General features: G+C 55.9%; 11 protein-coding genes and 5 long non-coding RNA genes across 67 annotated transcripts; 7 read left to right on the forward strand and 9 right to left on the reverse strand.

Annotated features, from left to right (window-relative positions):
* The first annotated feature begins 1478 nt into the window (after window positions 1–1478).
* On the forward strand, window positions 1479–21843 carry AGFG2 (ArfGAP with FG repeats 2). Of its 6 annotated transcripts, none has more exons than XM_086374192.1 (13): window positions 1479–1851; window positions 9781–9874; window positions 10684–10799; window positions 11903–12056; window positions 12618–12777; window positions 13426–13551; window positions 14216–14248; window positions 18416–18536; window positions 18726–18808; window positions 18995–19075; window positions 19831–20004; window positions 20344–20429; window positions 20761–21843. In XM_086374192.1, exons 1-13 carry the CDS (start codon window positions 1640–1642, stop codon window positions 20818–20820), a joined length of 1500 nt encoding a protein of 499 aa, XP_086230318.1. In that variant the 5' UTR covers window positions 1479–1639; the 3' UTR covers window positions 20821–21843. The 6 variants fall into 6 exon arrangements, with proteins under 6 accessions (XP_086230318.1, XP_086230320.1, XP_086230322.1 ...); XM_086374194.1 differs by having other exon boundaries at window positions 19876–20004; XM_086374196.1 differs by having other exon boundaries at window positions 1479–1619.
* On the reverse strand, window positions 14724–17332 carry LOC147344873 (uncharacterized). The gene is made up of 3 exons (XR_015154351.1): window positions 17266–17332; window positions 16263–17029; window positions 14724–15875 (listed from the first exon to the last, which is right to left on the reverse strand). It is a non-coding gene; the product is annotated as an uncharacterized LOC147344873 (long non-coding RNA).
* Window positions 21844–26052: 4209 nt separating the features above from the next.
* On the forward strand, window positions 26053–28863 carry LOC147344874 (uncharacterized). Its single transcript, XM_086374203.1, has 2 exons — window positions 26053–26659; window positions 26887–28863. Exons 1-2 carry the CDS (start codon window positions 26092–26094, stop codon window positions 28092–28094), a joined length of 1776 nt encoding a protein of 591 aa, XP_086230329.1. The 5' UTR covers window positions 26053–26091; the 3' UTR covers window positions 28095–28863.
* Window positions 28864–29001: 138 nt separating this feature from the next.
* On the reverse strand, window positions 29002–30951 carry SAP25 (Sin3A associated protein 25). 4 transcript variants are annotated; one of them, XM_086374210.1, is made up of 6 exons: window positions 30407–30951; window positions 30091–30191; window positions 29874–29980; window positions 29625–29772; window positions 29451–29548; window positions 29002–29369 (listed from the first exon to the last, which is right to left on the reverse strand). In XM_086374210.1, exons 1-6 carry the CDS (start codon window positions 30550–30552, stop codon window positions 29076–29078), a joined length of 894 nt encoding a protein of 297 aa, XP_086230336.1. In that variant the 5' UTR covers window positions 30553–30951; the 3' UTR covers window positions 29002–29075. The 4 variants fall into 4 exon arrangements, with proteins under 4 accessions (XP_086230336.1, XP_086230335.1, XP_086230334.1 ...); XM_086374209.1 differs by having other exon boundaries at window positions 29874–30016; XM_086374208.1 differs by having other exon boundaries at window positions 29002–29548.
* LRCH4 (leucine rich repeats and calponin homology domain containing 4) lies at window positions 30945–41592 on the reverse strand. Of its 4 annotated transcripts, none has more exons than XM_086374201.1 (18): window positions 41344–41592; window positions 37796–37940; window positions 37509–37635; window positions 37205–37310; window positions 35298–35434; window positions 35064–35179; window positions 34824–34923; window positions 34516–34606; window positions 34348–34424; window positions 34180–34241; window positions 33965–34090; window positions 33773–33841; window positions 33571–33680; window positions 33343–33426; window positions 33037–33122; window positions 32768–32905; window positions 32596–32673; window positions 30945–31326 (listed from the first exon to the last, which is right to left on the reverse strand). In XM_086374201.1, the coding sequence occupies exons 1-18, from the start codon at window positions 41561–41563 to the stop codon at window positions 31222–31224; spliced, it is 1977 nt and encodes a 658-aa protein (XP_086230327.1). In that variant the 5' UTR covers window positions 41564–41592; the 3' UTR covers window positions 30945–31221. The 4 variants fall into 4 exon arrangements, with proteins under 4 accessions (XP_086230327.1, XP_086230328.1, XP_086230324.1 ...); XM_086374198.1 differs by lacking the exon at window positions 30945–31326 and adding an exon at window positions 31683–32308; XM_086374202.1 differs by lacking the exon at window positions 33773–33841.
* A 1039-nt stretch (window positions 41593–42631) lies between these two features.
* Window positions 42632–46480, reverse strand: LOC147344877 (uncharacterized). The gene is made up of 5 exons (XR_015154363.1): window positions 46342–46480; window positions 44804–44892; window positions 44630–44731; window positions 44322–44388; window positions 42632–42822 (listed from the first exon to the last, which is right to left on the reverse strand). It is a non-coding gene; the product is annotated as an uncharacterized LOC147344877 (long non-coding RNA).
* FBXO24 (F-box protein 24) lies at window positions 43897–52937 on the forward strand. The gene is made up of 10 exons (XM_086374217.1): window positions 43897–44103; window positions 44352–44453; window positions 44574–44757; window positions 45728–45966; window positions 46219–46453; window positions 47887–48045; window positions 48318–48439; window positions 48707–48838; window positions 51806–51976; window positions 52315–52937. Exons 1-10 carry the CDS (start codon window positions 44032–44034, stop codon window positions 52675–52677), a joined length of 1779 nt encoding a protein of 592 aa, XP_086230343.1. The 5' UTR covers window positions 43897–44031; the 3' UTR covers window positions 52678–52937.
* Window positions 50923–54906, reverse strand: LOC147344879 (uncharacterized). 2 transcript variants are annotated; one of them, XR_015154364.1, is made up of 3 exons: window positions 54775–54906; window positions 54293–54393; window positions 50923–51246 (listed from the first exon to the last, which is right to left on the reverse strand). It is a non-coding gene; the product is annotated as an uncharacterized LOC147344879 (long non-coding RNA). The 2 variants fall into 2 exon arrangements; XR_015154365.1 differs by having other exon boundaries at window positions 50923–51249.
* PCOLCE (procollagen C-endopeptidase enhancer) lies at window positions 53792–59139 on the forward strand. 3 transcript variants are annotated; one of them, XM_086374204.1, is made up of 10 exons: window positions 53792–53985; window positions 54831–54939; window positions 55340–55598; window positions 55796–55870; window positions 56456–56580; window positions 57103–57239; window positions 57581–57816; window positions 58062–58139; window positions 58271–58441; window positions 58584–59139. In XM_086374204.1, exons 1-10 carry the CDS (start codon window positions 53888–53890, stop codon window positions 58724–58726), a joined length of 1431 nt encoding a protein of 476 aa, XP_086230330.1. In that variant the 5' UTR covers window positions 53792–53887; the 3' UTR covers window positions 58727–59139. The 3 variants fall into 3 exon arrangements, with proteins under 3 accessions (XP_086230330.1, XP_086230332.1, XP_086230331.1); XM_086374206.1 differs by lacking the exon at window positions 58271–58441; XM_086374205.1 differs by lacking the exon at window positions 55796–55870.
* A 594-nt stretch (window positions 59140–59733) lies between these two features.
* LOC147344881 (uncharacterized) lies at window positions 59734–60607 on the reverse strand. The gene is made up of 2 exons (XR_015154366.1): window positions 60293–60607; window positions 59734–60066 (listed from the first exon to the last, which is right to left on the reverse strand). It is a non-coding gene; the product is annotated as an uncharacterized LOC147344881 (long non-coding RNA).
* MOSPD3 (motile sperm domain containing 3) lies at window positions 60329–63101 on the forward strand. 15 transcript variants are annotated; one of them, XR_015154357.1, is made up of 7 exons: window positions 60329–60433; window positions 60880–61147; window positions 61377–61452; window positions 61668–61897; window positions 62393–62524; window positions 62608–62772; window positions 62884–63101. XR_015154357.1 is itself a non-coding variant. In XM_086374215.1 (6 exons), the coding sequence occupies exons 2-6, from the start codon at window positions 60943–60945 to the stop codon at window positions 62913–62915; spliced, it is 708 nt and encodes a 235-aa protein (XP_086230341.1). In that variant the 5' UTR covers window positions 60329–60433; window positions 60880–60942; the 3' UTR covers window positions 62916–63101. The 15 variants fall into 15 exon arrangements, 4 of the variants coding, with proteins under 4 accessions (XP_086230341.1, XP_086230342.1, XP_086230338.1 ...); XR_015154358.1 differs by having other exon boundaries at window positions 60424–60563; XR_015154356.1 differs by lacking the exon at window positions 60329–60433 and adding an exon at window positions 60557–60692.
* A 3970-nt stretch (window positions 63102–67071) lies between these two features.
* On the reverse strand, window positions 67072–79467 carry TFR2 (transferrin receptor 2). Of its 3 annotated transcripts, none has more exons than XM_086374220.1 (19): window positions 79415–79467; window positions 78250–78310; window positions 77789–78041; window positions 77502–77688; window positions 74861–75001; window positions 74675–74786; window positions 74469–74591; window positions 73990–74106; window positions 73721–73860; window positions 73195–73358; window positions 72396–72515; window positions 71893–71975; window positions 71736–71799; window positions 71574–71641; window positions 71403–71479; window positions 71207–71291; window positions 70886–71113; window positions 70385–70525; window positions 67072–67824 (listed from the first exon to the last, which is right to left on the reverse strand). In XM_086374220.1, exons 2-19 carry the CDS (start codon window positions 78280–78282, stop codon window positions 67549–67551), a joined length of 2412 nt encoding a protein of 803 aa, XP_086230346.1. In that variant the 5' UTR covers window positions 78283–78310; window positions 79415–79467; the 3' UTR covers window positions 67072–67548. The 3 variants fall into 3 exon arrangements, with proteins under 3 accessions (XP_086230346.1, XP_086230345.1, XP_086230347.1); XM_086374219.1 differs by lacking the exon at window positions 79415–79467 and adding an exon at window positions 79182–79291; XM_086374221.1 differs by lacking the exon at window positions 79415–79467 and adding an exon at window positions 79186–79219.
* On the forward strand, window positions 79336–81342 carry LOC147344884 (uncharacterized). The gene is made up of 2 exons (XR_015154367.1): window positions 79336–79708; window positions 80884–81342. It is a non-coding gene; the product is annotated as an uncharacterized LOC147344884 (long non-coding RNA).
* ACTL6B (actin like 6B) lies at window positions 79779–89994 on the reverse strand. 4 transcript variants are annotated; one of them, XM_086374225.1, is made up of 14 exons: window positions 89856–89994; window positions 89335–89411; window positions 88992–89157; window positions 88592–88692; window positions 85661–85758; window positions 84916–85010; window positions 84744–84850; window positions 83954–84043; window positions 83726–83787; window positions 83497–83611; window positions 83307–83387; window positions 83105–83200; window positions 82825–82911; window positions 79779–80075 (listed from the first exon to the last, which is right to left on the reverse strand). In XM_086374225.1, the coding sequence occupies exons 1-14, from the start codon at window positions 89878–89880 to the stop codon at window positions 79995–79997; spliced, it is 1281 nt and encodes a 426-aa protein (XP_086230351.1). In that variant the 5' UTR covers window positions 89881–89994; the 3' UTR covers window positions 79779–79994. The 4 variants fall into 4 exon arrangements, with proteins under 4 accessions (XP_086230351.1, XP_086230350.1, XP_086230349.1 ...); XM_086374224.1 differs by having other exon boundaries at window positions 88992–89411; XM_086374223.1 differs by having other exon boundaries at window positions 89335–89956.
* An 8117-nt stretch (window positions 89995–98111) lies between these two features.
* On the forward strand, window positions 98112–103501 carry GNB2 (G protein subunit beta 2). Of its 2 annotated transcripts, none has more exons than XM_086374246.1 (10): window positions 98112–98225; window positions 100731–100876; window positions 101088–101126; window positions 101242–101348; window positions 101654–101717; window positions 101800–101962; window positions 102042–102108; window positions 102435–102636; window positions 102727–102943; window positions 103026–103501. In XM_086374246.1, exons 2-10 carry the CDS (start codon window positions 100820–100822, stop codon window positions 103130–103132), a joined length of 1023 nt encoding a protein of 340 aa, XP_086230372.1. In that variant the 5' UTR covers window positions 98112–98225; window positions 100731–100819; the 3' UTR covers window positions 103133–103501. The 2 variants fall into 2 exon arrangements, with proteins under 2 accessions (XP_086230372.1, XP_086230373.1); XM_086374247.1 differs by lacking the exon at window positions 98112–98225 and adding an exon at window positions 99388–99785.
* A 322-nt stretch (window positions 103502–103823) lies between these two features.
* On the reverse strand, window positions 103824–118815 carry GIGYF1 (GRB10 interacting GYF protein 1). Of its 18 annotated transcripts, XM_086374237.1 has the most exons (30): window positions 118657–118815; window positions 115248–115382; window positions 114121–114364; window positions 114011–114040; window positions 112885–113036; window positions 112744–112804; window positions 112520–112630; window positions 112296–112425; window positions 112122–112217; window positions 111874–111985; window positions 111672–111780; window positions 111334–111374; window positions 110937–111107; window positions 110565–110818; window positions 110323–110431; window positions 109744–109881; window positions 109429–109526; window positions 109036–109207; window positions 108764–108930; window positions 108546–108646; window positions 108345–108461; window positions 108103–108203; window positions 107891–107973; window positions 107657–107803; window positions 107356–107586; window positions 106953–107140; window positions 106715–106875; window positions 106465–106628; window positions 106249–106378; window positions 103824–106161 (listed from the first exon to the last, which is right to left on the reverse strand). In XM_086374237.1, the coding sequence occupies exons 7-30, from the start codon at window positions 112552–112554 to the stop codon at window positions 106109–106111; spliced, it is 3108 nt and encodes a 1035-aa protein (XP_086230363.1). In that variant the 5' UTR covers window positions 112555–112630; window positions 112744–112804; window positions 112885–113036; window positions 114011–114040; window positions 114121–114364; window positions 115248–115382; window positions 118657–118815; the 3' UTR covers window positions 103824–106108. The 18 variants fall into 18 exon arrangements, with proteins under 18 accessions (XP_086230363.1, XP_086230369.1, XP_086230370.1 ...); XM_086374243.1 differs by lacking the exons at window positions 114011–114040; window positions 114121–114364 and having other exon boundaries at window positions 108546–108631; XM_086374244.1 differs by lacking the exons at window positions 114011–114040; window positions 114121–114364 and having other exon boundaries at window positions 106953–107137; window positions 108345–108464; window positions 108546–108631.
* Between the last annotated feature and the right edge of the window lie 1103 nt (window positions 118816–119918).

The raw sequence follows: 119918 nt of genomic DNA on the forward strand, positions 1-119918 counted from the left end.
ATTCCTTACTGAATGAAGTATGAAACATTTAACACCATCAGGTCCCACTCCAGCATTATCTGCCGCCTATTCCTCATCACACTCCAGGCACCGTGCATTTTCCTTTCTTTATAAAAATAGTAGAGAGAGGTCACATATACCCTTTTCCTCCTTATTTTACTTTTAAAAATTTCTTTATTTTTGGCTGCTCTGGGTCTTCCTTGCTATGTGCAGGCTTTCTCTAGTTGTGGCAGCCGTAACTACTCTCTAGTTGCCGTTCGCTGGCTTCTCATTGCCCTGGCCTCTCTTGTTGCAGAGCACTGGCTCTAGGTGCAAGGACTCTAAAGTCTGCTCTCAGTAGTTTTGGCACAAAACCTTAGTTGTTCCTCATCATGTGGGATCTTCCCAGACCAGGGATTGAACCTGCATCCCTTGCTGTAGCTGATGTATTCCTTGGACTACCTCTACTTTCTTTTTTGCTGCTCTCACACACCAAGCTGCCTCATGCTTTAGGGCCTTAGCACTTGCTTTTCCTTCTGCCTGGGTTGCTCCATTTCATAACTGACTTCTTTTTTGTTACTCAGGTCTTAGCTTAAACATCACTTGGGTCAGAGATGGTTCCCTAATCAATCTAAAATACCCAATGAGTCATTCTCTTTTACAATACCTTGATCCTCTCCAATCATCAGAGCTGATGATTCTTTGTTTATTGTCTGCCTCCCCTACTAGAATGTAAGCTTCACGAGGATAGGAACTTTGATTGGTTGGTTTACTGCTGTACTCCCAGGATCTACAACAGTGCATTAACCTAGTAGACTACTCAGTGAGTGTTTGCCAAATGAACACTCAAATACTGTTTCACGGATAGAAACATTGCGGTAAAATGTAGGGTTTCCAAAGTCACACGTCCCAGATCAGAAATCAGTCGTGTGACGTATACCAAGTGGTACACTAAGACTGTCCGTAAAATGAGATTTCCTACATCAGAGTAGGATTTAAAAAAGATAAAAAGCGTTGATAAAGCAATTGCTCTCCTCCTTTCCTTTGAGCGTTCCCTTCTTTTCTTCCACCTCTTGGCCTCTCATTTGGCCACTTCCTTTCTGAAACTAGTCCTTTGAAATTTAGCGGGAATTAACATCATGCGCCAGGAGGGCCACAGCTGCGCAAGCGCGGGACACCACTCTTTCTCGCGCGCTATCTTTGCAGCTTCTACAGCCAGTCAGAGTTAGCGTTGGGGCCAAAGTTCCTAGGACTCACCAATCGTGTGTGGGAGGCGGGCCGCCCTGGAGGCAGTGGCGAGAGGGGGCGGGAACAAGGAGAGAGCACGCACGGTTCCCGGGGCCAGGGTCTCTGCAGGCCAATCCGAGAGGCCTGAGGTCTGAAGGCAGTGGGGCGTGGCGTTGGTGGCTCCCGCACCTCGAGGCCGTCCAAAGCCGAGCCAATCAGAATGAGGAGGTGGAGGCGACTAGCCAATCAGCGTGCAGAACAGCGAAGCAGGGAGGGCGGTGCGGGTTGAGGAGTCTCGCACCGATGCCGCCGGCTCCCTAGGTTCTGTCAAGGGAGCCTGGCGTGCGGAGGCGGCTGAGGAGGCGGGAAGTCGGCAGTGGTTGAAGGGGCGATTGCTGACTTGCGGGGAGAAGGTCTGAGGGGTTGAGCAGCCATGGTGATGGCGGCGAAGAAGGGCCCAGGGCCGGGTGGCGGGGTCAAGGCGGAGGCGGAGGCGGCCTCGGAGGTGTGGTGTCGCCGGGTGCGGGAGCTGGGCGGCTGCAGCCAGGCCGGGAACCGCCACTGCTTCGAGTGCGCCCAGCGCGGGGTCACCTACGTGGATATCACCGTGGGCAGCTTCGTCTGCACCACCTGCTCCGGCCTCTTGTGAGTGGACCGGCATGCGGGGAACAGTGGGGGGAGGACCGGGAAAAGAGCGGTGGAGAGTCGGCGTTGGGGACATCGGGACCCAGGGCGAAGGGCCAGAGCCGAGGTCAGGGGCGGCGGGGTGGCCTGAGACACGACGGATGTGCCGAGAGGGTCGTCTGCTGCAGAGGCGTCACGGGGAAGGGAAAGGATCAGGGGCAACAAGACATGATTAGAGTCGCGATGCAAAGGAAAGGAAAGACAGCGTGAGAACTGCAGAAACTCCCTAAAGGAGGGGGAGCGATCCGAAAGTGGGGAGAATTGAAGGAAACTGGGGTGGGGGTGGAGGGCCACAGATTTAAAGGGCCAGAGAATGACAAACACCCCCAAGGGAACTTCGTGTAGATGGAGGGCCAACAGGAAAGACTCAGTTTGACAGCACAGTGATAATGTTAGGTAAAGGGCCATGTTCTAGTGTTCAGGAACAGATCCTAATCTTTCAGGACTTTGGAATGCTACCCAGAGGGAAATTTCTTACAAATCTGAGAGATGAATGCTGATGGGTTGCCCTCTTCAGAGAACTTAACTTTTCCAGAGGTTTGGGGATCTGGATGAGCCATCCTTAACTGTAATAATTTACACTTTCAAGTTCCTTGTTTCCACAGCTTATTCCTGGTAGTAGCATCTAGCAACTCTTCTAGATTGGGGCAGGGTGGGGGGGTCCCCTTGTATAATATGCAGTGCTACCCTTGGCACTGTATTTGGTCACACTTGAGCTAATTTAGAGCCACAGTTCTAGCCTAGATTTCTGGTTATATGGTAAAGTTCTTTTTCCCCTTAGGGAATTATTATTATTAGATGCATGTCTAAAATTTGATACCAAGCCTATATGTCTATCTTTATAAATTTAACAAGGGATTTATTTTTACTTTTTTAGTATTAATACATTGGTTTGGTTGGTTTTTATTTTAACTAGGAGTGCCTTCCTTGTTTCTTCTTTCACCTTTAGGAGCCAAGAAGGGAGCAGTATTGTTCTTGGGTGACAGATGGGAGAACAGAAGCAAAGAGAGGTTTAGTAACTTATCCAATGCCAGATGGGGGTTGCTGTTTTCAGCATTTGTTGCCATTAGTTATGATCATGGCAGACCAGAAATGAGGATCCAGGTCCCCTCATACAGTTTAGGATTATTTCTCTATTTGGTTTTTACCTCCTTTACCAAACTTTTATGTTTTGATCAACTTTACTTGTATGTTGTGAGGATAGACTTGACTTTGGTGTAAGTAAAAGTTTTGTGGCTCTTGGGACAGTGGTTTAGAAAGCAAACTGGAGTTTGTCAAAAGTTGATATAGAGGCTCAAATGGAGTAGGAGGATGGAGACTGAAGACTGGGACAAAATATTGAAGTATTTTGAAGAGAACAGGAGCAAAGTTTAGGACTACTTATAGGGTAAAGTAGAAAGAGCATATTCCTGAAGATCCTGTTATGAAAAGGCAAATCCAATTACAGACTCAGTAGAGAAGTAAAAGGAAGCAGGGGGATAAAACTGATGGCAGATCAGAGTCTAGGTCCCAGGAAGAAAATGTCAGGAACAGCGTCAGTTCATTGCCATGGTTAGCTGCCATGGCATGAAACCTCAAACACTGAATAAAGGGCAAGTACTGACATCATTATTTTCTAGACCTTGGTTTAAAGTATCGCATAGACAACACTTCACTTCTATAATGAATATCCCTCAACCAGGACAGATGGAGGGCCAAGGGATCTGGCTCACATTTACAACCTGGTTTCTTTTGCTGGAAGAGTTAACTCTTTAAATGTCATTGCACAATTTACAGAACTTTACCACTTCCCGCTGTGGTCACTGTTGATCTCACTGGTGAAAAGTCAAACACCTGCGATCTGGACAGACACTGGGTGACAATGACGTAAGGATTGGTTACTGTAACAGAGAGGCCTGTCTCTTGTCTGCAGCGTGTATATGTCCAGCTAGGGGCTTAACTCCTCAGGAACTGAAGTTCCTATAGGACCAATGGTGGGGGCTCCCAGCGCACCCCGCCTTTTTTTTTTAGTTTCAGAACAATTTAGAAAGGACATTTTTGCTTAGTATTTTGGTAAAGCATTATAAGAATCACTTGCACTGATTCTCAAGGTGGTAGACTTTAGGGAACACATTTTGGTGGCTGGGAAATGAGAAGTTAGGCCAATCCTTTGTTATCAGGAAGTGAGGGGAGAGTGAAAGGTCAAGAAGCTGGACCAATAAATGAAGCTCAACTGTGAAGGCATGTTGAGGTTATAAAGAGAGAAATATCGAAAGAAACTCCACAGGAAAGCCGTAGTTGCCCTGGCTGCGACCATCAGACTGGATTCTGATGGTCCTTCTCCTTCTCCTTTCCAATTGGAGTTGTAATTAGCATAGAGTAGGGCAAAGCGTGGAAAGCTTTAAAAGGGATCTTCACAAAGTATTACCTGTGTCCCTTGATGTCCCTTGGGAAGGGCTGGGAGCTGGCAGGTGGGCCACAGGTAGAATGTGAGGTGGGGCTTGCTGGCTGCAGTGTGAAGAGGGGGCACACAGCCCAGGAGATGCTGAAGAGCCATGTCTCCATGGTGATCCACACACCAGTTAACATCTTAAATCCACATGGTTGATTGCCTACAGATTAGGATTTTGTGGTGGTAGGAAGTGAAATCGTAGTAGTAGGCCAGTAGCTTGCACATTCAGTCAGTAAGTCAGTCAGTCAACAAATATTTGTTGAGAGTCTCTGAAGCCTCAGACACCAGTTTAGGCACTGGAGATATGGTAATGAACAAAACTGACAAAGTCCCATCTTCAGGTGGCCTGAATCCTAGTGGAGGCCGTGGCCCTAAATAAATCATCAAACATATAAATGCAGGTATTGATAAGCGCTATGAAGTAAACTATAGCTCAGCATAGGCTAGAGACTGATGGGAGCTCGTATTGAGGTAGCATAATGAAAAGAGAAGAAAGATTCTTTCTTAATATAAAGGGGATATTGACATATACTTTAGTATAGGTAGAGAAAGGAGACAGCAGGATTGGCTTTCTTCTGAAAGCTAGTTTTCTGTTGAGTGTGTTACAAATATATCAAGCACTTAGGGGGATGGAGTGTTCTGGGGGCAGTAAGCAGAACTGCCAGGGTCCCATCTGGCCTGATGGACTGATACAACAAAGTTGACAGTTGCAGCCAAAGTTGAATCTCCTAAGATCTGAAGAAAAATGGAGATTGGACTGGTGGTGGGTAGGTATGAATATGCCTTCCTGTCTGCATGTGCGAGCTCATTCTTGCTGTTTTTTTAAATGAGACATTTTTTTCCTCATCTCTAGCAGAAACCCACAGTGTTGGGTGTGGGGGCCTGAGAGAGAAGCTGCTAGCTTCTCCCGTTGCTAAATTTACATACATGCTGCCACAATTGTAGGTCCCAAATTTGACCTAGTTTTATTCATTTGGTTTTCTTCCAATACCTAATTTCCCTAACCTGGATATAGATCCTTTTAATCTCCCCAATCTGTTCATGCACTCGCCTGTTAAGTTATATTTCTAACTCTTATACTAGAAGATGAGTCTGCCATTTGAAGCTCAGGAGGGGTAAAAATTGCCCCTGAAAAGGATTTCTTTCCAGAGCAGTGCCTCAGTGTTCTCTCTTGTTCCAGCTTGCTTGGATGCCTCAATGGATAAAAATGGATAAACCACTTTTCTTGAAAAGGAAATAGATGGCGAGGCCTGAGATCTCATTGGCATCTAGGCTAGGCACCAGTTTTTCAGCCAAGTATGTGACATGTTTCCTTGACCTGTCTGTTTGGATCTGTCCTTTAATCCATCATTCAGGTCTCAGTAACGGATATTTATGTCTTCTACATCTTTATATCTTTACTCTGACAATGGGATTAAGTCAGGATTTAGATGGACAGAGCTCTGGACTGGGTGTCAAGAGATGAGCTTGACAGCTCTTTCTTTGTGATAAGCTGCTACCCTCCTGCTGCCTTAGTTTCCCTGTCTGCCTCACTAGTAGCTGTTTCTAACTGAAACACTTTTATCTCCATGGAAGAAAAGGTATAATATGCTGTTCAATAATTCAGTACTTTTCCATCTATTGGGGTTGGAGAGGGGATGTATGCCTGTATGCCCTGCCCTTACTTTAGGCTGTCCCTCCATCCCCTTGCACTTCACCTTTCAAATTCACTTCTGCTGGGCAAGAGGGACAGAGTCTCTAAAATTACAGATTTAGGCACTTTATCACAGAGGGCCCTTGGAGAACTTGAAAAGCTCCTAAGAAAATAATAAATTACCAAAGGGATGAGAAGAAAGCGGGGGGATGTGAAAGGTCTAAGATTGAGCCTAAAGAGGAAAGTAGCTGCTAATATCAGATTCAATGTGTCTCTATATGAAGGCAACTGTTTATTATTGTCACTGAGGAAGAGCTTCAGGAAATGGGTCAAAGCAGGGAAATTTCGATTGGAAGAAATTCCCTAAAATTAGTGAATTGACCCCAGAGCAGGGTAGTGGGGGAGCCTTCCTAAATAGGGACTCTTCTTGGCAATGTTTGGGTCCAAGGTAAGAGCAAACCTGATTTAGCTGAACCTGGCTCAGAGGCAGAGAAATGGAATCCCAGGGGCAAAGAAACACAGTCTAGGGTAGATTCATTTGAACACAAATATTCAGAGGTAAGGAATGCCCAAGTTCAAATCTGGAACAAATGAAGGAACTTGGGTGCTGGGTGGAACTGTTTTTTTCCACTGTCGACCTGGCAGAACTTTCTTATTTGAGTAGCTGGGCAGGTTTTAGGCTTTTATGAAGCAAGATAGAAGCAAAATATGGGCCAGTTTGAGGGTGATGACCACAGAGAAACAAAAGTTGTGGTATTTGCAGAAATAGTAGTATGCTTCTAACAGAAGCCAAAAGGAGAGAGAGAGGCAAAGAGAGAGGATTGGACAGACTAGGATCTCTGCAAGTCACTTCACTTGCCAAGCAATTCTGAGTACTTCAGAGAGTGATTCAGAGTACTCCAAATGCCGTTTATGTGCCCTGTGTAAAAGAAACTGAAGTAGAAAAAGGCTGAAGGCTTGAGCCCTAGTAATGTCCTTGCTTTCAATTAGAAAAAGTTGCCCTATTCTGGGCAAATACCTTTATCTATTTCCCCAGCTCCTCCTGGTTAGAAATAACAGAATATATTTGTTGTGATAACCAAAGGGCAGTGCCTCCTGCGAGCTCTCACTTCTTCTTTTGGGGCGAACCTGAGAGTTATGCTGGGGAGACCAGCTGCAAGTTGGAGAGTCAGTGTGTTTAATTCCAGGCCAGTGCTTCCCATCTGGCCCCAGTGCATGACCCTGGTATGTACCAAGTAACACACAACACTCCTAGATCATTTGCTTTCAGCTCCCGAGGGGAGAGGGGCTCTCGTTTCTAACTTGCTTCTCTCAGCCAGCAGTGACCTCCCTGTGATTCAGAGACAAATGCTCTGACTCATGGGCTGTGTAACTAGGCCCTCTTCCTGGGCTGCGGAGTGTTACCTTGTAGACTCTCCCTGCCCCCAAACCATGGCTCTGGTTATACATAATCCAGTCTACAGACATCAAGGTCAGAGCAGTGCTTTTTGTACTGTGCTATGGAAACATCCTGTTCCATCAGATTCCTTAGGCCCAAAGCACCTAAATCACTTCTTTTCTCTGCTTTGCCTTTATCCTGTCTCCACCCCCTCCCTGCTCCCACCCCCCAAACCCCTCCAGTCCAAGCTCAGCCATAGGAAGTTCTGTTCTAAGCATCTCCTCTAGATTGATGAGTGGGTCAAGTTCCTCCCCCCACCACCCAAGGAAGCACACCTCCCTGTTTACACTTTGCTAACAGTTCCTGGTTGTCCTTTCAGGAAATGTCAATGACCTTTTTTGTGATAGGCTTAGAATCTGTTTTTCTAGTGTAAACATAATCCATTTTACTTTTCCCATGACCATTTGTCTTCCTTCGCTGCTGCGGCCTGGTGCCACACGCTCCCTGATCTGGCTGTGTGTGCCTGGTGCACTGGGAAGCACCCTGGTCCAGACTCCCCTGGCCCCTTCTTGGAAACAAGTGCCTGGTGATCAAGGACCAAGTCCTGTAATTTTTGTATCCCCCACAGTGCCTTCCACAATGCCTGGTATTTTATTTAGCAGAGTAAATATTTGTTAGTGGGAGGTGGCAGGGCAGCCCAGGCTCATAGGAACAGAGGACTCTGTCTACTCTTCTGAGAACTCAGAAAGGCCTGGCACTCTTGGGGCAAGGGCATGGAGGCTAAGGTGAGAAAGGGCAAAGGAAAGAATATCAAAGCAGGATGTCTGGACTTTGGAACAAACAGAATCCAGCCACTGCTGAGAGAGGCTTAGGAGGAAAAACTGGAATCTCTCTGAAATGCAATCAGAAGACAGTCTTCAGGTCAAATCAAGTTTAAGAGCGATTGTTTGACACTGAGTTACAGAGCCTGGCTCTTGGTTTTCCCTGCTCTCATCTTTCCTCAGGGCATCTATCCTCTTTGATATTGCTTATCTTTTAAAGGGTCAATTTGAGAACCATCCAAGTCTAGTAGCAGAATTGCTGAAAATGCCCCCAGTTGTAGCCTCCAGCGTCCTTCCTGTCCTTGGTTAGAATCCCATAAAGGGTAACCTATCGTCCGGAAGAGCAGCTTCCCTTCACCGTTTACCTCGCCCCCTGTCATCCGTCTGCTCTCCCACCGGGGCTGCCTTCACTTACACTAATCCACGCTGCCGTTCTGCCCAGCTCCCGGGATCACCTTTGTTCGGTGTGTGCACTTGGAAGCTCAGACGTGTGCTTTCTCCACCTTTCCCAAGATTTCTATCTGGTAAATTCTGTTTACTTTCCTGAGGGTGTCAGTCAAGACCCTATTCTAGAGTTACTTTTATTTTCACGTCTTGCTTTGCCCATTTTTTCCGGGGAGTAAAAACCCAGAGGCCTCTCAGCTGGGACTGTCTTTCATGCGTGCACCCGTGGTCTTTCACTCTGGCCCCAAGGTCCAGTTTATTTGTTTTGGTTCAGCTACTGGTGTTTTAATCTGTTGAGGGTGGTAGATTTAGAGCAAAACTGAAGGTAAGCAGAGGGGAACCTCTGAAACCATGCCTGGCTTAGCCCCACGCTTCCGTTAGTACACTCCGGAGGGGAGCTGAGTGGGAGGAAGGAAGCCGGCTTGGCTGTAGTCTCCACAGGGCATCTGTGGGCAGAGCTGGACTCCCAGGGAGTTAACAGAATGAAAACACAGGGCTGGCACAAAAGCATCCCTACAGGGTACATGTTCCTGACTCCTGCCCGTCTCGTAGCTCACGGTTGAAGCTGACTCTTGCTTCGTTTCAAGATCTAGAAGTGAGAGCAAAGTCTGGAGTATTTCTCTTCCCAGAAATCACTTCCTAAGAGAGGGACGCCCTCCATCCCTCCACCACATGGCCTCCTGCGTAGAGCAGAGGAGCAGCAGCCAGCCTAGGGACTCTTTTTGTCTCCAAATTTTATGCGTTGGTATTATCAGGAATATCAGGGGCCTTCATTTTTGCATTCCCTCCTGCTTGAAAGATTTGTGTCTCTATGGATTCTGGGACCCTGAGCATGTGCTGTAGGCCTCAAACAATGATGAAGCAGGAAGTGGGAAATGGTCACACACCTGAGTTCCCTGAAGTACCCCTCAGCCTGAACATTCAGCTGCCGGGGTCTGAGCCAAGAGGCGGCTCTGGATGGACAGGCTCTACCTTCTTCTTGGGAGTGACTGGGGTTCCCTGTCTCTCAGGAGAAGCCTCCAAAACATTCTGGCCGCCCTTCTTTCCTTGAATTAAGAAGTAGCTTCAGTCAGAGAGTTTCGTTTACATGTGGTTTTATCCTGTCCCCTCCCTTTGCTCCCATAGGAAGACCTGCAGTGCTAACGGCATTCTGCTTCTCTTGTGTTCTGTTTCCCCCTCACAGGAGAGGCCTGAACCCCCCTCACAGAGTCAAGTCCATCTCCATGACGACTTTCACTGAGCCTGAAGTCCTGTTCCTGCAAGCCCGTGGAAACGAGGTGAGCTGCCACTGCCGCAATGATTCCAGGCTGTACTTGCCCTGTCTGTCAGCAGAGTTTTGCCTCAGATCACAGGAAAGCCCCTACAGTTTTCGGTTAGAGTTTCTCTTATTTTTTAGTGTGTAAGGTATCTTACCGTATATACATGTATACATTTACAGAATCTTAGTTATACAAATTAGGGTTTGTCTGGGCCCCTTGTTGGAAGAATCAGGGGAAGGCGCAGTCTCTGTTGGGATGACCCTTGAGGGAGAGATGCTCCACAGTGATGAGCGTTCAGAGTTGACCGGGCGGCCCCTCTGAGCAGGAGCTCCTGGAGCCAGCTCTGCTGACTTAAGCCTCGGCAACTGGGTGTAAGCCCATGTCTTTACTTGAGAGTACGTTAAACCCCTTCTCCAGCTAAATCTGCTGGTGGGAAGATTCCAACCTTGGTGCGAGCAGTACTCCTTTGATGGGCTTACTTGGAGAGTGCAAACAAGAGCCTCTGGAAGCCACAGCTCTGAAGATTGCTCCTGACCCCACCCCCATCCAAATTTAGTTTCCCTTAATTCTCATGACCCTGTACTTTCTTTCACAAGACGTGTCACCATGTGTCATTATAAATGTATCTGTATTTATCTGAGACACTTTCCCCATTAGATTATCAACTCTGCGCGGACAGAGATCATGTTTGTTTTGTAGTTGTACCCAGATGCTCATGTGGCGTCCACGCTCCATAAATGTTTACTGATGGGTGAGTTGGAAATGGTATGATTCCCACTTCACACTTTCTGCCCCAAGTCCTCTGTCACTCGACTTCCTCCCTTTAGGTTTGCAGGAAGATCTGGCTGGGTCTTTTTGACGCTCGGACATCTTTAATACCAGATTCCAGGGATCCTCAGAAGGTGAAGGAATTTCTCCAGGAAAAATATGAAAAGAAGAGATGGTAAGGAGGAGGAAAGAGATTACCCTAGAGACACGTGTCCAAGACACTTCATCTTATGGTCCACTTTCCAGAGCTGAACTGGGGCTTCTTTCAAAGGCTAGACGAGGGTTGAGTCTGTTCCACTCAGATTCAGTTAGGACTGAATTCTGACTTCTAAATAATAAAGGTACAAGAAAGGACAGTTTGCTCTTGGTCACTGACCCTACAGATTTGATATCCCCCTCCTTTGGGGAGACAGAAGACTGTGTGGAGGGGAGAGCTAGTCTCCCCAACTGTGGAGTGTGGACTAGTTTTTATAGCTCAGATGATCTCACAGAGAGAGGTGGCTGGCTAAGAGCACATGGCCTCTAGATTTACTTGTCCAACCCATGTTTTATAAGTGCCCTTTTTTCCTGTGGGGAAACAGCATCTCTGTTCTCTCTTGCCTTTTCTTCCCTCACATGCCACTTCTTGTTCCATCTCTGGGGGGTGTGTATGGTTGGGGATAACTATGCGGTGAAGAAGAAAATGCAGAGAGCGAGGAGACTGGTGTGGGCACAACAGCATTCTGTAGTCCCTCCTGGGAGTGTCCTTGGGATTAAAAAAGATACATCCCAAGTAGAGACCACATCCACTGGAGTGGAAGGGGATTTTATCAGAAGTCCCAGGAGCCAGCAGGGTAAATGCTAAGTGCTTAGAAGATGAAGTGGCAGAGAAAGAAGAACCTGAAGACACGCCCAGGAAGTAAAAGGGGGCCCTTGAGTAGGAAACTGGAAAATAGGATCACCTGTTGGTCAGCCTGATTGCAGATTGTTATTATTTGAAACCAGATGGTTTGACCTGTCAGAAAGAGGAGGGAGAGGTGTGGGGAAGCCCAGCACAAGCCAAAGCAAACCAAACAACATGCCTGCAGGAAAATAATGATCATCTGAGAGTAAAGGAGAAGCTCAAGTTGGGCAGAACTCTCCTGTGTCGCTCAGATTCCTTTAGTTCAAAAAAGAGAATCAGTAGGGAAAATAAGAAAGGACTTTGCTATAACCTGTTTTCTCAAGCACTTAAGCTGAGCAAGGTCCTAGGTTTCAAGGTTTCACCCCTCCTCTCTGCCTAACTATTCTTTCTCCAAGGTATGTCCCCCCAGACCAAGTCAAGGGGCCCACTTACACCAAAGGCAGCACCTCCACCCCCGTCCAGGGCTCCATCCCAGAAGGCAAGCCCCCCCGCACACTTTTGGGGGATCCTGTGCCGTCTCTCTCAGCTGCTGCCTCCAACTCCAGCCAGGTAACGCTCAGATCTGCCCTTGACATTATTATGGGATTTGGGAGACAGGGGTGTCAGTTTCCTAAATCAAATCCCCTGGACTTAGCAGATGATCATCCAGGAGGCGTGAATGGGTTCTCAGCCCTGCTGAGACCTAGGTCTTAAATTTCTCACCTTGGACTTGTGTATTTTGGAAGAAAGAACCCAACAGGAAGTGGTATTTAGGGAAGTCAGAGTATCAACTTCAAACCCGACCACTCCTCCAAAGAAACACAGGGGCCAGGACACTGCTTCAAGCAGCTCCAGGGGCTGCTGCTGGGTGCCGTCCCTATGTATCTCAGGGTTACCTTGACTCATGCTCTAAAGTGTGTGGTTCTGGGACTGGCTGTCCTGAGAGGACAAAGGAATTAGGTATGAGAAGGGCTGAGGCAACCTTTCTGCCCAGGAACCCTCTTGGTTGAGGGCAGTTTCTCCTTCTCTTCTCTCTCCACTTGCCTATCTGGGGACAGCCAGGGGAGCCATGCAGGGGCCTGGGTCATGACTGGGATTCCAAATGCTATATGTACTGCCTTCTTCTCCAAGCCTGTCAGTCAGCCTCGGACGTCCCAGCCCCGGAGCTCTCAACCTCCTCCCCCCTCCTCGGTCAAGAAAGCCAGTACTGATCTGCTGGCTGACATTGGTGGAGACCCCTTTGCTGCTCCCCAGGTGGCACCAGCTTTTGCTGCATTCCCAGCCTTTGGGGGTAAGTGGGACTTGGGACAAGAACTTTTGTCCCCATCAGACACGGAATTTTACTTAGCTCCAGCTCTGCACAGAAGTGAACGAGATGGTGATTCTGAAGCATCACAGCCTGGAGGGTGAGGGTCAGATGAGTACAGCCAGGATTACATTAGGGAGTTTGACCAAAAGCATGACAGCGGGGGGCTCCTAGCCCTTCCTTTTAGATAACTGGAAAGAGCCTTTTTCTTACTTTCTCTCTAGTGAAATGGGGCAAGGGAATTATGACAGGTTCCATTTCCCTGCCCCCTTCCCGAAGATCAGCAGTAGCCAATAGAGGGTGGAACAAAGTGGTTCTCTAGTTTCCCTTTTTCTTTTTGAAAGCCCTTCCCCGCAACAAAATTTTTTTCACACGATTCCACCCAAACTAGACCCTGACAAAAATGTTAATGCCTCATGGAGTAAGGATAAAAAGCGGGGAGTAAACTTGGAGGCTCTGAGAGCCTCTTTCCCTCTGCATGGGTCTGGCTGTCTGCCCCAGGCTCCTGCCAACTCCCTCTGAAGAGGGCCCTGTGGGGAGGCAGATGTCTCATTGAGTGGCTCTTGGCAGCTGTATGATACAAACTACATACATTTTATATAAACATAACCTTCATATTCTCTCCACCTACAGGCCAAACGCCTTCCCATGGGGGCTTTGCCAACTTCGATGCCTTCGGTAGTGGCCCCGGCTCTTCTGCATTTGGAAGCATTCCTCCAGCTGGCCAAGCCCCGTTCCAGGCCCCGCCGGCGCCCCCAGGTAAGTTCTGCCCCTCTGGCTTCCTTTCTTTCTGGCGACTGCGTTCCATTGTCCACACCCATACATCATCCTCATTCACATCCACACCAGCCCAGAGAACTACACAAAGAGACGAAGCTTCAGGAAAGGATGAGAGGAGTCTGATGAGGTTCTTGTCAGGAAGGGGCTCTGTTGTTCCTTTTTTCTTTTTCATGTAAGGAAAATGGCTAAAAGCACAGCAGGAGTTGTGCGGGCTGTGTGGGTAGGAGGTTGCTGACTGGGAAGTAAGAGAGACTGAGACTAGAAAACTTGAGAATTCGGACCTGAGAATGGACATGACCTTTCCCCTAGAGGGCCCCCAGAGCAAGGGCTGGAGCAGTGTCCAGGGCAGTCTCCAGAAGGCCTCACCCATCCCTCTTAGAGCAGAGGCCTGCCCACTCCATGTCTCGGTGTTCTTGCTGTGTGAATGAAGGAGCATCTAAAGGCCCTTCAGGCACTCGGTCCCTCCCAAAGCTCCCAAATGACCGTCTCCGGAGCTTTCGGGCTGCCCCCTCCCTTTGGGCACCCTGCACACTGGAGGGCAGTCGGGAGCGCTGTGAGGACAGACGTCTGGGGACAGCCAGTGACTGACTCTCTCTCTCCTCCCCACCGACCTGCCCTTACCCTTCCGCACCCTCACCGCCAGCCAGTCGGATGCTAACTGGAAGTCACGGCTTTGGTAAGTTACTCCTCCCATCCCATAGTGACCCAAGGCAGGAGACTCTGTCTCAGACCCTTGAGCTTTGAGGTCTGGGAGGAACCCCTCAAATTTACCCTTTTTACAGGGGAAGCAGCTAGCGGTTTCCCTAGTCATCAGTCCACAGAGAGGCAGAGTCCAGCCCACAGCACAGATTTCTGATTCTGCTCTGCCCACAGCCCCCACCACTTCCCAGCATGAACTGGTTGATTTTTTGTTTTGAATTTAATTTTTTGAATAGAACAAGAGGAGACATTTTATATTGACAGAAGTTAAAATTCACAACAAAATTCTCACATCGTGAACTTAATTAAAGTAACTGATGAGGTAGCCTGAAAATCCGTAAAGCAAAAACTATTAGAATGAAAATCTGATAAACCAACAGATAGAGATTATAATAGGTTCTCTCACAAAATTAACTGATGGAGTAGATGGACAAGGAAAGAAGGAAGGAAGGTAACCATCTGAGTAACACTTTAATAAGTCTGACTTAAGAAATACAAGTAGAACTTTATAACACAAATAAAGAATATATATCATATTATTTTCAAACATAATAACCCTTTTATAATTTGACCATATATATTAAAAAAGTAAAAGAATATATATATATAATTTGACCATACACTGGGAAACAAAATCTCCATAAATTCTAACAAGGAGAAGCTGCATAGGTCAGAGTATTCTATATGGTAAAAGATGACCTCAACAAAGATGTCCTAAAAAATGTCCCAAAACAATGTTTCGTGTCCTTAAAGGCATGAAGCAGATAGGGAGAGGATACATATTTACAACATGGAAACAGACAAACAGCCAATAACCATAATGTGCCTTTCAAAATTCCTATTAATAAGAATAGAATGGCCAAGGGATAGAAGCAGGTAATACCCAGAAAAAAACATGAATACATCCTCATCCTGACTAATCAGAGAAAATACAATTATAAGAACTATATTCACACAGTTTTTAAAGATTAATAATCGCCAATACTGTGTGGGGAAATAGGTATGCTACTTTTAAGAATATAAATTGGTACCAGAATATACAATTTAGCAAGAGAAAAGTATTCCCAGGAATGGTACCTCAAAGGAAACAGCCTATGACAAGGTGGTAATAAAGGAGTCGTTCAGAAATGCATTCCTAGCACAACTGATTAAAGAGAGCTTAGGGGACTTCCCCAGCAGGCCAGAGGTTAAGCATCCGCACTTCCCACTGCAGGAGCTCAGGTTCGATCCCTGGTTAGGGAAATAAGATCCTGCGTACCGCGAGGTGTGGCCAAAAAAAGAGGGCTTATTAAAGGGGCTCTTTAAAAAGAGAGAGGGAGAGAATAAAGGTGTCAGCCCTGGAGCCATCGCAGGCTGAACCTGGGATGGACTTTTGGTCCAGTGTCTGCTCATCTCAAGAAACAGACAGTCCCCGCCCGACCCCGAGCCCGCCAGCCCCAGAGGTGCCCGAAGAGCACCCGGCTGTCATCTCCTCGAGGAAAGAAAGCTCTCCGTTTGCAGTCGAGGAAGCTGGCTCACCAGGCCGGCGCCCTGGCCCAAATCGAATGGCTGCTCAGGGGCGGATCCAAGTCACTTCTCGGCCCACCACGGTCACGAAGGGGTTTCTGTGAGGGTGACACGAGGAACCACTAAGGTTCGGGGAGACGTGGGCGTCTCTCCTGACGTGCCGGGTTATATTTTTATGTTTTTGAGGGGGAGGAGAAGGGGAGGCTTCTAAAAGTGCGGTTTCCTCTGAAACTGTGAGGAGGCAAGTCTACACACCCAGCCGCGCGGTCAAGGTGCCCACAAGCAAGCGCGCAGGTATCACCCGAGCCCCGGCCGCTCTGCCCTCTAGCGGTCGCCGGGAGGCACGCAGCTCCCGCTCCCGCCGCGAGGACGGCCGGCCAGATCCTCATTGCGAGGAGCACCCCAACCCGAGGGCCCAGAGTGGCGCTGAAGGGTCGGGCCCCAGGGAGGACAGGGAGCCGCGTCCGCTCGGGAGGTCCACGTACCTCGAGTCCGTCGGGCAAAGGAAGGGCCTGGAGTCTGAGAAGCCGAAGGTCCACCACAGCCCGGCTGGTTTTGCAGTCGTCCTCACTTAAGACCAGTGGGTGTTACAGCCCAGCGCGTGTCCCTCGGGAAAGCCCGGGGTGGGCAGGGAGAGGGCTGAGGAGAGCACTGTCCCCCGAGTGCCGACCCTCAGGAAGCAGCCCGTCCCCGGATCCTCGCGGCAGGCAGCCTGACTTCCCCACCGGGTTCTCCGCTCGTCCACGTTAGGCCGTCCCATCAGGTGTGCCCAGCACCAGGAAGGTGTCCTTAACAGGGGTATCTGCACAAACGCGGCAGCCTCACTCTTGGGAAAAGGAAGCGCAGGGAGGTCCACAGTACAGTTCTGAGGCGCTCAGGACCCCAAACTTCACTGACAAGAAACCAGGGCTAAGGTGTGAGGGGGCCAGAACGCAACCACATGGATCTGAGAACCTCCCTGGCCCTGCTTTTCCTTCCTAGCCCTGAATGTTAACTTTTCCTTTCCCTCTTTTTTTTTGGGGTGGGGGGTGGTGCTGTGCCGGGTCTTCCGTGGTTGAGGGGGGGGGGGGGGAGGCGCGAGGCTTTCTGTAGTTGTACAGCGTGTGGGCCTCGTCTCCACGTCATCATGGCCTGGGGGCCTTACGTGATAGACGTCTCCACGCTCTTGTGGCACGTGCTGGCTTACGTGTTGGACGTTTTCAAGTTGTGGTGCCTGCGGGGCGTTGTAGTCTGGGGATCGTGTCTGCATCACCTGCATTGGGAGACGAGAGTCAACCTCCGGCCACCAGGAAACTCACTCCTGTCCCTCTCTTTCCTCTTGTGTCGGAGGAAGTATCTTCCCTTGTGAAGGTTCCCTCTTGCCCCCTTCCCGCCTTCTGCAAGGCTTCGTCCCATGAACTTTCCTATCTGAATTTGACCTCCACTTTCTCCACCCCTGCTGGCATGTTCCTTTTTTCCCACAAATACATTAAAGGTTTCCCATCTTACAGAATGTTTCTGCAGCCTGACCCACGCTGGTCTCTTGTCTCATCTCCTCTCCACAGCCCTGGCTCTGGGAAAAGGAGGGAGCAGCCTTCACTTACTCATTTTTATTGTCCTATTTTCTTTGTTTTTTTTTACTACACATTTTACGACATAGTATACATACTATTCTACACTTTGATTTTTCTTTAGCTAAACAGTACTGTTAGATTTTTTTTATCAGTACGTTAAGAGCTTCCTCATTCTTTTTTATAGCTGCATCGCTGTCCAGTTTATGTCTATACCATGATTTATCTACTCAGTCTCCTGTTAGTGAATATTTAGGATGATTCAGTCTTTTGCTATTAAACAGCACTGCAGTTGTGGGGAGGGGGGAGGGCATTGGTAAGTTATATCTGTAAGGAAATTTCCTGGCAATGGAATTGGTCTAATGGGGACCAGTTGACACAGAAGTAAAATACATCACTACAAACGTGTCAGGTGCTGGGAAGCAAAAGGACAAGGTTCTAGGAGAGAAGAACCAGAATCAAATATTGGGGTCAGGAAGGCCCAAAGAAGACAGAGTTCACTGGCCCATGGGCAGTGCACCCCAGCTGTGATCTGAGCTTGTGGCATCAGAGAGGTCTCCCCAGAGGGGAGGATGCTGGCAAGGCTGGAAACCAATGCTCAGCACCTCCAGTGGCATCTGCATGTTCCCTGAGTCTCCCAAGTGACCCTGAACCTTTCTGCCCTTCACAGTGCCTCCCCCACCCCTACCTGCCGCTACATACGATTTATCCATAAATGGAAATTCTGCTTTAGGGAAAAGACAAACTTCTCCGTCTCATAAGGAAAAAATGGGAAGTGTAAGCCAAACTAGAGCAGGAGGGACAGTGACCTGGACAAGGAAGAACTGCTTGTCTTTCGGAGGTGGCAGTTTCCAGCACTAGGGAGACTAAGAAGGGCTGGGTGTCACGTTGCCTAGAATCCTCAGTGGGAGACAAGCCCTCCAGAACTGAGCAATCAGGGGAAGAACGGGCTGGCTCAGAGGACCCTGTTGGTGCCATCATGCCATCCCTCCCCTCCCCCTCCACTGCACCCCACCTCTATCCCTCTTCTGGCCTCTTCCCTCCTGTCTCACGCCAGCATCCCCTGTTTTACTCCTGTTCCTGCCCAGGGAGCAGCCAGGGAACTCCATTTGGTGCCTCTCCTCTCGCACCTGCTAGTCAGCCCAACAGCCTCGCAGATGTGGGCAGTCTCCTGGGGCCGGGGGCATCAGCTGGAGGCATCCCCAGCAGGTAGGTCCAGACGTCGGGGAGCTCGCTCTCGGGCAGGAAAGCCAGCCAAGAAAGCCTGGCCTTGGTTATCCCACCCTGCTCAGCTCCTCCTGTCCGGCAGGATGGGGTCTGCACCTCCTGGTTCCTTGCCCAGCCCACCTCCTCGGAGCTGGGTGATGTGCAATGCTGACTTCTCTCCCCGTGTCACAGCATCTTTGGGATGGCTGGCCAGGTCCCCACGCTCCAGTCGGCCACCACTGGCGGAGGCGGCAGCCCAGGGCTTGCTTTTGGAGGTGAGTCTGTCGTGTAGAGACCCCGGGAGGGGATCTAAGGCCAAGAGGAAATTGAGGACTCTAGAGGGAGGGGGTGGGGAGAGATGCACACGGGGCTTTAGAGGAATGCTCAGTTATGATATTAACCAAACGGGAAAAAAATAACCAGCTCTTCCTCCCACCTCTACCCTATTCCACCCTGAGCAGCCTTCAACCCTTTCACCACACCTGCTGCTCACACCCAGCTGCCTTCCACCAACCCTTTCCAGCCCAATGGCTTGGCCACAGGTAAGCCTCCCAGACTATCCCCTGACGCTAGCTCTCTCCAGAGTCACCAGCCCAGGCCAGACCGGTTTAACTTCCAAGCCACTTAGTGGGCAAAAACTGTAGACACCCAGGTCACGGAATTTCAGAGTTAGAAAAAACAGCTTGCCTCTTCCCTGAGCCGGTTCAGAAGGGTTGACATTGACTGGTAGTGGTGGTGATGCTTTTTCCTCCAACCCTGTTTCCCCCGGCGGTCCAGCCTCCTCCCTTCTGTGTCCCTCCTGAAACCACGGCTCTGTTTCCTGCCCTCCTCAGCCGGAGTTTTCTCTCTCCAAAGTCATGCTAGTGTGCCGCCACCTCCTTTTTTTTTTTTCCTGGTTGTTATCAAAAAACCTTGAAGCCAGGGAGAGAACAATACTCCCTGCCAAGTTGACCCACGTGGCGGGCCCGACGCTTAGGGCTCTCGACCGTTACTTCATGTTTACAGGAGTCATGCCTAGGAGATAGGAATGGTCCCCGTTTCAGAGGTGAGAGTAACTTGCTGTGGTTTGTGCAGTATAAGAGGTGGCGGAAAGCGGACCCCAGTTCCGTGTTGTGCTTGCGCTCCTAACTAGCCTGTCCTCTGACCCACAGGCCCCAAGAGGGCGGGTTTGGCAGGGTGCACGGAGGCCAGAGAGTTTCGTGCTCCTTCCGGGTCCTTCCACTAGGTTCCTCTGGGTAGGGAAAAACTAGCTTCCATTTCCCTATCTTGGAGGGACTTAGGAAGGACTGTTTTCCAGCCGACCTTCCAGAACCTCGCCTGTCTCACGTCCCTCCCTCCACAGGGCCAGGCTTTGGGGTGAGCGGTGCTGGGCCAGGCTTCCCCCAGACAGTGCCACCCACTGGGGCTTTCGCCAGCCCCTTCCCAGCACCGCTCTTCCCCTCACAGACCTCGATGACTCAGCAGCAGAATGGTAAGGGGTTCAGACCAAGCCCTCCTTTCTTACCCTATTCTCACCCTTGGGTTCTGGGCGGGTCTGTGAATGTGTGAATATTAGGAATATGTATTAGGGAGCCAGACCTCTCAGCTAGTTCCATTTTGGACCAGCAGGGGGAGCCCAGGGAAGCAACGGACCTGCTTGTGTCCTCTGATTGTTCCACATGTTTATTCCCCACTTTGGAGAAGAGCCTGCTGGCCCCCCCCCCGCCTTGGGTTGTAGTTGGGCCTGCCCGGCAGGGAGACAGGGGAGCTGGGCAGCACCCGCCTGAGCGGCAGGGCTCCTGTCAGCTGAATTTTTGCTCTTGCCTCCCAGGATCTTCCTTCGGAGACTTGGGATCCGCCAAGCTGGGACAGAGGCCACTGAGTCAGCCAGCCGGCATCTCCACCAACCCCTTCATGGTGAGTGCGCCAGGGCAGGGCCCAGGCCTGGTGAGGGCACGTGGCCTTTCACTCCGGGGGTTGGAGATGGAATCCTTCCAGGAGAAGAGGGTGATGTGGGGCAGGACGCATGCCCGTTCCTCGTGAGACTCTGCTTGGCCCAGCCAGGGATCCTCGGCCCTGACTTCATCCACCCTCCCCATGCCCTCTACTGGCCTCCTAGCTCCCTCATTTGCCCTCTTCCCTCCACACAGTCATTTTGAAGGAGAAAGGAGTCCTGAGCCACACGTCCTCTGTGGCCTCCAGCTCGTCCTCCCTAATTTAACAATTTGCGGTTGTTCTTTCTTTCCAGACTGGATCCTCATCAAGCCCATTTGCCGCCAAACCTCCGACCACCAACCCATTCTTGTAGCACTGTGTCCTAGGGGGGCCTGCTCTCTGGGGCCCCTCTACTTCCTGGAGCTCTGACGACCACTTGCCTGTGGCATTTCTGCGGGTCTGAGACCAGATGAGTCTTATTTTGCAGGGTAGGGGGCTGAGGGAGGCGGAGCCGCTAATGCTTTGCTTGGGGCTTGCAGATAAAAGGACAGCTTCCCAGGTCAGCCGCCCCCAGGTCTCCTTCCCTTCCTCCTCCAGCTCCCACCCAGGCAGGGGTGGGGCCCCAGAGGCGAGATGACAGAGCCAGGCCTAGAGGAGCCGTGGTGTTTTATTTTTCGAATTATTAACGACGATGACAGTAGTCCTCCTCTCGTGCCCTTAGCGCTCCCTTCACTCTGAACCCTGTCAGGGGAGGAAGCCGTGGGCATAGGCTGACCAGTGCTCCCCTGTGGGAACAACTCCCCAGTGCCCAGCTAGCTGATGCTGTTCTCCTCGTGGTCGGAAGCACTGTGGGGAAAGCAGGGCAAAGGTGGGGGGTGAGGCGCAGAATGGTGATCAGACAGGCCGAGGAGGCCCTGGGGGACCAGCGTGCCCTGGCTCGGGCCAGCACCCCTTTCTCCATGTTCTCGCTTCCCCAGCTTCCTGCCACGTTCTGGGCACTTAGATGAATCATTTCACCTACAGACTTACACACGCCCAACTGCCGTCAAGCACTTTAGTTAGCTGTGGTGTCATGTTTGGATACCAGTGTTTTATATTTATACATAGAGAATTTTCTAATATAGCCTATTATCTATCTATCTATATATATGCACACACACATATCCACACACAGCCATTCTCCCCTCCCAGACAGCTCTTCCACACGGGAATGGGATGAACCCCTATCGGGGCCTTGACTGCAGAGCCGGAGCTCCAGGGGCTGGGGGAGGGAGCCACATGTCCCGATCACCCCAGGGCCTGAGCTTTTTCAGGAAAAGGCTTTGTGCAATTGGCTGGGTTGTTTTTTTCCTTTTTTTTTCCCCATGTGCCTCCCCTCCTTTCCCTGCCCCCCAAATCTCTGTACCAAAGCTGTTGCGGGCAATGTTGGGAAAGAACTGCATTTAAAAAAAAAAAATATGGCTCTCGTGGTCTTGCTTTGGGCCAGCCCCAGGGTCCACGTGTCAGTCAGCGTGACTGCCTGGGTTGCTGACGATGCTGCTGTTGGCCAAGGACACAGCCAGCCCCTGCCTGAACTGCAGTCCAGTTTTAGCAATGGAGGGAGCTGGAGGGGGTGGGGGGTCATCAAAATCCAGCACTCCTGGGTCAGGGGCATCCTCAGACCCTCGCCACCTGAGGATGTTTTGTCAATAGTCACGTGTTTGGGCTGTTTGTGTGGTGACAAGACATGGCTTGGGTTAAACACCGCACCTGGTGAAGGAGAGGCCCAGGGCTGTGTGCAGCTCCCCACCCCCCACCCACCGCCCAGGAACCCTGACCCTTCAGCTGCCCTTTCTTGGGATTTCTCTGGGTCTTTCCACTCAGTGACCTTTAACTACCTGGCAGCAAGGAGAGGCAGGGACAGTGTTATCACTGATTTACTTTGAAGATTTTTTTGGTAAATACCTTTAGCTGCTGCTCTTCGCCCAGCCAGGTGTGGCCTTCCCACTTCCCCAGGGCTCAGTCTCCATCATGTCTTGTGTCGTCCCCTTCTCTAGCCTCTACCCTCCTTCCATCTCCTGGTGGTTCTCCGAGAGTGGACCACCATCTTTTTTTCCCCTGGGCACTCCATGGCAACCCACTCCAGTGTTCCTGCCTGGGAAATTCCACGGACAGAGAAGCCTGGCAGGCTACAGTCCATGGGGTTGCAAAGAGGTGGACATGACTGAGCGACTAAGCAGCAGCTCTCCCGTCACTCCTCTCCTTCCCATTCCCTGCTCGGAGACTGCGAGGGGAGGGAAGCTGAAATCTGGTGGGGGGCAGAGCGGGGAGCCTGTTCTTCCTGGTACCCAGCTCCCCTCACTCCTTTCCCGACCAAGAACACTGAGCTTTGGAGGGGAGATTTAAAAGACCACGAGCCACAGTCCCTCTTACTGTCTCAGCCGCACTCCTGCTGCTTCCCAGAGGGATCTCAACTGCTTGGTGCCTGGGCCCAGGGCCTCCCTGCAGTCCCAGTGGCCTCCTGACCACTCTGTCCGACGTGGACCCCAGCCAGCTCACTTGCCAGGGCAGGGTGACCAATCAGAAAAGTAACCCTGGGTCAGCATCCAATTCCAGGAGAGAAAAGTCAAGAGTTCCCCAGGCACAGGCCAGGCTCAAGACTGCAGAACAGCCCTAGCACTGCCTCCACTGGGCGCCCTCTCTCCAGGGAGGCAGCCAGGATGGAAGAATCCCTGACCTGATAATGACTGGGCTGTGTTCCCCATGCCCCGTCCTCCAGGGTCTCCCTGCAGGCCCAGCCTGGTGGTTGCCAGTATGAACCCCCAGCACAGGGCCGGAGGGACTCCCCCAGGCTGCCCCTGGGCTTCTGACCAAGTTCTCATGGTCCCCTGGCCAATGCTGTGACTGCGCTCTGCAGGCAATAGCCCTCTGGCTTGACCCCAGCCTTCAGCAGGTCACTGGCAGCTGCCTCTCTGGGTGAGGAAGCGGGAGCCAGTCCCCATGACTTCTGCCAAGCTCTCCGTTCTCGCTATATTGGGGCCTGGGAGCCCTGGCAGCGGGGAGAGGATGGAGGACGTGGGTGGTGCTGTCCCCACATGCCGCTCCACGGAGGAGCAAGAACCCAAGAGAGGAGAGGGAGTCGGGAGCCTCAGAGCCCCAGCCTCCTCCCTGTAGGCTCCTCCGTGGTGAGTCTTCCCAAGGCACGTGGAATGTGGGAGTCCATCCCTCAGCTGCCCTGCACCTGGCATCGGGATGCACAGGGGGACCCCCTCAGGTTGGGGGAGGCATTCTCACCCAGCAGAGCTGAGGTTCTGTTATTTCCTGTCACTGAGGGGAGCAAGACAAGTTACCAGGGTAACCAGCAGAAATAAATCTTGCCTGGGTAGAATCAAGGGCAGTGTTGTTGCCGGGGCAACTGATTAGGTCAGGTGTTTGGCTCGGGGCTTTTCCTGGTACCCAGCAGGGTAAATCACCTGGCATTGATGACCAACCCACTGGACCGTGGTTGCTCCCCCAGGGCCCATGCTCTTATCCCTGCTACTTCCTGCTTTGTCTTTACCCGGCATTTAGGGGTTCAGTGACACCAGATGGTCTGGAGCTGGTCTCTGACAGTGGCTGTGATTGCACAAGGCCTGGGGTGCTGCAAGGTGGACTGGATGGTAGGGAATTAGAAGGACTGGATATACTGCTGCTGCTAAGTTGCCTCAGTTGTGTCTGACTCTGTGCGACCCCATAGACAGCAGCCCACCAGGCTCCCCCGTCCCTGGGATTCTCCAGGCAAGAACACTGGAGTGGGTTGCCATTTCCTTCTCCAACGCATGAAAGTGAAAAGTGAAAGTGAAGTCGCTCAGTTGTGTCCAACTCTTCGCGACCCGATGGACTGCAGCCCACCAGGCTCCTCGGTCCATGGGATTCTCCAGGCAAGAGTACTGGAGTGGGGTGCCATTGCCTTCTCCAACCCTCCCATGGGGTAGCTTCAAATCAAGGCTGGGGATTAAAGGCTCCAGGCAAGCACACAGCAGGTACGTGGGCCTGTGAGTGCCCTGCTTATTGAGGCAGCACCAGGACTAGGAAGCGGAGAGGCCTGCAGGTGTCTTTTGTGTCCCTGCCACTTCGCACATGGCACGTATGTCAAGGCCACACTGGAGGCCATGACCTTGAACGTACTTCAGTTGTGATGTCCACTTCAGGATCTACCAGACCTGCCTCTCCCTAGACAACATCCATCAGAGGTGGAGGCTGCAGCTAGCCCCCGTGTACCACCTGAGCTGCAGGTACCACCTCTCTGGCACCTGCGGAGAGGCTGTGCTCACAGGAAGGCACCTGGAGCAGGCTTTGGCATCACCTGCCCACTGGGCAGATGCCCATCCTCACAATGCCAGGTGGTACTCTGTATCACACTTTGAACACAACCCTTAAAGATGTTCAATGATCCTAGCCTCCCTGCACATCACACCATTGTCTTCTGCAGTTCATAGACCAGGCCCTTCCTTCCACGCCTGGGAAGTGGAGGAATGTGGGTGGAAACCCAGCCCTCCCTGCTCAGGCTTGCTCGGCCCATGGTCTAGCCTGGAGAAAAGATCCAGGGGGCCTTGCCTCAGTCCTGCTGGTATAACTCCCTCCTCACCCGACGGCACCATGTTTAATAGGGGCTACAGTCACCCTCTTCCTCTTCCAAACCCTCAGCTCCCCTACTTCAGGTAAACGACCTGCCCCAACAGTGATATGGTAAGGTCCTCTAAGACCCCCACCCATGTGTCAGCTGCCAGTTTGTCTCACAGAGTGTGCACTGACCAGTGCTATCACCTCCAACATGAGCAGGTGGTCCTTGGAAGGATCAGAAGTGGGGTGTCAAAACGTCTGAATTCTAGCCACATTTCAAACGTCTGGGGATGCGAGGGGCAAAGGGCACCTCCCTCAGTGCAATGAGTCTACATAATCAGAGCTTCCAGCTGGCCTGGCCAGCCTTCCTTTTGAACAGTGATGGTGGGGAGGGGCCGAGGGCACTAGTGCAGCCAGAGGGAAGGGCCCCTGAGAAAGGGTCTCTTCCCCCTTCAGTGACACTTGATTGGGACCCTGGTGGATATGGTCTGCACCAGACCAACGCAGAAGTTAACTCCCCACAAGACACCTGCTATCGGCCCTAACTCCGCAGAGAAACTAAACCTCTAGCTCCTCCGAAATGAGCATGGCCCAAAGCTCAGTCGCCCTGGCTCCCAGAATTACTTGGGAAGAAAGAACAGACCCATTCATGGGTGGGAAGGGGGCGGGGACCCGGGTGCCTAGAGCCAGAGTGGGGAGCCGCGGGGCGCCGCTGTAAGGGTGGCCCGGCTCAGCGGTCCGCCCACCCCCCAGGACCCACCAGCGTGTTCACCACAGACGTGGCTCCCCGCACACGCGCTTTCCCTCGCTGCCTTCTTGGCAATCAGCTCAGATCACTCCCCGGCTCCTGCGAAAGCCCAGCCCCCACGGTGTGGGGTGGGGTGAGGCAGAGGCCGCCTCTCCTGGACTTCCCGACTCAAACTCCACTCCCACCGCCGGGGTGCGCGAGGGTTAACCTCGCGGGGGTGGGGACTTAGGCGCGATCCCTGTTAGGAGGGAGGGGAGAGGAGGGGAGGCCGTCGGAGACCTGGGTATCTCAGGCCACCGGGCGCCACTGGGGCACATGCTGCGCGCAGCGAGGGGCCAAACGAAGTCGGGAGCAGGAGAGAGACGCGGAGTATCCAGACCGGTCAGGACGCCGCCCCCGTCCCCGGGGACCGCTCTTTCTACCCCGCCTCTGCCAGTCCCTTCCCAGCCGTCCCAGCCCCTTGCTTCGGCCACCTGGTTGCTTTGGGCAAGAATGAAGCCCGGAGACCCCACGACGACCCCAGAGGCCCAGTCGGCCGCCGTGGCTCTGGGTCCGCCGCGGCCCTGGGTCTGCCCGGCTGACGTGCGGCTCTGCGGCCACCTGCGGAAGCAGAAGTCCCAACGCCGCCGCTTTTTTGTGCTCCGCGCCGACCCGCCGCGCCTTGAGTGTTACGAAAGCGAGAAGAAGTTCCGTGCCGGCCGAACGCCGCCCAAATTCAGCGTGAGCCTGGGGGGCGCCTGCACCATCAGCAAGCGCATGGACGCGCGCCAGCGCCACCTGATCGTCCTGTACACGCGCGACCGCAGCCTGGGCGTGGCGGCGGCCAGCGAGGCGGAGCAGCAGGCGTGGTACAGCGCCCTGCTCGAGGCGCGCGCCACCGCCGGTGAGGCCCCAGCCCCGCGCCGCCGGAGATGCGGCTGGGGGGAATGTGTGTGTGTTGGGGTGGTGGTGGTTTCTGGACTTGGTTTATCCGTAGACCGTCCCTCCCAAGGGTCTCCGAAGTTAAGTCCAAACCTGAAGGGTTTACACCTTCGGGTTTTCATTCCCCGGGGCACAGTGTCTCCAACCTGCCGGCCCGGAGCCCCGGTGACCAGCCCATTGTCTCTTCAGGTCCCAGTTCCCACGAGGACCCCGGGGCCTGGATCCTCGCTCCATTTCAGGACGTCTGGCCTGTGACGCTGCGACCCAAGGGGCTGGGGCGGGCACGAGGCCTGGGCAGCGGCGGCTACTGCCTGTGCCTGGGTTCCGGGGTACTGAGTCTGCTGCGGAAGCCAGGGGGCAGAGGCTCCGGGGCCACCGGGGCATCTCCGCCGCCGGCCCTGCGCCTGTCCCTGCTCAGCGTGCGCCGGTGCGGCCACGCAGACTCTTTCTTCTTCCTGGAGCTCGGCCGCTCGGCACCCACGGGTCCCGGGGAGCTGTGGCTACAGGCCCCCGACGCCGTGGTGGCCCAAAGCATTCACGAGACCGTCCTGGCCGCCATGAAGCGAATCGGGGACAGTGGTGCTGTTGGCAGGGCTGAGCCACTGCCAAGAAAGCCCCCAACGGGAGCTTTCAGACCCTCTGTCCCCCAATCTTATGAGACCCCAGACTCCGCGGCCCAAACAAGCGAGCTGTACCGTCGGAATGGCCCGAGTGAGACCAGCGAGCAAGCAACCCTCAAGACCCTGGCGAGGCTTGGGGAGGCAGTCTCCAACCCTGCGAGGTTGGAGCAGGGCGGGGGCTACATAACAATGGGAGCCGGGAGTGACTACGAGCCCATGAAGGGCGGCCAAGCCGGCGGCTACGTTGTGATGGAGCCCCCGGGCCTTCCCGCTTCCACCAAAGCAGCTTCCCGCCAGCCGCTCCAGGATGGAGGGGTCACTGAATACGTGACCATGAGCTGTTGTGCACCACGGTCCTTTTCCTCAAGTTTCTTGCCTCTTTCCTCCGGGGCCGGGGAGCCTGGACCCGGGCTCCAAGGCGTTCATCTCGGCATCCGAGACGGCTGGGGACGGGCTGGGGCTCAGCCCTGCTTGCAGCCGCCATCAGAGTTAGCCGGGGAGTACGTATGCATTGAGTATGCGGCTGCAGACTACATAGGAATGGGCACTGCCAACCCCGAGCCCCCGGACCAAGGCCTCAACTACGTGGACCTGGATCTGGTCCCTCCCCTGGAGGTGCGAGGCCACGCCCCTGGGGCCAGGTCCCGCCCACATAGCTACGCTCGGCTGGAGTTCCAGAACCTCGCGGAGGCCGGGGTGAGAAGACACCCCACCCCCATCTCCCTGCCAACTCCCACCCCCGCCTCCCCTCGACAGGACACCACTCAGTATAGCTGACAGACGGGAGTGTAAGGAGGAAAAAAAGTGCAGGTTAAGAATGCCTTCCCGCCCACCCCTTCTCAACCCCAAAGGCCCCTTCCCCATGGCGGAGTGGCTCTAAAGTCCAGATGTGCCCAGGACGTGTGACCAGCAGAAGCACCAAGCTGCCTGCTAGGACCCGCTGCCCACTCCATTCCTTCCAATCTTTGGGAGGAGGTTCCCCAAGAAATTGGATTCTTTTAAGGGAGAAAATTCTAGAACTCTTCTCCCCTTAAAAAACACCACCACCACCAGAACCCTATACATTTCTACACCTCCTGAGCCAAAGCCCTGATCCTGTTACCCCACAGAGTTCCTGCAGCATCACCCCAGACTCTCAAGTCCGCTTTGGCCCCCCACCCTGCCCCTGATGATGACAACATCGATGATGCAGAAGACATACAGACCTGGCCCTCCCCCCCCCCCCCCCCCCCGCCCCCCACGTGCAGGTTTGCCAGGTGTCTGCCAAAGTCCTGGGACCCCTGCGCAAGAGGGATGAGAGCACCAGGTATCTTACACTAGTGCCCCCACCGCCCTCTCCCCCGCCCCCGCCGAAGTGATGACACCCCCTTCCTCCCCACTCCCTAGTTTGCTTCTCCCAATGCCAGCTCTGTGCTCAGACAATCCTCCTCCCAGGCCTGGCAAAGCTGAGGGAGTCCTTGCTTCTAATATATTCAGTCTAGTCTAGAGTAATATACTGTACACTCCCCCTCTTCATTAAAGTTTCCCTGCTTGGTCAGCCTGGAAAGGTCTTAGGTCCATAGACTCCCCACCTTATGGGGGAATGAGTAACAAGAATCAGAGAGGGGCAGCCAAAGCTGTGATAGAGGAAGAGACCCCATCCCTGCCTCTGCACCCCACTCTGTTATTGACCACGAGGAGCCTGTTTGCAAACCAACAGTTTTATTATCAACAGAACCTGCCTGGGAAAGTAGAGGACCCATTCTGTCCCTGGAGGAGCTATGGACCTTGGGCATCTGGGGTCCCAGGGAGAGATGGTTCCCCACAGTGAGAACAGCCTGGGCCACCACTGGCAGCTGGGTGATCAGAGGCAGGGGCTGGGGAGCCAGAAGGGAGCCCGGGAGCCCCTGAGGAGCTGGGTCTTGGTTCCCCCTGGCTCATCTGCAGGAGGCCAGTGAGGGCGATCAGCTCTGGCCCACTGAGCCAGGTAGTGGAGCAGCCTGAAGATGGAATGGGGAGGAGCCAGGGGGACATGATCGGGCGTGGGAGCAGCAGCTTCAGAGAGCCCATCACCTGAGGAGAGAGGAGGGGCAGTGGCTCCCCGCAAGCCCTGCCTGAAGGCTGGGGTGAGGCCGAGGCAGGAGGAGCGCTTACCTGCTGAGGGACCTCAGATAGGTACAGGGGAACACGCTGCCCATGGGGCAGCAGAGGGTCCAGAAAGAAGACGTCTTCAGAGCACATCACCGGGAACCCTGGGGAGGAGAAGCTGCTGGGGTGGCAAGCTCTGCACTGGTTCTCTGTGGAGCCTGAGAGGACCAAGGGCAGTACCTGCAGTCCTGGGCGCTTGCTCTTCACCCCGATGTCCTGCTAGACTGGGCCTGAGGCCCCTGCATGAGGCTGCCTGGTACAGAGGCCAGAATGAGGGATGGTACAAGGTCCGGCCTGAGAAGGAGACGCCAGACGCACAGCTGGGTCCCTGTACAGGGAGGGAGGGACAGGAAAGATTCCTTGAGCTTCAGCCCTCCCAAGGCATCCCTGTCCCGCCCGAGGTCGGTGCCACAGGCACCCCCAACTCACCCACACCAGCCGACGTCCTGCTGTAGCCTCATAGTTGGGGTCCCAGGGCGCTAGCAGGGCCATCTTTGATGGTGCCACCCCCCAAGTCCTCTGAGGGGAGAAAGGAACTGGGGGGCGGGGGCAGGGGGAGAGAGGGCAGGAGACTTGAAGAGATTAAAACAGCCTCAGAATCAGTAAAAGGGTCTTGGGGGTAAAGGTGGCAGGACCCTGTACCTACCTGGAGTTCCCAGGGAATGCTTGGCAGCCAGGCCTGGGGGCAGCCGAGGCCGTAGCTGCTCTTTCCGAGTCCAGGAAAGCCTTCGAGGCCAGGGCTGAGGGCTGGGGGCGCAGGGAGAGGGGTACTGAGATGCTCCGATTACAGCCTCCCCCAGTCATCTCCCCCAAGCCAAGTCTGAATATCTCCAAGGCAGAGACCAGGGTGCCCGGTGTGGGGAGACGGATCATACCCATTATTCAGTAGGGACAACTGAAATTTCCTCACACTGTGGGCCCCTGTTGGGTTCGCCCCAAGTGCCGTCGGCCGAGCCCCTCACCTGCCCTGTGCGGCTGTTCCTGGTTCCCCAAGGGCTTTCTCTCCGGAGTCCCAGGCCTGGGAGAGGCCGCTGCCCGCTGAGGGGCGTCGTTCCCTGGGCGCCTGCTCTTCGCCCGCGCCCCACTGCCGGGGGGTCCAGGGCAGCATGTAGAGTCGGGAAGGCGGGCAGGGCCACACCTCGGCACTCGCGCAGCCCGCCTGGCCCCTGTGGTCCCTCCTCCTGCCCGGCCGCCCTCAGAGACCTGCGCTGCCACGCGCGCGTGCCCGCGAGCTTGGGTTGCGGCCCACCTCGCCAGGCCTCGCAATGCCTCGTGACGCGGGCGCCCAGTGCGTTTCCGGGACACTTGGCACGCGGACCCGAGGGGATTCCCGCGAGCGCCCCCTGGCGGCGGGGTGGCAGGGCCGCGCGCAAGGGCGAAGCTTGGGAAAGAACCGCAGCACCGGAAGTAGACGTGGAGGCCACCCGGATGTGCACGTGAGGAGGGCACCCGCTCCCCACATGCACTGCCCTTGTCCGCACACACACACACACACATATCTGAGGGATGACCTAGAGGGCTTCCGGCTTCTCTTTATTGCACTTGACACAACATCCAGCTCCCCGTCTTCCATCCCAGACCGTTGGCCGCACCCAGAGGCGGCCACGCGCCTTGCTGGGCCGGCCTGCTTCCAACCTCCTGGGCAGAGGTGCCCGAGGCATAGGGCCAGGCCCGAGGCCGCCCTCACCAGTCCTCGCTAGAGAGCGGAGCCCATACGCCACTGTCTTCGGTTCCTGGGGCCCCCGCCGGGTTGGGCCCCTGCACCCCGACCTCAACCCTAAGGCCGTTCCAGCAGTGCATGGATGACAGCAGCGACGTAGGGGAGGCCCTTTCCCGGGGCCCCCTCCTCTTCCAGGATGTGGTGGGGCTGGCACAGGGACTCCTGGGGGAAGGGGCCTGGGTTAAGTTCCCCTTATCACCTCCTCCTCTCGGCTGTGGGGTAGGAGACACCCTAAAGGAGCCTGGACCAAGGGGGCTGACGGGATGTAGCAGACAAAGGTCAAGGGCACCCTGGACATGGCTTGGGGACTACTGAGATGCAAGGAAGCTGCAGAGGGTAACAGAAGGGAGATGACACAGCGGGCCGAGGCTTAGAGGGGAGGACAGACCTGCCACTTCCAGAGGAAAATGCTGAAGTAGGCGGGCTGGCACATAGAGCCCAGGGGACACGGCTGGGGCTGGGCCCAGCACAGCAGGAGCAGACGCGCGCACACACACACACACAAACACACAGGCAGCCACGATCTGTACAATTTATACAAGAGACAGAGACCCAGCCTGGGCCCCTGCATCCCCTACAAATATAGAGTTCTCTCTACAAAATATAGATAATTTAGCCCCCTATAGCGGGGGGTGGGGGTGGGGGGGGAGGGCGGGGCGGGGGTGCAAGGAGGGTTAAGATCCGCCCTCTGGGGAAGCGGGGAGAGAATTTGAAGGCACCATCAGCACACAGTGGGAGGGCCAGGGGGAGGGGCTACAGGAGGGAACCAGAGGCTGGGGGCCCAGGGTCTGGGGGTACCAGAGTGGGGCCTCTGAAGTCAGTGTGTATGAGGGGTGGGGTTCACTAGTGTCTTTGGTAGGGGCTGAAGGCACCACTGGTGGGGAGGGGGTTGCACAGGAGTCTTATAAATAGAAAGAGGGCAGGGTGGGGGGGGTGGCTTCGGGTCCTAGGAACCCAGGAGCCGAGTGTAGACGACACAGAGCAGCAGCATGAGGACCACGTAGAAGAGGATGAAGCCGCCCAGACCGGAGGGGGGCCAGGGGGGTGGGGGGGCCCTGCCCCCCACCCGCTTCACAACCTCCAGGGTGGTCCACAGCCCCTGGGCGGTGCCCTGGAGGAGATCTGAGGGCGAGCACAGGTCAGCCTGGGAAGGGAGAGTAGGACAGATGGACAAGACAAAGTACACACGTCAAGAGCAGCAGCAAGACCATCCTTCCCACCCCTGCCCTCACATGCAGGGCCAGAGCCACGCCGACATGCAGGGAGCGGGAAGGGAGGCATGCGGGGGACACACAGGAGGGCTGGTGGCTGTGCTTCCTTCTGGGGAGCAGAGACCCCCATGAGCACCCATGCAGAGGGCCTCGCTGAGCCCAGGACACTGCACCCTTTATAGGAGAGACCAGCCCTGCGCCCGAGAGCACACCCCCATACCTCAGGTACCCCCATTTTTCGACAGGCTTCTAAGAAACTCTCCACGTTCTTCCGAGACTTGAGGGCACTGAGTTTTGGCTGAGGGTGGGTAAGAAAGGAAAGAGGGAGTAAGAGAGAGGCCCCAGGGGTTCCTGCCCCAACCCCTACCTTCCTGCCCTGGGCGCCAACTGACCACAGCAGGCGAGGGCACGTGAATGAAGGGCACACAGCGGGGCCGCAGCTGGTTGGCCAGCTGACAGAGGATGACCCCGTTGGCCAGAGCCTCAGCCAGGTCATCGGGCAGGGGCCGCTGCAGCTGGCACTCAAGCACCTGGGAGATGGGAAGGAGGGGGAGAGGTCAGAGTCTCCAGAGGAAGTACCAGGCTGGGCAAGGAGGCGGCTGAGGGAAGCCAGGAAGCTCAGGGGCCCACGTGGAACCCACACGAGTCCCACCTCTCATACCTGGCGCAGCTGAGCCATCACCTCCTTTTCGTCCAAAAGCTGGGGGGATCGCCGAGGTCTTGAGACAGTGTCTGGTGAGGAAGGGCCTGGAGGAAAGGGGGGTGTGGGGCTGTCTCCACCGCCCACCATGGACTTTGTAGCCGGGTCGCAGTGTCTGGCACCCACATCTCCTGCCTCTGTGCTTGTGGGATTTTCCACACAAAGGGACAATTGACCAGAGAACTTCTAGGCCACAAGGGATGACCCCAGCCTGGAGCTTAGTGCTGCATTAGTACTGGGTTAGTACTGGGGAGGGGCAAGACCCACCTGAGCTGCTCTGAGAGGAAGAACGGAAGAGGAAGCTGTTTGGTCTCTGAATGGAGCTGAGCGGCCGAGGAGCAGGTGCGGTCGCTGGGGGCCGGAGCCAGGGGACAGGGACAGGGGAGAGAAACACCTCCTCAGTGTCCTACCCCTCCCTCAGGCCGCCAGCCAGGCCTCAGCCCGCCCCTCCCACCTACAAAGGCCCCCATCCTCCACCCAAAGCCCCCCTCCCACCTGGTCCAGATGGAAGCGGGGGCTCCTGGGAGGTGGAGGCAAGGGCAGGGGTGGGGGCTCCCTGCCCCGCTGACGCTCCCAGCTGGGTGGTGTTGGACCTGGACGTGCCGCTGAGGAGACAGAAGGGGAATCAGAGGGGTGGTTGGGGCAAGGGTGTGCACGCAGGGTGGGGACTGAGAGAGGTGGAGGCCAGGACACATACTTGTAGGTGGCCTGAGTGGACGAGGCACTGGGACCCCCACCAGCAGCCCTGACCCCCAGCTTCAGAAAACTAGAAAAGGAAGGAGACGCAGGGTCAGCAGTGCCCGGCAGGGCTCCGCCACCCCCAAGAGACAGAGAAGCGCGTGGGGGCTCCCTGCCAGCGCCCACCGCCAGGCCGCCGCTCGACGCGCACCTGTCCTTCCTGGGAGCCCCCCACACCACGCTCTGCTGCTGCTGCTGCTGCTGCCGCCGCTCGCGCTCCTGCCACAGCTGCAAGGTGTCCGGGCGCCGCCGCTCCTCCCCGGCTGGCTCCTCCCGCCTGAGGGCAGAGGGACAGAGGTAGAGCTGGGTAGGGGAGAGGAGAAGCGTGTGAAGGGAGGGGTGCCGCCTCGGGTGGCTCCGCAGTACCTGCTGCTCGGTGCCCTCTCCCCGTCTCCTGCCGCAGGGCTCGACTCTGGTGGCCGCGGCTCCTGAAGACAGAACAACAGAGGGGCTGAGGGGGTCCCCAAGCCTGCCCTGGCTTGCTCCCGCCGGCTCTCTTACGGTAGATGGACACGGGATGCTGCGGCCCCTCACCTCTCCGGTACCTCGCTCCTCATCTTCCCCAGGCACGTGGCTGTCGATGAAGTCGATCTGCTCAGGGTCTCCGTCAGCTAGAGAGAGCAGGGCGTGTCAGCGAGCGGAGGGGGGCGCTAAGGGCCTCGTCCACACCCCCAGCCCGCAGCCCATGACCCCACTGCTCACCAGAGCCATCCTCCTTTCTCTCCCTGGGCCCCCGAGGCTCCCGGGCCAGCTCTGAGATCCGGAACGACAACTCGGAGAACTCATCTGTTGACTGGAAGTGCAGAAAGGCAGAGATGGGAGATAGACCCTCCAGAGTCCGGGGCCCGTGGTGAACCAGCCCTTCCCTGAGGTTCTTGGACAAGGGACTGAAGAAGACGGCTCCAGCCACCCTGATCACTCTGAGCTTTCAAGGCAGAAGACGAAGGGTCCTAGCTCAGGTTCTCCCTGGGGCCGAGATCCCCCGTGTCCCGTGGGAAGGAGGCCCTTACCTCATTTCCAGACCACCTCTTGCTGCCACTGTCAACGCTGTGGAAGCCCGAGTCCAGCCCGCCATCGTACCGACGTCCCGGAAACAAGTCCTCGGCAGGGCTGGGGCCAGCCAGGGAGAGCCGGTCAGCCCCGTTCTGGGTGGCCACCCCCTCATCCACCCTCTGGAAACCACGGGGTCCCTGGTGCTGGGGAGAGGTATAAGTATCCAGGGGCTTCCTTTCTTCCCATGTGGAACTTACCAGGGGCTGAAACTCGGGGGGCGGGAAGGAGCAAGGTCCCCCAGTGCAGACCCGCCGCGCCGCCCAGCCTCTGTTGACAAATACTTGAAGATGTGAAGTTTCCCCTTCAGGCAGATCTGGGTGTGGAGACGCATAGTGAGGGGAAGGGGGGGATCCTCGGATCCTGCTTGACTACCAAAGGGACCCACACCCCCAACTCCTGCCCACTCTCGGCCAGCCCTGCTCCCAACTCACCTGGGCAGGTGGGCTCTGCAGGGGGTTGCTGTCCAACAGAATGACCTGCAGGTGCCTGAGGCGGCAGAAGGAGACCGGGATGCGGGAGACACGGTTACAGGAGAAATCCAGGCGGACAAGAGGAAGGTCCCCCAGCTCTGGGGGTGGGTGAGGGAGAAGTCAGGAGCATGCTCAGGGGCAGGGCCTTGTGCTCACTTCCTCTGCCCCCGGCTGGCATGTCACCTCTCCGGCAGCCCCTCTGCCCTGGTGGGCGGAGGGCGCTCCCCAGGAATCACCACCCTGCTCCTCTGCCCACTCAAACTGACTTTAGCTGCTGCCCATCCGCTTCTCCTCCCTGCCCACTCCACCCCACTGCCACTTCCTCCTCCTCAAGTGTCCATCACAGGGCCCAAATCAAACTGTGACACCTTGCTGCTTAAAAGCCTTCCAGGACTTGCAGCCAGGGCTGCTGCAGGTGAGCGGGCGGTGTCCTAAACAAAGGCACGGCATGAGGGGGCGGCAACCTCCAGGCACTCTACTTAGTCAAGCCCTGGCCCACCCGCAGGAGAATGGTACCCTTCTCCACTTCTCAGAGAGACCCCCTGGATTAGTGATGAGCCAAGACACAGGATAAGAATGAAAATCGCTGCTCTCTAGTCAAGCAGCATTCCCTGGTTGAGGAGTTCATGACCTGGCTCTGCCCACATTCCCCACCTCGCTTCCCACCCTCACACCACATCAGCCCGCCCTCCAGCCCCTTAGCTCTGGCCTCCCCACATGCTGTCTGCTCAGCTAGGAGAGCCCCAGTTTTCTGTTCATGCATCTTTCCAGGTTCAGCTCAGGTGTCACTTCTTCTCTGAAATCTTTTCAGACACTAGGCTGGAATTTATTGCTCCTTCCTCTGTTTCCCCAGGGTATTTTGCTGGGGTCTCTTATGGCCCAGAGAGAGTGCTGATCAAATGCTTATTCGTACCCCTACCATCTTAGAAGAAGGATGGGAGGAGCCCAGAGAAACAGGTAGCCACCTGACTCCTCTCGCCTGCTTTTCAAAAACACAGGTAGCACGGCTGCAGTCCTTTCCACCAGTCCTGGCTTGCCTTCTTAACCATTCCATGCTGGACCTCCCTGCTCTACACATAGGGGTGCATCTGCCTGGGCTGCAGAAGGATGGGGAACTCTCCTTCAAAGGCCAGCTCCTACTGTGCCTTGGGGCCGAGGTCTTCCCCAGGGTCCCAGGCAGAGCCACGTGGCTCCCTCCAGCGTCTATGGCTTTAAGTTTCCTGTCCTAGCACCTCCCTCTGCTTGTCTCTCCCCATTAAGCCATTAAATCTTCAGAGCTGGCCCCAGAACTGAGTGACATCACTCACATCTACCTAGTCCCCACCTAAAACACAGGAAACACACACATGCAAAGCTGACTGAATAAAGGAAGGTGTGCCTGCTTTGGAGCACAGGCTATCAAGTGTCGGGGTGCATCACAATTAGCTCATTAAAATGGGCTTGCTTGGGCTCCAGCGCGCTGGTTCAGAATCTCTGGGGAGGTAGCACGGGGCCTCACCGGACTCAGGTTTTGAGAGCTTCATCTGCGCTAAGTGCTGTGACACTGGGTGACCTCGAAGGCCCTTTCTGACCATGAAATTCTACAGGATGCCTGGCGATGGACTCACCTACTGCCCTCACTGCACCTTCCCCCACATCTGTCAAGTACAGCTAATAACCCCTGCCTTACCGGCTTCAGAGGGGTGCTGGTCAAGAGCAAGGAAAATAATTTACAGTGCATTTCATACATGGCAAACCCTGGGCGACTAAGGTATCATTATTCAAGGTAGATACACACACACCCCCTGACACGCTCTAGGTCAGGCATTCAAGGTAGACACACACGCACACACACACACACCCTGACATGCTCTAAGTCTTTTCCTCACCATCAGGCAAGGTACTGAGCTGGTTCCTCCGAACGTTGAGATCCCGCAGGGTAGGGAGGCTGCACAGCTCCGTGGGGAGCGACTGCAGCTCATTGCTGCTCACGTCCTGGAATGAGGAAGACAAGGAAAGACGTGCGGAAAGAGCATCAGACTTGGAGCATCAGAAACTGCCTCCTGGACCAGGCTACTTCCTTTGGTCTCGTCCTTTTCCCTAGGGTGCATCCCGCCTTTCCCTGCCCTCCTGCCAAAAGTCCCTAGTGCCTGGTTCAGCCATCCCCCCAGTCTCCCTGCTCCCCATCCTCACGAGCTGTCGCAGGCTCCCCAGGGCACTGATGTCGGGAGGCAGGGCTCCCAGTTTGTTGTTGCTGACAATGAGCACTCGCAGGGGCAGCTGACAGATGTAGGGCGGCAGCGATGACAGCTGGTTTCGGCTGCAGGAGGGAGAAAGGCAGTGGGTTCTCCCTCCAGGCAGGAACTCTCCCGTGTTGCCCTACTTTCTGGGTCACGGGGAGGGTCACTCAGGGTGCCATGCACTGGTACTTGGGGCTGAGAAGGACAACCCCCTACCCTCCTGTGGCCCTGCCTCCCTACCTGAGGTTGAGGTAGGTGAGAGCGGTGAGATTTCCCAAGGCTGGGTTCAGGCATCTCAGACAATTGTGGTACAGGCTCAGGCCCTCCAGGGACACCAGCTGGCATGCTGCCTCTGGCACCTCGGGGAACCGGTTCCGAGACAGGTCTAGGGGAAACAAGTGTCAGGGGGGAGCTTGCAAAGGCCCAGTCCTGGACAGGAGGATCCTGAACTTCCCCGGAGCCAGTTGCCCAGCCCTCTATCTCCCTAGCCGACCTAAAGAATCAGACCTATAAACCTGGACTCCCTCGAGTTTAAGAAGAAAGACTTCGTAACCTGGAGCACACTCCAGGTGTGACCAGAAGGGCACAGGCAAGACTGGGCTGGAGAAGCCTAGACTGGGGGTGGGGGGAAGGCGAGCCACACACACTGTCTTCAGACACACAAACGCAGGGCTATTCTACCAGGCTGGTTAGATTCTCTACCTCCTGTGGTCCCCGTTGTCCTGTGATGCCTGAGGAGGTGGAAGGCAAAGGTCATAGAAGGTTGATGCTCCAAAGGAACTAGCAAGGTGATGGGCTGGGAGGTCCAAGGTAAGACACTGAGCCACCCCCGTGGGAGATGACCAAGAAGCCTCCTCCCTCCTAAGGGCTCCGTCTCCCACCCTCAACCTATCTTCAACCTAGCGGGAAAACCAGGGGTCGTTAGAGCCTAGTCTAGAGACCGGACTCTGGCCTACAGATTTTCACCAGCCCCTGGGATCAGCAAGCCAGGCCCATGGGACTATGAAGTTACAGATTCCGAGACCTGAGGGAAAGACAAGTGGACCAAGCCAGAGGTGGGAACTGGAGTCCCAGGCAGCGATTGGGCTCCTTCCTACCCTCTTCCACTCCCAACAGCCTGCCTCTACTTCCTCTCTCACTTTTACCCAGACTTCAGACCAACGCCTGTGTCTTGGGCATGGGCGAGGCGTGGAGAGGGCAGAAAGGACGGGAGAGTCTATTGCCATCCTTTTATCTCAACAAGTGGCTTGCTAGACCAGGGCAGGGTTCCTGCCAGGCTGGAGGCATTCACTGCTCAGACCTCTGCAGCCGGGTTTCTGCTTTCTCTGCTCAGCCTCTATTGGGAGGGGCCCAGGGCCTGCTGGGGGAAGTCCCAGGCCACGGAGCTTGGGTGAGCTTCTTAGAGGGCCCTCTCCAGGGAAGGGCAAGCAAAAGCCGTGGGGAGGGGAAGCTGGGGTTATCCCCCAAGGAGGTGAGTCTTGTGACAGGAAATGAAGCAGAAACAATCTGTTGGCTTCTGTCTCTGGTGGGCCCTGTGTTTACCAGGGTGGATGACAGCCTGACGCCCCAGGAACCCCCTCTGCTCCCAGCCCTGCTGTGCACAGAAAGAAGACCTGTCACAGAAGAAGACAGTTCCAGAGAGGCTGGGAGGGTCAGATGTGTCTGCCTGCCCCGCCCCCTCCACCTGCCTGCTTTCTCTGGTATACACTGCAGGGGCCTGTGGGAGAAGGGGTGGGGAGCAAGTTCTGATGGGGTGCACAGCGGGCAAAAGCTCAGAGGAGCGGAAAGGAGCAGGGTTGGAGGAGGCAGGGCCTAGGAGGCACAGGATGTGGTCTGTGAGAGAACGAGCTGCACTTCTCTTTTGTGAGCTCAGCCCTTCCCCCACCTCAGGATTCATCTTGCTATCAGGGCCCCAGGAACAAGTCCAAGGGACATCAGGGACCTAGGCCATGGGACAGCATGTGCAAGGAACACGCTGGTTCAGAAAGAGCTGGGCAAACAGGAGGAGAGCTTCCACATGATTGGGGTGGCAGTGCTGGAAGCCTTTAGTCTGTCAGGGCTGAAGGGCAAGGAGGTGTGGAGAGCAGGGTAAGGGCAGCACTGACTGGCTCCCTGTCACTTCCCCTTTCCACCCCAAGTTACAGGCACCCTGCATGGGGAGAGGGGCCAGAGGAGAGAGCCTGGGATGAGAGAGGCCCACCTGGCCTAGAACCCCGGCCCTGAAAGGACTGAGGGCTCCTGTGTGGAGAGCAGGGCAGAGGGGGTTCACAGGAAGCTGAGACTGTCCCAGGAGAACAGGCTGCACCCTGAGCCGGGCTGCACCCTGAGCCGGAATTCTGGGGGAGGAGGCGGGAGGGGGTGGGAGCTGGGAGGGGCCCCGGAGTTCTTGGGAGTTTTCCCCAGGAGTCCACTCTCACAGACAGAGCCCTAAGGAAGTAAAGAATAACATTTGGTCTTTGTCAAAAAACAAGCAAGGGGGAGGGGAAAGGGAACAGACGGCGAGTGTCACACAGCTGCTGAGGTCAGTCTGGAGCTGGGGGGTTAGACGGCTGGGGGAGACTGAGAGGGACGGCAATGGCTCCCGGGTTCGCAGAGGCAGCCAGTGAGTTTACCTAGCAACCCAAGACAAGCGGAGTGGTTTCAACTGGTTCTCTCCAGACAGTCGAGGAAAGACTAGGGTGTTTGCAAGTGAGCAGGCACCTGCTAGGCAGGGAATGCAATCCCAGGGCAGTGTCATCAGGGGGTCACTCTCATCCAGCCTCAAGTCCCACCCTAGGCTCCGCTGGGGTGGGGCTTTGGGAATGCGGTCCTCCGCCCCTCTCCCAATCCCCACCCTCCCAGCTGCCAGCCCAAGGTCAGCGTCGGCCTTCTGAGCAGCTGAGGCCTGACTCACCTGTCACAGTGGAGTCCCCTACACCCTACCATCAACAGACACCAGGGTGGAGGGCGCATGATTAGAGGGATCCTAGGGGTGGGGGAGTGGGAAGGGCAGTGGGGACCGTCTCTAGCTAAGATTTCCTTCCTTTCAGCAACTGCCTCAAGTCCCTCCCCCCTGGGGAAAAGCAGAAACTGAAATGGGAATTCTAGGGTCTCTATGAGATCACAGGCTCCACTGTGACCTCACACACGCAAGGAGGAGGAGGAGTCTCAGATAAAGGGGTTAGGATAATGGGAGGAAGAACTCGCGCAGAAAAGAGTTGGGGGAGGTGGGAGATTTGCTTCTTTTCCACAGGCAGGCTGGGTGAAGAGTGGAGAGAGGCAGCAGCCTTAGGGGGCGGGACTACCAAGCGAAGGACACAAACTTGGGGTTGTCAGGGGCAAATCTATGGGAAGCGGGGGCCTGGGGCTGCTCGTTTCTCGGTGGAACAGGGGAAAGAGTTGGAAACGAAGAAAGAGAAAGGAGTCGGGGGGGGGGGCGGTTTCGGGGGCTGCTTTATGGAATGACCAGAACTAAGGTTGAAGAGATCACGCAAATAAACCAACCAGGTTAGGGGCGGAACCATTCTACAGGTGCTCAGATATGCAAACAAAGAGCAGCAGAGGGCGGGTTGGGGGGGTTATCACGACACTCGGCCAGGGACTCTGGGTGTTCAGCAAGGGCTCGTTGTCTAGTAGTTCTTAAAGTGGGGAGGGGGCTGGTAGCGGACTTATGCAAATCCAAAGAATCCAGAACTCCGAAGGCCAGGTGATGGGGCGGGCCAGACGCCCGAGCCCGGGAGAAACAAGCGAGGGGCGGGACTATGCAAACGAGGGTCCCGGCCGGGCTCGGGGCCTGGTTGCACACTCACCAGCCTGGGTGATGTCTGACAGGTCGTAGCTGCGAGCCGCGCCCCGGGGGAAGTGCTTCAAACGCCGGTTAGACAGGTTCAGGGTCCCAGTGGCCACGGCCTCCTCTAGGGCCCGCTCTGCACTGCGGCTCCCGGGCAGACCTGGAGACCCTGGGACGGAGGTCGTGGCCGCCGCCTCCTCACCCCCGGCGGCGAGTGGGGCCGCCACCGCCGCCGCCATCCGCTCCCGGCGGCTCCCGCTGCCTGACTGACGGGGACCCGCCGTCCCTCCTTGCCCCTCCCCCTCCTCGGAGCCGCCGTAGTCGCTTCCCGGGGGGAGTGAGCGGGCTCAGGGACCCGGCGGGCCAATCGGGACCCCGAGACGCGTCGGAAGTGGCTAATCAGAACCCGCCGGGAGGGGTGAAGACTCCGGCACTGAGTGAGGCGAGAAGAAGGGAGGGGGACGAGATTAGAGCGCTCGCCAACGGCCGAGGTTCCAGGCCGGCCCGCCCCGCGCAGCCGCACCCAATCACAAATCTCAGGAGTGGGGATGAAGCCAATCAGGTCCAATCAGGAGGCGGAGACGCCCGGGGCTCCACTCCGCCGGGCTGGAGGCCGAGAAAGGCAAACCCTGAGCCTCGTCCAACGAGGACCAATCGCAAGCCAGATATAGGCGAGTGACTGTCAAGAAGGCCAATTAGATCCTCCCAAGGGAACCTGGCCCGGCCTCTTCTCTGAGGGACGGCTCTACCTACCAATAGTATGGGCGAGAAGAAGGCCGCCCCCCCCCCCCTTCGCTAAGGAGGAGGCGGGTGAACTGGAACTTTTTGAGACTGAGATAAAAGAATGCGAGCGCACCGCGCTCGGCCGGCTCCAAGCGGTTGCAAGGGTAGAAGTTAATGTGTGCAAGTTGGACTTGTGAGCAAGCGAGCTCAAAGCTTTGAGGACCGTGGGGACTAGGGGGAGCGGGAGGCACGGTGATGCCTGAGGCCAGTGTACAGAGGGGTCGTTGCCGCAGAAGGGATTGTGGATGCCATTCCAGCTGCGAAGGCTGGGGGCCCCCCGACAATCTGGAGTCCGAGCCGACCAGTGGCTTCCTAGGGGCTGGAGATACCCAGCTCAACTCCTGGAGGAAGGGTTAGGGAAGACCCGGAAAGCCTCGAAAATACGCCCGGGCTATCCCGCTGCCCAAAGGAGCGTGCCTGGCTGGGCAGAAATTGTGATGATCAAACCTACGGGATTAGTCTAGAAGGGACCACCCTCACCTAGAAGAAGTCCTCCGTTTTACAAACGAGGAAATAAACGGAGGGAAGTTGATGAGAAGTTGTCAAGAGAAAACAGCAAGTTACTAACAGCTCGCACTGGAAGCCAGGCTTCTCCCTGCATCAGCTTTTGCGTTGGGCTTTTTTTCTGTTCGCCTCTCTTCTTTGGCTTCCAAGGTGAAACGGAGTGGATAAAGAGGACCCAGATGCAAGAGGAAGCTGTCTATACTTGTACCGTCTGCTGAGAGATATTAACATCCTGTTAGGTGGCATAAGGACCTAGTATAATCCACTTAATTGGTTAACAGTTGCCTAGCCACAGTAGCTGAAGAATCTCTCCCATAAGTCACAACTCAGATGTTGACATTCCGAGACATTTATTGAATTATTAGAATTCCATCCTATGTGTCTCAAACTAGGTGTTTACTGATCCCCCTAAGTAAGGGAGTTGGATTGGATGGTTGACAGTCTACTAACACAGAAAACGAATGAGTCTATAATACTGTGCAGCTGAGAGCTGGTTGTCCAGGCCTAAATTCTTCAGCGTTGCTGGGACAGACAGCCACTCCTTGGATGTATAGGTGCAGATCTTCTGTCCCCCTACATGGACAGATGCAGCCCCAGCTCCTGCTGCTTCTCATCCATGTCATCCCCCTCTGCCCATAAGACTAAGTTAATAGCTTAGACTCTGGGAGATATACTGAGCTTTCAGAGTAAATCTATTCCTTTCTTCCACCTTAATATGTTGCCCTTCATGCATGCAACCATGTTACTGTCCCCAGGAAAGAAGTCTACTTTTGGATGTGTTCTTCATGAGAAAAGAGTAGTGTTTGTGCTCAGCTGTGGCCGCTGTCATCTGATGCATGCTGTCATGAGATTAATGGTCTAATTAACAGGGTCACCTTTCCCCCTCGCCTGTCGAACTGAGTTTATACTTTTATATATATATATATATATATATATATATATATATATATATATATATATATTCTTGAGCTACAAATCCCCTGGTGGCTCTTAACTGCTAAGATATGAAGAATTCACCAGTGCTTCTCTTGCTAAAAGGGCATCAAGTGAAAAAAACACCCTGAAAGGAAAGGCCTCATCTACCAGTAGCTCACACTATACTTCTCCTGTCCAATGCATATCCCATGAGCCCCTGGGTGGCCAGAACTGAGCTAGAACCAAGGAGCTGAGAGAAAATCCCAGGCAAGCTTGGGGAAAAATAGGTCACAGTGGCTGGGTAGTGAGGTCACAGAGAGAGGTTTGTCTGCCCCAGACTCCATAGGGGAGGAGCCTAGCAGGGCGAGGGGCCCCAGAAAGTCCCCCAAGCCCAGGCAGGGGACATGGTGTGGGAAAGGCAGCAGGGACGGGGGCCAGGGAGCTGAGTACGGGGGGCCGAGGGGCCCGGAGAGATGAGGGCAGGAGCAGGGAGGGGGCAGTCAGGATGGTGAGGAGAAGCCGGAGCCGGAAGCTGCAAAAATTGACCGGGCTGTGCAGACGGGAGGAGGGGCTCAGGGTGAGGGGGGAGGGCGGCGAGGCAAAGGGGGGGCAGCAAGATGGCAGCCGGAGGTCAGGGGAGGAGTTGGACGAGGAGCCAGGCAGACAGGGAGGGGTAACCCACGGACCCAGAGGAAAAAGATGGCAGGCTCTGACAGCACAGAGCTGGGAGTCAGAGCAATGGGCCCCCCCAAATAGCAGTTAATAAGTAAGAGAAGGGAGAAAGAGAGGCATGACCTTCATGTGTGCCCCCTTCTCCTTGGGCAGGTAAAGCGGAGCTGCCCTTCATGTGGCCTTTCAGAACCTGGGGGTGAAGAGAAGAAGGGACGAGGAAACCCTGTTTCTGTTCAGTTGTTCCCCCCAGAGCTGGTGAGTCCTTGGGGGTGGGGGGGTTGGTGCTAAGAATAAAGGAACCGGGGGGCAGGAGAGCTGGAGAGGGGGTTGCCCCCTGACCCCTGCTTTCCCCGTCCTGCCCCCCAACCCCCGCAGGTGGAGCACATCATCTCATTCCTCCCAGTGAGAGATGTGGTCGCTCTCGGCCAGACCTGCCACTACTTCCACCAAGTGTGCGATGCCGAGAGCGTGTGGAGACGCATCTGTCACCGGCTCAGTCCTCGCCTTCGAGAGCAGGGTTCTGGGGTCCGACCCTGGAAGAGAGCTGCCATTCTGAACTGTACACCTTCCCCCAAAACCTCTAGTTCTCTCTGCCTCTGTCCTACCTTATCCTGGGGTCCCTCCTGCTCCATAAAGTGGTCTGATGACCTCAGTATTCCCAGCCATCTTCCAGGACCCCTTTCTCTGCAAGAAACTTATTAGATTGAAACACACTTCAGCAAGATCTTACTCCAAGTCTCTAGAGCTGCTCTCAGAGAGTGTCACCCAGAGCCCCCACTCCTTCTAGCATCCCTGCCAAGTTGCCCACCACATTCAAACACTTCCACATTTCGCCTTCAGACATCCTCCTCTCCCAACACCTGGAGTTTTCCCTCCTCTAAACCAGGATTTCTCAACCTGATCCCTAATAAAACTTGGGGACAAATAATTCTTTGAAGTCGGGTGAGGGGGCTGTCCTCTGCATTTGTGGGATGTTTACCAATTTCCCTCATCTCCACCCACTAGATACCAATAGCACCTCCCTGAGCTGTGACAGCCAATGTCTGTTGAGGGACAAAAATCACCCCCAGGTTGAGAAATATGCTCTAACCTCCAATCCAATAACTTCATCTCACACACCAGAGTGAAGGGAGATCCAGGTAGCACATCCAGAGCTAGGGACAAGGGAGGGCTACCAGCTTTTCCCAGTCATTCCTTTTCACTTCTCTTTCTACTTTTCTATGAATTCTTGTTAAGTCCTTTGATGTCTCCACTTCAATGCAAGTTTGGACCAAAGAAGTCCATACACTTAGCAGCATGTGTATGGCCCTGGGCTGAGGTCAGGCAGAGAATTTTAGTTCAGACATGGGGCGTAATTTCAGGTATCTTCTGAGCATTGCACAGGCCCTTTGAAAGGGGTCGTTCCCCTGGCATGGGGATGGGGAGGAGCTAAACACCCATCCACTGAGAAACCTAGTTTGCCCAAGCTCTGATTCATCTCCCTTGTGCCTTCCTGAGCCTTTAAATTTCCCTCTCTCTGTCTTCTCCAGACACAAAGGGCCTGTATTTCCAGGCATTTGGGGGCCGCCGCCGCTGTCTCAGCAAGAGTGTAGCTCCCCAGCTAGCCCATGGCTACCGCCGCTTCCTGCCCACCAAGGACCACGTCTTCATTCTTGACTACGCAGGGACCCTCTTCTTCCTCAAAAATGCCCTGGTCTCCTCCACCCTTGGCCAGATCCAGTGGAAGCGGGCCTGCCGCTACGTTGTGTTGTGTCGTGGAGCCAAGGACGTGAGTAACAGGACCCGGGCAGCCGAGACCCTATCTTTCCTCTGGGTCCCCAGGGCCACACCAGTCCCGAGCTGGCATCCTCAGGACAGCGCCCTCCTATACCAGGAACCTGAAACCAAGTCCGCATTTCCCAGCCCCGCACCCACGTATCTCATCACCTACCCCCGGATCCAGCTGCCCCAGCCTCATCCCACTGCAAGGTTCTAGATCCCGGGCACCTTCTTCTTGTCCCACTGTTGTCTTTTCCTACAGTTTGCCTCCGACCCGAGATGTGACACAGTTTACCGCAAATACCTCTACGTGTTGGCCACTCGGGAGCAGCCGGGAGTGGTGGGCACGACCAGCAGCCGGGCCTGCGACTGTGTCGAGGTGTACCTGCAGTCCAGCGGGCAGCGGGTCTTCAAGATGACCTTCCACCACTCCATGAGCTTCAAGCAGATTGTGCTGGTTGGTCAGGAGACGCAGCGGGCCTTGCTTCTCCTCACAGGTGAGGCTTAAAGCAACTTGTTTACATATTATTTTCCTACAGAGTCTTCAGGACCCATAGCAGAAGGTGGGGGGAGAGGGGCACCTCGTCCTGGTGTCGAACCAAGTATCTGCTTTGATCTCTCTGCTAGTCTAGGATTCTAGGTAACATGTCATAGGAATAAAGGGCCCTGCTGCAAAAAATGGTTTGGAAACCACTGTTCTAGTGAACACCTGATTTATTTTTATTTTTTTGCTGGTCTGCATGGCATGTGGGGGGCTTCCCTTGAGCTCAGTCGGTAAAGAATATGCCTGCAGTGCAGAAGACCCAGGTTCGATCCCTGGGTTGGGAAGATCCTTTGGAGAAGGAAATGGCAACCCACTGCAGTATCCTTGCCTGGAAAATCTCATGGATAGAGGAGCCTGGTGGACTGCAGTCCATGGGGTCGCAAAGAGTCAGGCTCAACTGAGCAACCAACACTTCCTTACTGATGGCATGTGGGATCTTAGTTCCCCAACCAGAGAATGAACGTGGGGCCAAGGCAGTGAAAATGCCGGGTCCTGACCACTGGACCACTAGGGAACTCCACTACTTTATTTTTTTGGCCACACCCCATGCTTGTGGGATCGTAGTAACCCCAACTCGGGATTGAACCCACACCGCTTGCATTGGAAGGTGGAACCTTAACCACTGAACCACCAGGGAAGTCCCTGCACTGATTTTTAAAATTCTAAGCATCCCAACCTCCACCAGGCACTGTACTTTATACCTGAACTACCCCCGTCTTTTTCTCAGTGTTCCCCAGATTTGACCACACTCCCGAGCCCCCAGACCTGAGACCTTCTGGACTTCTTTTTTTTTTGGCCATGCCTCACAACTTGTGAAGTTGAACCCGGGTACCCTGCCATGGAATCACAGAGTCCTAACCACCAGGGAACACTCCCCCCTCCCCTCTGCCCTTCTGGACTTCTTAATGCTAGGCAGAGCCCTGAATCCCCAGACATCATTCTTCCCAACCAGGAATCAAATTAGATTCCACCAAATCCACCTGCTAGGTTTTCTCTCCACTTGTCCCTCACACTGAAGAACTCCCCTGGTTGATTTTCAGTGGTGAGAGCTGGAGGCCGGGGAACTTGAAGTCACCCCCCCCATCACCGCTCCTTGCTTCTTCTCTACACTTTTCCCTCCAGCCCACTCTAGGGCAGTAAATGTTTTGTCTTGTTAGGGCTTAGGGAGTCTCTTGAGAAGTCAATGGAGTTCCCTGGTGGCCTAGTGGTTAGGATTCGGCACTTTGGGTGTGGCGAGTCCAGGTTCCATCCCTGGTCCAGGAACCATCCGGCATGCCGCACAGCACGGCATCAACAAATAACATTTTTATTTAAAAAGAAGTCAATGTGGCTATTGGAGGGTCCCTTCCCCCACACAGTTGTCTGCCTCCTTGTCCCCTCCCCCAGAAGAAGGAAAGATCTACTCTTTGGTCGTGAATGAGACCCAGCTGGATCAACCACGCTCCTACACGGTTCAGCTGGCCCTGAGAAAGGTGTCCCGTTGCCTTCCTCACCTGCGTGTGGCCTGCATGGCTTCCAACCAGAGCAGTACTCTCTACATCACAGGTAAGAAAGACAACTATCTTCCTGCTTCTCCAGACCCCAACCTTGGACAGACCTTCCAGATACAGAGCCCTCCCTTATCGTTATTCCAGCTCGGCAGGGGATCCATAGGGCATCCTAGTCAAAACAGGTGTTTAAGTTCCCAGACATCATAGCTGGTGCATTTCTAATGGGTGTGAGACTCCCCAGAACTTGCACCTTTCATCACAGATAGGGCCTGATCCCTAGGACATGGGTGCCCAAAGCCGCTGAGCTGAGGGCTCCCGACCCCCCAGACCAGGGGGGAGTGTATTTTGAGGTGCATACCCCAGGGGTGTATCGTGATCTCTTTGGGACCCTTCAAGCGTTTGACCCCCTGGACCAGCAGATGCCGCTTGCACTCTCACTGCCTGCCAAGGTAGGATCCTCGGGAGGGCAGGGGCGGGCAGGGCAGACCAGGGGCGGGGGCGCTTAGGGGACTGCAAGGTACTGAAGGTCTGAACTATGAGCAGGAATCAAATGATTGATCAGGGATGGAAAGGGGACCTGTGAGAGGGGTGGCATGGAAGGCGCAACTGGAAGCGATCAGCTGGGGAGGGCAGGTCAGCAGTGGGGAGACTCTGGAGCTCAGAGTTCCTCCAAAGACAACTGAACACTCACTTTGCCTTTCTGCCTTACTTCATAGATCCTATTCTGTGCTCTTGGCTACAATCACCTTGGCCTGGTGGATGAATTTGGCCGAATCTTTATGCAGGGAAATAATAGATATGGGCAGCTGGGAACAGGGGACAAAATGGACAGAGGGGAACCCACACAGGTGAGCATCCTGCCTCCCCCTTTTCCCTAATTCCCTGACCCCTGGATCTATCTCCACGCCTCTAATTTCCATAGAATCCACTTCTTAAAAAATACTGTATTTATTTATTCGGCTGCGCTGGGTCTTAGTTGCAGCGTGTGGGATCTTTCAATCGAAGCACGTAGGATCTAGTTCCTTGACCAGGAATCAAACCCAGGCCCCCTGCATTGGGAGCACGGAGTCTTGGGCACTGGACCACCAGGGAAGTCCCAGAATCCATTTTCTAATCCCTAGGAAGTCAACCAGTTTGTAATGCTTGTGCTACTGTTGCGTGTCTCACCCAGGTTGGCACCACGAGGTGAACTTTGTGTGGCTCGTGCTGTTAGGGCAGTAGGAGTTTAGTGACATGAGGAGACCTGGGTGGGCTGAAGTAACTCGAGGAGCTAAGATGTGAGCATCTCAGTGGGTTAGAGAGGATTCGGGTGGGTACCGGGAAAGGCATCCTATGTAACGGTGGGGGGGGCGGGGCGGTGGGGACACAGCTTGCGCATCCCTGGGAAGGTGGAAAGACTGACCTGACTGGAGCAGTGTTTTGGGATTCAGCAGCTACAAGGTGGTATTAAGGTGGTATTGTGTTTGTTGCTCAGTCGTGTCTGACTCTTTGCGACCCTGTAATCTGTAGCCTGCCAGGCTCTTCTGTCCATGGAATTCTCCAGGCAAGAATACTGCACTTAGTAGCCATTCCCTTCTCCAGGGGATCTTCCTGACCCAGGGATCAAACCTGGGTCTCCTGCATTGCAGGCTGATTCTTTACCATCTGAGCCACCAGGGAAGCCCTATAGGTGGACACAAGCCTACAGAAGTGTTGCTTTGGGAAAGAGCAGTTGTGGGTTCTGGAGCAGGAGAAGACAACCCCCCTGGATGATTGAGACTGGGTCACCTTGCCAGAGGGCACAGTGAGAGGCCCCCCAGAAGCTGTTGAGGGACACTCAGGCTTGAGACAAGGGATTAGGACTGGCACAGTGGGAGCAGGAACAGAGAGGAATGGAGATGTGAGGTGTTTTAAAAGAAAATGAACAGCCTCTGGAAAGTAATTACATACGAGGGCAGCAGGGCAGGATATAGTTGGCCCTGGAAATGGACAGTATCACAAGTAAACACGTCAGTTGGAGAGGAATGCTGGTTTCAGGGGAGAAAGTGAATTTAGCCTTTTTTTTTTTCAATGAAGAGTAAAACACTGAAATAGAAACGTCTAGCTGATTCCAAGTTGGAACAAAGTTGAAATGACAAAAGTAGAGATAAGGGGAGCAAAGCTGCGTGGTAGCCACCATTGTGGGCAGAGGGATTGAAACTTGTCTCAGAGACACACCCTCAAATGGGTACACCCTCAAATCTCATGGGTACAGAAAGTTTCGCCCAGGAGGGGGTGATTAATAGTGACAGTGATAATGCAGGAATATACTCCCTGACATGGAAAGATGGTTGTGTCTTTTTTTTGGCAGGGGTGCTGCATACATTATGCGGACTTCTCAGGTGCTTCAGTGGTAAAGAATCCGCCTGCAGTGCGGGACACGTGGGAAATGGCAGTTTCCATCCCTGGGTTGGGAAGATCCCCTGGAGGAGGAAATGGCAACCCACTCCAATATTCTTGCCTGAAAAATCCCATGGACAGAGGAGCCTGGTGGGCTACAGTCCGTGGGGTCGCAAGTGTTGGACACAAACAAGCATGCACGCACAGCACAGGTTATGCAGGATCTGACCTGCCCAGGGATTAGACCCATCTGCCCTGCAGTGGAAGCACAGAATCTTAACCACTGCACCACCAGGGAAGTCCCAGTTGTGCCATACGTTGTGTGTGTGTGAATACATATAGATATATATGGCATATCTATCTATCTATATAGAGCTGCATCAGGTCTTAGTTGCAAATCACAGGATCTTTGGTCTTCATTGCAGCATGGAGGATCTTTAATTGCAGCATGTGGCATCTAGTTCCCTGACCAGGGATCCAACCCGCCCCTGCATTGGGAATGCAGAGTCTTAGCCACTGGACCACCAGGGAAGTTCCCATACTTTTAAGAGGAAAAAAAAAAATCAAGAAATGGTTTACACAGCACAATCCCATTTTTGTTTAAAAATATACAGCTTGTGTATGTATATTTATAGAGGCAACACTGAGGAAGAATGCCCAGCAAGAGGTTAATAAAAGGCGGTGGGGCTTCTCGCAGTGATAATATTTTATAATTTTTCCTATAAACTTTCCTATAGTGGCCATAAATTATGTATCTACATTATCACAATTAAAGCGCTCAGTCTCAGGAGCGAGCATGCAGGAGAGGCCCTGGGATTTGCCTGCTGGGAGGTCCAGTGCCTTAGGAGAGAAGTCCCAGCATAGTAGGAAGTCAGATCACAGAAGCTTCAGGTGAGACCTGCTGTGCAAAGAACAAGAAGAGGCCCACCTCAGACTGATTATATAGCCAGTCTTGCCGCCTAAAACAGAGGTCAGAAGCAGCAGGAGTCGGGTGGAAGTGTTTTTCCAGAACAGTGTGGCCATTTTGAAAGGTAATGATATGACAGACTGAAAATGCTAGAGATGGAAGGAAGGAGTCCGTGGAAGGCAGCCCTTCCTGGAATGGCACAGGGATAGAGAGGCTCTTTCTTCCCCCTCGAGGCTGGAAGGCAGAACAGAGACTGGATAGGCGAAGGCCTGGGGGTGAGACCAGGATGCAGACAGCAGGCCCTGGCCTTGGGCAGGAAGCCTGTTTTCCAGGGAGCGGAGAGGAGGAAGCAACAGCTGTGCTAGCGCTTCTGTGCTCAGACTAGGGCTGCCGGAGAACCGAGGAGGAGTCATGCTGCCTGTCCGGGGACGGGGAGGCTGTTCTCCGGCCCATCTCCTCCCTCCCCTCGTTTCCCTAGACTGCCCTGAGCCCTTCTGTCACCCTAGTCCCTTGGCGTTCCCCACTTAGGGACCACCCCCTGTGCCCTCAGGTCCATTATCTCCAGCGCCCCATCGCCCTGTGGTGCGGCCTCAACCACTCCCTGGTGCTGAGCCAGGGCTCGGACTTCAGCAAGGAGCTGCTGGGTTGTGGCTGCGGGGCCGGAGGCCGCCTCCCCGGCTGGCCTAAGGGCAGCGCCTCTTTCGTCAAGCTCCACATCAAGGTCAGAGCCCAGGTTCCGACAAGTGGGCAAGAGGGGAGGGCAGGAGCCATCAGGCCCAGGGGGACTGGAGCTGGGGATCCCACCAGGACCCAGGGACCCCACTTCCCAGCACCGCCCACTTCCCTTTCCAGCAGTGTACCATGGTTCCTGGCTCTCCCCCTGAGCTGATCCTGCTGGCCCTCTCTGACCTCACACGACCCTGGGGCTCAGCCAGCCAGCTCACTTGCTGGCTCCGGGCTGGTCTGAGTGGGAGGAACACAACAGCTGGGGCTTCCAGGGAACCCCGTCCTGGGCACCCCCCCCACCTGCTCAGCCACGCCCTGTCTCCTCTCCCCCAGGTCCCTTTGTGCGCCTGCTCTCTCTGCTCCACCAGAGAGTGCCTCTACATGCTGTCCAGCCACGACATTGAGCACCACCCAGCCTACCGGGACCTACCAGCCAGCAAGGCAGTGGGGACCCCTGAGCCCAGCCTGGGGGCTGGAGCACCCCAGGACCCTGGTGGGGTGGCCTGGGCCTGTGAGGAGTACCTCAGCCAGATCCACAACTGCCCCACACTGCAGGACCGCATGGAGAAGATGAAGGAGATCGTGGGCTGGATGCCCTTGATGGCGGCACAGAAGGATTTCTTTTGGGAGGCGCTGGATATGCTGCAGAGGGCTGCTGGAGGGGCTGGCCAAGGCCCCCCACCCCCTGAAAGCTGACCCCTCCTCTCCTAGTCTCACCCCCTGGAGGGAGAGTGTGGCCTGGGCCAGGGGCTAAGGAGAGCTGGAGTGGTAGCAACAAACATGGTGTGCGCACGCGCGTGGGGAGGGGATGCAGGGGGGTGGGGCCTGCTAGACATGCCAGGGTGGGCAGGGAATGGTTTTGTAAGATGTTCAGGGGGCTGCCCAGGAGGGGCCCCCAACCTGACTATCATGGACGAAAGATTTGATTGACAAATAGAATAAAAGGCTGAATCGAGGCCTGGTTTGGAACCCTGGGGCCTGGGAGGAACCTGGGGGTGGGGGTGGGGTGCAGAGTAGAAGCAGCTCAGGCTGTCAGTTCCTGCATCCATCAGCTTCCTCTCCTCTCCAGCCCCTACTTGGTTCTGCCACTTGGATCCTCCATCCACCAGACTGTGCAAGTCGCTTCCTTCTGACTCCATCCCAGAGCAGCCAGCCACCCCCAACCACTCTCCTCCTGCTTTCCTTCCAGATCTGAGCTTACACGTTGTCCTTTCCCTTATTTTCTACTCCATCCTCCCCTTCCTCCATAAAGAAGACACTCCCTTTGCCCACATACCATGCCTCCGACCCCCTACCCATACCTCCAAGTATTTGAGAAAGAAGATGGGTAAGCAACATTCTTTCTCTGTGGCCTGGTCTGGCCCTTGGAGGGAGAGGACAGTAAACATTTGAAGTTGAAAATAAGCTGGAGCCACGGGGTGGTCAGGAAGTGAGTGATTAGAGGTTGGGAGTCCAGAGAAGGACTTCCTCTGGGTGCTGAGGAAGTGGGAATGGGGAGGTGCACGGGGTGGGCTGGAGGGTCCACAGGAAGGACCCCAAGCTGTGCTGGAAGGATGCTTGGGCTCTGGACAGAGCAGGGTTGCTGAAGACATTCCTGGACCGCCTGGATTATGCTGAGAGCCTGATGCTCGCTCTGCCCTTCATTGCTCCACCCCCGCCCCACTAGGTCAGTATTTGTGTGTCCTGGACCTAGAGAGGCCCCTGGACTCGCCACTGTCCCGGCTCTTCTCTCCCTGTCCCGCCTTCCCCGCTGCCCGCCCCACTGGCCAGTCCCCACGCCCACACGCCCGAGGCTGCCTCATCTGGCACTGATTATCCGCGCTGCTGCTGCCGCTGCTGCTGCTGCACTCAGCCGCTGCCTCTGTCTTGAAGACCCCAGCACTTCTCTCCACCCCCGCCCCTGGCCATGCTGCCTGCTGCCACAGCCTCCCTCTTGGGGCCCCTCCTCACTGCCTGGGCTCTGCTGCTGCCTTTCACCCATGGCCAGACCCCCAACTACACCAGGTAGGTCTCTTGGCACCTTCCAGATGGCTTGAGTGAGCTTCAAATCCCTAATTCCAGGCGGGGGAAGGGGTTATCCCTGTAGATCTGGTGGCTTCTTTTGCTAACAACCGCCCCCCCCCCCCCCCCCCGCCACCGCCACATCTCCCTACCCTTCTCTGGCCCCCAAGTCCTCCTTCCCTGCTGCCAGACCAGTGTTTCCTGTGGGTCACCACTGCTCCCCATTCCTCCACCATCCATCCTCTCCGCATCGATCTAGACCCTTGGCCCCCCCTCATGGAACCTGAGAGCACCAAGACCTTGAACTTGCCTGGTGGCTGGACGTCAGGATTCCAGGAGGGAACTGAAGATGGTGGGGGGAAGAGGGGAGCGCAAGGGAGAGATTTGGGAGTCAGACACTCAAGCTGTTAGCTGGAAGTAGAGAAGGGCAAAGGTTGGGAGCGCAGGGCCCTGGCTGCCTCATCCCCCACCCCTTCCCAACCCACCCCCTGTCATGGCCTCCTGTCTGTGTCCACATCTGGAAGTAGTTAGGCGGCTCCTGTCCTTACTGCCAGGCAGGGTGGGGGGGGGGCGGTGGAGAATGAGGGGAGGATTCCCGGAATTCCTGTTGGGGTGGGGGGTAGGGACTCTGAGGGGCTGGAGGGACAACCAAGTGGCTGGCCTGCTTTCCCTGATCCTCTGCTGGAGTGTTTCCCACCGCAGTCCTGTTCGGGCTGGCCGAGGCCGCCTCGGATCCCTTGGGCCTTCCTCCCCCATTCCCCTGGCTCCCTGCGCACCTCCCATCCTCATTACCTCCTCGCCTCTCCAGCACACCCCCACTCAGAGCTGACCTCTCTTCTGTTCTCCAGACCCGTGTTCCTGTGCGGAGGGGATGTGACTGGGGAGTCGGGTTACGTGGCAAGTGAGGGTTTCCCCAACCTCTACCCTCCCAATAAGGAGTGCATCTGGACAATAACGGTGAGAAGGCCCTTGTGGCCACTCTTCCCTCCTCCAAGTGTCTGAGGCCTGGGTCCAGGCAGCCAAAGGCCAGACTGCTAAGGGAATTCCCTCCCTGCCAAGTCCCACCATTTCTCCCTGGGGAAGTCCCAGCCCCCTCCCCTCTGGTCAGTGCCCACAATACCACGTGGCAAGTGACCTCACACCTTAATGCAGAGCCTGCTTGTCCATTCCCACCTTCATCCACACCCGCTCTGGTCTCTCCACAGACCTCATTTGGGTCTTGGTGCAGTCATGCACCATCAGACTGGCCCTTTTAGGCCCAGTCTCTGTAGGAAACGCTTGGGGGAAAGAGAGGTGCCCTCTGCCTGGTGGTGTTTGGCCTGACTTTGCAGGACCCTGCCCCTGTCCCCACCGTCAGGTCCCTAAGAGCCAGACTGTGTCCCTCTCCTTCCGAGTCTTTGACCTGGAGCAGCACCCCAGCTGCCGGTACGATGCTCTGGAGATCTTTGCCGGGTCTGGAACCTCGGGCCAGCAACTCGGACGCTTCTGCGGGACCTTCCGACCCGCGCCTGTAGTCGCCTCCGGCAACCAGGTGACCCTGAGGATGAGATCGGACGAGGGCACGGGAGGACGAGGCTTCCTGCTCTGGTACAGCGGGCGGGCCACCTCCGGCACTGGTGAGACCTCCCTCACCTCCGCCGCCCCCCTCTCCTGGCCCCGCCCCCGGCGCAGGCCCCACCCCAGCCTTAACCTCCACCCCAAGAGCCTGGGGCCCCCATGATCTCCCTTACCCTTCTTCCTCACTAACTGCCCCTTCAGTCCCTCCTCCCCGTCTTCTCTCCCTCCTCCCGCTCCCACCCACCCCCTCTTCCAGGGCCCCCCCCAGGCGCGAGGCGGAAATGGGTCACCGACCCGCGGGTGGAATGGGCGGCCTGGGGTTACTGGGACGGTGAGTAACGCCCGCCCCCGTCCGCAATCGGGCTCCCTCTGATGGGCGCGGGGGGCACCCCCGGGCTGGGGGACTAGGTTCCCCCCGACCCGGAGCCCCCTACACCCAGCCCGGGGGCTCCCGATTGCGGTCCCATCACCCCCCCCTGGCGGCAGAAGTCTCCTTAAAATCTTTAAGGCGGGGACTTCCCCAGAGGGGCCTCGGGGCTGTGCCCCAATTTGAGGGCACCCTCACAGCAAGGGGACTTCCAGCCGTGATGGGGACTTTTCTGCCGGGCCGGGGAGATGGGATCTCCCAGGGGAAGAGGAGCAATGTGGCCTCGGGTCAGGGGGAGGGGCAAGAAGGGAGCGGGTCCAGTCAGTTCCTCCCCACTCTTCCACCGCCCGCCTGGGCGCCCATTGGTCCAAAACCTCCCCGAGCCCCGCTCGGCCAAGCCCCATCTCTGCTAACCTTCCCCCCTTCTTTCCTCTCCCTCCTCTCGCCCCCTCCTCCTGAGACCCAGACATCTGAGCTTTCTGCACGGTCTCCTCCAGCTGACGAGGGTCTCCACCGCCCCCCACCCCCACTCCTTTCTCCCCTCCCCAGAGCACCAATTTTGCGGGGGGCGGCTGGAGAAGGCCCAGGGAACCCTGACCACGCCCAACTGGCCCGAGTCCGATTACCCCCCTGGCATCAGCTGTTCCTGGCACATCATCGCGCCCCCGGACCAGGTACTGACCCCCTGCCCCGGTTGCCCTCGGGGACCCGGGCGGCGCCCTCCAGCATGCAGACTGCAAAAGATTTACTGAACATCGACAATGTCCCCAGCACTGAGCTTGCCATGGTGGGGAGCACAAACAGACCCAGACCTGCTCGCACCCAAACAAAACATGTAAAATCACAACTGTGAGGAGCCTTACGAGAGCGAGGTACCCGATGTTGATATATAAACGGATTCGTGCGTGTGTGTATGTGATGGTGACGCTGGAGGTAGACTCTGGGTCTTTTCCTTGAGAATGAGCCAGGGCTTGGCCTTGCGGACTGCGGCGATGGAGGGTTCCGGTGAATGTGTGTGTTCCTCCGAGCCGCGGTGTGAATGCATTAAGAGGTGGGTTCCAGGGCCCGCGGGCGATGAGACAGGAGGCCCCGGCGAGCGGCCCGGAGGCGGCGGCGGGGTGGAGGAGGTGAGAACTCCGCACCCTCCCGCCACCCGGGGTCCCCCTGCGCAGCCTCCGCCTCTGCCCCGCCGCCAGGTGATCTCACTGACCTTCGGCAAGTTTGACCTGGAGCCCGACTCCTACTGCCGCTACGACTCTGTCAGCGTGTTCAACGGACCCGTGAGCGACGACGCCAAGCGGCTGGGAAAGTTCTGCGGCGACACAGTCCCGGGGTGAGGGGGCGCCACCTGGGTGGGCGACGGCGTCGGGGCGTCTCTACAGCCCCAGGTGCGGTAGCCCGGGGCTCCCCGCGGCCGGCGGGAGGGGCGGGGCTTAGCTGAAGCCGCGGGCGGCCTACGCGTCCGCCCCAAACCGGGTGGGCGGAGCAGATAGCGGCCCAGGCCGAGGCTTGGCGCCAGGCCTGGGGTCCTTGGATCACGAGGCCAGTGGAGCTTGCGAAATCGAGAAGCTGATGCAGCTAGCCGTGGGGCAAGGGTCAAAAGGCCGCCGGCCAGGGCAGGGAGCAGGATGCGCTACCCGCCTGACACCTCCCCCGATGCCCCGCCGCCCGCAGTTCCATCACCTCCGAAGGGAACGAGCTCCTCGTCCAGTTCGTCTCGGACCTCAGCGTCACGGCCGACGGCTTCTCGGCCTCCTACAGGACCCAGCCTCGGGGCGCCACCGAAGGAGTCCCAGGGGAGGTCGGCTTGGGCCCCAAGCCCGGAGCCGGGCCCAAAGTCAAGCCTGAAGTCCCACCTGAAGAGAAATCCAAAGCCGCACCTAAGGCAGAAGCAACTCCGGTGGGCCCGGGTGAGTCTGGAAAGGGAGAGGAAGCGACGCAGGCCTCAGGGAGCTGCATCAGACAGAGTTCCTTCCTGCGCCCATTCATACAGCACCCACGAGCGCTGCTTCTGTGCTAAGGACGGGCACTGGGTGCTGGGACCCAAAGCTGGATAGAGCTCTGAAAAAGTTCAGTGAGGCTTTTGTGGGGAAAGTGGTTCTTCCTCCCTGCTGGGTAGGTTGCCCTCCACTAAGGGTGCGCCCTCCCCCGCCAGATGCACCCAGTGTCACCTGCCCAAAGCAGTGCCGGAGGACAGGCACCCTGCAGAGCCACTTCTGTAACAGCGACCTGGGTAAGAAGCCCGTCCCCCAGCTCTGCCCTTCCAGCGCCTATAACCGCTCCTGTCCCCAAAGCTCTCCCCCAACTTCTGGTTCCAGCCCTGCCCTGGCCTCCAGTTTCACCTCTCGCCCCTCTCTCCCACAGTGGTGACAGGAATGATTAAGTCCATGGTGCGGGGCCCAGGGGAGGGTCTCACAGCAACTGTCAATGTCACTGGTGTTTACAAAACCGGAGGCCTGGACCTGCCCTCTCCACCCACGGACACCCTCCTGAAGTTTTATGTGCCCTGCAAGCAGTGCCCCCCCATGAAGAAAGGTAACGGAGATGTGGAACTGTAGAGGGAGACTGAGCCTCATGAAAACGATGGAGGTGGCAGAACCTGAGGGACTGGGGTGAGGCGATATTTCTATAAACTCTCAGTTACACAGATCCTCAGTCCCTCTCTCCCCTTCCCTAGGAATCAGTTACCTGCTGATGGGCCAGGTGGACAAGAACAGAGGTCCCATCCTTCCTCCAGAGAGCTTCGTGGTTCTCCACCGGCCCACCCAGCACCAGATCCTCACCAACCTCAGCAGGAAGTGCCCCTCCAAGCCTGTTTAGGCTGCTCGGGTCTCAGGCCTGAGCCCAAGCCAACCTCCACACCCTGGCCCTAGGGGACCCTTTTCTTATTCAAATAAATGTTTCTAGATTGAGGAAGGGGTCACATTTCCATTTCTATGGTTTTGGTGCTCTTGGAGGATTTGTTTTCATTCCTTCTTTCAACTCAAGGGTTACTACAGGGAAGAATGTAAATTGAATCTTGTCACCCCTTTGCTCAAAATTCTCCCATATTCTACACACACACACAAAATGGCAACTATTAATATGCAGAGGTGATGGATATGTAAATTAGCTTGACTGTGGCAATCTTTTCACAATGTATACATATATCAAAATGTCCAGTTGTACATCTTAAATATATACAATTTTTATATGTCAAAGATATCTCAATAAAGCTGTTTTAAAAAAACAAATTAAGGGAATTCCCTGGCGGTCCAGTGATTAAGACTCTGCACTTTTACTGCCGAGGGCCCGAGTTCAATCCCTGGTCAGGGAATTAAGATCCTATAAGCCACGTGGCACAGTCAAAAAAAAAAAAAAAATTAAAATAACTCTGCCATAGTTTCCCATTAGTCTCAGCATAGAATCTGAAGTCCTACTATGGGCTCTGAGGCTCTAGGTGATCTGTGTCCTCTCTCTCACCTCCTCTCATCTCTGAGTATTATCTCCCATTCAGCCTCTTCCATCACACTGGCCCGTTGGCCATTTCTAGTACACATTTGCTTCCAGGTTTTGCTCTTGCTGTTCCCTAGATCTGGAATTCTCCACAGACATCTTGTGGTCCACTTCCTACCTTCAATCAGATCTCAGCTCAGAAGTTCATCTTAGTCACTCACTCATTTGTTCATTCCAAATGTCAGGGACTGTTTCAGGTGCCAAAAATACAACAAAACAGAGTCCCAGCTCTTGTGAAGAGGAGAGCACATTCTACCTGAACAGAGATAAACTAAACACCGAGGTCAAGTAGCTATAGGAGTGCTATGAACGAAGAACACAAAAGCATGATAAGAGGAAGGCAAAGGGAGATTCTATATTTGACAGGGTGCAGAGAAGACTTTCAGGTAAGATTAACTTTGTTTTGCTCCACTGCTAACCAAGTGTGTGGCCTGGGGTGACATTCTTCACCTTGTTGAGATTGTTTCCTCGTCTGAGAGTGGAGTTGATTCGGTGGGATGATGTGAGCAGCAGGACTGAACCATAATTCCCTCTGCAAATATGATGAGCTCCGCGCAGTAAGGAATCAAGAGAAGTGCTGTGGGCATAGATCCGAGTCCAATGGGGAGCAACATTCAACTAGTACTGTAGAAAACTTTTGTTGCTGCGGAAGCTCTTAGGAGAGCCTGGGATTGAAGAGGAAAAAGGAAAGAGAGCTCCCTTGTGGGATGTGATTGTAGTGATTCGGACAGCCTCAAGGGTGGGAGGAAGGAACAAAGCCCGACTCCCATCTTCGCTCGGGCCCCTTTCCCTAGCCCGCCGCCCCACTTATTCCAGGGTTAGCGTTCTAGCCCGAAACGCTCGTCAAGGGTTACGTCACTGGAATCAAGCCAATCACCGCTTTAGGCGCACCAATCAGCGAACAGTCATAGTTGAGTCGAGGCCGCCCGGGCCAATGATAGAGACCGTACGGCGGAAGTGCAGGAACGGTCTCCCGGAAAGATGGCAGCCCTGGTCCGGCCACAGGTTGATTGGCAGGTGCTGTGACCGGAGGTGAGCTTCCGAGCCCGACGGAAGCCCAACAAGCTCAGGAAGTGATCGGAGGCCCAGATACAGGACAGCAAGAGGCGGAAAGAGCAGCTCCGGAAGAGGCCGCGGCGGCCGGCGGAATCGGGCCTCGGAGGCAGGGGGCGGGTGCCCCGGGCGCCCGGAAGGGGCGGGGATTATGGAGATCAGGAACTAAGACGGAAGACTAGGGCCTGGGCTGGGAGGCGCGAGGGGCCGGGTTTCCCGGGTGGGCGTGACCCTCGAGGTAGGGCTTGGGGGCGGGGCTTAAGGGGACCCAGGGCGCTGCTGGGGGAGAAGGGTTTGGGGGACCTGGGCCTGGTCTGCTGGGGGGGCCTTATCTAGCGGGGTTCTGAGGCGGCGGCGGCGGCGGAATCACCCCACGCCCTGCTTTACGGTCTCATCCCGTTCTCTTCGCCCCTCTCACCCCTCAGCTTTATACTCCAGGCCCCGTCCCCTGAGCTCTGCCCTCGGATGTTCCACCGCCCAGAGCTTGCATGCGCCGTGGGGCGCCCCAGGACCAGGAGCTGGTGGGTCCGGGGGCTCCTGGGCGGGGGTCCCGGGGCGCCCCTCCTCCCTCGGGACCTGTTGTCCCGGTCCTCGTCTTTCCCCCGGATCTAGTATTCAGGGCGGACCAACGGAGCGGACCCCGGCAGCTGCTGACCCTCTATAACCCCACGGGAGCAGTGCTTCGCTTCCGAGGTGAAGGGGATGGGCGCCTCATACTCGGGATGTGGGGACTGGCGGCAATAGGCTGGGGAGCTGGGTGGGCTGGAGGAGTCAGATGAGTACGGTTGACTGTCCGGCCTTGGCAGAATGGAAGGGTCAAGTCCAGTCCTAGGGTAGAAGGCTGGGGGGACTCCATGGGCGAGGCTTGTGCAGGATTCTCTGAGGCAGTAGTCGATCGATCTCTCTGTGCCTTTTCCCCCAGTGCTGTGCACAGCACCTGCCAAATACACAGTGTTTGACGCGGAAGGATACGTGAAGCCCCAGTCCTGCATTGACATGTGAGTGAGCGGGTGGGGAGGCTGATGAAAGCCAGTGGTCGCTGCCAGCTTTCTCTGATTTACCCTGCTGTGACTTTGGTCTCAGAGCTGGTGCTCTTCAGCCTGTTTTTCCCCACCCTCTGTCTGCATCCCTAAGGGGGAGTTTCCTGGGAGGGTGGGGCCTGGATTCACTTGGATCACTGCCCCTCAATGGGCCTCTCTTTTCTCCGGACCAGTGTGATTCGCCACGTGGCCCCCCATCCCAGGAACTATGATGTCCAGGATCGCTTCCGCATTGAGCTCTCTGAGGAGGGAACAGAGGGCCGAGTGGTGGGGCGCAAGGACATCACCTCGGTTCTGAGGGCCCCAGCGTACCCCCTTGAGCTTCAGGGACAGTCTGACCCAACGCCCCACCCAGAGCCTCATTCCTGGACAGCATCATCCACAGCCCAGCCCTTCCCAGAGAGTGAGTTTGGGGATGGGAATTCTTGAGTTCTTTGGGGGGGGGGGGGACCTAGCATGACCTAAGAGGTGAGTTCGTTTGGAGTAGAAGAGGTTTTTTTGTTGTTGTCGTTGTTCTGGGTTTTTGTGGGGTTTTTGGTGCCCCTTCTGGACTTGCAGACTCTTAATTCCCGGACCAGGTATGGAACACAGGGTCCTGGAAGTGAGCGCAGAGTCCTAACCAGTGGACCGCCAGGGAATTCCCTTCCGGTTCAACCTTTTGCTTTTTGATAGTAACATTTCTAAGAGTTAAGATTTTATATCAGGTTAGGGGAAAAGCAGACTTCGCAGTTTCCTTGGTTTCTGGCCTCCACCTAGAGAGAAAAACTCTTCCTTTAGCTCTAACTCCAGTACTTCCCATCCTGTGTCAGCTCAGTTCAGTTCAATAAGAAATGCGGGTTGAGCAATTACGTACTATGCTGTGTTCTATGGGAGAGAGAGGTCCCTGCCTGACACACAGGTACACGGGAGCCAGTAATCAAGGCAGAGCTGAAGAGCGGAAAATGATGAGGGACCAGAGGGGAGAGGGTTTCTTGCGCTGTGGGGACAGGGGCTCCAGGGAGAAGAGGACGCTTCCAGTGTCCACCGAAAAGTGGGTACACCTTCCACCTTCAGCCTCCTCCCTGGGCCGACCAGGAGTGGAGGCTGGAGCTCTTGACAGCCCTTGTTCCCCAGACCCTCACCCGCAACTGGCCACCAGCTCCTTCCTCCTCTTCTTGCTGATGGGCACAGTCTCTGTGGCCTTCCTGCTGCTCCCGCTCCAGGATGAACTTGGCAGCCAGCTGCCCCAGATCCTTCACGTCTCCCTGGGACAAAAGTTGGTGGCAGCCTACGTCTTAGGTGAGCCCAGTGGATCCAGGCCCAGAGAGAGGAGAGTGGGGGCTAGAAAGAGGGTATACAGAGCCAGCAGGCTCTACACACGACCTTGCTCTTTCTTCCTCCCCTCTCCAGGGCTCCTCACCATGGTGTTCCTCCGGACCTGAGCTCTGCTCCACCTCCACGCCGCTTCCCGGGGCCAGGACGTGGACGTGGATGTGGACGTGCAACAGCCACTGTGATGTTCATAATCTCCTCTCAACTCCTGCTTCCTTCTTCCTGCCCATCTCCCCCCAGACTTAGGGATTTGTTATCTTTTTCCAAGTTGAATCAAATAAATTTGTAAAACTGAACTGAGAAATATGTAAGAAACACGCCCCCATCTTCCCATGTCATTCCTCCAGTTCCTCCTACTTCCTCCTAGAGGCCCTTTGAGGATTTAAAAGACCTAGGTTGAGGCCTGAAGAAGGAAATAGCAACCCACTCCAGTACTCTTGCCTGGAAAATCCCATGGGTGGAGGAGCCTAGTAGGCTGCAGTCCATGGGGTCACTGGGAGTCGGACACGACTGAGCGACGTCACTTTCACTTGTCACTTTCATGCATTGGAGAAGGAAATGGCAACCCACTCCAGTGTTCTTGCCTGGAGAATCCCAGGGACGGGGAAGTCTGGTGGGCTGCCGTCTATGGGGTCCCACAGAGTCGGACACAACTGAAGCGACTTAGCAGCAGTAGCAGCAGGTCGAGGCCTGGTGCTGCGCCAAAAAAACCACGTGATCTCGAGCAAGCCATTTAATTTCTCGGAGCTTCAGTTTATGCCTGTAAAATGAGGGAATTGGGAAAGTTTATTCTTAAGATTCCTTTTAACTCTGTCTTAAGGAGAGGATCGTGTTGCTAAGCCAGCATGTTGTTGTTCGTTCACTGTTGTGTCCTACTCTTTGCGACCCCATGGGTGGCAGGACACCAGGCTTCCCTTGTCCTTCACCATCTCCCGAAGTTTGCTCAAACTTATGTCTGTTGTGTCGATGATGCCATCCAGCCATCTTATCCTCTGTCGCCCCCTTCCCCTCCTGCCCTCAGTCTTTCCCTGCATCAGGGTCTTTTCCAATGCCAAAGCTGAAAAGAAGCAGACACATATACCACCTATTCCCACCTGCCGTCGAACTCAGGTATCACCATCTTAAGGCATCAGAGCCTCTTGCCAGGCTTGCCGGGAGGCTTTCCTTCCCCAGAATCCTCTTCTGCCTTTTTGTCTCTTTCTCTGCTTTTATTTTGTCTCTTCTTTGACCTCAGCCCCTGAGGCTAAGAAACATCAAGGTCCCTGACAAGATGGGGGGAAGTGGCACTGCCTGACATAAACTTCAGCCTAACCAGGCGGGGAAAGTGAAGGCAATGGAAAAAAAAGCTGCTTGAAAGGCAGGCTTCCAGCCCTCCTTCAGATGCAAGGCGATAGGGGAGGAGGGGAAGAAGGACAGCCAGTGACACTGGCAGATAGATCCTTGATTGGGAACAAAAATCAGCAAGATAACGTGCAGACAGACTCGGTCTGCTATGCTGCTAGAAGGTTATCAGTTGCTCCAGCTTTGGTTTGGAGGCCTTGGGAGCTGCCCCACTGCCCCGGGGGGCCTCGTCCTTCCCACACCCAGAGCAGGGTTCAGTGACATGTGAGTCTGATTCTGTGCAGAAGGTGGCAGCTTGTGTCTAGGATGTGAGCAGGGCTCTCCCCACGGCCCAGCAAACCCCTCACCAAACCATTCACACTGGCCTGGCTGTGCCCAGGACCCCCAAAAGGCATTTGAGGTATCACACTTGAATGAGCTTGCTGGTATCTGCTGAGAAAAGGCCTTGCTGCAAGTGAGATCCGGTGGGAGGGGCTTGGAACACTTTTTTAAAGCAGATTTCTTAGAAAACAATGCTGAGTTGGTGGCAATTGGAGTGGGTGGGTATTAGTTTCCAGTGGCTGTTGTAACAGTTTATCACAAACTATTGGCTTAAAACAACAGAAATTAATTCTCTTATGGTTCTGGGGGTCTGAACTCCAAGATGAATCTTCTGGGTATAAAATCAAGATGTCCCCAGATCTGGTTCCTTCTGGAGGCACCGGGGAGGATGTTTCCTTGGCTTTTCTAGCTTCTAGAAGCCATCTGCATTCCTTGGATGGTGACCCCTTCTTCTATCTTTAAAGCCAAGAGAAAAAATTCTAACATATGATCATTGTTTTAAGTCACTTAAAAAAAAAAGCCAGGAGTATAGCATCTTCAAGTCTCTGATTCTGACCCTCTGCTTCTGTTGTCACATTTCCTTTATCTCTGATCCTCCTGCCTCCTTTAATAAGAACGCTAGTGATGGGCTTCCCAGGTGGCTCTGGTAAAGAATCTGCCTGCCAACACAGGAGACACGGGTTCAATCCCTGGTCCAGGAAGTTCCCACATGTTGCGGAGCAACTGCGCCAGTGCACCACAACTACTGAGCCCCCATGCTGCAACTACTGAAGCCCTCGCACCTAGAGCCTGTGCTTCACGAGAGAAGCCACCGCAATGAGAAGTCCGGGCACCGCAACTAGAGAGTAGTCCCCACTCACCATAACTAGGGGAAAGCACTCACAGCAATGAAGACCCAACACAGCCGAAAAAATAAAAGAGAGAACCTTTGTGATTAAGTCCCCAGTCCCACCTCTAGCATATCACTCTAGATTTGGTGGCTTAAAAACCAGAAATTAGTTTTTTTCACAGTTCTGGAGGCTGGTGTCTGAGATCAAGGTGTCGGCAGGTTTGGTTTTTCCTGACGCCTCTCTCCTTGGCGTGCAGACGTCCCCCTCCCTGGGTCCTCACATGGCCTTTCCCCTCTGAGCACACCATCCCACGTCTCTCCTTGCATCCGGTTTCCTCTTCTTTCAAGGACATCAGTCAGATTGGATTAGGCCCATTCTGATGGCCCTGTTTTAACTTAATCGCTTCTTTCAAGGCCCTCAAAAACATTCTGAGGCACTAGATTAAGGTTTCAACATATGAATTTGCACTCTCCATCTCAAAATCCTCATTTCATCACACCTGCAAAGTCCTTTTTGTCATGTAAGGCGATGTTCGTTTACAGATTTCGGGCCTTAGGATGGGGACCGTTTTATCCAGGCCTACCTACCTGTCTACCAACAGGAGCAAATGGACAAGGTGGAGAGGGCCGAGAGACAACTTTGGGAAATTTGTTCCGGATGGTATGTCAGGGAAGCAAGGAGTCAAGGAGGCTTCTGACCCCTGGTCTAGGCTCCTGAGAGTCCACAAAGTCAGACTCAGGGGCTAAGGAGGGCGCAGCTTCATCCTGGAACCTAGGGGCATCTTGAGTTGTAACTCAAGAAGCCTTTACTTCCCAGCCTGTGAGAAGCAGGCTAGGACCTCTCACACCATCCTGGGAACAAAAGAGGATGAGGAGCCTGAGAGACAGGCCCTAGGATTTATGGAGCTGCCGGAAAATGAGAACCAGGGCCGCAGCCTCCCGAGCCCACGGTTAAAGCTAAAAGGGTGCCAGCAGCACCTGGAATTTCCTGCCCTCCTGCAGCTTCCTCCTCACTGTTCAACGAGGGGCCACAGGGGACCCTGGAGGGGAGAGAGGTCCCAGGCTGGGCCACTCTAGGCTGTGTAGCCATGGCAGTCTCACAAGGCTATGCTCCAAAGGGGCCACCGTACTTGGGAGTTAGTGCTCTGCAGTCTCTATCTTGACATTTTTAATCACTTTATCTCTGAACTTAAGTTTTGGAAGTGCAGTCTGATGAGGCAATGGAGCCTATGCTGGGGGTCCTGCCACCCCCGATGGATTCTCACCTGTCCCCACCCAATCACAGTTGTCACCCTCCATTCCCAGCAGGGACTGGGTGCCAGCACAGGTCTGGGTTTGGCTCTGGTTAGGGCACGTGTGCTGTCTGTAGCAAATTGTGGGGCAGAACGCTGCGTGCCTGTGGGGATCTGCCCAGAGTATTTCCTTGTCTGAGTGATCTGGACATTAAATAACAAATGAAGAACCACCATGACAGACTGAGAGGCTGTGGAAGGAAGGAAAAAGCTTTGCTTTTGCTTTTTGAACAAGAATCTCCGCTCTTTCATTTTGTCCAGCCCTTGCAAATTATGTAGCTGTCCCTGGTTCCAGGATAAAGTACAGAGTCAGTCAGTCCCCTAACCTGTGGTTATTTTGGGAGACCCTCCTATGTCCTCAGGAAGCTTCCTTAGTTCTTAGAAGGAGCTCTTTTCCCTGTGGAGACCAACGTGCATCCTCTCTGGGTTCTTCTGCTCAACCCTTCCCCAGGGTGAGGAGGCCACATGCAAGTGCTATAAACAACAGATGCCACAGGTGGTTTATTGAGGTTCAATCGCCAGCCCCTCCCACTACAGGCCTCGTGTTGGCCATAACGCTAGGGTCCCAGCAGTCTTTCCTACCAAGGATGGCCAGGTCCCAGGGCTTACAAAACCTTCCATAGTGGTCTCTAGCTGTTGGGGGGAATCCCCTCTCCTGAAGAGGAAGGGTCTGTGATTGAAGGAGCAGATGCTGCTCTCTGATTAACTGACAGTATGACCATCCCATTATGGAAGGCACTGCTCACCTACTATTATCCTGGGTCTGGGATGTGGGGGTGTCTGCGCTGGCGTCATCGCTGGGCCCCTGAGAGTTATTGTAAGGACTAATAAATTAGTCAGCAATGGGAGGTGGTGCACAGGCATCTCTGTCACCCAGGAAGCGCTCAATAGAGACCAAGGGCTCTCGCCAGGGGGCAGGGGCATGTTCCCAACCCCCGCCCCATAACCCCGCCATGGGCCTCAGAAGTTGTTATCGATGTTCCAGACGTCCCCGCTCAGCGCGTTGGCTGCCCCCTGCAGCGTCCAGGTAAGCAGGGCCAGCTGGCGCCGGAAGCGGCTCTCCTGGAAACCCAGGCCCCTTGCCACCTGGGAGGAGGTGGCCCCGGGGCCGCCATCGCGCAGCAGCCGCACGTGATCCAGAAGCGCGTGGAGCGTGTGGTCTCCGCGACCCAGGAGGATGTGACGGAACGGGGAGTCGGCCGGCGACACGTACTGGGACAGGAAGTAGAACTCCACCTGCGCCGAGAAGGGAACCAGGTCGAAGTCTGAACCGCAGATCCAGACCCACCTTGGGACCTCCAGCGCGCTGAGTCGATACTGTTGAGCCGCCTCTTTAAGGCCCACCTCCTTTTAGCTACCCAATCAGGAAAGACCTGTAAATGACGTCACCAGTAGTCAGGTAGGATGCGCCCTCCCACCGTGTTTCGGATTGGATCCCTTTCTTTCTCCCTTGAGCCTCCAATCCTGCATCTAGGACTCCCAGCCTTCCTTCCTCTCCCATTCACTTCCCTGCTCAAAGCCTCAAAGAACCGTCTATCGTCCTCACCTCTCCACACCCCTGTCATTCCTGCACCCCTCCGTGAATGTCCACAGCCCAGAGTCAAAGGTCAAGGGGACAGGCCGGCCCTTAGGAAGTGCCTGACCCTGGGTCCTCACCCTCTTGACTCATATGTTGTTCATGAGACGGCCTCGCTCCTAGCCCAGTTCTCCCACCCTTCTGCCAGCGGCTCCAGTTCCTTCTCCTCCCACCTGTGGGCAGGTCCAAGTTTTGACCTCCACCTTCCTGCTCTTCTCATGACCTATAATACAGTGGTTTTCACCCCTGGCTGCACATTAGAATCACTTGGGGAAGGTTTTGGGGTTTTGTTATTGTTGTTTTTTGAAGGGCGGCATCCAGGGATCTTAGGTCCCTGAGCAGGGATCAAACCTGTGCCCCTTGCATTGGGAGCACAGAATCTTAACTACTGAGCTGCCAAGGAAGCCTCCAGCCTGTCCATTTTTCCTTCCAAATGTCTCACTTCAGGTGGTATTTGCCACCCCCACCAAAAGCTCAGCTGCTACTAACTTCATTCCCTCTTCAAGCCATCACAATCTGGTCAAGACCTTCCTAAAATTCCACTTTGCTCACATCACCTGCCTGCTTAAAAATCTTCCAGATTTCCTTGATGCCCCAGACCCCCCAAACCCAAACCCCAAAGTTGATCCCTAACCCACTCCCCTCCTCTCCTTCACAGGGCTTCTGTTCTGGCTCTGCTGGTCCACGCCCTGCCCCCAAAGAAGGCCAGACCTGTCTCACTGCCATGCCCTTATTCTTGGTCTCTCCACCCTGAAACATCCTTTTTCGGCACCAACCCAAGTTCTGTCTGTTCTTCAAGACCTATATTATAGTCTAAAGCAGGGGTCAGCAAACTTTTTTTCCTTCTTGCAAAAAGCCAGACAGTAACTATTTTAGGCTTTGCAGGCCATACTGTTTCTGCTGCAGCTACTCAACTTTGCTGCTGTAGCACACAAGCAACCACACACAATAGGAAAACCAGTGAGCATGGCTGTGTTGCAATAAAACTTGATTTACGAAAACAGATGGCAGACCAAATTTGGCCTGGTGGCTGTAGTTTACCAACCCCTGTTTAGAGCCACGAAGTTCTCTGGGTCTGGCTCAGCCCTGTTTCAGGTTCTGACGCCCTACCTCTTTTATTTTTTTTCCTTTTTTAGCCCTACATCTTTTACTCTCCAGCTCTGAGTGTGAATCGTTTCTTATGGCCTAATCGTGTCCAGATGGCCTTTATCTCTTGGGGAGCACACGGCAACTTCAGGGGGAGGAGGTGTCTTTTTGTGTCTCTAGAGCCTAGCACAGTAGGGGTTAGAGCAAGATCTGTTAATGAAAATAAACCAAGTCCAATCCAAGAGAAAGGAGCCAGGACAAAAGAGCAAGAGGGGTGGGTTTGTGAACATAAAGACAGTATGACAGAAAAAGGAAGGGGGGGGGGGGAGGGGGAGAGAAAGAACAAGACCTTGCAAAGGCCAGACACAGCATCCCCAAACCGCGCATGCATATGGGGTTCCCTGTTCACCCCACACTCACTGAGGATGGCCCTGCTTAGCATTTTGCTCTAGAGACTTTTCCCCACACCCACAGCCCCTATGCACTCAATTCTAGGCACTCAAAGGGTTGCAGAGTTGAGTTCCTGGGGTAAGGAAATGGAAGAGGGGTTAGAACTGCAGATGGGGTGCAGGTTGCAAAGTATTCAAAGCAGAGGGACTGGCAAGGGAATAATAATAATCTTGTATAACTTTCACATAACTTCTCCAGGCAGCCTTTCTGGGGTTCATCCATCTCACCAGAAGTAAGAGGGCTCTCTATGCTCTGAATTTCTTAAGCTTTTTGCACCTCCCGAGCCATAATCCTGCACCTCGTAAGACTGTGGCCCACCGTGGACATGCTTGTGGGGAGGGGGTGGGTCGGCAGTGGGGAACCGGAGGAAGCGCGATTTGTCTTAGTTCTGCAATTGCGGTAGCCGGGCAACTGTAGCCAAGGGGCTGGCGCGCCGTGTCTCATCACTTTGCCGGCCCGCCTCAGCGGTGGCTCCAGCCTGGCGGGCCCGTGAGCAAAGGACTGCGCGTCTAGGACTAGCAGCGCCGGGACGACAGAGACAACGAGAAAGCGAAGCGAGGGGAGGAGGGCAGGGCGCAGGCACCAGGTCCGGAGGTGGGACCCGGGCCTTGAGGAGGGACCCCGGGCCGCCGGAAGAGGGCGGGGCGGCGCGGACGGCGGCGGACGGGCTGGGCTGGGCCTCACCCGCATGATGCGCACGTTGTACATGCGCATCAGCCTCTCGTCGCTTTCCTCCGAGCTGTAGATCTCCTTCCGCAGCTTTTCGGCCGCCCGGATGTAGTCCCCCCGCGCCGAGTACACCCACTGGAGGGTCAGCCCGCGGGCCTGAGGGCAGAGGCACGGGCTGGGACCGGCGGCAGGGGCCAGGACCCCGGCCTAGGGTCGGGGGGTGGGGGTCCAGGTGCTGGGGGGATGGGGCTGGGACCCTGGGACTGGCAGGGGTGGGGTAGGGGGTATAGAGGGACAGAAGGAATGGAGAGAAGCCCTGTGCGGCCGGGCGGGTGCCAGCGGGGTCCCAAGGGCTTAGTGACTGGGGCGGGTGTAAAGGGGCCAGGTTGGCAGAGGGGCCCTAGACCAAGGGGGAGATGGGGCAGATCTCCCTGGCCCGGGTGGCACGTTCACGGGATGTGGCGCGTCGCTCCCCACACCCCACCAGAAACCCTGAGCCGGGTTGGCGTCTCGAACCTTGAGGTCCCCAGAGAACTCGTTGAGGCTGCCGATGTGCCTGAGGACCACGTCCCCGTAGCGGCCGAAGTCGAGGGGCAGCAGGTGATCGTGGCTGAGCCGGATGAGGAGCTGCCCAGCGAGCTGGGCCACGGCCTGGGCCACGGCGGGCAGGCGGCCCCGCAGTACTCTGTGCAGGTTCTCATAGGTGTCATCCTTTGTGTGCAGGAACGGGTATGCCGGGCCGTCCTGCCGGGACAGGGCGGGGAGCGGGTGCTGGTCGCGGGCACGGTGCGCGCAGGCCCAGGGGCTACCGCTCTGGGACAGGGCCCGAAGTCTCACCTCCAGGAAGGAGAACTCAACGGCAGGAACCCCCGCAAAGGCCGTGAAGGAATAGGCGCTACTGTCCATGGGCAGCGGCCGGATCCTGGGGAGGGGCGGGAGGGGCAGGAGGGAGCGTGTGACTTCAGGGTCGCTCACGTGTTCCCCCCTCCCTCCCCTACACACACAGCTCTCTTCCCTGCTCGACCCCACTTACACCTCGGCTTCCCAGCTGTGGTTGGTGACCACCACCTGCTCGTAGAGGGTCTGCCCACTGCGGTTGGGAGAGTCCACCTGGGGGTAGGGTTGGGGGGGGGGGCGGTGGCACGGGTCAGGCTCTAGCGGCCAGCAGCTTCCCTTCATCCCCTGCTCCTGGCCGGGCTCTTGCCTGCTTCAGAATGTTCTCAATGAGGCCGATGAGAAGGGGGCTGGTCTTGGCGTGAAACTTGTCATCCCCTGCGGAGAGGGAGGGATGCCAGGCCTCAGGCTTGGCACCCAGGGGCAGGGTGCACCCGATGGGGGCCAGGTGGTGGCACTGCTCCCCGCTCACCCAGCACTGCATTGTCCAGGCTCACATAGACCACGGCTTTCAGGTGCAGCACGCTGAGGTAGCCCTGTGGGTGAGGGTTGTGGAATGTGAATTACCCCTCCTGCCCCCTCCCCACCTCTCCCCATCGCCTGATTCCCTGCCCAGGACCCCAGGTTACCTCCAGCCACTCCATGGAGCCCACACTCCCGAAGTCACCACCATCCCAGCTGATGAAGAGAAGACTTCGTCGGGGCTGGAAGCCTGGGGGAAGCGGGTGGGGGGGGTGGTTAGTGGGAGGGGAGGGGGAGGATGGCTTGGCTAGGGGAGACAAGCAAAGACCCCCACCTCTTTGTCTTCCTCGGTCCTGGTCCCCTGGGGTCTCTCCTTCCCTCCCATCAAGCCCCCATCCCAGCCCATCTAACCTGGGTCTGCCCTGACTCAGCTGTATCAGTGATGGGGATTGCTTGCATAAGGCATCTCCGGATTAGTCTTCACTAAGGACTAACTTTCATGTTTAAGTGAAGAGATGGAGGTGAAGTGACTTGCCTGGGGGAAGCCAGGTTTGGAGCCCAGGTCTCAGTGGCCACCCTCCAGCCTGTGCTCCTAACTGCCTCTCTGCCCCGTCCTGGCTCAGGCCACACAGCCCCAGCTGCCCAGCCCAGGCCCAGGTCCTGACCTTACCATTGCTCACCATGGAGGAAAAGGTCCGCACCAGCTCCAGCAGTATGGCGGTCCCCACAGCGGACTTGGCCGCTCCTGGGCCCCACGCATCCCTCTGGGCCCCGATGACCACATACTGATCTGGGGGAGGGGTGTTGGGGGCCCACCTGTTACGTGGGCAGAACCCAGAGACTTCTCCCTCGACCTTGGGAGGGTCCCTTTCTCAAGGACCCTCAGATCTCCGCAGCCCCAGCCTGCAATCCTGGCTGTTCCTAAAGAGTGCCTCTCCTCCCCTTGGCCCTTCCCGGATGGTCTGCTCCTTCATCGAGGTGCCTGGGGTCATTCTGGACTCCATTATCTCCCTGATCAGCATGTCCCTCTGTCCCTCACTGAGTCCTGATAGAGTTTTCCCCTTTTAAATCTCTCTCTGACCCTTCCCACTCACACTCCCACCACCAGCATCCTCATCGGAGCCTCATCACAGGCCTCCATGTGCCGCTCCTCCAGTGCTTCCAGGTACCATACTCCTCAGCTCAAGAACTCTGATTCCTGACTGTTATCCACATCAAGTTATGTTTGAAAGGCTTGTCTTTTGTGGTCTGACCTCCCTTTTATGCTCTAACATTATCCAACTTAGGCTTGTTCACCTCTGGTGCTAGGGAACTCACTACTGTGCAGAGCTGCCTGTTCTGTCTCTAGACAGCTTTGACCATGAGGTCTTACTGCCACCCACCCCCTCTCAGTCCCAGCCCGGGCCCAACTTGGCAGCCTCTCCCCCCTCCCCGGCAGGGTGCATGTGATGCTGGGCAAGCGAGCACACCTGGCTCCGAGCGGCCCTCGATGCAGCCAAATATGTTACTGATTGGGGTGGAGGCCCTGTGGTTGCTGACCCCCAGATGCAGGCCTGGCCCAGGGCCCAGGCGATAAGGGGAGACTGGTAGGTGCCCCTGCCATTCCTGGGGGGCCACAGGGCCTTCAAGCTTCCTGGAAAGGGGTGGGACAGAAGGAATTAGTGGCAGAGAGGCCCAGGCTATAGATGAGTCCAAAGTCCCCCCTTCACTCCTTCTCTCCCTCCCACCCTCTGGCTCCAGCTCTCTGCATCTGTGCCCTGGCTGAGGGGCCAGGGCTGCCTTGGACAGTTGTGCAGCTTGTATCCTGCTCAAGGGTGCCCAGCACAGGGTGTCATATGACCTGGAGTTCCACTCACCAAAGAGTGGCCCCTGGCAGGAGGCTGTGCCCACCCAGAAGAGCCCCGTCTTGTTCTAGCTCACCCAAGACACCTTATGAGCTAGCTGCAGCCTACCTCTCCCTGCCTCCTCCCCTCCTGGTCTCCACATGGTCCTCACCTCAGAAGGAGGGAGGCAATGTCCGCACTGATGGGCTGGGCTGGGATGCTTGGGAGACCCGAGGACTGGACTGGAGGGAACTGGGTCTGATTGAAGGAAGGGAAGCCAGGCGTATAGGGGTCCCCCGTCCCCAGGTGCACCTGTTGGGAGAGGGGTGCCCAAACTGAAACTGGGGGCCAAGCTTCCAGAACAGCATGCCAGCATCATCCTAGGCAGGGCGCTACAGCCTAGGGACCCCAGGAAGGCACTACAGCTCCCCCAAGACTCACATGTCCATACACAGCCCGGTGACTGGACAGGCTGAGCTTGTGCGGGCCCTGGGAGAAGTCTGCCGGGTCCGGATATATGAGCACTCCTTGGGCCCCAAAGTCCTGGGCACTGGCCACCTGGGGAAGGCACGTGACTAAAGGACCCCTTCTCCCAGAAAAAGCAGATTTAGAAGGGAAGAAAATGCAAATACAAGTGGAATGGCAGGGCCTCTGATCTATAGCTGTGGGCACCCGGCGGACCTCACCTTCCGCGCTCCCTCAGTGCCTTGGCAACTCCCAAGCCCCGTATTCCCTCCTGTTTCTGTTCCGCACCCCAAACTCTGTTCCCACCGAGTTTCTTACAGCCCATTTGGTTCTCCCTTTTCTCCCTCGGACAGCTTCCTGGACGCTTCCCATTTGCCGCCATCCGATGCTCGGGCTCCCCAGCGGGCACCCTCCCCGTTCCACTGCCCCAGGTTCCATCCTCCCGGAGCCCTCACCTTCTGGGCAAAGTTGATCACTCCCAAGCGCACCAGCAGGAGGCGCCCCGCCGGCTCCACACCCCGAGCCCGCAGCTCCTGCAGGTCCTCCGGCCGCCCGTAGTGGGCGTACACCAGCTTTCCCTGGGGAGAGGAGGATGGGGAGGCCGTGAGGCGCGTCCAGGGAGAGGACAGGCCGCCCCATCCTGGGCACCGGGCAGGCTCACCGTGGCGTTGCCCGTGGCGCTGTAGGGGCAGTAGACGTCGGGGTCCTCCAGTGGCAGCTGCTCCCCGAGCTTCCCGGAGGCGTCAACCCAGTGCAGGGTGTTGGGGCGAGCCCTGAGGAGCCGGGGTGGTGAACGCCCCGCCGACAGCCCCACCCCCACCCCGCCACGCCCCAGCCCAGCACTCACGGATCTGGGAACTGCAGCCCCACGTAGTGCGTGTCCATCCACACGTGGTCCAGCCTCTGGCGCAAGAGCTCAGCGCGAATGTCCTGAGCCAGGGCTGCCATTCCGGCCGACCCGGCTACCCTTTCCCGAAGGCTGGTCTGCCTGTGCAGGGAGAACGGGGATTGAGGTGCTGGAGGAGGCAGGGGCTGGGACATCGGAGTGCCTGGAGGAGAGGGCCGGAGCAGGAAAAGATGCTAGAGGTGTAGGATGGCCCCAGCCCTGGGCAGTGAGGGGCTCTTAAATCTCTCCTGCCATGACTACCAGGGTCTCCAGGACTTCCTTCTGCTTACGCCTGAGCTTCTGATGGTCAGGGGTCCTCTCCACCATCCCTGAGGTTCTCCCTGGGGCAGGCCAAATGACCCACACCACCAATCTATCTACTGTCCCCTTCACATGTACATGCACTGGTCTGCGCTTTGCCCCTGGCGTGGAAACACTTTTCTTCCAAAGGCCTCTCCAGGCAGAGGTGAGGGTCCTGCATCCCTCTCCTCCTCCAGCTGGGCCTTGCGGGGACACCTTCTACCACAGTTGCGGGTGGAAGCTGGGGTCACTTTACAGTCACCACTTAGCTAGCCAGCCTGCCGTCACCTGAATGCTCCCTGATCGTCCATCTCAGCTGTGCCAGGGCCACCTCCACCCCCAACACCCTACGTGAGCTCTCTCTAAACCAGCTCCACCTGAGCTCTTTCCCTGGCAAACAAAGTCCTCCCTCCTCGGGATCAGACTGAGTGCCCCTTCTACCTTTCGCCTTGGCAGAAACCTGGCTGTCCCCTGGGGAGCCACATCTCCTGCGGGACACTTGAAGAAGGCAGCCCAGGCTTTCATACCACCAGAGCCCAGAGAGGACGCATGCTCCTGGCTCCACTGCGCACATTTCTGGCCATTTCTCCACAGGTGAAACTCTCTTCCTTTGAAGCCTGTGCCATCCAGTAACCCCATCCCTTGTCCCTCCTCACCACGGCTCTTATCTTCTAGCCAGTTGGTCACTTATCCACTGTCAGTGAGAACTCTGGCATCTGGCCAGCCACTTCCCCGGCCACATCCTGAATCTTGTCCCCAGAAGTCCATCTTTGGAATATTGATCTGATTTACTGAACACCTACTAAGTGCCGGGCAGAGTGGTCAGTGCTGGAGACTCCAGGATAAATAGGACACAGAATCTCACTCTTTGACTGGAGCTTTTCAGCTTGAAACTCACTCCCTTAGCGTCACCATACCTGTTCTTCAACCCCATTGGACACTGCATGCTGTCTGATTTCTCCATATCTATCAGTTCTTCCCCGGCTTCCCTCCTTCCCCATCCAGCCTAGAGGCATACATCACCTATTGCCTGCTCCCTCTCACTGCCTTCCTCTTGCTTCCCTGCCCTTTGATGGCATCCACAGTGCCACACCCCACCCTAGACCTGTCAAACCATCCACTTACTCAGGCTGTACCCAGACTACCAAGTGTTGCTCAAGAAAAAAAAAAGTCCATGCATGTTGCCGTAGATTTAAGATCTTCAAGCAAAATGGATCCAGCAATGTATCAACAAATAATGATACACCTTGATCAAGTTTATGTTGATCTCATGAAGACAAAGAAATCTATTAATACAAACGACTACATAAACATTAGATAAGAAAAATCATGTGATCGCTGCAATACATTCTGGAAAAATGTTTGAAAAAAATTTTGATTCTTGTTCCTCTTTTCTGATCATTAAAAAAAAAGTCTCAGTAAGCTAGGCATAAAAGGATACTTCCTTAATTCACTTTTAAAAAGCTGAATGGGGGGATTCCCCGGTGGTCCAGTGGTTGAGATTCTGCTTTCACTGCTGAGGGCCCAGGTTCAACCCCTCAGTTCCCCTTAGTCAGGGAGCTAAGAGCCCTTAAGCCAGTGCGCCATGGACACAGTGACAAAGTATTAGAAAAACATTCCCATGAAAGTTAGGAAATAGGCAAGGGTGTGTATTATCATCATTACCTAAATTCATATCTTCTCCAATGCAGTAAGAAATGAAAAAGACCTAAAAGATATAAGCCTTTTGAAAAGAAGCTATGCATCTCTCACTAAATATAGATTACATGATCTTCAACTTGGATAACTCAGGAGAATCCACTGAAAAAATGATTCCTGACATCTTCTCTGGACCTACTGGGTGGCAGCTCCTTCCCAGTACGAAAAGTTGACCTCAGCAGGACAAGAGATGGCATCCCCCCCAGATTGAGAGACAGTCTCTGCCCACAAATGCATTTGCTTCTTTTTCTGGTTCCCTAAACCCCAATTTCTCTGAGCCCCCCAGAGCTCCCCACTGCCACAGGTCAAAACCTCCTCAGTGTGTTGTTCAAGATTTTCCTGGGTCTGTCCCACATCTTAGGTGGAGGCTGGACCCCACCCTGTGCTTATTCAGTCAGCTCCCTTGGCTCCTAAATATCCCCTCTGCAGTCTCATTTCTGGAATCCCCACCCCCCCCCACCCCTCAATGCCTGCCACCCTTCCCAGGACCACTGAACAGGGAGGTCAGGACGGCAGGTGGCAGGACTCAAGGTCCTGGGCAAGGAGGACTCGAGATGAGCGGATGATGGTTTTTGAGGGCCGAACGGGACAAGCTGATCCTCACCTGATGGTGTCTTCCAGATGACCCTCCCCCAGGAACCGCAGGAACATGGCCTGGAGGTCACTCCAGTACAACGTGCCCTGGTGAGAGTCTGGGCTCAGCTCATCATTTACGTCCTCGCTGACCACCATGACGTCATCCCCGCATGCCTGGCACGACCCCCGGAAGGCCACGTAGCCCAGGAGGAAGGCTGGTGGGTGGCAAGATGGAGATTCTCCTTGTGCCCTTCCCTGGGCCCCAGACATCCCCCCAAGCCCAGACCCTCCAGTGGGAGTGGGGGTGACTCTCACCCCCAGTGAAGATCAGGAGGGCTGTCAGGACCAGGTAGGGGGCCGCTCTTCGTCCTGCTGCTGCCCAGAGTCCAGGGTTTTGCCGAGCTGGTCGAGAGCCCAGGGGCTCAGGGCCCCTCAGCTCCATTGGGAAGAAGTGGGCCGGTGGTTCAGTCCCCTCCTCCCCCTCTTCCTCTTCCTCCTCCAGGCGTCCCTGCTGGCTGCCCTCCACACGCTTGTAGATGGTCTGAGAGGGTCCTGGGGACAACCTTTGCTGTGGGGGCGTGGTGTGCATGAAATTGGGGAAGGGGAGGAATCTGGCAATAATAGTGACTTTGGGGTGCCATGAACACAAGGCAGGGAAGAGGGTCCTGAGAGGCAGGCTGGAGGGGAGAGTTAGAGATGGGAATGGGAGGAGTTGGGGAAGGGGCTGGAGGACCTGGAGAGAAGGCCAAGGGTTTCCCAACCGCGCCCCATCTTACCGCTCTGCGGAGTAGACCCCCAAGCTGCTCCATGCTCCTGCCCCCTCTTGAGCCCTGCAGGCTGTCCCCCACCCCAGTGATAAACCGTTTGTGGGAGCCCCAAGAGGCCCCTTATCGGTCCTGGCAGGCAGCCTGAGCCCAGGCCCTTCTTCACCTCCCCCCCTAGCAGGGTGGGGGCACAGTCCTGGCTTCAGTCCAGCCTTCCAGACATGGCTCCCCGGCCCAGGCTAAAGGACGGACGTGGGGCTCTGCCCTCCCCTGCCAATCCTTCCACAGTTCCACTCCTGCCCCTTTCTTGCAAAACAATCAATTTTTTGACCTTGGGGCAGACTTTGGCCTTTAGTTCCCATCAGGGCTGGGGGAGGGAGGCAGATGGCCAGGGAGGGTGGAGTTATGGATGGTCCCTCCCACTTCCTGCTTCTTCCCCTCCCAGTGTCCTCGGGGGCTCTCCTAAGCTCCTTACCACAAGCACCTCTGCCCGTTCCTCACTGGCCTCACGGGCTCCCCAATACCCACGCCCTGAACACATTAGCTGCTCTCCCTGTTTGGACTCAGGGGATCCCAGCTGAAGGGGCTACAGAAGTGTGACCTGGGGTTTGGTCTGTCCCGTTGTCTATCTGAAAGGGGGCCTAGGCTCCTGCCAGCTGCTGGGGAGTGGGGTGCGTAGGTAGGAGCACATGGCCAGGCAGGACCAGAGAGTGTTCCAGGATGGGTGTCCCGCCTGGAGTCGGGGATCGATGCCCCATCAGGCATCGGTGAAAGAGTCCTGACCGAGACGCGGGCAGGGCTGGGTGACGTTGGACAACTTATGGTCCTCCGTGGGCACCCGCGCCTCTTTGGTGGCCAAAGGACTTGGACCACACGGGTTTCCATCTTTTGGGGGCCTGGAGGCCTCAGAACACACATCACAGACATAAACTGCTAAATTTTACCTACAATTCCAGTCCGAGAGCGCAGGTCCCCCAGCCCCGCGGAGGAACCCAGCACAAGAGGATCTGGAATAGGGTTCAAGGAGCCGGTGTCTGGGTCTCCCTGGGAACCTCGGTTCCTACCCAAGCTGGGAGGGAAGTTCTGAGCTGCTGCTGGGGCGAACCAGTGCCCCAGTCCCTGCCCCACACTTGTCACCACCTAACTCCCCGGGAAAAGACGGCGCTGACCGGGTCACCTGAGCTGTGGGTCCAGGGGAGCTTAATCGCGGCCTCGCCGCCCCGCTCGGGGCCCACCTCCGGCCCCGCCCCGCCCCGCCCCCGGGGCTGCCTCCCGGCTCCGTCACGCCCCGGCTGCCTCATCCCCCAACTCGGCTTCCCTCTGCGGCCTCATTGAGCGTCTCTAACCGGTACTCGCTTCGTGATCGTCCCTGGATTGCGGCCCCTCTGACACCCGAGGCCTCCGGGATCCCGCGGCTCTGCCCTCGCCCGCAGACTTCGCCCCAGTGTCCAGCGTGTAATTCCGAATGGAGGTAGGTGTGGCCCTCCCTTCTCCTCTCTCCAGACTCCTGCTCCAACTGCCCACCCCCAAAGAGGCCAAACTTTTTTTTTCTTAAAACATGTTTACTCCATTTAACCCGGAAACTTCACAATCAAGAGGACAAGTGGGGAGGGGAACAAAAGGGGGGTGATGGGAGCGTTGGGGGGTGGCTGTCGATCCTGCGCTTGCAGAGCCGAGGTGGGGGAAACCGTCTCCTTCCGTTCGCTTTCCCTCCCCCACGGCTGCGGGCCGGCCTGTGGGTGGGGAGGGGGGCGCCCTCAGGGGCACTTCCGCTCCACGCACTGCTTCCCGCCCTCCTCATATTCCTGCTTGGAGATCCACATTTGCTGGAAAGTGCCCTGGGTGGGTGGAGCGGGAGGGCGGTCAGGGAGGCCCAGGAGGGAGGGAGAGCAGGTTCCCCACACTCCACCCGTGGAGGTTCGGAATCTTCCCCCTCCCAAGCCCACATTCCCCCTGCAACCACCAACTTGCCCCATCTCTCTGTTCCCTTCTTCGTATTCAGAGGGCGGATACCCGCTTCATACCGTTCAATCACCGATGCATTCACTGAGCATTTACTGAGCACCTGCGGTTCGAGCTGGGAGGTGGACCTTCCAGCTGCAGGTCAGCGAACCTGCGCTCCAACACTCCATATCCCCTCTCCACCAGATACCCTGTCACTCCATCAGGCTTTACATGCCAAGTCTCCCTCCTTCCCAAGAAAAATCTTTCCTCCACCCTCCTCACCATTCTGACACCACCTAACATCAAGGTCGGGATGATGTCTTTACTCTGGCACCCCACCCCAACCCCCGTTGAAATACGGTCCGCCAGCCCTGGCACTTAAGACTGTACCGTCTCTATGATTACTTTCGTCTGCCTGAAAGTTAGTGTGTGTGTCTTGTTTCTGGACACACCTTTCCGGACCATGTCACCTCTCCCTTGGCTTCTGCTTACCGTGCCAAAGCCCCACCCTTCCCACCATCTCCAGTTTCCAGTGCAGAGCTCAGTGCTGAGTTCCGGACCCAAATTCTCAATTGTCTTTCGCACACCTGGTTCTCAGTGTCTCCTGGAACCTCACACACTCAACGTATCCATGACTGCTGTCACCATCGTCGTCCAGCCCTGGCTCAAACCTGCTTCTTTGGTCTCTCTCGCCTTCTACAGTTGCCCTGTCCAAATCCAGTGGCCCCTTGCCACGTGGAACACTTGAAATGGAGCTATCGAGCACTTGAAATGCAGCTAATCCAAGATGAAATGTGCTCTCGGTGTCAAATCTGCACTGGATATTGAAGACTAAATCCAGAGGATGTAAAACGTCTCAAATTTTATACTGATGACATATTGAAATGATAATACTTTGAATAAGTAAGTGTGTTAGTCGCTCAGTCGTGCCCGACTCTTTGCAAACCCATGGACTGCAGCCCACCAGGCTCCTGTGTCCATGAGATTTTCCAGGCAAGGATACTGGAGTGGGTCACCATTTCCTTCTCCAGGGGATCTTCCCAACCCAAGAATCGAATCCAGGTCTCCTGCACTGCAGGCAGATTCTTTACCAACTGAGCTACAAGGGAAGCCAATACTTTGAACATATTGGATTAAATACAATATATTCTTAAAACTTAATGTGTTTCTTTGGACTTTTAAAAGATATGGCTACTAAGCAATTTTGAATGACATACATGACTCATGTTACATTTCTCTCGGATAGCACTATCAGCGGCCAGCATCCTGGGTCTCATCCTTGACCCCTTTCCTTCTTACCTCTCGTATCCAAACAGTGCCCACATTCTCAGTCAGACCTCTGATAAGCTCCAACCCTCTCTTCCCCACATCCGCTCTGCTGGCAACCCCAGGTCACAGTGGAGACCACGGTAGCCCTCTCCAACCCACTCTCTGCTCTGCAGCCCAGGTTGTGTGCTTAGTCACTGAGCCGTGTCTGACTCTGTGTGACTCCATGGACTGTAGCCTTCCAGGCTCCCCTGTCCACGGGGATTCTCCAGGCAAGAATACTAGAATGGGTTGCCATGCCCTCCACCAGGGGATCTTCCCAACACAGGGATCAAACCTAGGTCTCCCGCATTGCAGGCAGATTCTTTGCCATCTGTGCCACCAGGGAAGCCCAGGCGAGCTTCCTCAACTCTGGCCCCACAATACCTATCCCCTGCCTGTGGCCTTGCCGGACTCTCCCCTGGGGCCACACACCCTCTCTCCTGCTTTGCCTCCTGAGTTCTCACTCTTCCATCTCAGCTTGAAGTCTCCTTAGAGGCCCCTCCTGATCCCTGAATGAGATCAGGTCTTCCTTTGAAGGAACACCCCACACCTTGTCTTGGCTTCCTGTTTGATTGTCTTGGCTTCCCGGCTGTCCCCATGCACGAAGGCAGGGACTAGGTCGGGCTGTCTGCCCAGGTGCACAGGAGGCTTGCCACGACTGTGCAACTGACACTCCCAACCCTGAGCTATCTTCAGGGGGTCAGTCTTCTGTCACTCCGACCCTTGCTTCTGTCCCTTTGGGGGCACTGCCTCTAGCCGATATCCTCCTTGTCCTGTCATGACCCTGCTGTTCCCCTCTGTGTGGCTGACATCCGGCAGATGCAGTTTGCATCTTAACCTCTCTGCTCAATGTCTTGCCCCCGCCCCAGCAGCTGCTCCAGACTGAATTCCCCACCTACCGCCGCAGAACCACCCTGACTGCTGCCTTTGGTTTGTCCCTTGCTCACCACCCTATGCCCACTGCTACCCATCCCGTGACTCTAGGACAATAGAAAGAGCCTCCCGTCAAGGTCCCCTTGAATTCAGCTCATACCCCCATCCCCAAAGACTCCTGTCGGACATAACCTTCTCAGACATGCCTGTGGCCGTCAGATCACCTTGCCCCAAACCTCTAGGGGCTCACCCTGGCACACAGATCACCACAATCTCATCCCAGCCAACCTGTCCAGCTTCCTGTCCTCCACTTCCTGCTTTGTGTCCTGAGATTGCATTCACCTTTCTGGGAGCACTGACTGCCCTTTCATAAACAATGAGCGAATGAGGCGGTAGGCAAGGCAGTGGGGCGGTCTGGATCTACTCCACATTCAGCAGTAGGCCAGGGCCCTCCCCTCTCACCAGTGAGGCCAGGATGGAGCCCCCGATCCAGGGGCTGAACTTGCGCTCCATGGTGCTGTTGCTGGCGATGAGCTTCAGTCTCATGCTCTGGGAAGAAAGAAGGGCTGGGGGAAGCAGACACCTGGTTCTGGGAAGTGGGAAGGGACAGGGCTTGGAGTGGGGAGGCCATAGTGGGAAGGAGCCGCTTTGGTGGCCAGAATACTGGCTCAATGTGTGGGAAGGAGGAAGGACTTGGTGCTGAAGGGCTGGCCCAGGGCCCTGGCCAAGGGTGGGCTCCTACCGGTGGAGTCTTCTGGGAAAGCTCTCGATTGAGTCTGTCAGTGAAGCCCTGCAGGAGCGTGTTCCCACCCGTGACAATGACACTGCCGTAGAGGCCCTGAGAGCAGGGAGGAAGAGTGAAGAGTCAGGGCACGGCCCTGCCCTGGCCCCCACACCCCCACTTCTCCTGGACCCCTCCACCCAGATGCAGGCTTGGGCCTCACCGGACGAATGTCAATGTCGCACATGCCGATGCTGGTGGTCACCACGTGGCCCACCCCTAACATGGTGTTCCCCGACAGGCCCTGTTGAGAAAGGTGACTGGGCTTTGGGCCCTCTGTCCCCTCTCCCCAGACCCCTGTCATCCTAAGCTTCCCCCCAGCCCCGGGACCCAGGGACTCCAGCCAGCCCCACCTTGACATTGGAGGGATCAAACAGGCCCTCAGGGATGCGGAGCCGCTCTGCACCGTAGTCTGTGTTGTAGCCGTTGGGCATCTCGTAGTGCACTGTGGGCATCTGCGCAGCCACCCTGCCCAGGAAGGAGTGAGATTCTGCTTGGGGTGCTCCCGAAGGACCAGAGGACCCCCAGAGCCCCAGGCCTTCCCCTTTCCCACCCCCCATCCCAGCCTTGGGCCCCACTCACTGCTCATCGTAGGGAGAGTCTGAGACCTGCAGCACGGAGGCCTGGAAGTCCTGGATCACCTCCTAAGAGCCCAGGGACATGGTGAGGGCTGGGCTCCCTTCTCAGGCCCCACTCCCACCCCACCTGCAGGGCCTCTGTCCCTCCCATCTGCTCATGGTGGGGAAGGGCGGTGAGGGAGGGATTAGGAGCTGGAGGGGTGGTTTCCGGGGACCCTCTCCAGTGCCTCACATTGCACATGTAGTTATGCCAGGACTTGGAAACCTGGGGTAACTTCTCTTTCTTCTTCCAGTTTGGGGGTGCGCCCTCCCGTACAGGCTCCTGTAGAGGCACAGCCTGCGATCACCCTTTGCATCCCATACTGGCCCAACCTGCCCTGTCCACATCTGCCTCCCCAGCACTTTCCAGCTCTGCAGCTAATGGGCACCGGGTTCTCTGTTCTATTGCCCAGAAAAGGTGTTTCTCCCCCTTCCCTATTAGAGGAGAAAGAATGGGGAGAGCCCACCCCATGGATGCTGTGCACGCAGTCAGTACAGAAATCTAAAAGGCCTTGGTCAGAGAACATCGATGGCTTGGAGATTCCAGTAGGAAGCCAGACCTTAATGAAACAGCCTTTTACTGACCCATGTTCCACGTGCGGATCCCTTGCATGCAGGGTCTCAATTAATACTTGCGGCAGCCCTACATGCAGTTTTTCCACTTTGCAGGGGAGGAAACTGAGGTTCAGGAGCTGTAGTCTCAGGCTCTAGGTCACACAGTTCTTCTGTGGCAGAAGCAGACCTTGAACCTGGGTCTCTTGGAGCCCAGAACCCACCACACTGGCCCTCATACACACATCCTTCTAGCAGTTGGCTGTGGGACCTTGGCCATGTCCCTCAGCCTGTCTGGATCTCTGATGCCTCAATTGCAAATTGAGGGCCTAGGATCCTCCTGGGGCCTGGCTGCTCCCCACCCTGATATCTGATGGGTCAGGGGGCTGACTGTCATAGGGTCAGTGCCCAGGACATCCCAGAGGCTCCACCTTGGCTGCGATCATGTAAGGTGGGATGATGTCAATGGCCATTTCCTGGAAGAGCTCTCGGCACTGCATGGAGATGAAGTCCCCTGCCAGGGGTGATTTGACAATGCCTGGAAAGGAGGGGGTGTCATTGCCTGGTCCCTCAAGGTGCCCCCGACCCCTATCGAGGCCCCACCTTGCTGCAGGACGTAGCCATCATGCACTGGAATGGCTGTCGTGTGGGTGGCCCCACTGTCCAGCACCAGACCTGTGGAGCGTCCATTTGCAAAGCTGGTACGGGAAGGGTGGGTCAAAGAGCCAGCAGCAGTGAACAAGGAGGCTGGAAGCTGATCTGGCCTACTCTCTACTTTCCTAGGTCCAGCCCAATCCCAGTCTTCAAATCTCTCCCTCTGGCTTGTGACTCATTTGCTAGAGAAAGGCAGCTGAGACTCTTTGCCACTTTTTTCTTATCTGAATCACACTTTATTCCTCTATTCCTTTCTTCTGAATATCCAGCCTCTCTTTTTAGTCTTAGTTCTATGTCCCATGGGATCCCTGAAATGAGGGTCTATATGGCCCCAGTGCCTGGCACAGAGTACTATGGAAAGCTGATCCTTTTAGAAAAATAAATGGGAAGGGAACATCTCAGTGTCATATACCCTTCCCTTCTCTCTCCAGCCCCAGCTCCCGTTGTCTACTTGTCCCAACTCTCCATGCTCAGCCTGATCCAAGGAATGGGAAAGGACCACTGGTCTGGCCACCCCAAGATACAAAGCACTCAGCTCCCAAGGGCTCTTTGCACTAATGGGGCTTGGGGATGGGGGGTGTCTGCCCATCTAGGATATTTATCTCCAGAGAATCAGGCCCAGCCTCCATCTCAATGCACCACAAACTCCACCCTGACTCTCCATTCTCACAGAGCAGCTTAACCCAGAGGATACGCAGTAAGCACAGCTGTCTTGCATAAGAAGAAAGCAGGAATGTTGTACTGCTCAAACATCAGCTCCGTCAGCTTCTCCCGTTTGGCCCGTGTGTTCCACTGGGGAGAAAGTGCAAGAGGGGAAGTTTCAGGAAATGAAAGGCACCAATCTATGTATACACCTTCCACATACACAGACCTGTTTTGCACTGAGGACAGAGGTCAGGTCCCCTGACCCTCATAGGTCTTTAGAATGTTGAAACTATAAAGAATTTGAAATATCACAATTAAAACCCAACTGAAGAAAATAAAACTCAGAGAAGGAAGTTGGCCAAGATCACACAGAAAGCTCTTGGTAGAGCTGGGTCTAGAGTCACAGTCTCTTGACTCCTAGCACAATGCTTTCTATTGTGCAATACACACTTCAGGCCAACCCCCCCAACAAGACCCCAGTACATCCCTCTTTCCCACTCTAATCCTCTCAGAGATAAGAAAGCTGAAAAAGAACATCTTTCTGGGTAAAAATGTTGGATTGAATACAAACATTTACTTTTATTCTCTCCCAGGCTATGCAGGCAGTCATGTTTGACTCTTTATGACCCCATGGATTGTAGCCTACAAGTCTCTTCTGTTCATGGGATTTTCCAGGCAAGAATACTGGAGTGGGTTGCCATTTCCTTCTTTAGGGGAATCTTCCTGACCCAGGGATTGAACCTGCAACTCTTAAGTCTCCTGCATTGGTAATATAGTCTCCTGCATTACCACTAGTGCCACCTGGGAAGCCCTTATTCTCTCCCAAGATCCCAGCAAAATTATAATAAAGGGAGAATTAGAAAAGAAGAAAACCATAAACCCACAAAAGTCAACAGACACATAAAAAGATGCTCAACATTTTTGGTCATTAGAGAAATGCAAATCAAAAGCACAACGAGGGACTTCCCTCATGGTCCGGTGGCTAAGACTCTGCACTCCCAATGTAGGGGACCAGGGTTCAATCCCTGGTCAGGGAACTGGATTCTACATGCCACAACTAAAAATCCCACATGTTGTAACATGTGCTACAAACTAAGACCTGACACAGCCAAACAGATAAATATTTTTTAAAGATGAATAAAAAGTAACATTCATGGGACAGGAAAGAGCTCCTGGAAAATAAAAATAGAGGAGCAGAAATTAAAAGCTTTATAGAAGAGTTGAAAAATAAATTGAGGGAATATCTTGGAAATTAGAGGAAAGAGATACATAAAATATAAAAGATGAAAACATTAGAAGAAGACCAGTTTAGGAGGTACAAAATCCAAATAATAGGATTTCCTAAGAGAGAACAGAGAAAATTGAAAGAAATAAATCAACAAATAAGTAATTAAATTTTTTTTAGTAATTAAATTTTTAATTGAATTGAAAGACATAAGTTTCCAAATTAAAGAGACACATTGAGTGTCCAGAGCCATGAACAAAAATAAACCAATATAATATTGTGAAACTGTAAAACACTGAGGACAAAGTGAAACTTTTATAAACTCTCAGAAACAAAAATAAGTTACATCAAAGGATCGGGAAGTAAATGACCTTGGCTTTCTTGATGGCAACAGTAGATGTTGGAAGGCATTGAATAAGTGCCTTCAAGATTTCATAAAAAGGGATTTCCCTGGTGGTCCAGTGGCTAAGACTCTGCACTCCCAATTCCGGGGGACCAGGTTCAATCTCTGGTAAATGCCTGCCACAACTAAAGATCCTGCATGCCACAACAAAGACTGAAGAGTCCATGTGGCACAATGAAGACCTAGCACAGCCAAGTAAATAATTTTTTAATAAAAAAGTTCCAAAGAAAAATTATTTCCAACTGGAGCGTTATACCTAACTAAACTATACATTCAAGGTTAGACATGCAAAGCCTCAAAAAGGTTACTTCTTATGTCCTTTCTAAAGCAGTTACTGGAAGATGTGCTCCATGAAAACAAGGGAAAAAATCAAGAAAAGAGTAATGATCCACAGGAAACAGGACTTGTAATACAGGAGAGAGGGGCAGTGTTTTCTTAAGATGAAGGTGAAGGGAGATGTAAGGATTATAGCTACACCTTCTGCACAGAAGCTAACTAGTCTACAACAGAACAGGTCAGTAGGCTCCTGGAGAGATTTCTTGAAGCTGAAATTGATGGAACACCTAAAGCAATTAATATCTTGAGGAAAGATAAAGATAACTGATGAATAATTTCAGGTCACATTATTTGGTAGATAGAAAATGAAGAAAAACAAAGAAAATTTTCAGTGCTAGAGAAAACAAATAATTGCACAAGAGAGGAAAATAAATAGTTTATTGCCTGTCTCAGGCCTGATTAGCATATATAATAATAAGAGTATAAATACTGAATCTTAAAACAAAAAACAAAAAACAACCCTAAACTGCAACAGTACTTCAAGTAAGAAAAAAATGTGTGTGGTTTGGGTTGGGGAGGAAAGAGAGCTAAGTGCTCATTTTCTATAGTGGGAAACCCATAGATAATACCTAGAGCTAGAAAAATTCACAATCAGTGATTTATTATATTTAGAGATATAAAAGGTAATGGCAAAAAAAAAAAAAAAAAGCTAAAAGAGAGAAAAGCAATTGTCTCTGGAAAAGGGATAATAGAAGGAAGAGGCTATGCATGGCAGTTTATAAATAAAATTGATTCTATATAGGTGTATATAACATTGACCAAAAATTTCAGTTAAAAGGTCACACAGGGACTTGGGGGGTGGGGCATTGTGTAAGGATGACTGGGGGAAAGGCAAGTTGAGAGAGCAGGAGAAGAGAAGGAGGCATGGAGACTAACACAGGGAGAAAGGAAAGTGGTTGAACCTGACAGAGTTGGAAGGAAAGTTTGAAAAACAAAGAAAGAGGAGTGATTAATGGCTTGAGGAGAGGTGAATGTCCCACCCCAGGGCTGGACTAGGGACTGGACTATGCACTTACCGGGGCCTCTGACATGAGCACTGGGTGCAGGTTTGGCTCAGACTTGACATGTTTGCTGTAGGTGTGATCCAGGATTGCACGGAAGCACTCCCAGTCCTCAACTGGGCCCAGGACATCAGTGGAGAGATGAGGGTGGGCAGGCAGGGGTCCAGAAACAGGAAGGAAGGAGGGAAGCCAAGTCCAGGGGAGGGGAAGTGAGACAAGGTCCAGCAGAAATCCCCCCTTTCCCAGGAATCTGGTGGGCCCTTGTGAGAAACCAGGCAGCTTTGGGAAGTAGTAAGGGCATCCCTGGGACTTGGGCAGCTGCAAGGAATACTCCGTGAATGTGGGGCCCTGTGCCCCGGGTTGTGGGGTGTGGGTTCTGGGTCTGTGTCAGGAGCCGGTAGTGGGGGCCCCATACTCATGCCATTCTTGAGGGGAGACATGACTTCCGCTCCATCTCGAGGCACGTGGAGGGCGTTGGTGTCGATGTGAAAGATTTTCCCTTTCTTCTCTTTCTCCCCCTCCAACTCCAGCCCGCCCCCCTCCTCCGCGGCCAGCAGCCCCACCGTGGTGGGGAAGTCAGCCTGGAGCGGGGCATGGACAGGAGAGAAAGCCATATCTTGCAGGGCCCTCAGCCCACCCCCTGGGTTTACTCCCATATTCCCGCTTAGCAGAGCTTTTCTCTGGGCGCTGAGAGCCCTGGGTGACTGGGAAGCCTGGAGGGGAGCCCTAGGATTTGGGCAGGGGGCTGGAAGGCTCACCTTGGGGCAGTCCTCCCCAGCGTACCCAGCGCGGACTGAGAAGGAGCCAATGTCAAAGACCAGCGCCCCCACCTCATCTGTGCGGGAGACAAACTTGTGAGGGGTTATCTCCCAAACTCTCTCTCCATGGATTGCTCTGAGAGGAGATCCCGGCAGAGCCACCTTCAACCCGGAAGGGTCAGGTGGGAGCTCGGCCAGGAGTTCAGGGTCCTGGGAGTGGGAGATCAAGACTCCAAAGTCCCTTTCTGCCCAGTGGCCCTGTTCAGGCCACTCTCCTTGCCTGGCTAGAGGCCGGGCGGAGACGGGTTGAATGGTGGTGAGGTTGGGCCGGGTACGCGCAAGCATTCTGAGGAGGGTCGAAGGTTGGAGTGATGCAGGACCCAAACCCGGGGCTGGAACCGCTCGATCGCAGAGGTGACAGGCCCCAGGGTGCCCAGAGCTTGGGTTGCGTGGGTTCGGGGCGCTTGGATTCGGGCGAGGCCACGCCAGGCTGGAGATCCCGAAGCCCGAGGCTCGCTCACCTCCGCCGTAGACGCCCCCGCTCATAGTGCCCTCTCAGCGCTGCTCGCGGCCCGTGGGCGGCGGCAGGATCAGCACCGTGGCGGCCGGACAGCTCCCGGGATCCCGGGCGGGGCGGGGCGCGCGGACCGCCAATCGGGAGGCCAGGTCCCCCGCCCCCAATGGCGCCGCCGATTGGCTGAGAGGCGAGACAATAACCCGGCCGGGGGCCGCTGCTTTAAAGGGCCAGACACCTCAACCTTAGGCGGCGGGGAGGCGATTGAGGGGAGCGAAGACCTCGAGGCTGGTCCTAAGGGACAGGCTGGAAGAGAGCAGGACTACACAAGAGATTCCTTGTCCATTCGAAGACCTGGGGGTGATTGAAGGCGCCCTTGCTCCTTTACTTTTACAAATAGGATCTAGGAGAGGGCGCCATACTCTTGGAGACGTGGCCATTCTCAGGCTCCTGAGCAAGGTTCTGCCATAACCTCGGGGAGACAGGGAAGGGAAGAAGGGAGGGAGAGGTACGGGAGGGGGTGTGTCTCCATTTTCTCCCTGTTTCTTTCCATCTTTGTCTTTCTGATGGCCCCTCTTTTCCTCGTTGGTCCCTGTTGGCATACATACACACATGTACACACATGGCTCTCAGCTAGCATTCACCTCTCTTTCATCTGTTTTTCTCAGGAGTTATTTATCAAGCAAGTAGGTTTTCCCCTAGTAGGCTACTAAGTCCTTCTGGGCTTCCAGTATGAGGCCACCTCCACAGCAGTTTTGATAGAGAAGGGGAAGGAGCAGTTCTGACAGCCTGGGTCAGCGGAGAGACTCTTATGTGAGCATGTGTGTAGGTGTTTGTATGTATGTGTTTGAGTGTGTCAGCATATGTGAGCACATGTATGTGTATGTTAGTCATTTTCAGTCATGTCCAACTCTTTGTGGCTCTGTGGACTGTAGCCCTCTAGGTTCCTCTGTCCATGGGATTCTCCAGGCAAGAATACTGGAGTGGGTTGCCAATCCCTTCTCCAGGGGATCTTCCGGGCCCAGGGATCAAACCTGGGTCTCCTTCATTGCAGGCAGGCAGATTCTTTACCGCCAGAGCTACCATGGAAGCCCTTGTGCACATGCATATGTGTGTACATATGTGCATATGAATACATGCTTGTGTGGGGAGCACTCCCACCTACTTGTTTAGGGGTGAGTGGAGCATTAAGACCAGAGATAGCAAAGGAAGAGGATTCTGTGTAATGACTGAATGCCCCTGAAGTTCTCTGCTTACCAGATACTCACTCTGTAAGGGCTCCACCTTTCCTTAGCCAGAGGACAGATGGTTTGAGCTGGCTCATCCGTTATCCACTGGCGACAGTGGCATTTCACATTCCCAGGGTTTGTTCTGAGTCCAGACCTGGCTCCCCTGACTGGAGGCTTCGGTGGGAGCGGTGAGCTGTAGGAGAGAGCTGACTCAGGAGCTGGGAAACTGAAATAGTCCAAAGTGAGCCTAGGCTCAGTCATCCGCCTCTATAAACTGTGGTCTGGATGAACTGGAACAGCCCCTTACTTAACCTCTCAGTGCCTCATTTCTTAATCTTTCAAAATGCTGAGGTGAGAATTAAAGGAAGACACTGGATGAGAAGTGATTCTATTCATGGCCCGTACCTCTCCTTTTGGTTGTCATTGAATGATGCTGCTTCACTTCCCCTTTAAATTCATCTTGTCAATTGCCACTATTCCCTTCCCTATCCCAGTCTGGACCACAGACTCAGAAACTGTCCCAGTCAGGGGAAACTTTACTGATCATGAAAATAAGGCCTAGATTTTATTGGGATTTTTCCAGATACAAGAAGGGCTCTATCTTGGGTCACACAGTTCACTGGGGCAGAGCCAGGACTAAAACTCACATCTCTCATCAGCCAGTTGACAGATGATTCTGTATCCCTCTGCAAGTTTCACTGTCCCCATCTGTAGAACAGCTGGAGGTGAGGATTCAATCCAATGCTAGAATCAGTTCCTGGCTTGATTCACTCCTGGCTAAGTGCTAGGGATACAGGACTATTCAGCAAACATTGGGTCTTAAGAAAATCCCTGGGTGTTTTTGAGGCTTTAATATTATCATCCACATATTCATAGAAATCTGTAGTCTGTCTAGTAAGGTGACTTTTCCTCTCATGGTTGGTACAAAAGCTACAGTGAACTACAGGACTAGACTTATCTCCCAGTCAACTGTGGCCAATTTTCATTTGTCATAGGATCTGACATGATACTCTATTGCATGATGCAAGTGGTTAAAGTTTATTAATGTATTTCATCCATCCATTCATTCATTCAACAAACATCCTTTATGCCTATAGTGTCCCAGGCATTGTGCAAGCTATGGGAACACCAAGGTGCATAAAATATATCCCTGCTCTCAAGGAGTTTGAGTGCAATGGGGATCTCAGATGTGCATGAAAATGCAGTGAAATGGAGGCTCAGAGGAGGGAGGGGCTACCTGTCTCTGAGAGTCCAGGGAGACTTCCAAAAGTGAAGTTTGAGCTGAACTGTGAAGGATAAATAGGGGTCACTGGTGAACGAGGTGCAAAAGGTCTTCTACCCAGAGAACACTGTGAGCAAAGGTCTAGGGAGGTTGACATTTCTGGCATATGTGGAAACAGGAGAGTTGGATGTGAGCTGGTGGCAGAGACCAGTGTCAGGGGAAGATGAAACTACAAAAATAGCCAAAGACCGACACATTCATCCCTGAACTCTTTTTACTTAGCAAATACAAAGCATCTGCTATGTGCCAGGCACTGTTATAAACGCTTTACAAATATTAAGTAATTTAATCCTCATAATGATCTGATCATCCTCATTTTGCAGGGGAAACAGAGGCATGGAAATGTGACTGACCCAAAGTCACTCAGCTGGTAAAGGGACAGAGCTGAGATTTTATATATATATTTGGCTATGCCAGATCTTAGTTGCGGCACTCAGGATTTTTTTTTTTTCCTTTCTAGTTGCAGCATGCGAACTCTTAGTTTGGCATGTGGGATCTAGTTCCCCGACCAGGGATCGAACCCCAGTCTCCTGCATTGGGGGCTCAGGGTCTTAGCTACTGGACCAGAGTTGAGATTTGAACTGTGGTATGTGAAGAGTATTGATCCTGGGAAAATGTTGTCATGCTTCTATTCATTTCTTAGATGTTTGATGTTCTCCAGGTATCTGATAGGCACTGAGAATAAAATGACTCACATAACTTGATGTGACTCTCACTGAGTTTAATGTCTGTTTTGGATGATGGATGATTAAATGATTAGCTCAATAAAGTCATCTAACGGTTCTCACATTGGCTAAACCTGAGCAGCTGCTAATAACAAAGGTGGTAGGGTCACGACCCCTAGGCCCCACACCTTGAATATGATTTGGCATCTTGTGAGGGTCTGTTCATTGCTTGGTGAGCTCTCACCCAGTCCTCTGCCAGACAAACCAAGTGCCCTGGCTTCCCAGGGAACCCCCAGTACAGGTGGCAAGTGCCCAGAAAGAAATAGTCCAGTGAAGGCTGCAACAGGATGCAGCCAGCATTACAGTGGGGCACAAACAACAGTGTAGTCAGGAAGGCAATATTTAAATTAAGAATGAGAAAATGAAAAATTTCCCAGTTGACAAGTGGAAGGGGAGTCGGGGTGGAAGGCATTCTTAGTAGACAGGACAAGCCCCAGCCTGTGTGTCTTACAAAGAAGTTTGGCCCTTCGCATGGCGTCAGTTGGGAACTACTGCATGGTTTATATATATAATTTTTATTTATTTATGTATTTTTGGCTGCTCCGGGTCTTTATTGCTGTGCATGGGCTTTCTCTAGTTGTAGTACACAGGCTTCTCTAGTTGCGGAGTGCGGGCTCCAGGGCGTGTGGGCTTCAGTAGTTGCCACACACGGGCTCAGTAGTTGTGGTGCACAGGCTCAGTTGCCTGGAGGCATGTGGAATCTTTAGTTCCCAAACCAGGGATTGAACCTGGGTTTCTTGCATTGGCTGCAGATTCTTAACCACTGGACCCTGCGTAGTTCTGAACAGCAAAGTTATATGATCCAACTTGCACTGTAGAAAGATATCTTCTAGCAGCTATTTGGTAGGTTGATTAGAGAGGGACTATCCTAAAAGACTAGGAAACAGGCAAGAACCAAAGTAATAGCTGTTGGCATACTGTAGAAGGGACAGATTTAAGCAATACTGGAGAAGTAGCATTGATTAGCAGAGAAGGCAATGGCACCCCACTCCAGTACTCTTGCCTGGAAAATCCCATGGATGGAGGAACCCAGTAGGCTGCAGTCCATGGGATCTCTAGGAGTCAGACATGACTGAGTGACTTCACTTTCACTTTTCACTTTCATGCATTGGAGAAGGAAATGGCAATCCACTCCAGTGTTCTTGCCTGGAGAATCCCAGGGACGGGGGAGCCTGGTGGGCTGCCGTCTATGGGGTTGCACACAGTGGGACACGACTGAAGTGACTTAGCAGCAGCAGCAGCATTGATAAACTGTATCTACAGATGACATTGACTGCCAGCCTTACCTCAATCGCAATCTCCCTTCTTTCTTTATGAGGAATATTTTAGCTGGGTATATGGCTACAGACTTCATTTCTTAGCCTTCCTTGCATCTGGCCAACTTCTGAGTAGAAGTTTGTGGTGTCCTTAAACAGAAAAGAACCTGTGCTTCCATGCCACCTCCCCCCGCTTCCTGAGAGACAAGATTCAGATACAGTAGTGGGAAATGCCTGGGCCGCACTGGACACAGAAGTGGAAGCCACAGGTTGAGGAGGGCCAAGATGTCCCAGAATCCTGAAGGATCTAGTTTGGGGTTGTTGCTTAAGGCACTGAGTTTTGAGGACTCTTCATTCTAGCAGCTTGGACTGTAGTCTAACTAATTGACTATCCTTTGGATATGGGGCATGAGGAAGCGAGAAGCTCCTGGGTGGACGGTGGTGCTGTTAACTGGGCCAAGAGACTCAGAGGAGGGGCAGAGCTGGGCAGGATGGGGTGGGGTGGAAGAAGATTACTTTAGTTTTGAATATGTTGAGTATGAGACATCTATAAACAAGTGGAGTGTAATCATGGTTTTAACAACCAACTCTGCAGGGAAGGGGAACCTCGATCTCAAGCATTTGCTGACTTCCATGGTGTAAATATTGCCACCATGATGATGATGTTACTACTATCAACATGACCTCATTGAATAAGGAGTTGGGAAGAGAGGGATACAGTAGGCTCCTGTGAGCTGGTCCAAGCTGGCACTAGCTGACTCCAACAGTGCACCACTGTCCAAAAACATCCAGGTGGAGATGTTCAATCTGCAGTTGGACAGACAACAAATCTGAAAGAGAAGATAGAGATTTGAGAGTGATGAGCAATCAGTGGGTAATCAAAGTCCCAGTAGTGATTGGAGTGAATAACTTGGAGTGAGAAGAGGCTAAAGTCAGGATCCCAGAAAATCAGTGTTTATAGAAGATCCTGAAAGGCAGCAAAGGCTGAGGAGAAGCCTGAGAAAGAACAGTCTGAGGGAGGACGAAGTGTCCCACATCGGGGCCAGATTTTCCACATGTGCTCCAAAGCTTCTGCCTTCTCATAGAAACTGGCCATCCACTGGTCATCCCCTACCTGTCTGTATCTTCACCTCTGTCTCCTCATTGTCCTTCACATTATTATCTAAACAAGCTCTAGAAGTTCCCATCAAAACACAAATATCTTGATTCCACATTCTCCCACTGCTGCTGCACCTTCCTACACCCTCTCCCAGCCAAGACTCCCAAAGTTTCAGCCACCTTGGTCATCTCTACTACCTTTCTCACTTGCCCTCAGGCCGCTGCAAGCAGAGTATCCAGTGCAAAAGCTCCACACAGAGCCAGGATCAGCCTCCACAGTGGTCAATCCTATGCCCGCTTCCCAGTTCAGCCTTATCTCACCTCTCTGCAGCATTCAACAACATGTACCATTCCTTTTTGGAACACTCTTTTGTGTTCCAGAATTCCACCTTCTCCTGATTTTCTTCTTAGCTGGCTTCTCCTTTGGCAGCTTGTTCTCCTCTGCCTGACCTTTAAATGTTGGAGTTCCTCAGGGCTTGGTCTGAGGCCATCTTGTCTTTTCCCTGAACCTCTTTATGACTTCATCTGCTCTAAAATGCCACTCATTCTCAAGGCTCTATTCCAACCCAGATTCCTGCTGAGCCCCAGACCTACTTAGACTGCCACTGCTGAGCATTCTGCCTTGCACCTCTCCTAGGCACCTCAAGCCTAACACGCCCCAACTTAAAACTCTTGATCTTGGGACTTCTCTGCTGATCCAGTGGTTAAGAATATGCCTTCCAAAGCAGGGGACGCAGGTTCGATCTCTGGTCGGGTGACTAAGATCCCACATGCCACGAGGCAACTAAGCCCACGTGCTATAACTAGAGAGAAGCCTGCATGCCCCAACCAAGACACGATGCAGCCAAATAAAATAAACAAATAAATGTTAAAAACAAAACAAAAACTCTTGATCTTCCTCCCCAAATATATCCCCTCCCAACTGCTCTGCTCTCAGTAAATGGCACTTCCAAGCTGCCAGTACTGACAGCTATGCACGTGGTTGTCTGCCATCGTCTCTTCTTATACACTAAGCTCCCTGCAGGCAGAGGAAGGCACACAAACTCAAGGGTGTATCACCAGGGCCTAACACATCACTGGGACTCATAAATATTTGCTGACTGAGTTAAAGTAAGGAAGCATATTAGCACAGAAACCAGAGTGAGAGGAAGCAGTGTCAGATGCCTTATAGAGATAAACAAAATTGGGTTCTAGTCTGAGTCTGCTAGTTTTCTAAATGACTCTAGGGAAGTCTCTGCCCACATGTAGATTAAGAGGAAATAGAAGTAAATTATAAGGTCCCTTCCAAATTGTAATTGACATCTATTATCTACTGTTAATATATCACTGAACTGGTGAGTGCACATAAACAGAATTTGTGCATAACTAAGAATGACTTTAAAAATTTTTTTCTTTAAAAATTGGTGCTTTGATGGGAATTCTCTGGTGGTCCAGTGGATTAGGACTCCGTGCTTTCACTGCTGGGGCCCAGGTTTAATCTCTGGTTGAGGTACTAATGTGCTTCCCCCATGGTTCAGATGGTAAAGAATCCGTCTGCAATGCAGGAGACCGAGTTCCATCCCTGGGTTGGGAAGATCCCCTGGAGAAGGGACTGGCTACCCACTCTAGTACTTTTGCTTGGATAATCCCTTGGACAGAGGAGTGCTTTGAAAACTATCTGTAATGCCTTTACCAGAGGCTACATGAAAAGTGTTTGATAATTTTAAATTGCATGAGGACTCAATGAAAGCTCTTCATTGACTTACCAGAACATTTTCCCAATCCGTCGGGATCTCATAACTAACCAAGGTGACTTGCAGAGGAGGTAGCTATCAATAGTCTCATTTTGTAAATTTGGAAGCTGAGGCACTTACATTCTCAGCCTTTTGCAGGGATGGTCCAGAGCAGGGTTCATCAAGAGGCTAGCACCGCACACAATAAAGTCGATAAAGCTGCCCTGGTTCATGTCTCAACTCTGCAGCCCTAGGAATCTGTTTCCACTATTTTAAATGGGAACAGTGCCAGTACTTCATAATATTTTCGTGAAGATTAAATAAGCATGGAAATCAATAAATACGAGTTGATATTACAGTGTCATGCAGCCCACTGGACAACGCGGGGACATTGCCTGGGCAGGAGTTTTTTCACAGCACACCTGAACTCCCAGGAACTGGCTTGGCCCCTACTCCTTCCTGGTCGGTTACCTTCGGAATGGCCGCCCTTTCCTCTACCACCTCAGAGACCCGCTGCCCAGCGCGGGTCTGAATCTCTCTAACCCCGCCCCTGCACAGGGGCGTGGCCTCACTCACAGAGGCGGAGCCAAGGCGGAGAACTGGGGCGTCGAGCTCCCCTTCCCAGTCTGGAGCCGCCCAATCCGGGAGGGCGGGTCACGTGACCAACCAGCGGCTTCACCCTCCCCTCTGCCGGTACCACCTCTGCCAGCCCCAGGGGGGATGTCTTGCGTCTTTTCGGGAAGCAAAGCAATTTATTTCGGTCCGTTTTGCTTGGAAATAGCTGGGAGAACTATCTTTGATGTGACAGGGTCAATCTTTGCACCTTAAGTGATATTTTCCCTTCCTGCCTCCCCCCACCGAGCAGTTGGTCTCGCCCAGCCGGGCCCTGGGCGCGGCGGCGACGGCCGCGTCACTGGCGGGCGGGATCCCTCCGCTCTGGGGAGAGCAGCGCTGGACGGTTGAGTTGGGGTGACTGAGGAAATCCATCCGCGTCGCCGCTGCCGCCTCCGCCGCGGAGGAAGACAGGACCTGCCGCGCTCCTCTAGCGACCCTTCGCAGACTCCCACCGCCACAGGTACCTCCGCTGATAAAAGGAGTCCTCATCCCCCCCGCAAGCCCCAAATTCCCATCGGGGAACCTCTCTTCCGTCTGTCTCCCCGGTCTGGCCTCTCGGGAGCGGACATAACTCTCCAGACCTCCCCTCCCTTCTTTTGGCCTCGTCGCTTCCAAACCCGGAAGGGGAAGAGGGGGACCCTCGCCCCCAATTAACGCACGCGCTCCCTGCACCATCGGGGGGAGGTGTTTCGCTTGGCCCCAGGCCCCATCCTAGCCCCACCTGCCTCTTGCTCCCTGAGAAGTTGGGGGTCTAAATTCGGGGCTTCCTCTAGGCCCCGTCCCGCCCCTTACCCCACCACTACCACCCTCCTGCCGGCCCCTGAGTAGCACCCGTCGTGTCCTCGCATTTCGCACCCCAGCCCGCGTTCGCCTTGCAAAACTCCAGAATCCTCAGAGAGGCAGGCAAGGCCGCGAGGCTGTCCCTCCCTTCGTCTCTCCTCGATTTGGGTTCTGCCCCGTCTTTTCTGGCCTCATTACCCGGGACCAGAGGCCTCGGCACCCCATTCCCTTTAGTAGTCCTGACCCCACGCTTGGCTCCCAGGCGCCCCCCTATACACACACACTTAGCTATCTTTTGGGCAAAATGGAGGTCGTGGGGGCCGGAGGGCCAGGCCCACTGCGCTTCGCAGCGCGGCACCGGCCCGCGCCTTCCAGCTGCCAGATCCGGGGACCCTCCCTTGTCCCCTCCCCTTCGCCCCGCCAGACCTGCGGAGGCGGTGGCACCCACATTTCTCCTTGGGACCCCGGCTGCTGTATGCCCAGAGTCCGGGGCCGCTGAGGGGGGCTCTGGAAGGTGATGGGGATTGAGGGCTGGGAGCGTCGCCCCCGCCCCCAGCGGCTTCCTCCTGGCCTGCTGCTTCCTTCTGCCCCGGGCGTCTGGCGTTGCCGCCCGGCCTGGGCTGCCGGCAGCTGGAAGGAAGGGGCTTTGTCCGGAGCTGGGGAAGTAGGGTGGGGAGCTCTGCCCCCCTCCTTTCTTTGGAGGGGCGTCCTCTGGCGCTGGCGTAGAAATCTGAACAGACCAAGGGGAAATGTCAGTGGGGAAGAGGAACGCCCAGGGCCTGGGGGAAGTGGGACCGGGGGCGGGGGGGAGCGGGTTGGGGGGATGTCTGGGTCGGCAGAGTGCAGTGTGCATGGGCAGATCACACAGGTGTCCAAAGTTGGGGGGGCGGGCAGGACTCCGAGCCCTGGAGCGGAGCCAGCCAGGCCCCGAGGGCCCCTGCGCCGAGCCCGCGGCAGGGCTCTGCGGGAGCGGAGGGCGCAGGGGCTAGGCCGCCTGGGGCTGCCTGCTAAGCTTGCCCGCCGGCGCCTGGGAGAGAGCAGCTCCGCGCTTCTGGGCCCGGGACCTCTCTTCGGAGACCTAATTACTGGAGAGCGGCTCCCACGGGCTTTCTGCGGGGCGCCGGGGCGGGCGGCCTCGGCGCTGGAGGGAGCAGCGGCTTGGGGCTGCCTTCCCCGCCACCCTCGCCTCCACCCGCCGCGGGCGGCTAATGGGGCGCAGCCGGCCCAGGGATAATCCGGGGTGAGCCGTCCCGAACCTATTAGTGCCCAATCGGCTTTTCCCAAATCCTGTAAACAGCCACCTTGGCCGGCTCTGGGGAGGGGCAGGAGGCTGGGTCGGGCGGGGGCGATTGGGCCGGGGGTGGGGTCACCCACCCTACAGGTTTCAGCCTTGGATGCGGTTGCCCTGGCAACAGGGCTAGGGTGGGGGCACTTCACCAATGAGGTGCTCTCAGTCCGGGTGACGGTTGCCTAGGCAACCCCACGAACAGACCAGCTTTCCCCTGTGGGCTCCCCCACCCCCAATCGAAGCTGGGGGTGGGGGTGGGGGTGGGGGGGGGGTGTGTGTGTGTGTGTGTGTGTGTGTGTGTGTGTGTGTGTGTGTGTGTGTGTGTGTGTGTGTGTGTGTGTGTGTGTGTGTGTGTGTGTGTGTGTGTGTGTGTGTGTGTGTGTGTGTGTGTGTGTGTGTGTGTGTGTGTGTGTGTGTGTGTGTGTGTGTGTGTGTGTGTGTGTAGGGTGTGCGGCTTATGGGGGTGAATTTAACGAGGCACCGCCCCTTTTAAAATTAGGTGCTAGGAGGGCGGTGCCTGTGCGGCAGGGGCGGACGCCGGGTCTGTTTTCGAAGGGACTCTCCCCGGCACCCCCCCTTCCGCCAGCCCCCCAGTTCCTGCCACGGGTGTCCCGCCCGGGCTGCTGTCCGAGGGAGGGGTTTCCCCTGCGCTTCCTCTTGCACTTCTCGCTCCGTTTCCGGGGGGCGGGAGAAAGATTGGGGAAGTCAGCTGTTGCTCGGGTCACGGCTACGTCTCTCCGGGCCAGAGACCCGGGCTGTGCCGGGGGGAACCGCGGCCACTGCTGGCGCCCCTCCCCCTCCCACCGGTGCTTACCCCTTCCGGGCCGCGCTTCGGCCCCGCCTTTACCCCTGCTTCCCCGGCGGCCTTGGGCCTGACGTCAGCCTTGCATCCCCTAGGCCTCGGGCCAGCGGCGAGGAGCTGCCTCCCCCAGCCCCCGTCCCGCGGCCCCCAGCCGCCCCCAACCCCGCCCCACGGGCCCGGCGCCATGAGTGAGCTGGAGCAACTGAGACAGGAGGCCGAGCAGCTCCGGAACCAGATCCGGGTGAGGGCCTGGCGGGCGGCTGAGCGGGCAGGACCCGGTGGCTTGTGTGTACCGGGCTAGGGGAGGCAGGGGAGGGGGGTGCGTGTGCTTGGTGGGGGGCAGTACCCTAATCTCTTCCTGTCTCATCCTTTCCACTCTTGTTTTCCGTTCTCTTTCCTCTCCTCCCCATCTTCTTCCCTGCCCCTCTGACGGGCTCTGCCGTCTCTTATAGGATGCCCGAAAAGCATGTGGGGATTCAACACTGACCCAGGTGAGAGGAATCAGGGCTGGACTTGGCTTTAGGGAAGGAGCTCGGGTGGGAGGCATATTTCTCCGTGGGCCCTGCCACCCGAACCTTTCTGAGCCCATTCTGCCTCCACCTCCAGATCACAGCTGGGCTGGACCCAGTGGGGAGAATCCAGATGAGGACACGGAGGACCCTCCGTGGGCACCTGGCCAAAATCTATGCCATGCACTGGGGGACAGACTCAAGGTGGGTGAGGTCGAGGCTGTGTGCTGAGCCATTGTGTTCACCCTGGGCTGAGGCAGGGTGGGCAGGGGCCGCCTTGCACATTGGGTGTCTCAAACAAGATGCTCGCGTTGGCAAGTGAGTGTGGGAAGACCTGACTTCCAGATCCCCGCCAGGGACCCAGGAAACAGGACCAAACCGAGCTAGTGGGAACCTCCGGGCTGCTACCGGAAGTTGTCTCTCGCCAGATGGGAGAGGGGGAGGGTGTCCTGCCTCCAGAGGGGCCTTCCCACCCAGACCCCTCTGGCTCTCCTGTCTCACTCCCGCAGGCTGCTGGTCAGCGCCTCCCAGGACGGCAAGCTCATCATTTGGGACAGCTACACCACCAACAAGGTAGGGGCAGCGCCTGCGGCTGCCGGGGCAGGGCTGCGGCGCCCAGCCGGCTCTCACCCCGGGCACTACCCCTTGCCCCCAGGTCCACGCCATCCCGCTGCGCTCCTCCTGGGTCATGACCTGTGCCTACGCGCCCTCAGGGAACTTCGTGGCCTGCGGGGGACTGGACAACATATGCTCCATTTACAGCCTCAAGACCCGTGAGGGCAATGTCAGGGTCAGCCGGGAGCTGCCTGGCCACACCGGTGAGCCTGGGCCCTATGGCGGGGACAGGGGCTGCGCCGGCTGTGCTGACAGCCCCCGCTGACCAGCCCCTTCCCCCAGGGTACCTGTCATGCTGCCGCTTTCTGGATGACAACCAAATCATCACCAGCTCTGGGGACACCACCTGGTGAGGGCCTGCCAGCGCCAGGCAGGCGGGGCTCACCCACACTTCCTGCTGAGGGGGGGGCGCCGGGGGGAACACGGCCTCAGGGCTCACGCAGCAGGTAGTCACCGCCTGCTCCAGGAGTGGCAGCGACCACCTTGCAAACCCTTCAGCCTTTTGTTCTGGTGGCAGGAAGGAGGGACGAGTGTGAGGCAGGAGCAGGCGCTGGCTGCCAGTGCTCCCAGCGTGGAGATGGCCTCGGGCCTGAGCTCATGCGGTGGAGGGGTAGGGCAGAGGGCATCTATCCTAACCCCTCTCTGACCCTTTCCTTCCTTCCGTCACCTCTCCAGTGCCCTGTGGGACATTGAGACCGGCCAGCAGACTGTGGGCTTTGCTGGACACAGTGGTGATGTGATGTCCCTGTCCCTGGCCCCCGACGGCCGCACCTTTGTGTCAGGCGCCTGCGACGCCTCCATCAAGCTGTGGGACGTGCGGGACTCCATGTGCCGACAGACCTTCATCGGCCACGAATCCGACATCAACGCCGTGGCTGTAAGTTCTGGGCGAGCTGGGATGGCCCCTCTCTGCCAGGCTCCCAGCCCTCACTGCGGCCTCACCCCACTCTGGTCGCATGTCCTGCAGTTCTTCCCCAACGGCTACGCCTTCACCACGGGCTCTGATGACGCCACATGCCGCCTCTTTGACTTGCGGGCCGACCAGGAGCTCCTCATGTATTCGCACGACAACATCATCTGCGGCATCACCTCTGTTGCCTTCTCGCGCAGCGGCAGGCTGCTGCTCGCGGGCTACGACGACTTCAACTGCAACATCTGGGATGCCATGAAGGGCGACCGTGCAGGTGAGACCGGGAGCTGAGCAGGGGGCCAGGCAGGGACAAGGGAACTGGGCCGGAGGGGTTCTGATGCCCCCTTCTCCCCCAGGTGTCCTCGCGGGCCATGACAACCGTGTGAGCTGCCTCGGGGTCACTGACGATGGCATGGCTGTGGCCACAGGTTCCTGGGACTCCTTCCTCAAGATCTGGAACTAACAGCCCCGACCCCAACTGGGCCCAGGCTAGGAGGGGCCCTGCCCGTGCCCACACTACAGGCCGGGAGCTCTGGGGCTGGGTGCACACCGAGCCTCCCTCCCCGGGCCACGGGGCCTTGGGTCCCTGCTCCCCTACCCAGGTTTGGTTCCTCCCGGGGCCCCCACTGTGGAGATTAAGATGGGGATAGAATGGGGAAAGAGGGGCAGAAGGCCCTCATCCTTTTGCTGCCCTGGGGTTGAGGCCTCATCCCGCTGGAGGGCCAGAGGCAGGAGGTGGAAACTCCAGGGGCTGGCTTTTTTAAAACTGGTTTTATTTTAATTTTTATTATATTTTCAGTTTTTCCATAAAGGAACCAATTCCAACTCTGTACCTGGTCTCCACCCTTGCTTGTTGTCTTTCTCACTCTAGTCTCTGTTCCCAGTGGCAGAGTGGCTGGGGGACCCCCCAAGTAGGGATAACAAGTTCCCTCGCTCCCTCAGTCAGATGCCCCCTCAGTCAGATGCCCCCTCAGTCAGATGCTGGATCACAGGCAGGACCACCTCCTCTGGGTCAAAGGTCATGGGCATCCCACAGGCACAGCCCTCCCGTTTCTGGTCTGGCTGCCCCCCACCCATGGCTCAGTTCCCAGCTGAGTTGTGTCTGTCATTCCCAGTATCCCCTTCCCCCAAGAAAAAAACTCAAGAGGCAGCCGGGGAGAACACACACCAAGTTTTATTGAGGGGGGGGAGTATTTACAGAGGCAGGTACAAGAGAAGGGTCACATGGGGTGGGGGAGATTGTGGGTACAAGGCAGACGACGGGATACAGGACGACCCCTGCACCCACCCCAACCCCAGGAAGGGCGGGAGAGCAGCTGGGGCCCAGGAAGACGGGCTGGGGGAGGACAGCAAGGGGCTGAGTCCCTGGGCTGGGGGGCTCAGGGGCTTGTAAACATTGACCACTCTCAGAAGGGGATGGGGGTGGGAGAGGGCTCCCCCTACACTTCCTCACAGGGTTAAGGCCTCTCCAGGCTCAAGGGCCCCCTAAATTCAAAGTCTCTTTAGCTGGGGGGGAGGGGAAGGTAGAGACGGGGAAGAGTGTCACCCCCCCTCCCCTGCATTGGCTGCGGCAGGGGCGGGGGCAGTTACATTCAGTCACGACAGTACTCCCCCACACCTCTAATGCCGCCAAACACTGGCTTGAGGAGAGGGGGAGCTGGGGGGCCAGCAGCAGCAAGACGTTTCCCCCTGGCCCATCACCCCCTTATTGCTTTAGAGAGAATACAATATTGTCTTTTCACGGACGCTAACACTGTTGAAACCAGGGAGAAGCAGGTGGAGGGGGCCCCTCCACCCCCGAGGCCAGCTTTATCCCCCAACACTGACCCAGTTGCCACTTTGGTGCAAAAAAAAAAAAAAAAAGAAAGAAAAAAAGGTCATCTCTCTGGGGATAGATGGGGAAAGAAAACAGGGACCACTCCCCATTTCCCCAGGACAGGAAGGATAAATACATTCATGGAGGGGAGGCAGTGGCAGAATCTTGCCCTAATACTGCGCTCTGAGCAATGAGGTCCATGGGAGAAGTTAGATGAGAAACTCAAAAGATACAACAAACTTAAAGAAAACCCACGAATGGAGACAAACCTAGGTAGGTGATTGGGAATAAGAAGTTGGTGAAAGGCAGCCTACCCCGACCCAGGAGAGACAGACACTCCCATTCTTGACACCCCACCCTTACCCAACATTTAAAAATATCAGGGGAGCAGGGAGGGGAGAGGCCACTTGCTCCTCTCCCATTTGGTCAACAGAGGGGTCAGGGCAGAGCTGGGTGGTCCACGTCCCACACATGCGGCTGCAGATGGGGGGGCTCCCTCCTAACAGCCCCGCGCTGCAGCCCGAAGCCCCCAGCGGCCCACTCCTGTGGCCTCCTTGGCCCCTCCTCTGCCCCCTTCACAGGAGAAACAACAGTCGTTAAGTGGTGCCTCTCTCTCCAGCTCCTGGAGAAACTGCTCTGCCCCAGCCTTGCTCAGGGTTGAGGCAGGGGGCGCAGCAGGGGCTCATGGCCCAGAGAATACATTCATGTGGCAAGGCAGGGAGCTGGGCCTTTCAGCTTCATACCCAAGCCAGCCCCCCGAATGGCAGCGCGGGGGAAGCCCCTCACCAGGGCCAGAGTGGAAGTTCTGCCGGCCTGATGGCAGCCAGATGAGGTTGGCACCGCAGGCCCTCTCCCATTCACTCCGTCAGCCGGCGCAGGATGGCTGCCTGGGGCGCTGAGGCGGCCTCGTGCATTTGTGCAACTTTCCCCGAAGCAGCAAAACCAAGGGGCTACTCGGGCCAGGCCCCCCGGCCCCAGACACCTCTGCCACGGTCACAGCACAAGGGGGCCGTTCACAGCGGGTCCGGCCGGCGGGGCTGAGGGGGCCTCGCTGTGCAAACTGCTGGCGCCCCAGCTTCCAGTTACCCCAGTGGCCCACCTCGTGGGGCGGGGAGGGTAAGTGCAGCCTCGGGGGCCAGGCAGGACAGGTCCGTGGGGCCCATGTCCCCACTGCCCCAAATAACAGTGTGTTTTTACTTTCAGTCTCCTAACCATTTTTTTTTGTTGTTGTTTTTCTTTTTTCTAAAAAAAAAAAAAAAAAAAAACCCAAAAACAAAAACCTCTGTGGATCGTCCATTATCACTCCCACTATCCGACAAAGGGAAAGGGAGTGCTTAGAGTCTACTTTTTAACCATTTTTTTTTTGTCTCTTCTATGTTTCCTTCAATGTCGTTTAAAATTAAAACCAAAAAAACAAAAACGAAACCCTTCCCCCCTCAATCTGTAAAGTGCCTCGTGGTGGGTGAGTTAAGGTGCATCGTGTGGTTTGTAACAAGTGCTGGGGACCCTGCCCCTGCTTCCTCCTATGCTCCCCATGGGGAGCCTGTAGGCTGGGGACCCAGGGGTCCAAGCCGCTGCTGCTGCCCCTGGCCTACAGCCCAGGGCGCTGGTGGGACGGGCTGGTCAGTAGTCATCCACGCTCTCGATCTCACCAGAAGGTCCGTGCAGGGAGTACCCTGAAGCCAGGGGAAGCTGGGTTTGAACTCGCCCACTCGCTCCTGCCCGGTTCTGAGGAAGGAGCCGCCTCCCCGCTCCACACTCACCCAAGATGCTGGGGTCCGAGTGCAGCATCAGTGCCCGCCTCTTGGCCTTGCTGCCCTCCCCGGGGCCGAGCTTGGTGCTGTGGTTGGTCTGAAAGGCTGTCTGTAGGGAGCCGCTGCTCAGCCAAGCCTCCTGCAAGGCAACAGAGAGGAAAGAGAGGGGTCAGGGGGACTCTGGGCGCCCTCACCCCCTCCAGCCAGGGCTCTGTGAAACCTTACCTGCTGCTGCTGCCGCTGCTGGCTGGCCTTCTGCTTGGCCCTCCTCTCCAGGAATTGTTTGGCAAATTCTTTGGCTTCCAGCGTGTCCCCCAGGCAGGAACGGATATAGTCGTGGACGTCATAGGGGGATTCCACCTCCTTGAGGATCGCTACAGCCATGGGCACTACGGGGCAGGATGGGGGTCAGGACCCACGGGACGGCATCTGGAACCCCTGGCCCGGCCTCCTGGGGTAGGTACGCCGCCTATACCGTCCAGGCTGCCCGTGGTGCTCAGCGTGTGCAGCATCTGCTCACACCACTGGGTGAAGCCATCCTGGGGCCGGGGGATGCCCTGCAGCAGCTTCAGCAGCTTCTCTTCCTCCTCCGTCTTTTTGCGCACAGGCCGACCAGACAAGTGGCTGTACGAGTCACTGCGCAGGATGCGGTGAGTCAAGAGGTGTCCCCTCAGGAGGCCTGCTCCCAACCCCCACAGTGGCCTGGCACCCACCTGAGAGAGGGGCTGCTGCGGCTGTTCTTCAGGCCCAGGCTCCGGGCCAGGCTCCCACTGCTCTTGAGGGTGTCTTCCCAGAGGCCCAGGCTGCTGCTGCTGCCCCCACTCTTGTCGGGCCCACCCCACAGCGGCCCGGCCTCAGATACCCACTGGTTCAGGGGGGCGGAGCCCAGGCCCCCGAGCTGCTGCAGATGGCAGAAAGTCAAGGGTGACCCATACAGGAGGGCACACGCTCAGGGGTGCTGAGCGGGGAAGTGCGTTCAGGTGGCAAAGGCAGGGTGAGGTGAGGGCCTCACGGCAGAGAGCGCCTCCGGAGTCCGACAGGGACCAGCGTGCCACCCCCTCTCCCACCCCGGGTCACCCTGGGAGCTGAGCAGAAGGTGCCCACCAGCCTGCTCACCACGCGGTGGTTGGGGGCCTGGGCCCGCGATGGCTCCCGAGGCGGGGGCTGCTTATGCAGGTGCCGCTCGCCCTCCAGCTGCAGCTCCAGCAGCGTCTTCATGGACAGGCCCTGCTTGGCCAGGCCAGCCCACAGCGGAGGCGGGGAACTGGGTGCAGGAGGCGCGGGGACGGCGGCCACCGCCTGCTGCTGCTGCTGCAGCAGCTTCAGCAGCAGCTCCTGCTGCCGTGCCTGGAGAGAGAAGCCACTGTGAGGGCCGCCCCCCGCGCCCACCCCGAGCCAGCAGTGGGCCGGGCCCCACCTGCTTGCGCCGGAACAGCTCCTCTTCCTCCTGCCGCCGCTTCTGCTCCTCCTGCTGCTGCTGCTGCTGGCGGCGCTTCTCCTCCCGGCGCTTCCGCTCCTCCTCCTCCCGCTTCGCCCTGAGCTCCACTTCTCTGCGCTCCTGGAACTGGAGGGTCGAGATCAGACGCCAGGCTGTCCCGGGTGCGGCCTGGCCCCTGACACCCAAGGACTCCAGCCCCAGGGGCCCACTCACTTTGTGTTGCAGCTGGAGTTGTTCTAGAATTGGACCCTGAGTCGAAGAGTTAATTGGTATATCCCAAAGACTGGCCTCACCGCCTGTGGGGGCAAAGGCAGCTGCAGAGGGGAGCTCCGGCTCCCGGTCCCCTCCACCCACAGGGGGCCGTCGGAGGTGGAGGGGACTCCCAGACCTGGGACAGGCCAGGCGGGCAGCTGCGGGCCACACACCTGACTGTGGTGAGGCTGAGGTATGTATGTCCCAGAGGGGACCCGAGTCTGGCACCGACAAGGACCGGTTCATCGTCGGGAGCAAGTTCTGGTCCCCGCCCCTGAGGAGAAAGCACTGAGGCTCAGCGCCCTGAAGCCACCTCCCGTCTGCCCCTCTCCCCACACCACCCGAGGGCCGTCACGTACAGACACACCACACACGCTCGGCCACGAGCACACAGCGAGGACGGTGGCCCACACACCTGGGGGGTTTGAGAGCTTGGAGCTGCTGCAGGAACGCGGTGAGCTGCTGCTGCTGCGGCGGCGGCAGGTCTCCCAGAGCTGCCTTTTCCCGGAGCACGCACTGTGGGAGCTGGCGGCTGCTGAGGAGCACGCAGGTGTGAGGCGGGCCAGCCCCGTGTCAGCGTGGGCCCTGCTGACCAGCCCTGCTAGGCCCCCCGTACCTGCCGACCAGCTGAAGAAACTGCTGGTGCTGCAGCTGCTGGTACAAGGCGGCTGCTGCCAGCTCCTGTTGCTTCTTCAGCCGCTCCTGGTCCATGTTTCCCTGAGTGAGGCCACAGCGTTCCCGTGGCTTTGCCCCTGTCTGGCTCTGCACCCACCGCTGCCCTCTGCCAGGCTCCTGCCTCCCTTCCCTGTTCCACGCCAAAGGGGGTACACTCACCAGCAGCGGGGGAGGTGAGGGCCCAGGAGCAAAGGGTACACGACCCCACATCTTGATCACCTCACCCAGTGGCTGGAAGCCCTCATCACAGCCCCGCTTCACCAGCAGGGCCATGGAGAAGTAGCCCGCCTGGAACCACTCCGCCATCTCCTGGGTCGTGAAGGGGCCTGGGCCAAGGGAAGGGCAGCTGCGGTCACAGAGGTGCGCCAGAGAAGACCTCGACGAGGATGGTGCTGTCCCCGAGCCCCACCTGCACCCCCTACCCTGCTCACCTTGGATCTCGCCCTGCGGGTCCTTGTAGAACCACTTCCGGGCCGCACCATGGCTGAGGGGGAGGGCAGTGGCGGCTGCAGAGTGGCGCAGGCCCTGGGCCTGGATGGCGGCCGTGAACTGCTCCTCCTCCAGGGAGCTGTCCTGCAGGGAGGCCACGAGCTTCTCCGCCTCCTGGGAGCCCAAGGGAAGAGGGAAGGTTCAACTGGCCACTTCCATCAACACAGAGGGGGCTGGGGCTGAGGGGGGGGGGGTCAGAAGATGAGGTCTGAACATGGAGGGCAAGATGGGGAGAAGGTGGGAACCTGATCGAGGACAGACAAAACCAAGGCTCTCTCTCCTGCAGGGAAGGGTTCCTACAGTCTTCACAGCCCACCCCACCCCCCGCCCCACACCTGCTGCAGGTGCTTCAAGCCTTCATCATCTTCCAGGTCTGGTGGGCCAGGCGGTGAGCCCGCCCCAGGACTTAGCTGCATTCCCCTCATGTCATCTCCTAGAAGGAGCCAAGAAGGGAAGGTGGGACAGGGCAGTCAGAGAAGGGGGCAAGACAGTGCCCATCCACCACTCTTACTCCAGGAAGGTGGGTGCTAACTCTGCGCCCCTGCCACCTCCCGACCAACTCCCCTGCAGCCTCCTTCCCACACGGATGGGGAGCCGTTTCCCCACAAGGTCCAGGCTCCAGGGAGAGGGTGGTTCTGCCCTCGGGCTACCTTCAGCTGCAGGCAGGTCTTTCTCCACTGGGTCATCGCCTTCCCCGTTAGCTCCCCAGAGCGGGCCCAAGGTGGGCAGTGGGGACGGGGAGCTGGACTTCTCCTCCTGAGGAGGCAGCGGGGTCAGTTCCTTCCCACCTGAAAACCAAGGGTAATTACCAGAACTCAAAACCAAGCCGGAAGGCCTGAAAAGTGATTAAGCAGAGATTGTATTATTGTGGCCAGAAGAACCTCTGGGTATTGAGTCCACCCACACAACTCTGGTCAACACGACTAAGGTTTGGTGAACTACCACCACAGAGCCTGCTCTGCACACTTCCCTTTCTGCTCCTACAGCGAGGCCGTGCGTCCGCAACACCGTCCAGGGCTGCGGACCTACCACCGCTGACTCAGCACCGTGTTCGACAGATTCCTTGAGGGATTTCCAAAGGTTGTTTTGATTCTGCTTTGATTTTCATCTGACACTTGGCCTTTTGGACAGAGGCCTGCTGTTTTCAGGCTCCTCCACACACCCCATCTGCACCAGCCTTTCTACGCAAACTCAGCTCAAGGCCGCAGGCGTCCACCCCACAGGCTTACCCGCCTCGGGCCCCTCCTCGTCTAGCCCTTCGGAAGGTTCTTCCTCCTCTTCCTCCAGGCCCTGGAAGTCGAGCTCCTGCTCCTCAGGAATGGGCTCCTTGGGGCCCTTCTGCACGGGGCGGGGGGATACGACGGGGAGATGAGTGGCAGAGAATAGAGTGCCGTGAAAGGACCCCCCCTTTGGGGCAGGCAGGTGCCCACCAACCTCTAACACAATCTCCCCCTCGTCTCCTTGCAGATACCTTGAGAGGCAAGAAGGCCCCGGAGGCATCGAAGGTGCCCATTTCTTCGTCCTCATCATCCAGGCACCACTCCGGGAGCCCATCCTTGTCGTCATCGAAGCCGTCAGGCCCCCTGCATCTCCGGAGGTGAGAGCTCCCCCCCCCACCCCGCCCCTCCTCTTCACCACACCCTCCTCGATCCCCTCGCAAATCAAATTCAAACTTGCGACGCCGGTCCCCATGTTCCCGCCAGCCAGCAGAGCGGGGGCCACCATCTGGGCAGGAAACGTGGGGGAAGGAGAGTCAGTACCCAGTCAAGCCAGAGTCTCCACCCTTCTGCTGCCCACCAGGACCCCCCCCGCCCCCTCAATGCCCACCTGACCCCCATCTCACCAGGGCTGGTGGAGCGCCAGCGGTCACCGTCTCGCCGGGGTCCTGCCCCGAGTCTCCAGCTGCCTTCCTCTTCTTCCTCTTGCTCCTCTCGGAGAGAACGCCAGTTTTCGCTATCTGAGCGGGCGTGCTCCTTCCTCGGGCCAGCCCCTCCCTCATCAAACCCGGAGCGTGCTTGGGGGCAAGGCAGGAGGGGGAGACACAGTCAGTGGACAGCGGCCATGGTTCCTGTAAGACTCTTATCAGACACCTTGCGGGGAAAGAAGAGCCCAGCTTTGGGCCCTCCTACCCCCACCACCTCCCCCAGGAAGCAGCCCCCAACCCGGGTCAGCCATTTCAGCCCCTCGCCCCCTCTCAATAACCTGCAGGGCCCAGCCACCACCCCTGCCCCTCTCCGTACCTCCATCTCTCCTGGCCGATTTCTCAAACCGCCTCTCGCCTCTGTGGGAGGGAAAGGCATGGGTCAGAAGACCAGTCCCTCCCTACCTACAGGATCTCAGCTCACCTTGTCCATTCTGCCCTGAGAGAAGTGAGGGGCGGGAGGGGGACAGGGCTTGGAAGGGAGCCCAAGGGCAAGCCCAGAGACTTGGAAGGACAGGGCAGGGCCACAGGGGTCAGAAGGGATGGACAGAGCTCTCTGACCAGGGCTAATCTGGCAGGTCTCCCGGAGTCCTCTGATGACAAAGACCCAAGCCTCCCTCCGTGGGGCCCTCTCTGCCACCCCGTCCCAGCCTGCACCTGTCATCCCAACTCTGGCTACGCTGGATCTCCCGGGGGTTTCGGCCAAAGGCCCCATCACCTTCTTCAATGCTTCTTTGGTAAAAGCAACTGTCACCACGGCCACGGCCTGGAGGAGTGAGGGGCACGTGGGAAACCTGCCAGATCACCTCCCCAAGTCCTCAAGACCGCCTGCCCCGGAGCACGCCATCACCCCCTCTACCTCGGCTCCGTGTGCTGCCCCTGCCACGGGAGGCGCCACCTAGGGGGGGCCCAGCCCCTTTCCCCATCAGCCTCAGCACGGCCACGCTGTTCACTGACAGGGAGAAGTTTCTCTGAGGAGGGAGCCAGGGGTGGGAGTGAGGACCCAGGCGCCCGAGCAACCCCCGTCCAGAACCACACAGCCTCCGCCCCCACCTCTCCAACCCCAGCCCCGCTGCTCCCGCTGGGGCTGCCCTGGCCGGGCCCCACCTGCTCCTCCTCAGTCAGCGGCTCCAGCGCGAGGGGCTGCAGTGGCTCCTCCTGCAGCAACGCAGCAAACTCCTTGTCCTGCAGCTCGTCAGGGACCTGTGGATCGGGCGGGAGGTAGGCATGCTCCTCGGCCTTCTCCGCCAGCCGAGGCCCCGCAGCCCCGCCTGCGCCTACCTTGCTCTCCTTGACGTAGAGGGCCAGCATCTCCTCGCGCCCGTAGCGATAGTCGGCCAGCTTGTACTTGGGCATGGCGGGGGACGGGGGTGGGGAGGCCACACTGCCACCACTGGAAAGAGCCCTCAGCCTGGAGAAGGGACACGCAAAGGAGAGAGATGGGAATCTGAGCAGCCCTGTCCTTCCCGGGCTTCTCCATGCCCCTCTAAGCACACCTGACTCACCACTCAGGCCCAAAGTTGAGGGTCTCCGCTGCCATTGTGGAGCTGGGCGTGTCCCAGAGGTCGGTGGGGAGGAGCAGGGGAGGGGGTACCTGGCGTTCACTCTCCAAACACCTGTGGAGGCGCGGGGGATGCTAGGCATTGGGGATGGCACACCCAGAGCCTGAGAGGGTGAGTACTAGGCTGCCACCTAGGTGGACACAGTAACGGTCTCACCAACGACTCACCTAAGCCAGCCACGTGCCACTCACACCATGAGTTACCCAAAGAGTCACGCTGGAGGAAGGCCTAGGGAAGGGGAGGAGACAGGCAGCTAGAGCCCCTGCCAGCTTCCGCAGGGGGATGCCCTCCCTCTGGCCCAGACTCACCTGGCAGCCTTCCCCGAGGAAGCGGGTAGGGCAGGGGCCGGGCCCTCTCCAGGCAAGAGCCTGTGCTGGAGTGAACCAGGATCCCCGGGCAACTAGATGTTGGTCTGAGCAGAGCAGTGCCCAAGGAGGGACCTTCACATCTGGGAAAGATCCTTAACGAGGGGCAAAAAGAATAAAGTGGGTTAAATGAATGGTCAGACAGACCTCCCTGCCTCCAGCCCTCCTCTGTCTCACATAATAGGAAGGCCCACAAGTGCCTGGAAGCTGCTGGTTAGGGAGCACAGGGGGCCACAGCCCTGGCTCCTCCTCATCTCTGCCCTCTGCTCAGCAGGCCTCCCAGGCAGTGAGTTGACTCAGCGGAGCCTGAAGGAGGAGCTGGAGGTGCGGCAGAGGATGCCAAGGGCCGCAGCATTCAGTAAAGGGGGCTGGGGTACACGTGATGTTCATGTCAGCTGCTCAGTCGTGGCCGACTCTTTGCGACCCCATGGACTGTAGACCACCAGGCTCCTCTGTCCATGGGATTCTGTCCAGGATTCCAGGCAAAAATACCAGAGTGGGTTGCCATTCCCTTCTCCAGGGGATCTCCCTGACCTAGGGATACAAACTGGGTCTCCTGCATTGCAGGTGGAATTTTTTTTTTTAAAACCATCTGAGCCACCCGGGAAGCTCACACATGATGTTTAGGACAAAGATAAAACACACACAAACCAGCAAAAAACCCACTGGAATCAAAAATGTTCTAGAGAGAGAAAAGGCTGGTTAAGAGAATTAGAAATTATCCGGGGGTTACTTCCTTGGTGGCCCAGAGGCTAAGACACTGCTCCCCATGCAAGGAGCCTGCGGTTCGACCCATAGTCAGGGAGACAGGTCCCACATGCTGCTGACTAAGACCTGGTGCAGCCAAATACACAAACAGATACTAAAAAAAGAAAGAAATTTACGTGGGAGCAAAATTACCTCTCCCCTGAAGACTCAGGTCTGGGTGCTTGGCTCCGAATCCTGAGACTCAGCTTGGGGAGAAACCTGGTACAAGGGGAGCAGGGGGGCTATTCCCAAGCCAGAGGTGGGGGGCACACCAAAGGCTGCAGGCAGGCAAGTCTGGCCAGCATGCCCAGGACTCACTCACCAAACAAGGATCAACACCGAGGTCCTTTCCCTGGGATCAGAAAGCCTGATAAGTACAAAGAGCCAAGAAGGGAACGGTGCTACTGTAAGCTAGGAAGAAGGCTCCCTCACCATAAAGCAGAAATAAGGTCAGAGTCACTGGGCTGACAGAAGCGTGGGGGAGGCGGCAGTGGCCCGTCCCTCTAAGGAACAGCTGAAGAGGCTGTCAGAAGGTGGCTCATCCCTGGTGCTTCTGAGCACGGGGCAGGCAGGCAGGGTCTCAGGGAGCCGTGTGCAAGGGCCTCCCTCACTGGCTGGGGCAGGGGCTGGACCGGAGCACCTCCACAGTTCCCATCAACTCCGAGACTCCACCGCTCTGGGAAGGGGGAAGAAGGGTTTCCACCAGAGGGGACATGGGAAGCGGCTCTCGACCACAGCTGCAGGCCAGAAGAAGCAAAGTCCACACGAGACACAGGACCCACCCCAGAATCCCAGCAGCCTAGGCTGAGATGCAGAGCTGGACACCGCCCAGAGCAGGGCTGACCTCCCCCAGCTCCGGCATCTCCTCTGCATCAGCCTCAGCTGGCCCTTTCCGGAGATGGAGCAGGCCCTGGCGAACACGGCCGTCAGAAGACAAGCCTGTTGCAAAGTTCTTCCCGTCACTCAGTTCGACTCAGCCTTCCAGAACGGTGGAGGCTGGTTAAGTCTGTGGATGCTACAAGCCTTACGGAATTCACCCAATGGATGAATCTTGAAAACATTAGCTAAGTGAAACATGCCAGTCACAAATGAACAGATACTGGATAATTCCTCTCACCTGAGATGCCGAGGTGAGTCAAATTCAGAGGGACAGAGAACAGTGGTGCCAGGGCTGGGAGGCAAGGAGTGGGAGTTGTTTTTTAGTGGGGATAGTTTCAGCTGAACTGGGGCAGAGGAAAAAGTTGCAGGGATGAGGCGGATGGCTGCACAACAACATGAATGTATGTAATGCTGCAGAATTGTATTCTTAAAAATGGCTAAAATGGTGTACGTTATATCTGACCACCACTTAAAAAAGATCTAAGGGAAAAAGAAGACATTTGGGGATAGCTCTCCCATACCTAAGTCTTCTCCACTCCAAGAAAAACACCCCACTTCCTAACAAACTCAGGAGAGGCTGTTCTGAGCCTCTTCCAGGCCACCCCAGAAGAGCCCCATCTCCCAGATGGACAGGCCGAAGAGCCCGCGGTGGGGCGGGAGACAGAAAAGGGACGACTCACCCTCCCACCCGTCCAGGGAGTGGCGAAGGCGGCTGGCCGCCAGGTGCCTTCCTCTTCGGGCCGTCACCTTTCTGTCGTGGTTTTAAGGAGCGAACTGAGGAAAAGCGGCTGGCTCCGGGCAGAGAAGCAGGGAAACTGCAGAGGTGAGAGGAAGCAGAGGAGTGGCGGGTGAGAAAAGTAGAGTGTCTGGGTGGGCCCAGCCGGGGGAGGTCTGGGTCTCAAGAGCAGGTGGCTCCGGGGCCCCTCTTCTGACTGCGAGCAGCACACAAGCGCCCCGTGGCTTCTAGTGCCAAACAGGCGCGCACCTTTTCCACTGCTTCTCAACTGGGGGCAATGCTGCTCCCCAGGGCACATCTTGGGGGACAATTCTGGTAGGCATGACTGGGAAGTGCGACCAGCATCTCACGAGCAGAGGTCAGCAACACTACTAAAAATCCTACGATGCACATGACGCCCCCCACAACGAAGAATCATCTGGACCCAGATTATCAATACCCAGGGGCTTCCCTGGTGGCTCAGGCAGTAAAGAATCTGCCAGCAATGCAGGAGACCCAGGTTCGATCCCTGGGTCAGGAAGGTCCCCTGGAGAAAGGAATGGCAACCCACTCCAGTATTCTTGCCTGGAGAATCCCATGGAGAGAGGAGCCTGGCGGGCTACAGTCCAGGGGTTCGCAGAGTCAGACACGACTGAGCGACTCACTCACACTCACACACACACACACACACACACACACAGATTAACAATAGTGGCAAAGAACCCCTTCTGTACACCTCGGGCAGAGGATAACCACACCCACTGTCTGTTTAGGGGAAGAATGGAAGACAAGGAAACCAAATTTACTCCAGTTCATTCCCCTCTCTGAAGAGTGAGGGAATCATCCCCTAATTACACTGTCCCATGAGAGAAATCTGAAATCCCTCCAGGAGGGAAATCCTCCAGAAAAGAACACATTAAACAAAATTGTCCTAAGTCATTCACAAACTTTCAAAGCCCTGCATTTGGATCCCTTTCCAGTAAAGAGGAGGCGGCGGCAGGCAGGGGACTGGAGACAGCCTCCCTCCCTGGCTATCTGATCTAAGGGTGTCCTGCTTAGCCCCCACCTCTCAGCATCTGTGCACCTCATTAATCCACAACCCCCCGCCCTTCTCCTCAACCCTCACTATACCCTCCCTCCCTGGGGCATCTGAATTATTGCCATTAAAAGGCTGCCCCCTACTGGAGTCCAGGGGCGAGGACACTGATCCTGGTGTGCACAACAGGCTTGAGGAACAGGAGGGGAGCCTGTTCTCCCGCGTTCTGAAATCACAGGAGAAGGAAAAGATCCAGAGACTAGGCGGTCCCAGTACACACTAAGTTAAGAACATTATTTCCTCATTCCATCACCCCTAAAATTAGCCCCAATCCAGAGCAATGCGCCTTGGCACAGGAAGGCACCACCATTAACAGAAGTAGAATCCCAAATTCCCCAACATTTGAGCAAGCGCCCAGCCCCAAGCTTGTTGGCGGTGACTCCGCCCTTACTCAGGGTGGAAAGAAAGATTCTCCACGCATGGTAGGAAGGGAACTCGGAGGCTTAAAAAGAGGTGCAAGCCTGTGTTCCTCCTAGCAGGTATTTTAACCCAGCTCTACCCTCTGAGCCGTCAGGACAATGCCCTGAGGAGTCTAGTAGTTAACAGTTTTCAAAGCATTTTCACACTTTACCTCATTTGATCCCTTCTGCCCACTTGCTGAGGCTTGGGCTCCAGCCAGGGAAAACAAGGAAGGGATGCTGTAGCTGCCCTGACAGGAGACCCCGATGTCTTTGACACGCTACCCAAGCCTGGAGAAGGAGCACACACTCGGCAGGAACCACCCCAAACTCACAAGCATACTTTGTGAGTTTTAAACCATTTTTCTCATTAGCATTTAAAAAATCATTCCCAGAGCCACCTCTTCTCACTTCCTCTGCGTGAAAGTGGGGCCTTTTTTTCTATCCCAAACTCCAATCACAGATGTAGAAACCAGCATAAACCGGGGTCCTTTCATCCATCAAATCACACACAATACTGACACATCCACTGGCTGAGAAACCCAGGCCAGGAGTCAAAGAACAGAACTCACTTGAGTGTCACCACCATATGGGACCCTCGAGGTCCCCAGTCCCTGCCATGGCAGCAACTCAAAGCCCAGATCTGTTTCAACCCTGCCTGACGACACGCTGGACCTGCCATCTAGGAACTAAGACTGAGGCTGGCGTGAGGGTGGGTGGCTTGGGACAGCATAAAAAACGGTACAGATGAAGGACCAGAGAGCAAACTCCCACACCGCCAGAAGCTAAGGGGACCAGCCTGTGAGTACCCAAGGTGTTCCAGGTGCAAAGCCAGGAGGCGGGGCCTAAACTGCAACCGAGTGTCAGCTCCCAGGAGCAGCAGAGACTGTGAAGGCTGATTATTGGAAAAGCAGAGATGAGAAGCAAGAGGGGAGTGAGACTGGGGTGAATGGAGGAAAGAGCTGGGCTAACAATTACTGGCTGAGCATCTATTTCCCCGGGCCAGGCCCGGCGCTATGATGGACTAGACCTGGACGCTTACTGGGAATTCTAGTAGTGACTGTGTACGACCTGCCAGGTGAGGGTCTCTTTAAAGTTAACCTGAAAAAATAAAAAACAGTCAAAGTGTGTGGGGCCGTGACTGGGGAGCTGCTGCATCAGGAGAGATGGGCTGGGAAGGGCCCAGCCCGGCCACAGGACAGACTAAGGTGTTTCACTCCGCCGGGCAAGCGGGAGGAAGGAGACCCCAATGACCAAGCACTAATGCCGCTCGCTGAAACGTAGGCGCAGACCCAGTCGAGGTACTGTGGTTAAGAGAAGACGCTTCCACGTTAGCCAAAGTCACGGATCGCTTGCACTTTAAGACCCGCCGGGCCCAGCTCAGGCCGAGAACCCGGAGGCACGTTGGGAGAAACCTTCGGGGAGCGCCGGGCATTAGGGTCCCGGGCCCCCGGGCGGAGGATGCAGGCGGAGGGAGGTGGGAAGCCAGACCGGGGTTCCGAGGGGCCGAAGGGCGACCGTTAGGAGCGCGGGGGTGGGAAGCAGGCAGGCCGGCCCGGGAGGACGGCGTGCCCTTCAGGGAGGGGGCGCCAGGTGCGGGGGCGCCGGCGGCCGCCCCCGGGAGGGAGCCAGCCTCCCTCGGGGCGGCGCGGGGGCCCGGGCCGCGCGGGGCGGGGAGGGACCGGCGGGGAGGCTCGGGAGGCGGGCGCACCGGACGGCGGGGGCGGCGGCCTCGGGAGGAGACGGGGGAGGGTCCGTGCCGGCGGCCCGCGCTCCCGCTCTGGCTCTCGCAGGCTCGGCGCGGCCGCCTCGGCGTCGGGGGCGGGCCTGGCCCAGGCCCGGCCGCGGGCTGGGGGTCCGCGGGGCCGCCGGGCGCTTACCGCGGCGGGCGGGCGGCGCGAGGCTCCGGTCCCGGGGCGTTGGCGACGCGCGGCGGGCCGGGGGGCGGCGGCGGCGGCGGGGGTGGGGGCGCTGGCGCTCCCGCGGCGGCCGCTCCTCTCTGTTTGTGTTTGTAGCAAGATGGCTGCCCGCCTCGCACCACGTGACGCGGACGCGGGGCCGCCCCCGCCGCCGCCGCCGCCGCCGCCGCCACAGCCGCCGCCACAGCCCCCCTCTGCGGCTCCGGCCCGCTCCGACCCGCACGACCTGGCGCGCTCCCCGCGTGCCCGGCGGGCACGGCCCGGATGCCCGCCGCCCCCGGACCCCCCCGACCCCGGCACGTGACCCGGGAGCCCGGTTCCTCACGTGACTAGGCCTGCCGCGGGCCGGGGTTGGGGGGGTGAGAGTGTCCCGGGGAGTGCTCCCCGGCAGCCCCCGGCACGTGACGCGCGACCATCGCGACGAAGGCCGCCGCTGGCGGCATCGCCACTCTTCGGACGGTCGGCTTCCTCCGGGAAGCCCGCCTGGGTTGAAGGAGACCACATACAACCCGGAGGTGTGTTCATCAGATATCCCGGGGTGTATGAAGTAAACGAGGAGCCGAATGATTTAGAAACTGTCCGCGGCAGCGCTGGCTGGTGAGATCTGGAATTTGCATCTGACTCCTCCACTGAGTGGCCCCCTAGACCTCGGGGGCAAAGGATTTAACGCTTTAACGCTACCGGGCCTCAGATTCTATTATATAGTAAGGTATTGAGGATCTTCTCTGCCCTATCCCCTGCCCCCATTCCACTATCTTTCCAGAGTGCTGAAAGAATTAAAATAGGTGCGTGTGAGAGGCTTTGGCAAGAGAGAAACTACTATGCAAATACAAGAAGAAGATTGACACCGTCTTTGTTTAAAAAGGAGGTTTTCAAGAATGACTTTTCCGATTCCTGAACTTTTTTTAGGATGAAAAAGTTTTGGGTGTGTTTTCACCGTTTTCTTTGGAAGTTACTCCAGAATGTATACTCTTACTTACCAGCTTTCTAAAACAGCCGTTACCAAAAACAATGTAATTCTCAGGACCGGGAAAGGTAAATTCAAACTTGGAACTTGAGCCCTCTGTCTTGTGCCAAAACGGATCGCGGACCTCAGGAGCTACCAGGAAGGCCCTTTGTTCTTGCACGGAGTACACCCCAGGCTTTTATGCACTTGGAGTTTTCATGACCGCTTTTTTTCAGTTCCCTTGACTTCCTTGCAATCAGGATTCCTGTCTCAGTGT

Source organism: Bos grunniens, chromosome 25 (assembly GCF_055505025.1).
Source record: "Bos grunniens cultivar Pamir isolate PY7600 chromosome 25, Bosgru_T2T1.0, whole genome shotgun sequence".
In the NCBI taxonomy this organism is placed as follows: Eukaryota; Metazoa; Chordata; class Mammalia; order Artiodactyla; family Bovidae; genus Bos; species Bos grunniens.

Excerpts from the sequence above, each read along its gene's own strand:
- ACTL6B (XM_086374222.1), bottom strand. The coding sequence starts at position 89,880 with ATGAGCGGGGGCGTCTACGGCGGAGGTGAGCGAGCCTCGGGCTTCGGG. Across the intron at positions 83,788-83,953 it reads GGCATAACTACATGTGCAAT|GAGGTGATCCAGGACTTCCA; the intron begins GTGAGGCACTGG and ends CTGGGCTCTTAG. Across the intron at positions 83,388-83,496 it reads TTGATCCCTCCAATGTCAAG|GGCCTGTCGGGGAACACCAT; the intron begins GTGGGGCTGGCT and ends CTTTCTCAACAG.
- GIGYF1 (XM_086374226.1), bottom strand. The coding sequence starts at position 112,554 with ATGGCAGCGGAGACCCTCAACTTTGGGCCTGAGTG. Across the intron at positions 107,974-108,102 it reads CTCAGCCTCACCACAGTCAG|GCGGTGAGGCCAGTCTTTGG; the intron begins GTGTGTGGCCCG and ends TTGCCCCCACAG. Across the intron at positions 107,587-107,656 it reads AGCTGTTCCGGCGCAAGCAG|GCACGGCAGCAGGAGCTGCT; the intron begins GTGGGGCCCGGC and ends TTCTCTCTCCAG.
- SAP25 (XM_086374207.1), bottom strand. The coding sequence starts at position 30,552 with ATGCTGCCCTGGACCCCCCGGCAGTGGGGCGCGGGCGAAGAGCAGGCG. Across the intron at positions 30,192-30,406 it reads GGAACAGCCGCACAGGGCAG|CCCTCAGCCCTGGCCTCGAA; the intron begins GTGAGGGGCTCG and ends CTGCGCCCCCAG. Across the intron at positions 30,017-30,090 it reads GCATTCCCTGGGAACTCCAG|TCTCCTGCCCTCTCTCCCCC; the intron begins GTAGGTACAGGG and ends AATCTCTTCAAG.
- FBXO24 (XM_086374217.1), top strand. The coding sequence starts at position 44,032 with ATGGTGAGGAGAAGCCGGAGCCGGAAGCTGCAAAAATTGACCGGGCTG. Across the intron at positions 44,104-44,351 it reads GACGGGAGGAGGGGCTCAGG|GTAAAGCGGAGCTGCCCTTC; the intron begins GTGAGGGGGGAG and ends CTCCTTGGGCAG. Across the intron at positions 48,440-48,706 it reads CACTCTCACTGCCTGCCAAG|ATCCTATTCTGTGCTCTTGG; the intron begins GTAGGATCCTCG and ends CTTACTTCATAG.
- PCOLCE (XM_086374204.1), top strand. The coding sequence starts at position 53,888 with ATGCTGCCTGCTGCCACAGCCTCCCTCTTGGGGCCCCTCCTCACTGCC. Across the intron at positions 55,599-55,795 it reads GCGGGCCACCTCCGGCACTG|GGCCCCCCCCAGGCGCGAGG; the intron begins GTGAGACCTCCC and ends CCCCTCTTCCAG. Across the intron at positions 58,442-58,583 it reads GTGCCCCCCCATGAAGAAAG|GAATCAGTTACCTGCTGATG; the intron begins GTAACGGAGATG and ends CCCCTTCCCTAG.
- GNB2 (XM_086374246.1), top strand. The coding sequence starts at position 100,820 with ATGAGTGAGCTGGAGCAACTGAGACAGGAGGCCGAGCAGCTCCGGAAC. Across the intron at positions 102,109-102,434 it reads AGCTCTGGGGACACCACCTG|TGCCCTGTGGGACATTGAGA; the intron begins GTGAGGGCCTGC and ends TCACCTCTCCAG. Across the intron at positions 102,637-102,726 it reads CCGACATCAACGCCGTGGCT|TTCTTCCCCAACGGCTACGC; the intron begins GTAAGTTCTGGG and ends CATGTCCTGCAG.
- MOSPD3 (XM_086374215.1), top strand. The coding sequence starts at position 60,943 with ATGCGCCGTGGGGCGCCCCAGGACCAGGAGCTGGTGGGTCCGGGGGCT. Across the intron at positions 61,898-62,607 it reads AGCCCAGCCCTTCCCAGAGA|ACCCTCACCCGCAACTGGCC; the intron begins GTGAGTTTGGGG and ends CTTGTTCCCCAG. Across the intron at positions 62,773-62,883 it reads GGTGGCAGCCTACGTCTTAG|GGCTCCTCACCATGGTGTTC; the intron begins GTGAGCCCAGTG and ends TCCCCTCTCCAG.
- TFR2 (XM_086374220.1), bottom strand. The coding sequence starts at position 78,282 with ATGGAGCAGCTTGGGGGTCTACTCCGCAGAGCG. Across the intron at positions 72,516-73,194 it reads CGAGGGCCGCTCGGAGCCAG|ATCAGTATGTGGTCATCGGG; the intron begins GTGTGCTCGCTT and ends CCCCTCCCCCAG. Across the intron at positions 71,480-71,573 it reads TTGAGAACATTCTGAAGCAG|GTGGACTCTCCCAACCGCAG; the intron begins GCAAGAGCCCGG and ends CCCTACCCCCAG.
- AGFG2 (XM_086374192.1), top strand. The coding sequence starts at position 1,640 with ATGGTGATGGCGGCGAAGAAGGGCCCAGGGCCGGGTGGCGGGGTCAAG. Across the intron at positions 13,552-14,215 it reads GGCCCCGCCGGCGCCCCCAG|CCAGTCGGATGCTAACTGGA; the intron begins GTAAGTTCTGCC and ends CCTCACCGCCAG. Across the intron at positions 19,076-19,830 it reads GCCCAATGGCTTGGCCACAG|CCGACCTTCCAGAACCTCGC; the intron begins GTAAGCCTCCCA and ends ACTGTTTTCCAG.
- LOC147344874 (XM_086374203.1), top strand. The coding sequence starts at position 26,092 with ATGCTGCGCGCAGCGAGGGGCCAAACGAAGTCGGGAGCAGGAGAGAGA. Across the intron at positions 26,660-26,886 it reads CGAGGCGCGCGCCACCGCCG|GTCCCAGTTCCCACGAGGAC; the intron begins GTGAGGCCCCAG and ends TTGTCTCTTCAG.
- LRCH4 (XM_086374198.1), bottom strand. The coding sequence starts at position 41,563 with ATGGCGGCGGCGGTGGCGGCCCCACTCGCCGCCGGGGGTGAGGAGGCG. Across the intron at positions 34,607-34,823 it reads AGAGGTGGTCTGGAAATGAG|TCAACAGATGAGTTCTCCGA; the intron begins GTAAGGGCCTCC and ends CTGCACTTCCAG. Across the intron at positions 32,674-32,767 it reads ACGTGCCCTCGCCTGCTGTG|CCAAAACTCAGTGCCCTCAA; the intron begins GTCAGTTGGCGC and ends ACCCACCCTCAG.